Here is a 144,179-nt window from a genome sequence, read left to right on the forward strand (position 1 = left end):
TAGAGATTCCAATATTTATAAAATATATGTATAATTCACAAAATGTTCACACATTATTGTGCAACTGGAATACAAAATATAATTGCAAAGATTTGGCAGGATGAAAACATAAATTATACATTCCAATTAAATCTATTTGCTGCTCACAAGATCCAGAAATAATTATAGATGTGGAAGCTTGTGAGTCTGCATTGATTCGCACATTTTTGTAATGTTGAAGGAGGATCTTTAAATAGCCTTGCCTGCTGTTTGGTCTAACTCCACGCCTCGTTTTCCCCCAAAATCCTTCAAAATGGTCCTCAAGGACACATCCATTTGCCTTTTGGATGTTCATATAGTACAGGCGGCATGGTGGCGCAGCTGTAGAGTTGCTGCCATACAACGCCTGAGACCTGATTTTCATCCTGACTATTACTGCTGTCTGTACAAAGTTTGTACAATCCATGACGGATGGGCTTTCTCTGGGTGCTCCAGTTACCTCGCACACTCTAAAGTCCTAGGTTAATGTGCGTTGGCTACATTGTAAATTGTCTCCAGTGTAGAACAGTATTAATGTGCAGGGATCGCTGGTTGGCACGGACCCAATGGGGGCCGAAGGGCTTTTTTTACTCTGTATCAAAACTAAACCAGCATCTGCTTCAACTGCCCTGTTTACTGCTGTTTCCAATTGTCACCACTAAACTAATTTTCTAACCTGGGACCAGTTTGTAAGAGAGTTTAAAGTTTTCAATAAAATAATTATTTGAATGTGGAATACTTCATTGCAGGTCTTGAAAGACCAGCAACACTGAATTATTTAAGAGAAAGTCTGAATGTTGGCTAACAATGTGCTGATACTATGGAGCTATTAATACTGCGTGCGTCCTTAATTCTGAATGGACCACAGAAATTGACGGTTCCCTTCGGTGCTTGGCGAGCTTAGCTAAATTCATGCACAAATGTTATCCCAATGGCAAGTTTGTTCTGCTGATGTGTATATCTTTACATTTGTAAGAGTTTTAAGAAATAAGAAAATGTCATGTTTCCTTATTTCTGCAGTATTAATATGTTTTGGGTTTTTTTTTTGACAGGTTTTAAGTGATTGTGAATATCAAGGATCTTCAAGGTAATCAGCAGATTTGGCAGCTGGTGAGCCTGTCGGGGAGTGTGGGTGGGAGGAGGTGGCAGAATCTCAGTGCTGACTACACTGTTATTCTCACCGCAGCTGAACACTTGCATTGGGAGTCCCCGCAGTGCCTTGTGTTTCACTGATTACCAGAACAGTGCCTGGATCAGAGGGTATTAGCTGTATGGAGAAGTTGGAAACACTTGGAGTTTAGTTTACAGCATATAATCCTCCAACATTTTCGCTACCTCCTACGTGATCCCACTACTGGCCACATCTTCTCATCTCCGCCCTTTTATGCTTTCTGCAGAGACCGTTTCCCTCTGAAACTCCCTGGTCAACTCGTCCCTTCCCACCCAAACTACCCCCGTCCCAGGTACTTTCCCCTGCACAGGAGATGCAACAACTGTCCCTTTACCTCCCCCCTCGACTTCATCCAATGACCCAAATAGTCTTTCCAGGTGAGGCAGAGGTTCATTTGCACCTCTTCCAACCCCATCTACTGTATTTGTACTGTACTTGAGTCTGAAGAAGGGTTTCAGCCCGAAACATTGGCTATTTCCTTTGCTCCATAGATGCTGCTTCACCCGCTGAGTTTCTCCAGCACTTTTGTCTACCCTCATCTACTGTATCCGCTGTTCCAGGTGTCAACATCTCTACATCAGTGAGACGAAGCGCAGGCTCGGCGATCGTTTCGCTGAACACCTTCTCTCAGTCCGTCTTAACCTCCCGGTTGCTCAGCACTTCAACTGCTCCTCCCATTCCCAATCTGACCTTTCTGTCCTGGGCATTCTCCATTGTCAGAGTGAAGCTCAGCGCAAATTGGAAGAACAGCACCTCATATTTCGCTTGGGTAGTTTACACCCCAGCGGTACGAACATTGACTCCTCTAATTTCAAATGGCCCTTGTTTTCCCTCTCTATCCCCTCCCCCTTCCTAGTTCTCCCACCAGTCTTACTGTCTCTGACTACATTCCATCTCTGTCCCGCCCACTCCCCTCACATCAGTCTGAAGAAGGGTCTGGACCCGAAACATCACCCATTCCTTCTCTCCAGAGATGCTGCCTGTCCCGCTGAGTCACTCCAGCATTTTGTGTCTATCCTGGAGTTTAGTTTAGAGGTACAGTGCGGAAACAAGCCCTTCTCCTCACTGAGTCTGTGCCTGCCGACCATCGATCCCCGCACATTAGCACTATCCTACACACACAATGGACAATTTACACATGCACCAAGCCAATTAACCTACAAACCTGGACATCTTTGGAGTGTGGGAGGAAACCAAAGATCTTAAAGAAAATCCACGCGGTCACTGGGAGAATGTACAAACTCCCCACGGACAGCACCTGCAGTCGGGATCGAACCCAGGTTTTCGGCGTTGTAAGCACTGTAAGACAGTAACTCTACTGCTGTGCCACCATGGAGTGTGTCTTTACTTTACTTTGAAGATTCAGAGTGGAAGCTCGCCATTTGACCCACTGAGTCCGCGCCAATCAGCAATCACCCTGTACACTAGCACTATCCTGCACACTTTACAATTTACAGGAGCCAAATACAGGGACAATTTACAATTTACAATTAACCTACAAATCTGTACATCTTTGGAGTGTGGGAGTGAACCGGAGCACCTGGAAAAACCCCACATGGTCACAGGGTAAACATACAAACTCCATACAAACAACGCCCCTAGCCAGGATCAACCGAGGTCTCTGGACCTCGGATAAAGCAGCATCTCTACAGCTGCATCACTGTTCCGCCCTCTGGACCAAACACTTAGAAGTATATAAAATTATGAGAGGTGTAGATAGGGTAGTCAGAACATTATTCCCAGCATAGAAATGTCAAAGAATAAAGGCATAGCTTTAAGGTGAGAGGAACAAAGAGATATGCGGGGCAAGTTGTTTACAGAGAGTGGTGGGTGCCTGGAACACGCTGCCAGTGATGGAGGTGGAGGCAGATACGATGATGGCATTTAAGAGGCTTTTAGATAGGCACATGGATATGCACGGAATTTGGACCACGTGCAGGCAGAGAAGATTAGGTTCAGTTTGCATCATGTTCGGCATAGAGGTCGTGAGCTGAAGGGCACAAAATGCTGGACTATCTTAACAGGTCAGGCAGCATCTCTGGAGAATATGGCTAGGTTTCTCCCCAGCTCTTCCACTAAAAATTCTCCAACTAGCTTCACAGATTGCAGATGGGTATCACTTTTGGGCTCACATTTGTTCCCATCTTTAGTCTTTGTTCAACAATTTGCCTTACAGGGACCCCCCCCCCCACCATCTGTTACCAGCCTTGATTTACCCGCTCCCTTCTCCCTTCCACAGTTTAAAGAAGGATCCCAACCAGAAATATCACCTAGCCATATTCTCCAGAGATGCTGCCTGACCTGTTAAGATACTGGGAAAAAGATTCTGACTACCCTATCTACGCCTCTCACATATATTTAGGCCAATAAAAAGTTGCAGGCTGGTACACTTGTTATATTCAAAAGTTAAATGTTGATCTTTTGCTGAATACCATCTAATTTGTTACTGATTAATTTAATATTATTATGACATTTTGTTTCATTCAGGGTACCATAAGCCATGTGTTCAAGATCAGCTACACTCTATATAATTAAAAAATGAAGCTGTTGCCAAGATCTAATGACGTTTAGGATCTAACTTGAAAGTAAAATCCATTTATAGAATGAAATAAGTTCCTAGCAATAATGTTATCCACCTCGGGGTTTGTACTTTACTCGATATGCCACTGTAGTTATGAGCATCTGAGCCATTACTTGCCTCAGGCTTAATATTAGAGGGATGAGCAGAGAAAGTTTCCACAGGTTTGTTGTACAGTGTTAATCCCACATTTTCAAGTGATGTAAATGTTATTTCAAAGTGCATGATGGAGCGCCTTTGCTTCTTTACTGAGCAAGCTTCCGCGCTGACCAGCGATCACCCCACCTCATTAGCACTATCCTACACATTGGGGACAACTTACAATTTAAAGGTAATTAACCTACAAATCTTACTTTTTTGGAGTGTGGGAGCAAACCGGAGCATCCAGAGAAAACCCATGCCGTCACAGGGAGAAAGTACAAACTTCATAGAGACAGTGCCCATAGTCAGAATCGACCTGGGTCTCTGGCGCTGTAAAGCAGCAACTCTACTGCTGTGCCACTGTGCCGTCCCTTTACACCCATACACACTCACCCTTTATGAAAGCAATCATAAAATGCCTATGTTTGATTCTCATTCACAGTATCTCAAATTAAAATGTACAAAGGGAGCTGAGCATTTATTTTTATTCCTCAAAAACTACTTAGGAGCATATATTAAATACTGTGTAATAAATGTTGTTAATTAGTTTCAATTTTTAAAATGACATCAATTAAATAAATGCAATATAATAACCAATAATATTCCAACTTGCTTTATCTGTTCTTTTTAGAGACTTTCTCTGAAACTACCATTAGAATGAAATAATGTTAAAATGTTAAACAATTTCATTTTAGTATGAACCATCAACAATTCACCTTTAATTAAACATCATAAAGTCTGTTTTATTAACTTCCTATGGCCTGCAGAAAAGTACTCTTGCTGATCTGCCTTTTTTGCACAGATATGCAATTTTCAGTGGATTTCAAAAATAAATGTATTGAAGAGAGCAGGTAGCTCATAGAAACACTTATCAAGCAGACATCCTCCAGGCTACACCATGGATAATAACAAACAAAACTTAAACATTGAAGTCACATTAAAACTGACATAAAAACCTGAAGAGAATTGGCTTTCATTTGTACAAAATACCAGAAAAACAAGCCCTTTCAATACCTCCAAGCATCAAATTTTAGATTGTCTATACCAACGGTTCCCAACCTGGGGAAAATTAACTCCCAGGGGATAAATTTTGCCTACCAAGGGGGTAAATTTGTTGATTTGTACATTTTTTTTTTCAATTTTAATTCAAAAAATAAATCTGAAGTTGATAAGAAAATTTAAAGTAGGCCCATTTTGTGAAATTTTTTTTCTTGCTACCGCTTTGGACAACGATCTGTATTTTATACTCTTTAATTTCCGTGTTGCCAATGCAGTAGTCCAATTCAGAGGAGAATAACTCTAGGAAAAATGAAATATAGAACAAGTTATCTATATGCAAAAATTATATTAAATCTCTCATATATTTATTTAACTGATTAATATGTTCTACAATAGCCTACTACCCCAAGCCCTCTGTAATTTAGAGTATGTTGGTATATTTCCATATATTTTGATGTATTTCTGTGTTAAGAAATACAGATCAGCCATTTTCTCTATTCGGCTGCGGCAGGTGTGCGTGCTGTCTTGTGTCTTGATTAGAAATATTTATTTAGTTTAGCGATAGAAATGTTGTTTCCACATCGAGCTAACCTTCATTGTTACATTTCTCTGTGACAATGTATTTCACCTCCGTGCCCAGCGCCTAAGCTGTTACCATAGGCATTTTATGATTGCTTTCATAAAGGGTGAGTTTGCATGAGTGTAAAGGGACGGCACAGTGGCACAGCAGTAGAGCTAACCTTCATTGTTACATTTCTCTGTGACAATATATTTCACCTCCGTGCCCAGCGCCTAAACAGTTACCATAGTTCCTGTCTGACTCTCGAAAGTTGAATGTTGTCATTCTTGTGAAAAACTTTGTAACTCACATTCCACTTTTCCCTGCAGATCACCGTGCAATCCACATGAAGAGAATTTATCTCGAGTCATACGTGGACTTTGGTTTTGATTTCATCATTGCAGATGGTGTTCAGAAACCACAATGTATTTTTTGTTCCAAAGTGCTGGGTAATGGGTCTCTGAAGTCTTCTATTCTGAAAGCTCACTTTACTTCTAGTCATTCAACACACGCAGATGACAACCAGAAATCTTTGCTAGCAAAACGTGCTCGATTTCAGGCAGCTGGAACATTGCCCAGTCTCGGATTCGCGCCCGAAAACAAACCTGTTTTTGAAGCATCTTCTAAATGAATGAATGAATGAATACGTTTATTGGCCAAGTATGTACACATACAAGGAATTTGCCTTGGTGCTCCGCTCAAAAGTAACAACACGGCATACAGTAACAATTAAGAATGACACATAAAACATTAAACATTTATAATAAAACATTATAGTTTAAACGTGTCGCTTTGAAGATAGCAAAAGAAAAGAAACCTCATACAATTGGGGAAGAGCTTGTTAAACCGTGTGCCATGGATATGGTTGAACTCAGTTGTGAAAAAGAAGCGAGGATGCAAGTTCAGAAAAGTTCATGAGCGAACAATACGATACGCTCTCGTATTAGTAAGATGTCACAGGACATTCTAAGACAGATCGTGGACGAAATCTGGGGAAGTCCGGCAAGAATCAGTCTCCAGTTGGATGACTCGAATGTGCACAATTGCTGGTTTTTTGTCATTACGTGCATGCTGGTCAGTTGAAGGAAGAGTTCTTGATGTGTGAAAATTTGGAGGAGACAACAAATGCAGTGGACATTCTGGACAAAATGGATAACTTCCTTGAACGGAATAATCCTTCATGGAATGATGTGGGCTCACTATGTACAGATGGGGGCTCTTGTCATGATCGGTGCCAGGTCTGGGTTTACAACACTTATGAAAGAAAGAGCACCACACATTGTTTCTTCCCACTGTGTCCTTCATCGACATGCGCTGGAACCAAGACCCTTCCGGATTACTTGAAATTTGTTTCGAAGAATGTCACTGAATCTGTGAATTTTATCAGAGCACGAGCTCTCAATCATCACCTTTTTATAGTGTTCTGTGAGTAGATGGGATCAGAACACACCGTCCTCCTCTACCACACTGAGGTGCGATGGCTCTCAAGAGGCCTCGTTTTGTCTCAGGTTTTCGAATTGGGGACTGAAATGGAGATTTTTCTGTGAGATTGGAAATCTCAAACACTGCTCGACCCTCGACCACTGCTACACCACCATCAAGAATCCATTCCTTTTCCTCACTTCACTAAATCCGACCATACCACGGTGCTGCTTCTTCCTGCCTTTAGGCAGCATTGAAGAGCGCACCTCCAGAGGTGAGGACTGTACAGAGCTGGTTGGGGGGGGCAGAGGAACAACTCCAGGACTGTTTGGAGTCTGTAGACTGGGCAATGTTCAGGGACTCGGCAATGGACCTGAACGAATACGCCACAGTCGTTACAGAGTTAATAAGGAAATGTGTAGAGGACTGCATCCCGACAAAAACCTTCTGAATGTTTCCCAATCAGAAGCCTTGGATGAACTTTGAGATCCGCACTCTCCTGAAGACCAGAAACCGGGCATTCATGTCTGATGGTACAGTGGTCTACAAGAAGTTAAGATATGACCTTGGCCATTATAGTTTAAAATAAACATCCATCAAAAAGGCCAAAAGGGATTTCTGCACCAAACTGGAAGATGAGACAGATGTTCGGCAACTGTGGTGGGGCCTGAATGCAATCACCTCCTACAAGGCGAAGTCAGGAGGCAGCTCGAATGTTGGCATAGCATTATTCCCTGATGAGCTCAATGTGTTTTACGCACGCTTTGATAGGGAGAACACTGATGTGCCTTCTCGAGCCCCCATTCGCTGTGATGGTATTTCAGTCACAGTCACAGAGGCCTGCATCAGAAAATCCTTCAGAGAGGTGAACCCTCGAAAAGTGCTTGGACCTGATGGTATACCGGGTTGTGTTCTAAAAACCCGTGCGGACCAACTGGCTGGAGTTTTTACGGACATTTTCAACCTCTCACTTCTGAGGTCCCACCTGCTTTAAAAGGGCATCAATAATACCAGTGCCCAAGAAGAGCAAGGTGACGTGCCTCAACGACTATCGACCAGTGGCAATAACGTCTGTGGTGATGAAGTGCTTCGAGAGTTTGATCATGGACCCACTGCAATTTGCTTACCACCACAACAGATCAATGGTGGATGCGATCTCGCTGGCTCTCCTCTCTGCACTGGACCACTTGGACAACAAAAACTCATATGTCAGGCAGTTATTCATTGATTACAGCTCGGCATTTAATACAATCATCCCCTCCAAGCTGGTTACCAAACTCGCAGAACTGTGTCTCTGCGCATCCCTCTGCAATTGGATCCTCGACTTCCTCATTCACAGACCACAGACTGTTCGAATTGGTGGAAAAGTGTCAGCCTCGATAACAATCAGCACGGGAGCACCTCAAGGCTGCGTGCTCAGCCCCCTGCTGTACTCACTCTATACTCATGACTGCGTAGCAGGTCATTGTGTGAACTCCATCAGCAAGTTCGCTGATGACACCACTGTTGTGGGACGTATCACTGATGGGGACGAGTCAGAGTATAGAAGTGAGATCGACCGACTGACCAAATGATGCCAGCACAATAACCTGGCCCTGAACACCAGCAAAACCAAGGAACTGGTTGTGGACTTTGGAAGGGGTAGGATGGGGACCCACAGTCCCATTTATATCAACGGGTCGATGGTGGAAAGGGTCAAGAGCTTCAAATTCCTGGGCGTGCACATCTCTGAAGATCTCTCCTGGTCTGAGAACACTGATGCTATTATAAATAAAGCACATCAGCACCTTTACTTCCTGAGAAGATTACGGAGAGTTGGTATGTCAAGGAAGACTCTCTCTAACTTCTACAGGTGCACAGTGGAGAGCATGCTGACCGGTTGCATTGTGACTTGGTTCGGCAACTTGAGTGCCCAGGAGCGAAAAAGACTACAAAAAGTAGTAAACACTGCCCAGTCCATCATCGGCTCTGACCTCCCTACTATCGATAGGATCTATCGCAGTCGCTGCCTCAAAAAGGCTGGCAGCATCATCAAGGACCCACATCATCCTGGCCACACACTCATCTCCCTGCTACCTTCAGGTAGAAGGTACAGGAGTCTGAAGACTGCAACTTCCAGGTTCAGAAACAGCTACTTCCCCACAGCCATCAGGCTATTGAACTCAACTCAAACAAAACTCTGAACATTTACCTGTTTTATTTATTCATGTGTGTATATATTTATACAATGGCATATGGACACACACGGATATGTTCTATCTTCATGCCTTCTATATTCTGTTGTGCTGAAGCAAAGCAAGAATTTCATTGTCCTACCTGGGACACATGACAATAAACTCTCGTGAATCTTGAATCTTGAATCCCTTTGAGTGAACACTTTGCGATAAGAAATTTATTGGAGCATTAGCTTACTTGACATATTTTTTTCTCATTTAAATCAGCTCAATGCAAGGAAGGAGTGATACTGTTAGTAATCACAAGATAAACTGCGGGGCTTTCAGGCGAAATTGGATCTGTGGAGCCGGAGGGTTCAGAACGGCAAATTTTCCCAAATTTGATGATTGGAAGGTGAACAAAAGCGGTGACAATATCCCTGAATTGGACGTTGAAATTTGTCAGCACCTGGTTGCTTTAAAAATCAACTTTGATGATTATTTTGATGGTACGATGTTTGATAATGTGGATAACCCATCCGTTCGAGACCAAATTGAAAGACATTAATGATGATGACTCGTGTAAAGATGAATTGATTGATCTTCAATCTTCAACAACTCTTCATGACAAATTTAACTCTTGCAATGGAGACTTCTCGAAGTTTTGATGTGGATTGACTGAAGGATTTCCTTTGCTGACTAAACGAGCTTTTGAAATCATTGTACCATTTGCAAATACTGAGGCAGGGTTCTCGACATTGGTGGCCATCAAAACGAAGCACTGATCTCGATTAGTTCCTGAAGACGACATGAGACTTGCTCTTTCAACAACAAGAATCTCCAAAATCGTGGGTGAAAAGCAAGAACAAAATTCTCATTGATTGATGGGTTCTCATTGACTGACTGTGTTTGGTTCTGGTATACCGGTATCTGTTCATCACTAGTTGTTCATAAAAAAGTGAAATAACATTGTTGAAGTAGCATTGTAAACTCAAATTACTGAACAAAACAGGGTGGGGGTAAATTTACTTTCAAAATGTTGCCAGGGATAAACGGGATGAAAAAAGTTGGGAACCCCTGATCTACACAATGTAAGTGTATATTAATTCCTTCATTATAATGGTATCATTACAATTCCTGAGTGAGATACACAACTTTTTTCTTTCAATTCCCCACATGTTCATGTGACAGATTGTGTAGTAAATATAACGTCGAGGCCAGCAGAGCAATTGTTGTAAATATCTAAGTCAGAAATCATCTTCCACCATTTGCACAAACATAGTTCATTTTCTAGAATCTCTGTTAAGCCACAACCGTGATATTATAAGATGGTCAAGCCTCCAGGTAATAGTAAGAACACAGTGCCAGGAAGGGACCTTCAAAGAAAATTAAGGTCATAACTAAGTTGTTAGAACTTATATCCATGAAAGGTTCAACATAGATGATGGATAACCACTCTTTTCCACATGCTCAAATACATTTTCTGAATTGATCATAATAGTTGGTTGTAAGCATGCTTCAATGAAACACTTCATGCCACTTTATTAAATGTAACAGCACAGTTATGGTTTTGAAAAGCACTAGGCGTTCTCCAATATCACCAGGAGTACAATGGAAAGTAATTAGAGTAAATAATTGAGGTCAAATTTTCCATTTTCAAGAAAGGGCCATTGGAATTCAAGTGTTCTGCAGATACACGCAAGTGGAACACTGAAGCAAGTGACTGCCTCAGGAAAGGATATGAATGCTTTTTTTTTTCCTGCAGAGCAGCATCTAATATTCAACAGTAGTTGATAAGAGCTATGCAAGACGTTTCAGGTTTTGGAATACTTTCAGATACAAAGCCATTCCAGTAAATGCTCTCCAATTTTCTATTCTCCAAGTTGCCAGGAAGCAGTTGTGCATATCCACCGTCCCCCATTTTCTTGAATGAGCAGCCTTGCCTTGTTATTCAGGGATAAATGGGATGCCAATCACCCCTGACTTTAAGGCAATCAACCACACGTCAAAGCAATTAGTGATACTTGACACATATCATGCTTCAAAATTCCGAACATTTTCTTCATTACATATGTGATTTTTAAAAATGAATAAGAAGTCAGATTGCAAACAAAATATTCAAGTCAACATGGTTTATGAGTAGATACATTGGGAATAACGACTATATTAACATTCTATTATAAAACTGTTTAATTGGCTTCTTAGAACTAATTATCTGTTGAAAATGTTAAAAAAGAGCTTCCATAATTTCCCTTTGGCTGGAAAGCAGCTAAACAATTTAGATCTTTTAAATATATATATTGTCAATGGCAAGATAATGTGTTAATTAGGATGCTCAAAAATGTTTTAACAACTCATTAAAATGTCCACATGATATTATCTTCACAATCCTGTTACTGCTATCACCAGCAGTATCCAGTCGGAAATGAGAATGGAAAGGGGCTCACTTCCTGTCCATTAACACCTTTCTTATTTATCTGTATACATGGATATACCAACATCCCAGATGGTTCAACATATTGTTTACTGTCCCTGTGATCTAGAGGAGCTTATGTTTTCTGAATTAACTTAAAGAACTACATATCCCATGGGATTTGAATGAAGGTGATTAGTGGGGGAGGTTTATTCTCCCTTGTACCTAACAGCAGATCCATTGGGAAGAGCGATGTGTAAGTCTAATATGTACATGTTAAAAGAGGATAAATGCAAAATGAATTCTGAAGTTTATTTTTATTTCTATTAAATTAGTACTATCAATCATTGTGAACAATCCACTCAAACCAAATATAAATATCATTTTAGCCAACACCATTTGAGAAGATGATTTGGTCTGCATTACATTGTCATTGTGTGAGTTTCCACTGTGCGAATCGGCTTTCATTTTCTACTAGTCAGAACCTTTTTTTCCAGAGAGGAAATGTCAAAAACTGGAGGGCATAGCATTAATGTGAAAGAGGCAAAGTTTAAGGAGATATGTGGGGGAGGTTTGCTACACCAAGAAAAGTGGGTGCCTGAAACAAAATGGTGGTGGGCAACCATTTGCTGAACACCTCCGCACAATCCGTCTTTACCTACACAATCTGCCAGTTGTCAATCATTTTAATGCCCCTTCCCAATCCCATACTGACCTTCCTGTCCAGGGCCCCCTCCACTGTCAGAATGAGGCCACATGCAAATTGGAGGAACAACACCTCATATTTTAGCTTGGACAGCTTACAACCCAGGTTTCTCTAAGTTCAGGTAACCCTTGCATTCCCTCTCTCTCTATCCCTCTCCCACCCCAGTCCTCTTGCTCATTTCAATGGCGGTCATGGTGGCGCAGTGGTAGAGTTGCTGCCTTACAGCGAATGCAGCGCCGGAGACCCGGGTTCGATCTTGTCTACGGCTGCTGTCTGTACAGAGTTTGTAGCGTCTCCCCGTGAGCTGCGTGGGTTTTCTCTGTGTGTTCCGGTTTCCCCGCACACTCCAAAGACGTTTGGAGATTAATTAGCTTGGTAAATGTAACAATTGTCCCTAGTGTGTGTAGGATAGAGTTAATATGCGGGGATCGCTGGTCGGCGTGGAGCCGGTAGGCCGAACGGCCTGCTTCTGCACTGTATCTCTAAACTAAACTAAACATTTGCATCCCTTCATTATCACCTCGTCCCCAGCCAACAATAGACCATCTTTCCAGAGTCATCGATGCAACAGACAATAAACAATAGGTGCAGCTTTAGGCCATTTGGCCCTACGAGCCAGCACCACAGACCCTGCTTTGTTCTGTACCTTCTCATACCTCTAGTTTCCTCCTCCCTGACTCTCAGTCTGTTGAAGGGTCTTGACACAAAACATCACATATTCCTTTTCTCCAGAGATGCTGCCTGGACCCGCTGAGTTACTCTAGCATTTTGTGCCTATCTTAAGATCATCCCTTATCCATTCATCACAATCAAATACTTGTAGGAGTACTTGTAAGAGTACGAATACTTGTACTTAAAACAAATTTTTACTTAAAGTTTATTTAACCAAAGTTTGAGCCCTTCTATTACCTGGAATATCATTTTGTTACAGAGTACTTTACATTGTTGGAGTGCATTGTGTCTTCAGAGATTAAACAGACTAGCACCAGTATAGTTGATCAGATTCTGTATTCTGTGCAGAAGATGGTATGTTTTTCTGAGTGAGAAGACCATGTTAATCATGATGTTAACAAATTTATTTCAAGTTGTCAGGATAATACAATCACAGAGTATCACCAAATATCCTGTTAAACTCACGTGGCAGCATAACAAGTGTGAGACAAATTTGGCTGATACCATCACAAAACAATGTATTCACTTTTGAAAGTAAAATCTTAAACAAAAATCTCAAATGACCTAAGATGTTTGTATAAGAAGGAACTGCAGATGCTGGAAAATCGAAGGTAGACAAAAATGCTGGAGAAACTCAGCGGGTGAGGCAGCATCTATGGAGCGAAGGAAATAAGCAACGTTTTGGGCCGTATCTGCTGTTCTGCTGCAAGTAAGAATGTCATTGTTCCATTTTGAGACATATGAGAATAAAACACTCTTGAGAGTCTGAAGAAGGGTCTCGACCCGAAACGTCACCTATTCCTGCTTCCTCACCCACTGAGTTTCTCCAGCACTTTTGTCTACCTAAGATGTTTGTATGCTGAACAGGATTAATCTGACAGTAAACTCGTTTTAATAACACTGTACTTTGGTACACATGACAATAAACTAAACTGTAACTATTATCTTCAAAAAAGGCTGTGCAAATTAAGTTCACAGTAGTAGTCCATCAGTCTCTGAACAACACAATGATTTTTAGGGTGTTTTATTTACCCTAAGACTGATCAAAGAAATCTATAGGACTACATAGGAAAGTAGGCATAGTGCATATAGGCATATATAGACTCGAAATCTAGACCAAAAACATGATGGCCGACTAGGAAAAGGGGAGATGCAGCGAGAACTGGGTGTCATGGTACACCAGTCATTGATAGTAGGGCATGCAGGTGCAGCAGGCAGTGAAGAAAGCGAATGGTATGTTAGCTTTCAAAGCAAAAGGATTTGAGTATAGGAGCAGGGAGGTTCTACTGCAGTTGTACAGGGTCTTGGTGAGACCACACCTGGAGTATTGCGTACAGTTTTGGTCTCCAAATCTGAGGAAGGACATTATTGCCATAGAAGGAGTGCAGAGAAGGTTCACCAGACTGATTCCTGGGATGTCAGGACTGTCTTATGAAGAAAGACTGGATAGACTTGGTTTATACTCTCTAGAATTTAGGAGATTGAGAGGGGATCTTATAGAAACTTACAAAATTCTTAAGGGGTTGGACAGGCTAGATGCAGGAAGATTGCTCCCGATGTTGGGGAAGTCCAGGACAAGGGGTCACAGCTTAAGGATAAGGGGGAAAATCCTTTAAAACTGAGATGGGAAGAACTTTTTTCACACAGAGAGTGGTGAATCTCTGGAACTCTCTGCCGCAGAGGGTAGTCGAGGCCAGTTCATTGGCTATATTTAAGAGGGAGTTAGATGTGGCCCTTGTGGCTAAGGGGATCAGAGGGTATGGAGAGAAGGCAGGTACGGGATACTGAGTTGAATGATCAGCCATGATCATATTGAATGGCGGTGCAGGCTCGAAGGGCTGAATGGCCTACTCCTGCACCTAATTTCAATGTTTCTATGTTTCTATGATAGTGGATAAACAGTGAAAAAATATTGATGTTTTAGCTGCAGTCCTAATAGCACATGTTAGGAAATAGGAGACTTCTAGATTTCCTAGAATGATGCTCAGGCTCCCAGGGTTAAGTTAGAAGAAACTTAACAAGGAGTGTCACTTTCCCTGAAGGTGTAGGATTTTAGTGGTTTGATTAAAACTTTCAAGTTAATAAGGGAAATAATCGATAGAGAATTAGAAGTCTAAGACAAGGTGTCATGCTCCAAATTTCAGAGGATGATGTATTAGAAGTAACAATGAAATAACGGTGTCCAAATAATCATGGAAGTTTGGAACTCCGAGCCATAAACGACAAATAATTCCAGTCAATTATTTACACTAAATCTGGGATCAATGGGTTTTTTTCTCATCAAAAGATTTTGATGGGTATTAAAAAAATTGAGCAAATGAAGTCACAGCTATTCTCAGTTTAGGTTTCAAGGCCAAACAGCTTACTTTTGATTCTAATGTCTGAACAAATATGAATTTAAGGAACAAAAATGAATCTGGAAAAGTATGCCTGAGTATATCAGAATTCATTGAAGTCGGAACAGGAAGTCAGTAGTTACACAAGCTTTGCGTAAAAAAAGGAAGAAATTAGCAAATGTAAATGCCAGTCATTTACTACAGAGCTGGGGGAAATGAGAAAAGAAATGCCAGAGACATTTAAAAGATCTTGCATCTGGCATTATGGCAGAAGACAAAAACATTCTGTACTTAGTGGTAAATCCGGTAATTAATGAGAATGAATCCCTTGAAGAAATTGGAACTGGTAACAGAAAATAATGGTTTAATGAAACTATAAGACAAATTCTCTGAAGCTAATAGCTTGTATCTTTTGGATTTGAAAGAAGGGACAGAGACTTTCCAAAACAATGCTGTTCATAAACTGTAAAGTACTTATTTTATCCTAATATCATGAAAAGAGGAAGATTTAAAAAAAAGACTTGTAGGCAAATTAGCATAACAAGTTCACTAGTTATAGGAGTAGAATTTAGCCATGTGGCCCATCGAGTCTGCTTGCCTCCTAATCCCATTTTCCTGCCTTCTCCCCATAACCCTTGACATCCGTTCTAATCAAGAATTTGTCTATCTCTGCCATCAGTGGTGGAGATAACATTATTAGGATAACATGGCTGGAATCAATGGCAAAATCTCCCTTTATACACATGATCAATGTCCTGGTACGTGACATGTTCTTCCTGTAAAATGAAAAAATCACTTATTAATTCTGAGTTAATTATCACTCATGCTCAAATATTCTGTTTAATGCATTAACCGTTACCACCCCCAAAGCTTTGAACAATATCAACTACACCAATTGTAAAGAGTTATTCATGCAGGAGAACGTGTGATACTAATTTTCCAAACTGATCACAAAATTCTTGCTGTCAACCCCCATCATACTATGTTCAGATTTATTTTTGACAAGTCTGTTATTTCTTCAGGTTATAAACAGCAGGATTATCCTGGATGAATGAATGGGAAAGTTTTTTACACAAAGAGTGATGAATGCTGGGGGTGTCAATGGAAACTGATACTGGTTTTTAAGGGGCTTTTTACATAGGAACATAGATATGCATGGAAATGAAAAATGGGAGGTTATGGATCATATACAGACAGAGAAATTTAGTTCAACTTAGCATCGTATTTGGCATCAACTTTGTGGGCTGAAGGGCCTGTTCCTGTGTTTCCTCTTCTATCTTCTAAGGCCATGCTCTATGAACCTGTTGCATTTGGTCATTCACAAAGCAGTCAAAAGGGTGCAATGCAAGATGTCATTGCACAAATTGGAGCTCATGGCATTATATTGTCTTAGCTTAATGATCAGGTAAAGATTTGGTTGTATCATTTGAAGGCCGTTGCAGTGTAAGAGATCTAGGTGTAGTAATGTGACCAAAGGCACATATCCTTTACCCTGAGCCTGTTGTTGCCAGACCTAGAGGCTTCAGAATGAAAATAGTTGATTATGATAAATTATGCAAAAAAGCAAAGACTTGGATTAATATGGTGGCCTTTCATAACATTTTGACCCCTTAAATACCTGAGTGTGTAATAGCATGGAGATGCCAGTTCATTGGCCATGGAGGGAGTCTATGAGGCCCTTCTCTGCAGGGGGAGGAGAGAAGGCAGAGATGGGATACTGAGTTCCACCAGCCAGATCATATACTGGTGGTGTCGGCTAAGGGCCGAAGGAACTGCAGATTTTCTGGTTTCAATGGATAGGCAAAAAGCTGAAGTAACCATCAGCGGTGACAGGTTGCACGTTGCAGAGAAGGCAAGCTGAATGACACAAAATGGCGAGTCCCTGGGATCAGGCTTTGTGATAGGGCCATTTGTTAACTCTCCCTCTCATAAAAGCTTCTGTATCTAATTTTAAACTAATTCACCTGTTGGTGTGTGTGACAATAGTGGGCAGGAGAGACTTTACCTGCACTGTGTGACTGAATGAATCTATGATTGTCTGACATGTCCTTTTCCATTCACCTGCTTTTATGAGTTTCAGCAGTTAAGCCTGTCAGCCCTATCACACAGCAAGATCCCATTGACTTGCCATTTTGTGATCAGCTCGCATTTCCTGCAACGTGCAACCCTTCACACAGGAGGATGGGGAGAAATGGATTTTCCTATTCATAGAAACATAGAAATAGAAATTAGGTGCAGGAGTAGGCCATTCGGCCCTTCGAGCCTGCACCGCCATTCAATATGATTATGGCTGATCATCCACCTCAGTATCCCATACCTTCCTTCTCTCCATACCCTCTGATCCCCTTAGCCACAAGGGCCTCATCTAACTCCCTCTTAAATATAGCCAATGAACTGGCCTCAACTACCTCAACTTCAAAATTAAAGATTCTAAATCGACTCCATTCCTTCTCTCCAGAGATGTGGCCGGTCCCACTGAGTTACTCCAGCTTTTTGTGTCTATCCTCACTATAGTCATGGTTTAGAGAGGAGATGAGTGATCTTACCTTCAAGATATTTACCAATTAGTTTGCTTAAATCGAAAAATACTTTGGGACTTTCCAGAGTTTGTTGAGGTTATTTAAGTATGCAGAGACGTGCAGGAGATTCTGAAGTAGTTTATTATGACTTGATCATTCCAGCATGAATTTAAAAAGTTTTTACTTCTTACAGTATGGTAATAATGGCATGACTCTAAGGTGTTACAGATGTAAATTAGGAATCATATTCTATTTTTGGTGCTTACATAGGGTGATTTTTCACTGCCTTTTAATATTCAGCTTTCCCATTCTTTATTTTAATTTAATGGAAAATAGTTCTTCAGATATCTAAGAGAATTTTGATTTTTGAAACCAAAATGAAAGCTAATTGATTTCTCCAATCCAAACTACCACATATATTTTTGTTCAGAGTTTTTTTTTGGTTAAACTTTCCTTTAAAGAATGTTCAACGTGAAAGGATTTAAATACAAGGAAAGTCATAAAAGTAATATCATTGCTTCGTCCTTTGGTAGTTGCTTTATGATAAAGGAAAGACAACCATTTTCCAATAAGACACACGGTATATTTCAAGTTCAAAGATTATTTATATCATTGACGTGCAGGGAAAATCAGAACCTTTGAAGTAAAAAGTAAGACATTTGAGATATGCTCAAATTTGTTGAAATTAACAAATTTCTTTCATCTGAGTTAAGCATTATGCACAATATTTTATTTTCCTCATATTTTGCTTTAAAAAAATTAATTGAACTGTGACGTTGTAGCGGCGCCTACTGGCGAACGCAGGTATCAAACCCTGCATTTGGAAGTCGCTGTCACGTGACACGGGAGGACAGCATGTTTTCATGCGGTTTTGCTTTCGCGCGGCAGTTTAGCACTGATGTGGCCAGAAGTGTCGAAAGAACCTGTTTACTGAAAAGTGAATTTTCGAATAAAGATTTGTTTAGAAGTTCAGTTGTTGCTCATGAGACTGCCAAATTGATGACCCCCTATCGATCAAGGGCCTGCAGGAGTTTATCGGGATGGTAAATTTCTACCACCGATTCATCCCGTCAGCAGCCGCCATCATGCAGCCATTGTTCGAATGCCTGGCCGATAAGCCTAAGGGCCTGGTCTGGTCCAAGGAGGCGAATAAGGCATTTGAGGGGGCTAAGAATGCATTGGCCAATGCCATTATGCAAGAACACCCTAGAGCGTCAGCCCAAATGGCCCTCACCGTGGACGCTTCCGACGTTGCGGTAGGTGCCGTCCTCGAACAACGCGTAGGTAATCGCTGGGTGCCGCTGGCATTTTTCAGCAGGCAGCGGCGAGCCCCAAAGTTAAGTATAGCGCTTTCGACCAGGAACTCCTTGCGCTCTACCTAGCGATCCGCCATTTTCATTATTTCCTGGAGGGGCGCGCATTTACCGCATTCACAGACCACAAGCCACTCACGTTCGCGTTGACCAAGGTATCTGATCCCTGGTCTGCCAGACAGTAACGGCACCTCGGCTACATTTCCGAATTCACGTCCGATATTCGGCATGTGGCAGAGAAACTGAACGTTGTGGTTGACGCGTTGTCCCGTCCAGCGCAGCCCAAAGTTTCAGCATTAAGTCTAGGCATGGATTAAGCGGAGCTGGCCGCTGCCCAACAGGTAGATGCCGGTATGGAGGTTTACCGCAATGCTGAATCAGATCTCAAGCTGGTTAAGGTGCCTAGCGGCGCCACCGGAGTGCGAGTCCTTTGCGATATCTCCACGGGCAAAACACGTCCAATTGTTCCGGTTGCTTGGAGGAGTCGGATTTTCGACACTCCACAGCCAAGCGCAGCCGTCCATTCGCGCCACCTCTGCCTTGGTCGCTACCAAGTTCGTCTGGCACGGGTAAAGGAAGCAAGTCGCAGCATGGGCTAGCTCTTGCATCCCCTGCCAGACGTCCAAGGTGCAGAGACATGTGCACCCACTGGTCCAGTATTTCGCCGTCCCGGTCGGCAGGTCCCTGCACATCCATGTCGATCTGGTGGGTCCCTTGCCGTGTTCGCGCTGGGCGCGGTTTCGTTGAGCGTTTCCACAGGCTCCTCAAGTTGGTGTTGAAGGTTCGGCTCACCGGCCCAGATTGGTGCAACCAGTTGCCTTGGGTCCACCTAGGCATCAGAACCACGCCTAAGGAGAACCTCAACGCCTCCTCGGCCGAATTGGTTTACGATTCATTTTTGCGAGTTCCTGGGGATTTCCTGCCCATCCATCGGGATCAAGTAGTCCCGGCTTCGGCGTTGTTAGCTGACCTTCATGAGTGGGTGTGCGCTTTGGTCCCAGTTCCCACTTCCCGGCATGGTTCGTCAGCGGTGCATGTGCCTACTATGTTACGGGATTGTACTTATGTTTTTCTCTGTAGAGATGCTACCGCTCGCTGTTACAGTGGATGTACAAGGGTCCATACAGGGTGCTGAGTACCGGTGCCTCGACGTTTACGATGGACATGGATGGCAAGGAAGAGTTTATCTCCATGAGCCACCTTAAGTTTCAAACTCACAGTTCAGTAGACATTCAGTGTGTTCAGTTGATTCACAGCTCAGACAGAGTCATGACCTATCCCTCCCCCATCATGCAGAGACTGAGCCACACCCACACTTCTGGGCTTTATAACCCATCCCCCTCCCACCGGAAAAGGTGTGCCTTCATGGCGTGATTGACAAGAGAGAGATTCTCAACATATTTTAAACACTAATAACACTTTTATTTTTCATTGATGGGAAGAATCCTCTGCACCTGCTGAGAGGAGGGGGACTGAGTAAGCCGGCCAAAAATCACAGCCAAAAGTGGTAGCGTTTTATCTAAAATCAATATACAGTGCAAACAGGATTTACCCAAACCATCCAAACCATCATTTGCAGTAGTGCCTTTTAACATCCAACCAAAGCACCCAAACCACCATTTGCAGGAGTGCCTTTTAACTTCAAGCCAAAGCACCCAAACCACCATTTGCAGGAGTTCCTTTTAACTTCAAGCCAAAGCATCCAGACCACCATTTGCAGGAGTGCCTTTTTACTTCAACCCAAACCCCCCCAAACAACCATTTGCCGGCAGTACCTTTTTACTTCAAACCAACCATATATTCATTTTCAAACCAAAGATTTACAGTACAGTGACATGTGCTCAGTTATTCAGAGCTCAGAGAGACGTGACCCTCTGGCTTCCTCCATCTTGCAGAGACTGAGTGAGGCACACCACCTCCTGGTTTTATGGTCCCTTCCCCTCCCTCCAGCAGGGGCAGCAGAGAGAATGGTGAATTTTTTAAAAACATTAATATCTCTCTGATTTTTCAATGGGAAAAGTCCTCTGGTCCAGGGAGGCGGATGTGGGCTCTGAGCGAGGTGGCAGAAAATGACGGCTGTAGGTGGTGGCATTCTCTCGGAAATCGCACCACAGTGGGCCAAAAGCAGTCAAGCTCAGACTTTTAGTAATATAGATAGCAACTTTGGTATCAAATCTGGATTGCTCTGTGAATCCTAAGCACCTCAAGAGCTCATCGGGTGCACACTTCCACACTTGTGGCAACGTGAGGTCCAGATTCACCATGTGTACACACAAGTATCATGTGCAAGTTTGAAAGCAATTTGCTTCAGAAAATGCACGCTACTGTGTCAAACGTTGTTACCATAATGTTATATTTTAAAATGTTTTACAATTCATAAAGATCTTATTGTTCCATTCCTCGCTTATCAGTTGAGTAGCACTTGCACATAAAATTGTGCTGTTAAGATGACAACACCGTCAAATACATTTGTCTTCATAGATTAGAGCATGGTTGCTGACATTTATGAATTACCACAAAAATTGCTATATTACATGCAGCATGACCCTTTATGTTTGTGAACTCCTTTAGTGCAAGGTCAGTTGCAATTATAATTTTCAACCCGAGAGACCTTTATTCCAAACCTGTTCATCTCCAGCTGATTTGACAATTGTTACATCTCAAGTTACAAAAAAGATTGCATCAATAAACCTTTGACAGTGTAAATCAGTGTGTCAGCAGGACTGAAGCCAAAGTTGAGAAGCAGGTTTAATGCCAACACTTAGCGGAGCTGGTGTGGTACTTAGGCACAGGGAATAGTACGCATGCTCTACACATTTTTCTGGGGAAAAAGGCAAATGTAATAAATCCTTTTCTTAGTCTCCTGTTAAATTCACGACCTCTTTTTTTTGTTGTTAAACTTTGTTCCTTGGCAGAACCATATGTTCCAATTACTTTATGAGGGATGCAATGCACATCAGGAACAATATATTACAAAGCAAGAAAATTATGAAAATCTTTATTTAATCCACTAGTTTGATCTTTGCTGATTTACTGCATCCAGTTCTGGGCCCAACACATTAGGAACATTTTTAATATCTAATAATGGTGCAGGGTACATTTATTATAACAAAATTAGTGATGAAAACCTAATGCTTTGCTCAGCTTCAAAAAAACATGCAAGTATGGATTTAAACCCAAGAAAGCAGCTTTGTGTGTCACAATTCAGCATCTGGTGATATGTCTACTGCACAAGTAGATTTGATTTCATTCAGCAGCACAGTTCCATTGTGACCTTTTTTATGTTATGATATAAAATTTAAGAAGAAGATTTCAATCATCCACCACCATAAGTTTCGTAAGTTCATGTTATAGGAGCAGAATTAGACCATTCGGCTCATCAAGTCTACTCTGCCAATAAATCATGGGTGATCTATCTTTCGCTCTCAAACGCATGCTCCTGCCTTCTCTCCATAACCCCTGGCACCCGTACTAATCAAATTATTCATACTAATCAGTTTGATGTTAAATAAAGTGCAGCTCTTCACTCACAGCCTTATATTTTTATTTTGCTTATTCCAGAAATTAGTCCGGAATAATCAAAATAAAAAGATAAGGCTATGAGTGAAGAGTACAACAGTTCATAACTTTCTCAGCAGTGTTAAACCAATAATTGTTTTAGGCTTACTCATTTTATTATTATCAAATGTTATTGATTCTATTACTAGTATGTTCATTTTCATCCATTTCCAATTGAGCTATCTTTAGAACATAAATTTGTGATGTCCAAATTTTAACACTTTACACATGAGAAATAACTAAATTTTAGTTCGGAGTCACGTGAGTGACTACATGAAGAACCCTGCCAGGACGCATGCGTGCCATATCGCTACACGCATTGCAACGAGTCACAGCAGGGGGAACGACGTTCCCCTTAGCAGCAAAATTGAAAGTCGGGAACAGCAGGTAAGGAGACTCTTTGCGTTCCAGAATTGAAAGTCGGGAATAGCAGGTAAGGAGACTCTGCGTTCCTTCCACTTACCTTACAGGTGGAGACATGGACCAGATCCACGAAGGCTGCGGGAAAGCTGGCGGGGGAGAACCGCGGAGTTGCGGGCAGCCGGCAGCAGCAGCCAATGGCATGTCAATCTCCCGTAATGGGAACAGCTGTGCCCGACATCGCTCCCGCACCAGCCACGGCCGGGCAGTAGAGCGAAGATAAAGCCAACAGAGTCGTTGACTCCGATGAGTCCGACTCTGAATAGCCGCTAGCGGCCAGTGCCCGTGCGCATTGGAGCCGGTTGGAGCGGCTGGGAGCGGGGAACAAAGCAGCCGCGACGGCCAGTGCCCGTGAGCATTGGAGCCGGTTGGAGCGGCTGCTGGAGGATATATTCCAAAGTGGCAAGCTCCGGGAGATGGAGGCTAGCCACAGTGGGCAGTTAGTAAGCCCCACAGCAGTACCTCTTGTGGGGCTGCACAGTGTTTCTCCCTCATCAGAGGGGAGCATGGAGGGTCAATCCTGGGCTGAGTGCAGGAGCTGGAGCAGGAGCAGCTTCAGGAGCAACCGCGCCGGCCAGTGCTGTGAGCATTGGAGCCGGTTGGAGTGGCTGCAGGAACTGGAGCAGGAGCGGCTTCAGGAGTAGCGGCTTCAGGAGCAGCCACGACGGCCAGTGACCATGAGCATTGGAGCCGGTTGGAGCGGCTGCAGGAACTGAAGCAGCAACGAGTGGCCAGTGCCCGAGAGCATCGGAGCCAGCTGGAGCGGCTGTTGGAGCAGGTATGTGGCAGGCTCCGGGAGATGGAGACTAGTCACAGGGGGCAGCTAGTAAGTCCTACAGCAGTACCTCTTGTAGGGCTGCACAGTGTTTCTCCCTCATCAGAGGGGAGTACAGGGGGTCAATTCTGGGCTGAACCTGAAGAGGGGTGCAGAACATACCCCTAGTGCACATGGGGTGCAAGAAAACCTATTGGAAGACACTTACCATCAGGGAACTGCAAAACACTGAATGGTCCCAGTGTCAACCAGTGTATTTGAAAACATGGCAGAGCCAGGGACTTGAAACAACAGTATGTTCTGAAAGTGCTAAGAGCGGGAATTACGGGTTTCACCCGCACAATAAACAAAAAAGACATGACACAGGATCACCAGGATGCACTGGCTTTATTTTGCAACTACCAATATGAGTAAACAGCATTAGAAGAAGTGCCATCCAACCGGCTTTAGACCCTAATTTGCAGGCCTATGCAAACCTGGAACCTCCAAACCACCAATATTACTATTTGGAGGCAACTTATCAAAACAGGTAAAAGAACTTGACAAAGAGGGTAAAACCCTGGGGCTCATTAAAGCAACGTCTAAAAACTACTTCCTGGGGAATGCGCTAACCCTCAACACCGACCCAACTACAGATCCAGACACCGGCACCTCAACGTCCACGGAGGATGCCGAAAAAGTAACAAACCTACCAATAGTAACCATGGAGGTAGGTGGGTCTGGTTCCTTAGGAGGTTGGTGGGAGATTACAATTCTATCTGGATGCATGGAATAAATTAACTACCGACACTTATATTTTCAGAAGTATAGGGTTATACCATAGAATTTATACAAAACATAATCCTCCAGTTCAGCATGTACCGAACCGAATGTTCGTGCTTACAGGCAAAGAAAAAATCAAAAGCGCATGCTGAACTACAGTGGCCATATAAAAAAGGAGTAATGGAGGATATCCAACACGAATCACAGGAATTTGTGTCCAAAATCTTTATCATAAACTAGATGGTGGTTGCCACATCATCATAGATTTGACTAATTTGAATACTTTCGTACTATATATTCATTACTAGATGGGAACCTTTGTTACTGCTAAGCAATTGATTCCTAGGTTACTACATGGCAAGCATTGTATTAAAAGATGCTTACTATACAGTACCCATTAGAGGTGACCACAGATGTTATTTAACACAATGGATCATCTGGGGTTCACCCTTAACACAGTTCACATGTCAGTGACTTTGCCGAAAGAAAAGGTTACAGCCTTAATGGAGGCTTGCAGCAAAACAAAACCATCCATCAGACTGGTAGCAAGAATAATTGGCATTATAATGGCTGCGTTTCCAGCCACACAAATCCAGAACCTGGGGCAGTGGTACAGATGCATTTTCGCTGCATTGGGGGATTATTTATTTATGCATTCCCTCCTTCTGCCTCATCAGTCGGGTATTTAGGAATATACAGTAGACTCTGCGTCTGGTATTTTGATAGTACCCGATTGGCCAACTCAACCATGGGTCCCGGTGATACACGACATGGTTTTATAACCCTGCATCACCATCCATCATAGACCTAATTTACTGGTTCTTCCCGCAACAAGGGGTAGTTACCCATGTCATAATTATATAAACCTATTAATTTGTAGAGTTGAAAGCACCTCTACTACACCTGGGACTGATGGACCGAACAGTGGATATTATTTCAGCAGCCCACAGACAGTCCACCAAAAAACAGTACTTGGTGTCATCAAGAAATGGGAAGTACTGTCACAACAATAAACATCACCCACAGATCTATGAACATCCCGTCTGTTCTGCAATTCCTGGCAAGCCTCCATTACGATGAGAGGCTCAGTCATAGTGCCATCAACTGTGCCAGAAGTGCTCTGTCAACATACCTGTGGCAAGGAACAGAGCGGCATTCTGTTGGGACACACCCTGGTAACCAAACTCATGAGGGGCATTTCAATGTTAATCCCCCAAGAACCAGGTACTCCCAAATATGAGATGTGAGCATTGTACTGACCATGTTAAGAAACTGGTCTCCAGCTACAGCTCTGTCCCTACAGAAACTGACTATGAAAACACTCATGCTGATGACCTTGGTCATGGCACAAAGGGTCCAGTCACTACAGAAACTAAGGCTGGACAACATGATTATTTCACCTGGAAATTTAACTTTTCACATCAATGAAATAGTCAAACAGAACAGACAGGGGTCAGCAGGCCTAAAAACAGAATTCAGGGCCTACCGCACAGATGGCCATCTCTGTATTGTAACACACTTACTATTATATATGGAGTATACTAAGATCGTCAGAGGGAAAGAAATGTCACTTTAATCAGCTACAAACAGCCACTCAAAACAGTGACAGTCCAGACCATCTCTACATGGCTAAAAAAGGTCCTAATAAAGGCTGGAGTAGACACTGGCATTTTAAAATCTCACTCCACCAGGGCTGCAAGTACATCGGCAGCTATGAAGTTGGACGTTCCTATGGACCAAATCCTCAAGACAGCAGGATGGTCAACGGAGGAAACTTTCCAACGACTTTATAACAAACCAGTCATTGAACCTGGAACATTTGCACAAACAAATTTACGTTCTGTAATATAATTTACCCCATAAATAGGGGCAATAATTGGTGTTAATATATTTATCGTTGGGTTTCAATATCGTATTGATGTCTAATGATGTTAACTCTATTCTCCCCATAATCAAGGCAGATGTGATGCATGGACTCGTTTCCACGGCATGAAATCACAGAGCTTTAAAATCTTCATGTAGTCACTCACGTGACTCCGAAGTAAAATAGTAAGATTAAACGAGAATTTACCAGTTTGAAGTTTGATCATTATTTTATGAGGAGTAACATTGAGGGAATATGTGCCCTCCGCTCCCACCCTTGATCATATACTCAACTCTAATCTCTTCTCTAATCTTACTATGTTTAATCATTAGTTATCTGTGATTTCACACCGCTGCTTTGAAGAATGACACGCATGCGTCCTGGCAGGATTCTTCACGTAATCCCTCAACGTTATTCTTCATAAAATAACGATCAAACTTCAAACTGGTAAGTTCTCGTTTAATCTTATTATTATTCAGTGAACTGTTCTGATTGGTAATGCATGAATGTGAGAGTGGTGGTATAAGTTTCACCATATATATCCAAGGGAAAATTTAAGAAACCCTTGAAAAAACATATTTTGCAGTGGTCTGTGAAAGGAGCAAGTGGGTCTAATTGGATGGCTCTTTGAAGATGTTGCTAGGATAGAGATCCTGAGGGAAATCTGTGCTTCCTTCACATTCTAAGAGTAGAGCAATGTAGCCCTGGGGAGCCAGCTTGGAGAAGACCAACTCTTCCATCTTCCTCACAATTGGGCTAGGTTGTGGATAATTGTCTCCCATTGCCTCACAGGTCCCGGAAAAAACTCCAAAGGAATTTTCTTGGGATCGAAAAATGCTACTCAGTGGAATTCACTTCCATTGTTAATGGTTGAAGCAGAAACAGGGGCAACCTTAACTAAGCCCATCCAACAAGACGGAAAGTAGTGAAAGGTTAAGTGGCCCCAGTTTCAGAACTGTGGAGACTTGATGGTTTTCAATGCACTCAGCTGAGCAGGCAGCAAAGATGCCTGACTAGATCTGATTACTAGCAGCAGTATGGCCTGAGCAGCAATACACTGAGCTCCCTAACGGGTGAACAGGTTGGGAAAGAGGATCAAAAATCCTTTCTTAAAATAGATTTGTTTTCATTATGGGAACTTTAGCTTAATTTGCAGCCAACAAAAACAGCAATCAGCATTTATTGGGCTATTCTGATACTCATGGATTGTTATTCGGACTATCTTCTTCATCTATTAATATCTATATTACTAAAACTAAGATCTTGACCGCTTTTGAATTTCTGTTTCATGATTTCCGAGAGAACGCCGCCACCTATGGCTGTCATTTTTGGCCACCTCCCTCAGAATCGCCTTCCGCCAGATTGGACTGGAGGATTTTTTCCATCGATGAAAAATTAGAGAGTTAATAATGTTTTTTTAAAAAATCACCATTCTCTCTGCTGCCCCTGCTGGTGGCAGGGGGGAAGGACTATAAAACCCGGAAGTGTTGTGCCTCACTCAGTCTCTGTGAGACGGAGGAAGCAAGTGGGTCACGGCTCTCTCTGAGCTGCGAATAACACTGGTTTTCAGAAAATGTGTTTGTTGGATTGCAAAGTGTTTGCCCAATTGACTTGGCTTTTAAAGAGCTTTCAGAAAATGTGTTTTGTTGGCTTGCAAAGAGTAACAATAAACAGGTCCTTTTCACAATGGCAGGCAGTGACTAGTGGGGTACCGCAAGGCTCAGTGCTGGGACCCCAGCTATTTACAATATATATTAATGATTTGGACGAGGCAATTGAATGCAACATCTCCAAGTTTGCGGCTGACACAAAGCTGGGGGGCAGTGTTAGCTGTGAGGAGGATGCTAGGAGGCTGCAAGGTGACTTGGATAGGCTGGGTGAGTGGGCAAATGAATGGCCGATGCAGTATAATGTGGATAAATGTGAGGTTATCCACTTTGGTGGCAAAAAGAGGAAAGTAGACTATTATCTGAATGGTGGCCGACTAGGAAAAGGGGAGATGCAATGAGACCTGGGTGTCATGGTACACCAGTCATTAAAAGTAGACATGCAGGTGCAGCAGGCAGAGAAGAAAGCGAATGGCATGTTAGCATTCATAGCAAAAGGATTTGAGTATAAGAGCAGGGAGGTTCTACTGCAGTTGTACAGGGTCTTGGTGAGACCACACCTGGAGTATTGCGTACAGTTTTGGTCTCCTAATCTGAGCATAGACATTCTTGCCATAGAGAGAATACAGAGAAGGTTCACCAGACTGATTCCTGGGATGTCAGGACTTTCATATGAAGAAAGACTGGATTGACTTGGCTTGTACTCGCTAGAATTTAGAACATTGAGGGGGGATCTTATAGAAACTTACAAAATTCTAAGGGTTTGGACAGGCTAGATGCAAGGGAAAATTTAAGAAACCCTTGAAAAAACATATTTTGCAGTGGTCTGTGAAAGGAGCAAGTGGGTCTAATTGGATGGCTCTTTGAAGATGTTGCTAGATGCAGGAAGATTGTTCCCGATGTTGGGGAAGTCCAATACAAGGGGTCACAGTTTAAGGATAAGGGGGAAATCTTTTAGGACTGAGATGAGGAAAAAAATGTTCACACAGAGAGTGGTGAATCTGTGGAATTCTCTGCCACAGAAGGTAGTTCAGGCCAGTTCATTGGCTATGTTTAAGAGGGAGTTAGATGTGGCCCTTGTGGCTAAAGGGATCAGGGGGTATGGAAAGAAGGCAGGTACAGGATACTGAGTTGGATGATCAACCATGATCATATTGAATGGCGGTGCAGGCTCGAAGGGCCGAATGGCCTACTCCTGCACCCATTTTCTATGTTTCCATGTTTGCCCAATTGGCTTGGCTTTTAAAGGGCTTTCAGAAAATGTGTTCTGTTGGCTTGCAAAGTGTTTGCTCAATTGGCCTGGCTCTTAAAGGGCTTTCAGAAAATGTGTTTTGTTGGCTTGCAAAGTATTTGCGCAATTGTCGTGGCTTTTAAAGGGCTTTCAGAAAACGAGTTTCTCAGAAAATGTGTTTTGTCGGCTTGCAAAGTGTTTGCCCAATTGGCTTGGCTTTTAAAGGTCTTTCAACAGTTTTCGGATGGATAAAGCATGATTAAATATTTTATTAGATCAGGACTGTGTTTAATTGCAAAATTGGCACTAATTCCGTGACTTCCACTTAGTGGCAAGATGGCGCCGATGACGTAATTTCCGGTTAGCGGCAAGATGGCGCTGACTGCAGAAGGCACAGAGTGAAGAGACTGCTCTGTCTATGGTGAGTGTGTTTGTTGGATGTTATTTAAAGCACATTTTTGCTTCAGCAGCAGCCTCGACTGGAGGCTTTAAACGTTTCAATCATTCGGCTTACACACTGTATGTTTACCAGTTCTAAACTCACTTGGCATGTTAGTATTAGGTGTGTGTGTGTGTGTGTGTGTGTGTGTGTGTGTGTGTGTGTGTGTGTGTGTGTGTGTGTGTGTGTGTGTGTGTGTGTGTGTGTGTGTGTGTGTGTGTGTGTGTGTGTGTGTGTGTGTGTGTGTGTGTGTGTGAGCCTGTGTGTGTGTGAGTGTGTGTGCGTGTGTGTGAGTGTGTGTGTGTAGGGGAGTTGCACATAAGGTCTCCGGGTGAAAAGGCTTGACAAACGGAACCGCTCAATCCATCTGAAGGACAACGCAGCTTGCGGTATCTGTTGTTAATACACGAAACGCATACTTTCCTACCTGTTAAAAAACACCAAAATGGTGAATCTTTGTGCTGTAAATAATTGTGGAAGTCGGGGTAACCGTGAGAGACATCTATCATACTTCAGAATTAAAAAGTGAAGAGAAATGAAGGTATAGAGAAGCAAGAGCTGAAGGGACAACAACAGCTAAAGTGCTTGGCAAATATTGGCCGTGCAGATATCGAGATTGAAAATATTGGGAATTATCGTGTTTGCTCACTGCATTTCATCAACAGTAAGGCCTTATTTGTGTTTTTTCTTGATTCCTTTGGTGTCTAAAAAGTTTCAGAAGTGATAAACCTGGCTGTAAAATTTTAAATCGTCCATGGGTCTGAAGTGGGTTTTTACATGCAAAAATAAAACGCTTCTGAAGCTAAATTTATCATTAAAAAAAATCTCCAGACTTATGAGTGGTGTGTGGAAAAGGAAGTTTTCTATCATTATGCTATTGAGATGTATATTTTGGCAAATAATAAAATGTCCTGACAGCTTAAGCACCCACTCCCTTTCAATATGGATGGGAAGGGAATGGAGGGTTATGGTCTGAGCGCAGGTATATGGGACTAGGGGAGATTATGTGTTCGGCACGGACTAGAAGGGTCGAGATGGCCTGTTTCCGTGCTGTAATTGTTATATGGTTATATGGTTAATAGGATATTGTCAATTTGCTGCGGTTGATTATGTCCAATTAATTAGGGAAGTCCAGGACAAGGGGTCACAGCTTAAGGATAAGGGGGAACTTTTTTCACACAGAGAGTGGTTAATCTCTGGAACTCTCTGCCACAGAGGGTAGTTGAGGCCAGATCATTGGCTATATTTAAGAGGGAGTTAGATGTGGCCCTTGTGGCTAAGGGGATCAGGGGGTATGGAGATAAGGCAGGTACGGGATACTGAGTTGGATGAACAGCCATGATCATATTGAATGGCGGTGCAGGCTCGAAGGGCCGAATGGCCTACTCCTGCACCTAATTTCTATGTTTCTATGTTTCTATGTTTAACCGCTAACAATTATGCCATTCCTTGGCTTGCATCGGAGTAAAATGTAATTCAAAACCCACGTACGGTTTGTGATTTTTTTTAAGGTTACTGCAGCCCACCAGCTGTGAATGACTGAACTGCAAGCCCACCAGCCGTGAGAGACTGCACTGCCAGCCCAGCAGCCATGAGTGACCGTACTGCCAGCCCACCAGCCGTGAGTAAGTGAACTGCCAGCCCACCAGCTGTCAGTGACTTAACTGCCAGCTCACCAGCTGTTATTGACTGAACTGCCATCCCACCTGCCATGAGTGACTGCACTGCCAGCCCACCAGCCGTGAGTAAGTGAACTGCCAGCCCACCAGCTGTAAGTGACTGAACTGCCAGCCCACCAGCCATGAGAGACCGCACTGCCAGCCCACCAGCCGTGAGTAAGTGAACTGCCAGCCCACCAGCTGTAAATGACTGAACTGCCAGCCTAATAATGCATTCAGTCCATCCTCTCCCCTTCTCTCTCACAGAGTCTGTCACCTGTTTTGGGCAGAATTTCTGGCAGTTTCTCAGCTGCCAGCCTGCCAGGTAAGAGTGACTGTACTGCCAAGCCTCAGTGACTGAGCTGCCTGGCCTCTGTGACTGAGCTTCCAGCCCAAGAATCCATTCGGCCCACAATGTCCATACTATCCCTCTGGAAACCAGTCCCTTAGGCCCACAATACCCATACTAGCGCAACAGAAAGAGCCCCCCCACCGGCCAGCAATATTGAAATTGGTGGAAAGGTGGAATATTGCCTTGGGTGACCAGCCCTCCCATGTGATTGTGGGACCCAACGGGTCCCACTTAGTCTAGTTAAAACCAAAACCCTCATCGTGACCACTTCCGGTTTGCATTTTTTTTAATTTGCGCAAAAACGGTAACATATCTCTCTAGGACTTTTTCGTTACCTTACTCACCGTTCTCCTCTGCTCCAAGTGCACCAAGTTTTGTTCCGATCGGTGAAATATTAGAAATATTATGAAGGTTTAAAAATTGTGAGATCAGCAGATTGGTCACCATGAAGGTAACGCCCCTTCCAGCACCCATGGAGAATAAAAACCCCGGAGGCAGGGCTGAGTCCATGAGCAGCGTAGAGGCAGAGAGCCTGTAAGTGAAGTCGGACCGGGAGCTATGCGTGAGGCCGAAAGCTGAAGATGCAGGCTGAGCAGAGTGTGAGCTGCTTCTGCTGTGACCACCCCCTTCCCACATACCCCCCCCCTCCCCCCCCCCCCCCCCCCCCCACACTCCCACATCCCCCCTCCCCCCACACCCTCACACCCCCCTGTCCCCCACACCCCCCCCCCCACACCCGCCGTCCCCAGTCCCCCCCTCCCCCACACTCCTCCCCACACCCCCCCCCCCCCCCACCCCCCCCCCACCCCCCTCCCCCACACCCCCCTCCCCCACACACCCCCCCCCACACCCCTCTCCCAAATTTAAAACACAGTTTAAACCAGCATCTGCAGTTCCTTCCTAGACATTATGTTAGATCACTTTGTTAAATCGATCATCTATATCTTCCTCCCACCTTCCAATCCACATAAACTCAACTTCTTCCTGTGCAATTCCTAATAGAATTTTCACCAAATTCACTCACATTATGGCAGTCCCTGGGGGGTAGGCCACTCCTTGGATCATCCCCCTTGCCGATTGAGGGACAGGGGCATTGGTCTGCCACGGGGTCGTGCCAGATGATGCGGGAGGCTACCAGGGCCGTTTTCGCCTGGATGGAGTGATGCGCAAGCCCATGGAGCACCTCAAACACTCTGCGCCGCCAGACGACGGGGACGATGGGTCGCAGTACTTCAGTGGAGACATCGTACGGCAGTTTCGGGTCTGCAGTTGGAGGACGTTGTCTGTGGTCCTGGGGGCGCAACGCTGCTGTGCGATGTCTCCACTGGAGTACTGCGACCCATCGTCCCTATCGTACGGCCCTGCGAGGTGAGTTAAGCCTTTCCTTAGAGCTACAGCATCACAATTTACCCTTTGGGCATCCATCCATCATAAGATCTGTTTAGCTACCTTCTGGCAACCGCACTAAATTGTACACCTCTCATGGCGTAGTCCACAACAATAGCATATTGCTCTCACCTGGCCATTTCTGCCACCAACCCAAACCCTGTTCTGTTCTGTTCATATACCACAAATGTGAATGGACATACTGTATCAGGCAAATGGATTGGAATTTCATCAACAGATGTGACTAGATCATCGAGTCATACAGCACAAAAACAGGCCCTTCGGCCCAAGTTTCCCATGTGGACCAAGAAACCCCATCTACACTAGTTCCATTAATCATTCATCAGGCCACTCGCCTATCTGATCAATATCTTGCTGTAATTTTTGATAACCATATTCAACATCTATGACATCACCCAGTTTAGTGTCATCTGCAAACTTACTAATCACACCTTCTTCATTCTCACCCAAATCATTGATATAAACCACAAACAGCGATGGGCCCTGCACCAATCCCTGAGGCACAACGCTCGTCACAGGCCTCCATCCGAAAACAATCTTCCACCATCACCCTATGCCTCTTTCCATGAAGCCAATTCTCTATCCAGACAGCTAGGTCTCCCTGGATCCCATGTGATCTAACCTTCCAGAGCAGCCTACCATGCAGAGCCTTATCATATGCCTTGCTAAACTCCATACAGCCAACATTTACAACTTTGCCATCATCTACCCTTTTGGTTAACTCTTCAAAAAAATCAGGATCACAGAACACGATCTCCCATGCACAAAATCATGCTGACTATTCCTAATCTGCACCTGTCTATCCAATTGCATATGTCTTATCCCTCCGAATCCTCTCCATTAACTTTCCAACCACAGATGTTAAGTTCACGAGTCTATAGTTCCTGGGCATTTTCCCTGCTACTTTTCTTAAAAAGGGGAACAATATTTGCTGCCCTCCAGTATTCCGGCACCTCACCTATAATTAATGATGATTCATATATCTCAGTTAGCGCTCCTGCAATGTATTCCCTAGCTTCCCACAGTGTGCTTGAATATATCTGATCAGGCCCGTCAGATTTATCCACATACATATAAGGTCATAAGTGATAGGAGCAAATTAGGCCATTTGGCCCATCAAGTCTACTCCGCCATTCAATCATGGCTGATCTATCTCTCCCTCCTAACCCCATTCTCGTTGCTTCTTCCCATAACCCTGACACCTGTACTAATCAAGAATCTATCTATCTCTGCCATAAAAATATTCACTGACTTGGCCTCTGCAAAGAATTCCACAGATTCATCACCCTCTGACTAAAGAAATTTCACCTCATCTCCTTCTTAGAGGAACGTCCTATAATCCTGAGGCTATGACTGGTCCTAAACTCCCCCAATACTGGAAACATCCTCTCCACATCCACTCTATCCCAGCCTTTCAGTATTCAATAAATTTCAATGAGGTCTCCCCTCATCCTTCTAAACTCCAGGAAGTGTAGGCCCAGTGCCATCAAACGCTTATTATGCCTTAGGACATGCAACACCTCCTCGACCGTAATATGGACTGTCCTCAAGAAATAGTCTGACACAACCTTTTGAAATTTCACATAGCAATATATCAAGAGCTGCTTTTATCTGGCAAAGCATTATTATTTTTCAGGGAAAATCTTGGAATGCAAATACATCCTGGAAGACAATGAATACCTACCAGGTATAAATGGCTAGAGGCTGGTAAATGGGATTATTGGATTTGTGTATGGTGATTGGCATGGACATGTTGGGCCAAAGTGCCCATTTCTGTGTTGAATGACTCTATGACTATATCTTTCAGACTTACTTCTGAATTATCAACTGCCTTCACAAACCCTCTTCCTTTGTCTCCTACTCCCTTACTTTCAATTATGTAAAAGCAATTCACAGATTTACGTAATAAAAAGATTGAGACTATTCTCTCAATTATCTCTGAGAATTCCCTTTGTGTGTTTAGCTGGCCAAGCCAGGATTCTAAGACTCCATCTATCTCAAGCCCAGAATTTTACTGTCATTCATCTCCCTCTATTTACTTTCTGTTGTATAGACCAGTTCTACTTAACAAACATTTACTGTCCTCTCTTACAACAGAACTTAGAAACATAGAAACATAAACATAGAAAATAGGTGCCGGAGTAGGCCATTCGGCCCTTCGAGCCAGCAATGCCATTCAATATGATCATGGCTGCATTGAATGGTGGTGCTGCTTTATGACCCGTTCCTGCTTTCTCTCTATATCCCTTGATTCCATTAGCCTTCTTGTCGTAGCTTAAGTCAACCTTGGTCACCATCCTATCACAGACACTCTCCTTGTTCTCACTATCTCTTCCCCTCAAAGCAACTGTTTTCTCACTATTCCTGTTCTAATGAAAGCTTACTGACCTCAAATTACACAATTCCAATCTCCACAAATTCCTTCTGGCCTGCCAAATCTTTCAAGCATTTTCCTTGTTTATTGCAGACTTCCAGCATCTGCAAATTTGTTGCTTTTAATTTTCTTAGCATATATATTTGTTCTACAAATTATTCTTTGATCAACTTAACATGATGTGGTTGATTAACCCTGCGGAAAATGAAAGCATCACAATAAATAAGCACTCTTAATCAGAGGCTACACACTACCAATGTAATCCATTTAAAAGACAATTATCATTCAAATTTGTCGAAAAACAATCAATGCAAACAAAACCAAGATAGTTTCCTGAGGCATTTTAATTATCCTTTTTTTATGGAACATTAGATAAACTAAACTAAACTGAACTATTTTTTGCAAAGGATGAATAAGTGCTTAAAAGTGAACAACAATACTCTCCTTAGTTATTCACTGCATACAGATAGCCAGAAGCTCTGTTGAGTCCAATAAATTATGGTTTATCTTAGTAATGTCTCAGTACCCAAGGCATTGGTTTGTTCCAAAAATGAAAGAGTGGCCAATAAAAATCCCTTTGGGTACAATTCACAACACAAGGCTTTTAGCACAGATCCCTATAGTATGATAAAGACTAAATTAGCAATGGAATCCCAGTATTTACAATATCCTTTTTTATCAGGCTCCTGTAAAAAAGAGCCACTTATCGTGCCTTGAACTTTGGTCTTGTTGCATTCTCATGAGTGGCCACCTCCAACAATACACAAAGTGCTGTCAGTGTTAGAGATGAGAATTGTCATAGGGGAATCCTGCACCACACACCTTCCTCTACTCTCCCTGATGGTCACCCATTCTCTTCCTGACTGTGCAAACTTCACCTGCAGCCGGTTAAACGAGTTATCCATGTGCAGCTCAGATGATCCACAGAGAATCCATCCATAGCTCCAGCTCCATACAGTGGTTCACCAATGGCTGCAGTTACGATATGACATGATATGATAGAACTTTATTAATCCCAGCTGTAGCATCCTCCCCTCCTAGACCACACCCAATGAATCCAACTCCACCCCAGGATGGAGCCAGCCTTCTTGATGAGGTTGTTAATTCTGTTGGTGCTTATGCCTTCGCGCAGCTAACCCAGCATGTGACAGCAAAGAAGATGGCACTGGCCATCACCAATTGATAGAACCATTAGATTTATTAGCTACATGCATGGTCTCCACAGACCACAGCTGTGCTCCGAACTTCGTACATTGAACAGGGGGAGTACTTTCAGTCAGAAGAAGGGTCGTGACCCAAAACGTCGCACATTCTTTCTCTCCAGAGATGCTGCTTGTCCCGCTGAATTACTCCAGGTTTTTTGTGACTACCATTAAGTTACGTTCTGTAGTGCTGACCATCTAAACATTTCCAACTGCTTAATACCAACTGTGCTCTTCCTTGCTGCAGCCAGTTTCTTCACTTACTAAATTCCCTCATTCTGTTTGCATCTCAGCTCTTGGCTTTACACAGGTTTCTCACCTATAATTCCAATAAGTCTGACCTCCCAAAGTGCACCGCCTGCAAGCACTGTTTCATTTTGGTAGTGGTGGATCATGAGATCATCTTTGATAGGTGTTCCTGACAGTCAAATCTTCATGCTGGGTGTAAGAATTCATAAAATTACTGGACAGAGCGAAGCATATCCATCCATATGTAAAAAGGTCATAAAGATGTTACAATGAGCATTTGCACTGGACATGTGAAAGTTGATGAAACATGAGAAATTGAATGATTCCAACTATATATTCCTGTTCCATATGATCTGCAAATATGCTGACATGAATCAATTCTACCTCATAGTGCAATTCTACCTCATGGTGGGGTGGGAGATTGCAACCTTCACGTGGTCCATCCTGTTTCAACTAATGCAATCAACCTGACGTGCACAAACAAATACATCAAATAGAACAAGTTGTCTTACACCATACGCCAGAAGAAGACCTCATGGCGAAAACAAAATTAAATAATTATTTTTCAATACATTTTCTTGCTTTTCATTTGATCACATCGAGCTACGACAAAAAAAAACTATATAACCAAATGGTGAAATTCAGATTCTGACAAGAGAAAAAAAAAATCACTCTAGATTTCTGGCCTTTTTTCCTAACCCTGTTATATAATAATAGAGATACCGAATGAAATAATGACCTTCGCCAATGAGTCCATGCTGACCAACTATGACTCATTCTAGCTTCAATTAGTTCTAACTTATTACACTTTCTTATCTGATAAAGATGATCAGTTTGATCATCTGAAGATAGACACAAAATGCAGGATTAACTCAGCGGGATAGGCAGCATCTCTGGAGAGAAGGAATGGGTGATGTTTTGGGTCTCAAAAAAGCTGAGTTACTCCAGCTTTTTGTCTATCTTCGGTTAAAACCAGCATCTGCAGCTCCTTCTTACACATGACCATCGGAAGAAGAACTCTGCCCCAAAACGTCACCTATATCTATCCTCCAGAGATGTTGCATGACTCACTGACTTTGTGTATTTTATTTTAAGTTAGCATCTACAGTTCCTTTTGTCCATAAGATGATTAGTTTGTTGAAAGGCATTGAGGAGATCAAATTAAAGAAAATCATTTTATAAGCTTCAGTAATCTTATTCTAATTTATGATTTAGTTAGATGTAGAAACAAAGGAACTGTAGATGCTGGTTTACAAAAGAAGACACAAAGTACTGGAGTAGTTCAGCGGATCAGTCAGCATCTCGTGAGAACATGGCAAGATGATGTTTCATGTTGGGGCCCTTCTTCAGACTCCTTTTGCGTGAAGTGTTGGATTGAGTGTAAGTACGTGGAATCCTGGTTGGACCCGAACTGGGAAGCCTGGAAACAAAGCTAAAAGAATGGGAGTCTGATAAAGGGACCTGACATGAAACATCACCTATCCATGGTCTCCAGAGATGCTGCCTGACCCACTAAGTCAATCCAGCAATATGTGTATTTTTTTGTAAACAAGCATCTGCAGTTCCTTGTATCTATTTTAGGACGTTATTGATTTCATAAGATCATAAGCTCATAAGTGATATGAGTAGAATTAGACCCTTCAACCCATCAAGTCTACTCCGCCATTCAATTATGGCTGATCTATCTCTCCCTCCTAACCCCATTCTCCTGCATTCTCCCCATAACCCCTGACACCCATATTAATCAAGAATCTACCTATTTCTGCCTTAAAAATATCAATTGACGTGGCCTCCACAGCTTACTGTGGCAAAGATTCCACAGATTCACCACCCTCTGACTAAAGAAATTTCACCTCATCTCCTTCGTAAAAGAACGTCCTTTTAGTCTGAGGCTATGACCTCTAGTCCTAGACTCCTCCACTAGTGGAAACACCTTCTCCACACCCACTCTATCCAAACCTTTTACTATTCTGTACGTTTCATCGCTCCACTTTGTAATTTTCACCTCAGGTCAGAATAAAAACAACCAACCATACTTACAATCTGATAAAAATGAATGTATGCCACAGAAAAATAACTATTACAGAATGTTAGTCTGAAAATCTTTGCAAATCCACCTGTATCACTGGATCCCAAAACCAGAGATAGGAAGTGATTACTTAGCAATTCGTGCATTTATTTTTCATAGGTTTGAGTCCATCTCAGTCCGGTGGCAAAACTATTGTCTTTAGAAAAGCAAAAATGCTTCGGGGCTGATAGAATGCAATAGAACCATTGCCCAGAAATGTTGTATTTTGTTCTGCATGAATTGACAGTGACCTTGCCAGAAATGTCAGCATTTTCTGTTTGATTGGTGACTGAAGCAGAAAATACTAGAAATACTCAGCAGGTCAGACAGCAATTGTGGAGAGAGGAGCAAAGCTAATATTTCAGATTAATAACCTTTCAATAGAATTGTTCCGATTAAAGCTTTTGCTCTATAATGCTGTTTCTCTCCCCACAGATCAGAAATCCTTGGATTATCTATAATCGGACTTTACTGGACTTGGTTTAAACTAATGGGGGGGGGAGAGGGATTGGCAGGTTGGGAGTATAAAGATGGAGTTGAAGGGGAAGTGAGTACAGGCAAAATTACAAAAGATTCTCGAATTAATGGGAAGGAAAGTTCGAGAAGGGATAAAAGAGTAAGGTCAGGGCCAATTGCAAGCGGTGCGAGGGGGGACGTGAATACAAAGTGCTGTATATGAATGCGCGAAGTATAAGGAATAAAGTGGACGAGCTTGAGGCTCAGTTAGAAATTGGCAAGTATGATGTTGTGGGATTTACAGAGACATGGCTGCAAGAGGGCCAGGGCTGGGAACTGAATATTCAAGGGTATACCTCCTATCGAAAAGACAGACAGGTGGGCAGAGGGGGTGGGGTTGCCCTGGTGGTGAGTAATGAAATTCAGTCCCTTGCAAGGGGAGACATTGAAACAGGATATGTGGCGTCAGTATGGAGAGAACTAAGGAATTGTAAGGTGTAAAAAGACCCGGAAATCTACAGGCTCCCAAACAGTAGCCTGGACATAGGGTGCAAGTTGAATCAGGAGTTAAAATTGGCATGTAGCAAAGGTAATGCTGTGGTTGTTATGGGAGATTTCAACATGCAGGTAGACTGAGAAAATCAGGTTGGTACTGGACCCCAAGAACGGGACTTTGTAGAGTGCCTCCGTGATGGATTCTTAGACCAGCTTGTATTGGAGCCTACCATGGTGAAGGCAATTCTGGATTTAGTGTTATATAATGAACCAGATTTGATAAAGGAATGAGGTTAATGAGGAGGTAGTGGCCATATTATGGTCAGGTTTAATCAACAAATGGAGAGGAAGAAAGGTAGATCGGAGGTGTCAGTGTTGCAGTTGAATAAAAGGGACTATGGGGCCATGAGGGAGGAGCTGGCCAAAGTTGACTGGAAAGATGCCCAGGCAGGGATGACAGTGGAAAAACAATGGCAGGTATTTCTAGGAATAATAATAATACAGAAGGTGCAGGATCAGTTCATTCCTAGGAGGAAGAAAGATTCCAAGGGGAGAAAGGGACGACCATGGCTGACAAGGGACGTCAGGGAAAGCATAAAAATTAAAGAGAAGAAGTACAACGTAGCAAAGATGAGCGGGAAGCAAGAGGATTGGGTAATGTTAAAAGAGCAACAGAAGATAACTAAAAAGACAATATAGGGAGAAAGGATGAGGTATGAAGGTAAGCTAGCCAAGAATATAAAGGAGGATAGTAAAAGCTTCTTTAGGTATGTGAAGAGGAAAAAATTAGTTAAGACCAAAGTTCGACCCTTGAAAACTGAAAAAGGTGAATTTATTATGGGGAACAAGCAAATGGCAGATGAGTTGAACATGTACTTTGGATCCGTCTTCACTAAGGAGGACACAAATAATCTTCCTGATATAGTTGTGGCTGGGGTGACTGAAGGAAATCCACATTAGGCAGGAAATGGTGTCGGGTAGACAGATGGGACTGAAGGCTGATAAATCCCCAGGGCCTGATGGTCTGCATCCCAGGTTACGTAATGCCCCTGTCACACTTAGGAAACCTGAACGAAAACCTCTAGTGACCTTGCGCCCCACTCAAGGTTTCCATGAGTCGCCAGAAGTTTTGGTTACTTGCCTGGAAAGCCTCGACCGAAGCGTGAGCTGCATCCACTGACCAAAGATCCTGCAAGATCTTTGCTACCAAACGCGCACGCACACACACACACACACACACAAAAAAACGCGCACACAAACGCACGCACACACACACACACACACACACACACACACACACACACACACACACACACACACACACACACACACACACCGCGAAGGTGGGGGCCAGGGACAGCGTAGGAGCGCTGACTGCCCAATGAAGAGGAAGGTAAACGGCTGTCACAGAGCACGGTAAGTCCTTTAGAGAGCGCGGGGGAGGGAGAGAAGAGGAAAGAAGGGGAGAGAAGGACAGAGATGGGGAGAAGAGAGAAGGACAGAGAAGAGGAGAGAGAAGGGGGAGAGAAAGGGGGAAGAGAAGGGGGGAGAAGGGGGGAGAATGGAGAGAAGGGAGAAGGGAGAGAGAAGTGGGGGGAGAAGGGAAGAGAAAGGGGGAGAGGAGAGAGAAGGGGGTGGGGGGAAGGAGAGGAGACAGATTTAAGAAGTTTAATAAAGTTAGCGGGCATTTTACTTTCCGGCGGATCTTCTAGGTCCTGAAAAACAAAGATCCTGTAGGATCTTTGCTGAAAACTCCAATGAGCTAATCAAAATGTCCGGTCAGCGAAGGAGATTGCCTTCGACTGCCTGTAAGTAAATAGGGACCCCACTCCACTGGCTTCGACCAATTTTGATCGAGGCAACCTATTTTTAGTCCAGGCCGGTATCGATTTTGTTAAAATAATCGCAGGAACATAGAAGACGCCTCGACTATGCAAAACCACTTTTGACCATTAGGGAGCGTGACCAAAACCTCCAGGAACCTCCGGGAACCTCACGGAAACTTTGGGTGGGGCGCAAGGTCACCGGAGGTTGCCGTTCATGTTTCCTAAATTGGCTCTGGAAATTCTGGATGCATTGGTGATAAGTTTCCAATGTTCTATAGAGTCAGGATCAGTTTCTGTGGATTGGAAGGTAGCTAATGTTATCCCATTTTTTAAGAACGGCGGGAGAGAGAAAACAGGGAATTATAGACCAGTTAGCCTGACATCGGTGGTGGGGAAGATACTGGAGTCAATTATAAAAGATGAAATAGCAGCACATTTGGATAGCAGTAACCGGATTGGTCCGATTCAGCATGGAATTACGAAGGGGAAATCATGCTTGACTAATCTTCTGGAATTTTTTGAGGATGCAACTAGGATGGGGAGAGAGAAGGGGAGAGAGAAGGGGGGAGAAGAGGGGAGAATGGGAGAGAAGGGGAGAGAGAAGTGGGGGAGATGGACAAGGGATGGGCAAGGGAGAGTCAGTGGATGTAATGTACCTGGACTTTTATAAAGCATTTGATATGTTCCCACATAGGAGGGCAAAGTTAGGGCACATGGTATTAGGGGTTGAGTGCTGACATGGATAGAAAATTGGTTGGCAGACAGGAAACAAAGAGTAGTGATTAACGGGTCCCTTTCAGAATGGCAGGCAGTGACTACCAGGGTACCGCAAGGCTCGGTGCTGGGACCGCAGCTATTTACAATATATATCAATGATTTGGATGAAAGGATTCAAAGTAACATTAGCAAATTTGCAGATGACACAAAACTTGGTGGCAGTGTGAACTGTGAGGAGGATGCTATGAGAATACAGGGTGACTTGGATAGGTTGGGGGAATGGGCAGATGCATGGCAGATTAAGTTTAATGGGAATAAATGTGAGGTTATCCACTTTGGTATAAAAAAAGGAAGGCAGATTCTCATTTATTACTAACTAAATGGCATCAAGTTGGGAAAGGGGAACTACAATGGAATCTGGGGGGTCCTTGTTCATCAGTCTATGAAAGTAAGCATGCAAGTACAACTGGCTGAAAGCAAATGGCAAGATGGCCTTTATAACAAGAGGATTCGAGTATCGGAGCAAAGAGGTCCTTCTGCAGTTGTGCAGAACCCTAGTGAGACCACATCTGGAGTATTGTGTGCAGTTTTGGTCTCCTAATTTGAGTAAGGACATTCTTGCTATTGAGGGAGTGCAGCATAGGTTTAACAAGGTTAATTCCCGGGAATGCAGGACTGTCATATGCTGAGAGAATGGAGCGGCTGGGCTTGTACACTCTGGAGTTTAGAAGGATGAGAGGGAATCTTATTGAAACAAGGGTTAATTATTTTATTTCTCACATACACCTAGGTGTAGTGGAATGCTTCTTGCCAATGCAGCACATAAAGAAAGAATACAGACATAACAGTAATGAGATTTAAAGATAAAACACATCCCCCCACAATGGTTCCCACTATGAGGGAAGGCACAATGTCCAGTTCCCATCCCATGTCCACCCATTAGTCGGGCCTATTGAGGCCTCCGCAGTTGCCTTTATGGAGGCCCGATGTTCCAGGCCGTTCTCGCCGGGTGATGGTGATCTGGCATCGAGTGAATCTTCTCAGCGGCATGGTAACCCTGGAACGGCCACTTCCCTTATCAGAGACCGCGGTTTCCGAAGCCAACAAGGCCGTGCCGGATGGAGCTCCATCACTGGCGATCTCAGCGAGAGATCCCAGGCTCTCGATGTTTAAAGTCAGCACCGCCGCCAACGGCTGGCCGATCCACAGTCCCGCAGCACCGCGATGTTTCATCGGCGGTCTTCAGCTCACCGGAGCTCCTGCGCGGCGACCCGGGCAAGGCATCGCCCCCTCCGCAATAGCGCTCCAGCACTGTGCTGCCGCCGCCGAAGCCGAGGTTCTGGGCAGTCCCCTCAGGAAATGCCGCTCCAGACCCACTGGTAGGCGGCGACGACGGGTCGAAAGTGCAGCGCGGAGAAAAGCTGCCTCTCCGACCAGGTAGGAACACTGAAAAGTAGTTTCCCCTTTCCTCCCCCCCAACCCCCACATAAAAAAGACTAGAACTCCAAAAACAAAACACTAAACGCACTAAAAAAAGAGTGAAAAATGAACAGCTGCAATCTGGGCAGCCATACCACACAATGGCGCCCCCCCTAATCTGCCGAACATCTGTAACATATAAGATTGTTAAGGATTTGGACACGCTAGAGGCAGGAAACATGTTCCCGATAATGGGGGAGTCCAGAACCAGGGGCCACAGGTTACGAATAAGGGGTAAGCCATTTAGAACGCAGACGAGGAAACACTTTTTCTAAGAGAGTTGTGAGTGTGGAATTCTCTGCCTCAGAGGGCGGTGGAGGCAGAGAATTCTAGAGAGAGAGCTAGATAGGGCTCTTAATGATAGCGGAGTCAGGGGTTATGGGGAGAAAGCAGGAACGGGGATAATCAGCCATGATCACATTGAATGGTGGTGCTGGCTTGAAGGGCCGAATGGCCTATTCCTGCACCCATTGTATATTGTCTATTGTCTATTGACTTTAGATTGTACCAAACGTCATTCCCTTTATCCTGTACCAGTATACTGTGGAGAGTTTGATTGTTATAGGTTGTGGGCCGAGGAGCTTTTTCATTCAAGTTCGTGACCTAACTCACGGAACAACCTAAATTTTTAAACATATTGTGTAAAAATATTATATAAATCATACCTGAAACTCGTCAAGACCAAAACCTGCACATTTTGTTTAAATATGAGAAAAACGTCCAATTTTCCGATTAGTAATTGTCCAATCAATGCACGTTTGACATTGAGGTCGGAAGCAAATTAACCAACCCCATGCTTTGTTTTATGGTCACTAAGCAGCAAGGACCCTGGGATCATGGCTGCTTCCTAATTACATCAATAGCAATAGCAAGGTTTCCAAGGAATAAAGGTAATGGTCACCTTGTCAATAATTTTGTTTTTCTATTGATTTATCTTAAAAAAGTTATGATGTGAACTGTTAAATAAAAAATTTTAAATAACAAATGTAGAGCTAGGATGAGGATTAGGGTTAGGGTTAGGGTCAGGGTCAGGGTCATGGTCAGGGTCAAGGTCAGGGTCAGGGTCAGTCAGTCAGTGTCGGTCGGGCTTGTCAGTAGGCCGATGGATGCTGTGGAGGATCGATCGGGCTGTCGGGCCCTTGGTCCGCCGGTGGGTGGTGAGAGCAGTCGGCCAGGCCAGGCCTCTGGTGGGTCATGAGAGTGGCTGGGCCGCTGGTGGATGTGAGAGTGGTCGGTTCACCGGTGGGTGTTGCGAGGGGTCGGTCGGGCTGTTGGTAGGCCGGTGTTGCAGCGAGCGAGCGGGAGGACTGACGGAGCCAGTGTTATGCGGGTGCTGAAGGCGGCCCGGGTGACGTGGAGGGCAATGCTGCTCCACACCATCATCACCACGATGATCGAGAAGGACATGCTGGCCAAGGTAGACGCTCTGAGCGGCCACACATACGGATGCAGCTGCAATCTGGCCCATACAAAACCTGCAGCCGGTCCCAAAGCGGCTCCAGCTCGAGCCGTGGGCAGCTCTGGAAGGGGGGCGATTTAGGGTTAGGCATTTTCCTGTCAGTAGAAGATGCTTTAGCCTTCCCCCAGACCGGCACTGCCCCAGTCCCACTATGGCTGTGACCCCCACTCTGCACACTTACAGTCTGTGGGCTTCAGTAAACGGGGGAACCCACAGGAACTGCCCTCAACCATTAATTTGGCTAGCTCAGGAGCTGGACCTCTGCGGCAATCTCATTCAACAAACACACGCACAATTATATTCATTATATTATTTTTATATAATATAATTATACATAATTAAACATAATTATACATAATTATATATGATTACAGTCATATTCACGTCACATATATACATATATATATATGTGTATATAGTTTAAATTGCAACACTGAAATAGGCTCCCCATGGTGTAATATGGGCATTGAACACTAGATGGTGCTTACTTTTTCGATCTAATGTTCTAATTAGTTTAATTAATTAATGTGCAACTTTTGGCACTGACAAGTTATGACTTCCTTCTCAATTATATTTTATCTAAATCTGTGCAAAATTTCATGTAGTTCCGAGACATGGGTTCTAGACACATTTTTGATGCTCGGCCCACAGCCTATTATCATGTAGTCTTTCCACTGCCTCGATAGCACTCAATAAAAAGCTTTTCATTGTTCCTTGGTACACATATAAATACGCTCTTCTAAAACTTACCCCCCTGTCTCGTTCAGTCAAAAACCACTGAGTCAAGCACTGGAACAACTAATCTTTATTTTAGGATTGAACAGCAAATTCCCCTATATGATACCTAAACCACCACAGGTTCGATTCTTCTCTCTGCCTGGCCAAGCCCTTCAGCCTCGTGCAAGCAGAAACACTCCAAAAGGACACGCAGTCCCAAGCGCACTTCCAGAAGATCGACTTCGATCCAAGATGGAGCCACCTTTTATAGGTCCACGCACCTTGAGGGGACGAACTACATAGAAACAGAAACATAGCAAATAGGTGCAGGAGGAGGACATTCAGCCCTTCGAGCCTGCACCACCATTCAATATGATTATGGCTGATCATCCAACGCAGTATCCCATCCCTGCCTTCTCTCCATACCCCCTGATCCCTTTAGCCACAAGGGCCACATCTAACTCCCTCTTAAATATAGCCAATGAGCTGGCCTCAACTACATTCAGATAATAGTCTAATTTCCTATTTTTGCCACCAAAGTGGATAACCTCACATTTATCCACATTATACTGCATCTGCCATGCATTTGCCACTCACCCAACCTATCCAAGTCACCTTGCAGCCTCCTAGCATCCTACTCACAGCTAACACTGCCCCCCAGCTTTGTGTCATCCACAAACTTGGAGATGTTGCATTCAATTCCCTCGTCCAAATCATTAATATATATTGTAAAAAGCTGGGGTCCCAGCACTGAGCCTTGCGGTTCCCCACTAGTCACTGCCTGCCATTGTGAAAAGGACCCGTTTACTCCTACTCGTTGCTTCCTGTCTGCCAGCCAGTTCTCTATCCACATCAATACTGAGCCCCCAATACCGTGTGCTTTAAGTTTGTATACTAATCTCTTATGTGGGTCCTTGTCGAAAGCCTTCTGAAAGTCCAGATATAACACATCCACTGGTTCTCCCTTATCCACTCTACTAGTTACATCCTCGAAAAATTCTATAAGATTCGTCAGACATGATTTACCTTTCATAAATGTGCTGCTATCCCATCAGGGGTGGTCTTTTTACGATTCAATCATTCAAACAAACATACTAATTACATCAATACATTATTGACAGTTCCACAAACCAATTACAGAGCTTCTATACATTGTTTCCAAGAGAAGCTTCTGGAAGAAGGTAACATAACTTGAATAATGCAACATTTACCCTGGAACTCAAACAAAGCTGCCAGGGCTTAACACTTTGGCCAATCAACAAAACAGCAGGGTAACTGTCCAGCAAGATTATTTACAATATTTATAATGCTGTTGCAGTAATCCAATCAACCATGCATTTTACACTTCTTTGGAGATCCTCTGCAGAAATCTCATTCATTCTGTCCATTGAAGATATGCTCATACATTTCGTATCTGCAACATTGATCTGGGAGCTAGACTTACTGGCACCATTCAGCAGCTTGTCTTATATCTGCAGAAACACAGACTTGACCAAAATTGCAGAGCAATGCATAAATCCTTTACTAAATGTTGGTGCTATTCCTGCTCCGTTTTGGCCAGGATTTACACACGTGATAATAAACTAACTAAAGGGCCTGTCCGACTGACGTGTCCTTGGCACACAAATTACGCGACCTCGTGGTCGCGTTGAGCTGCGATGGTCCCGCGAAGGTCGGGCGCACAGCCGTCTGGAGTGCGTGACGTCATTTGAAGATGGACACAAAGCTGGAGTAACTCAGCGGGACTGGCAGCATCTCTGGAGAGAAGCAATGGGTGATGTTTCGTGTCGAGACTCTTCTTCAGTTTAAAAAGAAGGGTCTTGACCCGAAACGTCACCCATTGCTTCTCTCCAGAGATGCTGCCGGTCCCCCTGAGTTACTCCTCCATTTTGTGTCTATCTTCAATTTTCTTGGCCCCGCTCTGGGAATAGGAGTGGGGGCGGATCCGAACCGCAACGGCCGTGAGCCCCAGGCCGAGTTCGGCGATCGTTTGCCTGCTTCTGCTGCTGTTGAAGGCACTGCGTCACGCCAGGGTCTTGGACCTGTCCCACTTTTGCTGTCAGTTCCATGACAGGCCGTTGGCGCACGAAGATTTTGTTCACTACAAAAATTTTGGAGCCCGGGCGATGTCGTGCACAACTACATACCCCTCCGGGCTTCTAAGTGGGACCGGCCCCGCGCGGCCATACGATGCCTGAGTGCCTCAACATGACCACTAGGTCGCGTAATTTGCGTGCCAAGGACAAGTAAGTGGGACAGGCCCTTAACTAACAAAATTACATTGACCACCTAAGTATTTCCAAATTGTTCTGTTTTTATTTCCAATCTGCTGTAGTCAGGGATTTGGTCTGAAAATGCCTGATCAATGCAGATGTGTGGAACTTTCTTATTGAACGGCAAGCTGCCGCACTGGCAACAGCTCTCTCTATGAAAAGCAAAAGTAGGAATGACAAAGATAAGATTGATCAAACCTGTGCTTCAACCGAGACTGAATGTAACATAATCTGTCAAAAACCAGAGAGATAGTGAAGTTAGAGAGATAGAAAAGTATTCTACAAAACTACTCCACCATTCAATCATGGCTGATCTATCTCTCCCGCCCAACCCCATTCTTCTGCCTTCTTCCCATAACCCCTGACACCTGTACTAATCAAGAATCTATCTATCTCTGCTTTAAAAATATTAATTGACGGCCTCCACAGCCTTCTGTGGCAGATGGTCTTGGTAGGAACATCATCTTTTGAAATTTTTCCTCATGAAGTTGATAATAATCGTGTAATATTCATTCATTCAGGTCTGTTTTGAATCCCAAATAAATCTGAAATAAAACAGAAAATCTTTTAAAAACTAGTGCTGAATTTTGTGTGCTGAGCTCATGGCCACAAAAAGTATAACAAACAGAAATTAATGAAAGAGAAGAGGCAGCCACTGGTCAATCACACCAAGCTGAGTGGATGGAGTTAATATACAAATCAAACATTACTTCATTTTATGGCTCAATATGCCTACAGCTGTTCCTATATTCCTATTGAAAGAGGACTGTGGAGTTAATTGTGTCATGCATTGACTAGTAGGTAGAGGATGATAAGATATGACAATGTCAGGGACGCATTGTATATGACTGGTCATTGTGTGAATCGGGATGAATACATTTTCATTCAGGAGAGCCAACACTAGCTTTAGCTCTGAGCAGTAATTCTACATTATGCATGCTCTATGTTTCATTGAAGATAAATGAATTCTATGGAAATGTGCAGTATTTTTGCAGTATTTTAGTTGTAAGCCCCTGTCCCACTTGCCCCTGTCCCACTTAGGAAACATGAATGGAAACCTCCTGGTGACCTTGCACCCCACCCAAGGTTTCCATGAGTCGCCAGAGGTTTTGGTCACTTGCCTGGAAAGCCTTGACCGAAGCGTGAGCTGCATCTACTGACCAAAGATCCTACAGGATCTTTGCTACCGACTGCACACACACACACGCACACACGCGCGCACACACACACACACACACACACACACACACACACACACACACACACACACACACACACACACACACACACACACACACACAAACACACACACACATATCGCGAAGGTGGGGGACAGGGACAGCGGAGGAGCGCTGTCTACGCGATGAAGAGGAAGGTAAACGGCTGCCACAAAGCACTGTAAGTCCTTTAGAGATGGAGGGAGAGAGAGAAGGGGAAAGAAGGGGAGAGAAGGACAGAGAAGGGGAGAGTGAATGGGAGAGAAGGGGAGAGAAGGGGAGAGAAGGCTGGAGAAGAGGAGAGAAGGGGAGAGAAGGGGAGAGAAGGGGGAAGAAGCAGTAGAGACGGGTTTTAGGAAGTTTAATAAAGTTAGCGGGCATTTTACCTTCCGGCGGATCTTCTAGGTCCTGAAAACCAAAGATCCCGTAGGATCTTTGCTGAAAACTCTTATGAGCAAATAAAAATGTCCGGTCAGCGAAGGAGATGGCCTTCGACTGCCTGTAAGTAAATAGCAACCCCACTCCACTGGCTTCGACCAAACGGCAACCTATTTTTAGTCAAAGCCGGTTTTGGTTTTTTGGAAATAATCGCAGGAGCATAGAAGAAGCCTCGACCACGCGGAAAGCACTTTCGACCATTAGGGAGAGTGACCAAAACCTCCGGGAACCTCACGGAAACCTCACGGAAACCTTGGGTGGGGCGCAAGGTCACCAGAGGTTTCCGTTCAGGTTTCCTACATGGGACAGGGGCTTTAAGCTACATATATTAGCACAACCATTTGATATCTTCTTTTTCAAGCAGCTTTGTTACAGCCTTGACCATAATCACTTTGCCTAAAACTGAATGGGTAATTGCTGCAGTTAAATTCTCTCTGTCATTGTGGGAATGCTTTTCTATATTGTTGTTCTAGTGCCAGTTAGAAGCCTAATGGGCCTGTCCCACTTACACAAATTTCTGGGTGACTACAGACGACTGCCGCAAAATTTTCAACATGTTGAAACTTTTTCTGCGACAGTGGCACCAATTTTTGCTGTTGTGGGTTGTTGTAGGTGCTGTCGTAGGTTGGCGCCAGGTGTACTCCATTAAAACTAGTCCCTGGCAGTCGCCTAAAGAGTCGCCTAAGTGGGACAGGCCCATTAGCCATCTGCTACCGCATTATATTAATTTTCACCCGACTGCAAGCTTCGAGGCCAGACGCAGTATAGTAGTAAACTTTGTTAAAATCATTTCTATTAAAGAAATAACGCTGACAGCTTTCGACATGATGCAGACAAATGTATTATACTGTCCTTGTCCCTGTTTTAAAGAAGAATGCCCAGTTTCAAAACACCAATGAAACATATATTTTATTAGCAGCTAATAAAATGCACTAAAAATTTGCAGCAAGTACAATGGAACAATTCCATTTATATCACTAAGGTAAAATAAAATTCTGTCTTACATCTCACAACATTTGTTGAATTATTTTGGATAAAGGCTGAAGTTAATGTGAGTTTATTTTACATTTTCAGTTTTTTATATAGGCCAGTTTTAACTAGCACATTATAGCACAGGGTACAATAGTAATTTGGAAATAAAAAGGCATCTCAAGGGTCATCAGGTAGATACAAATGCTAGAGAAACTCAGCAGGTGAGGCAGCATCCATGGAGTGAAGGAATAGGTGACGTTTCGGGTCAAAACCCTTCTTCAAACTCTCAAGGGTTGTCAAGAGTATTTTATTCTCACATGTCTCGAAATAGAACAATGCCATTCTTACTTGCAGCAGAACAGCAGATAAGGCAGCACAGTGGTGTAATAGTAGAGCTGCTGCCTTACAGCACCAGAGACCCGAGTTCAATCCTGACTACAGGTGCTGTCTCTATGGAGTTTGTACATTCTCCTTGTGAGCGTATGAGTTTTCTCCGGATGCTCCGATATCCCCCCACACTCCAAAGATGTACAGGTTATGTAGATTAATTGGCTTTGGTAAAAATTATAAATTAGCCCCAGTGTGTAAGATAGTGTTAGTGTACTGGGTGATCACTGGTCTGTTTCCGTGGCGTATCTCTAAAGTCTAACGTAAAGATATGTTAACATAGCACTCTGTAAAACTCATAATAAATAAGGAAAAAAAATAGTATATATAAAAAATCAAAGAGACAAATATATGGACAATAATTGTCCAAAGGTCAGAAATAATATCCCCAAGTCCATATAGTTTGGAGCCCATTTGGAGGCTCTATGTTTAATACCTAAATGGTTGTAGGGAAGAAGCTGAATGCTACAGTTTTCAGGCTCCTATACCTTCTTCCCAATGGCAGGAACGAAATGACAATGTGAAAAAAGTACAAGATGGCACCTTACTGTGGCAATATTGCAAGCAGCATCTTAAGTAGTACATTATCTTTAAAACTAGAAGATTTAAAGGTACATCTAGAAATGTATTCCCAGGTGTACATTGCATCAAACAGATAATATATTCAGTTGATTAGAAAGCAATAATATATTCAGTTCATTAGTGTTTAAGAAGGAACTGCAGATGCAGTTCAGTTCAGCTTTGTTTATTGTCATGTTTATTGTCACCAAGGTACAGTGAAAAGCTTTTGTTAAAGCTATTCAAATTCAAATTACTTTTTCTTTTTTTTTATCTGTTAGGTAACAGCGTAAAAATAGTAGGAAAATACAACAGCTCAAGAACACTAGAAACTAGGAGCAGGAGTGGGCCATCTGTTTGCTCAAGCCTGCCCCACAATTCAATTTAATCAAGGCTGATCGGCCCCAGGGCTCAGTGTTCTTATATGGCAGTTCCCCATAACACCCAGTTCTCCATTAATATCAAACTCCTCTTTAAATTCCTCCAGTGACCTCCATCCAGTGATCAGGTAGGCGGCGCGACTCGTCAGCAGCGGCCTCTGCAGCCCGTCTGCGTTTTTATTATTTTTTGTCTATGTTTCTATGTAGTTTTTGTTATTTTTTGTTGGGGTGTGTGTGTGGGGGGGGGGGGGGGGGGGGTGGGAGGGAGGGGGGTAACTTTTAAATCTCTCCCTGCACGGGAGACCCAACCTTTTCTTTGTCGGGTCTCCATTGTCGTTGGGGCTGCAACGAGGAGCTGCCTCCAACAGGAGAAGACCGGGGACTCTGGTGCCGACGACTCACCTCACCGTTGCGGAGCTGGCCGAGTCCAGAGCAGGTGGAGCGGTGGTGGGGCGCTGCTGCTGCTGCGGCCCGACCTCCAGAGATTCGGAGGCTGCAACTGCGGGTCTGGCGGACGGCGGGCACCGGGAGCCCGCGGGTCCCTGGAAGGAGACCGCTTTTCAGGGCTCTCGTGACGGCGGGGTCGAAGAGCTCCTGGAGTGGGGCCTGACATCACCGCCCCGCGCGGCTTGGAATGGCCGCGGGACTCTGCGAGCGCACGCCGGGGGCTCCAACATCAAGACCCGGTGTGCGGCCTTGCACCACCCGGCGTGGCTTTAATGGCCGCGAGACAATCGCCATCTCCAGCCGGGGGCTTTGACTTTGACTCTGACATGCGGGGGGGGGGGGTGCGGAGCGCAGTGCAGTGGAGAGATAAGATTTTTTGGCCTTCCTTCACAGCGATGTGATGGATGTTTATGTAAATTATGTTGTGTCTTGGGTCTATTTGTTTGTAATGTATGGCTGCAGAAACGGCATTTCGTTTGGACCTCAAGGGGTCCAAATGACAACTAAATTGAATCTTGAATCTTGAATCCTGAATCACTACAATCATCCAGGGTAGAGAAGTTGTGAAGGAAACAAAATAAATTTCAAGAGTTTCAAATTCCAAGGCTTAAATATCACCAACAATTTATCCTTGACCAACAACATTGGACCTCTGGCCAAGAAAGCACACCATTGCCTCTACTTCCTCAGAAGACTAATAGCCTTGTCTCACGGTGCGAGTCCACCCACGAGTGATCCCGAGGGAATGAAAAAATCAAACTCGTGGTTGTCTACGAGATCCCAAGTTTATGTTCACAAGTTTCAATTCCACCTTTACCATGACAACACTAAAAATAAGCTGTAAAATTGTGTTAATAATCCGTAACGTACAAAAGCTGGCAAGGTATGTTTTTTTTTAATTATGGTCCATTGGTTTCTACCTTTCGTTTTAATAACAGACTCGGCGATACATTAATTATTGTAAGAAGGAATGTTGGTTCATTTGAAGGAAAAACAGTACGTAAATAAATCTTTAGAAATATGTTCTATTTTTAAAGTCTTATTTTTATCCTTCATTTTCCGGCTTTTATTATAAACCTACGAAGGTTCAAAATACCTATATCTCTAAGTTGCTTAGAAAAAAAAGGATCAGTAGCTAGCTCATTATGTAAATCCCAATGTGCACTGACAGACAGAATTGATGTGTGCCATTTGAAATAATATAATTCATGTCAAATCATATACCAATGTGGGCAGCCTTTAAAATATAAAAGTTTTCTTCAGTGACATCCTTTATAAATATGCCACACATATAACATCAATTTAATTTTTGTGATGCAACTAATGAAATCATGTTACTCGGGGTTTCAGCCTGAACAGAGGTTGCCTGAGGTTTTAATGATGCAGAAAATAATGTGAGCCGCTGCTCTGAATAAGGTAATAAAGCAACTAATCCTTATACCTTGCTCTGCTTCTTATCCCAAACAACTGCTGGAGGTCACCAGTAAATGTTAGACCTTCAATTTTCTGAATAACAGGACATAATGTAGATGCAAATTTCTTCCCAATGTCTTTTAAATTGGTAACAATAATGATTTGTTTGTTTCAAGTCACAGGAGAACTATCAGACAAAATATTAAAAAATATTGATCCAGCAAGACTGAGCATGCATTTAAAATCTAAAAATAAATCCAAAATTACACCAGAAGATGTCACGAAACTGAATTAAAAATACATTTCCTGAGCATGCCTCATAAAGTATGCAGGAAAAACTAATCTGTGTATATATTATAAACTGAAGAGTTTAGATTTAGATTGGTTAAATAACATCAACACGGAATATCACAAATGAAACCAGGTTAGCCCTAGGCCTCCAATTTATCAGTCTAATGTTTGGCTGAATAAACCCAGAGGATGATGGTACATTGTTTACCTGGGACAGGCCTAGTAGATTTAAAATTGGCTGATCGATAGTATTGTTGTGAGCTGGAGTTACATATAGAGAAACAAGGAACTGCAGATGCTGGTTTACGAAAAAATGATACAATGTGCTCAAGTAACTCAGCGGGCCAGGGAGCATCAGTGGAGAACATGGATAGGTGACGTTTTGGATAGGGACCCTTCTTCAGAGTAATTGTGCGGGGATGTGGGGGAAGAAAGCTGGAAGAGAGGAGGGGCAGAACAAAGCCTGACACGGGTGGATACAGGTGAGGGAGGGTTTATATAGACAGATGGTTGGACAAAGCCCAGAGATGAAAGAATAGAAGATGTGAGGCAAAATGATTGAAGAGTTAGGAATTGTGAGCTAGAGAAAGGGATGTAGGTGGAAGGAGATGGGGAGGGAATAAATAGGTGGGGCACAGGGGAGAGAGGGTTGGAAAAGAGAGGGGGGCGAGGGAAGAAGAGGGAAGGAGGTTGCAGTTAACTCTATTTGTAGTTAATAGAGGAAAATTCAATGTTCATACTGTTGATACTGTAAGATCTCCAAGTGGAATTTGAGATGTTGTTCCCCAAGTTTGCCTGTAGTCTCATTCTGGTAAAGGAGGAGGCCAGGACCGAAACAAATAACTGTCAGTGAAGAAAAAATATATATTCCGGCCATTGCCCAATCATAATTTGTGCTCACTGGTATTTAAGAAAGTCTTTCATTCCATGAGCATTTTAAATTATTCTCTGTACCTGTCTGTGACACATTTCACTGAAATACAAGTAAAGTGTACATTATTGCATAATGAATAACCTCCAAGTCAAAGCAACGTGCTGCTGCAGCTTCTGTATACTTGGGTAGGGTTCAACACTCGTGGTGTATTTGCTTGAAAGTAAATGCTAGCCCATGAAATAAAAATTAGAATATTGTAATTATGCTCCTAGAGCTAACCCCCCTTAGTCTAGTTCAGTGAAACACTGAGTTAAGCACTGGACCACTAAACTTTATTTTTTGAACGAACAACAAACCCCTATATGATATCTAAACCACCACGGGTTCGATCCTTGTCTCTGCCTGGCAAAGCCCTTCAGCCTCGTGCAAGTCTCAAGTGCCCCTCCAGAAGATCGACAACGATCCTAGTGGGGACTACCTTTTATAGGTTAACAAATCCTGAGTGGCCGAACTACATACCGGTGGCGCCCCTTACAAGCCAATCACACAAATCAATTACATTATAATATTATTGACAGTTCCCCAACCCAATTACAAAGAATCCCAATACAATGTTTCTACAGAAGCTTCTGGAAGGAAGTCAACTCACTGAATAATGCAACATTTTCCCTGGCAGTACAAACAATCCAGCCAGGGCTTCACACTTCAGCCAATCATCAAACAGCAGTATAACCATCCTGCAACAATATTAACAGTATTTACAATCCCTTTGCAGCAATCCAATCAAGACAATGCACCTACAACACCTTAAAGTTTCTCTGCATAATCCTCATACATTTTATCAATTGGGAGGACATCTGGACCTCACCTTATCTGATGTATTGATCTGGGACCTAGACCTCATGGCACCAGCTTGCAGCTTGTGGCTTCTTATTGCGGGGGTGATGCGCCGTCGTGTATGGCCGCTCCTCCTGCAGTCCGTCCTTTCTCCCTTTTTTATTTTTATTTTTAGTCCTTAGTTGGAAGTCTTCTTTTATGTGGTGGGTGGGGGGGGGGGGAAGGAAAAAGATGTGATTTTAAATCCCAGTCCTACCTGGTCGGAGAAGCGGTTTTCTTCCAAACCGCTTCTTCGTCCTCTCTGTGCGGCCTACCGTCGAGCTGGAGCAGCGCTGGAGCGGCGTTTCCTGCCGGGACTGCGGGGCTTCGCCGGCGGTACAGATGCTGGGACAAAAACCAAGAATGAGATCGGGCGATGCCTTACCGGGTCGCCTTCGGGTAAGCTCCGGAGCACTGGGAACATCGCTGTGCTGCGGCTGCAGAGCGTCCAGCCGCGGGCAGGCGGCACTGGATTTCAACACCGCGGGGGGTCTGATGGTGTTTCTACAAATCCGAGTTCGCCAGTGTCAGCGGTCCGGCCAGCGCGGCCTGAGAACTTTGGACACTGCAGTCTTCAGGGAGGAAGCGGCCGCTTCAGTCCAGGCCGCTGAAAAATCGTTCACCCGACGGCGATGATCCGGCTTCGCGGCAGAGGGCCTGAGAACATCGAGTTGGCTGAGGAGGCCACATATAGACCCCGACCTCGGGTGGACTATGAGGGGGAGAACTGGATAATTTTAGTGCCTTCCCTCACAGAGAATTCTGCTGTGGGGGGACGTTTCTTGTTGATTTCTATAGTGTACTGTTCTGTGTCTTTTTTCTCTTTTTTGTTTTTATGGATTTATTGACATTTGATCTGTTCAATTAATTTAATCAATCTCTGTAAAGCACTTTGGTTCAAATACTGGTTTTGTTGAAAAGTGCTATATAAATAAAGATTATTATTATTATTATTATTATTACAGAAAAAGGCTAACAGGCCTTGTAGATGCATACATCAATTACTTTATTTTCGCTCTGTTTTAGCCAGGATTTACATTCCCCCTTTTATCATATGATAATCTATCATAAATGATAATCAAACTACAATAGTGACTGTTTCATTAACAAAAAGATGCTGATGTATTTTCCCAGAATCTCATCAAGCTTCCCGAGTTTTCGTGGGTGTAGCTTCATGATTTCCGTCTGATGAGTCTTCACCTCCCGAGTTTTCATGGGCCAAATCCCCTTCATCCATATTGGTAATACATCTGTGCTTGATCCATAGTAGAGTATGAAGTTTCTAAAAGAACCTGAAATAAAGTAAGTTAGCAGACCATACTTCCACTGATATTCCCACAGTGGTGGAGATGTCCCCACGGATTCTTCCCTTCTACTTTTAACAGAAGGCCTCTCTCGGTATACTACTCCTACTATACAATATAATTCTTCCAACACTGGGATCAAAACTAGAATGTGATCGGTCATCTCTGCAGTCACACGATGAAAGTTGATAATTTCCATTGTACTTTTGATTATGGTAGTCACAAGGGTTTCTCATAAGAATTTCAGCTGGGTTCAGTCTGGATTTCCCTACAGGCATGATTTTCATTTGAAATAGCTATGGGGATTAATTTAATCCAGCCAAATTCAGTTTCCACCTTTAATTTAGTTAATTTTGTTTTCCGGGTCTGATCGGATCTTTCTACAAATCCAGCAGCTTGTGGTCGATATTCACAATACAATTACTGCTGGATTCCCAGCTGTTCGCATAATTTCCATAAATTTGTTCTAATATGATGTAGATCATTATTTAAACTAAATCGAATAGGGATGCCAAATCCTAGGGACAATTTTCTTCAACTCCTTGATAATAGTAGTCGCTTTATTATCAAGGGTTAGACAAGTTTTGATCCACTGGCTGAATGCATCAACTCTGAAACCAAGTACTCACTACTCTGGTACCTCCTCTGATTTGATGTATTTTTCTTCGCATAGTATACTGAACTTGATATTTCTTCGCATGGTATATTGAACAGACTCGCAGCCAATAGGGGTTATTTATCATCATTAGTTTTCTCCTGCTACTGAGTAACATTCTGGATGGTTAGCATTGAACTCTCTGAGGGGAACGTTATTTAAACTTTTAGTCTACCTCATCATTTATACCAACATCTTGCGTTCTCATGGCATTTCTTTCACTATCAAATCAACACCGCAATTCCTGCTATTTGCTAGGGTCTGTCCTTTCCTTGATGATCACTAAACATTCCCGTCCCATTTCCGACTGTTTTCCTAGGGGTGAGACAAGAAAAGATACCAAGTCAATAATCAAATTTTCAACTACTTCTAAAACAGATCCCATTCTATTTTGATAAGCCTTCATTAAATGCCAGATTTTAAAATCATTCCAATAACACTACCATGGACATGAATCATGTCTTAAGATTTAAGGGATCAAATTTATAATTGGTGATAAATTATTATACATGGTAGTTAGAATTTAGGTGCAAAGTGGGTGTCCCCGAACCACAGAGTAATGTCCATTCCCATGTTTCTGTATTTAATTTGAGATCACCCATCCAGACAAAGTAGTATAGTACAATGGTCTCTTTAAGTTGGAGCTTGCCTCAATGATCTTTAGAGGCTTCTTGTACTTTTTTAGTCCCAGAGACTTAGTTCATCGTTTTCACTGGTATGAAATGTTGGGTTCGTAAGTTTCCTAAATTCTGATGTTTGCAGGGTTTGGCACTAGTGTATGTGTGGAGCAGCTCTACCACCGAGTCAATTGTTGATTAGTATATTGGTTTTCTTCTTCTTCTTCTTCCTCTTGATGTTGGATTTGCAAGACTAGGAATACCACTGTGAGTAGCAACCTTTATTCTATTCTGGCAGTTCCCAAATCGTTAATGTTGTTGGTGGCCTATGATGTTCTTGGACATTGGAGGGACAGTGGGACACTTCTCTGGGGAGCTACTTGGATGGAATTGATGGTTACACATTCTACCTGAGCTGTGTCTCCTGCCTGTTATTGAGGGTTCACATGCTTGTATACCTCACTCCCCAGATGATGACATAGGCAGGCAACACTGTCCTAAAGGCCTAATAAAACTCAACACAGCTTGATTAAATATGTTTGACATTTGTATGGGTCTGCCATAATGATTGCTCCTTTTCATTATTACTCCTACATCTTCTGCACTTGCCTTTTGCTCTTCATAATATTTCCTCCATCATCCTATTAATTCCTTTGCTACCTCACTATTACAATATTACCAAATAATGTGTTCTATATACTGGGAGAAGGGATGTGGGGGTGGGTTGTGAGGGGGGGGGGGGGGAAACATGTGTGTGGGGCGGTGTGGTGTGGTGTTGTGTGGGGGGGGGATTGTGGGGGGGGGGGGGGGGGGGGGGGGTTTGTCTTGTGAGAGGTTGTGGGGGGAGGAGGGTGTGTGGGAGAGGGTGTGTGTAGGCAGGGAGGGGTTGTGGGAGGGAAGGGTGTGTGGGGAGGGAGGGGTTATGGGAGAGAGAGGGAGAATGTGTGGGCAGAGCAGTTGTTGGGCGAGAGGGGTGTGTGGGATGGGGGTATGTGTGGGTGGCGGGGGTTGTGGGGGAGAGAGGGGTGTGGGGGGGCAAACCAGGGTTGTGGGTGGGGTGTGTGTGGGTAGGGGGTCCAAAGCAGTGGGGGGAGTAGGTGTGGGGAGGAGGAGTGTGGGGGGAGGGGGGTGGTGAGGGGCGGGGTGTGTGTGGGGGCAGGGGGGTGAGAGCTCGGAGTAGGTGTGGGGAAAAGGAGTGTGGGGGAGGGACTCCTGTGTGGGCGGTGGAACCGCTACAATGGGGGGGGCAGGGGGGAGAGAGCTCCAGAAAAGAACGGGGGAAAAGCCAGGGGAAAAGTGCGGTTATCATTGCGATGGGGGGGTCAGGAACCAGGCGAGGGGGACCAAAGTGCCAAGGGTTGGCATCGCGATGGGGACTCACAGCGGGCGTTCGTCACATTTCTCCGCCGGGATCAGAATCTGTGCTTTCCGTTTTGTGACATCGGCGCCATCTCCAACTCCGCGTCCGTTAATGAGGAGTGGATTTGCAAATGTGAAAATAAAATCGCTAGCGAAATGGTAAAAATCTCGTCGTTTTTCCGTCTGCTTTTCGCAGAGTAACGAATCAAAGGCAAAATCACACACACACACACAGAGACAGAGAGACAGAGAGACAGAGAGACAGAGAGAGAGAGAGAGAGAGAGAGAGAGAGAGAGAGAGAGAGAGAGAGAGAGAGAGAGAGAGAGAGAGAGAGAGAGAGAGAGAGAGAGAGACAGAGGGAGAGACAGGGAGAGAGAGAGAGAGAGAGAGAGAGCACCAAAGTATATAAATAGATAGATAAATGATAGGAGTAGAATTAGACCATTCGGCTCATCAAGTCTACTCTGCCATTCAATCATGGCTGATCTATTTCTCCTTCCTAACACCATTCTCCTGCCTCTCTGACAAATGCTCATCAAAGGTTAACCTACTCATTCCTGGGATGTTAGACTAAGGCAAATGATAATGGTTTGCATGTACTTTATGGGCCAAAGAGTCTATTTCCATGTGTTAAGATTCTATGACTCTATAAAATAGAATCCAAGGTTGTGAGGAAAAGCTCTAATATAATTTGGACTAAGTAGTAAATAAATTGAACTTTAGACATCGTTTAAATTTAGAGATCCTACAGATGGGTGTACGATGGAGGCCAAGCCAATTAATATTTTTAAGGCAGAGATCGATGGATTCCGGATTAGTATGGGTATCAGGGATTATGGAACGATGGCAGGAGAATGGGGTTGAGAGGGAAAAATAGATCCACCATGATTGTATGGTAGAGCAGACCTGATGGACCGAATGACCTAATTCTGCTCCAATCACTTTTGAAATTTCATTGAGAATTGGCAACATCTTGCTTTCTGGCTCTGTTGGCATGATAAATGGATGCCTGTAATCAATGAATATAGTCAAAGATACAGAATCTTGAGCAGTTTATTGTCCTATATCAGAGGAGGGATGTGCTGGCATTGGAAATGGTCCAGAGAAGGTTTACGAGAATGATCCCGGGTATGATTGGGTTTACGCATGATGAGCGTTTGATAGCACTGGGCCTGTATTCGCTGGAGTTTAGATGGATGAGGGAGGACCTCATTGAAATTTACCGAATAGTGAATGGCCTGGATAGAGTGGATGTGGAGAGTATGTTTCCAATAGTGGGAGAGTCTAGGACCAGAGGGCACAGCCTCAGAATAAAAGGATGTACCTTTAGAAATGAGATGAGGAGGAATTCCTTTCATCAGAGGATGGTGAATCTGTGGAATTCATTGCCACAGATGGCTGTAGAAGCCAAGTCATTTGGGTATTTTTGAAGTGGAGGTTAACATATTCTTGATTAGTGAAGGTATCAACGTATACGAGGAGAAAGCAGGAGAATGGGATTGAGAGGGAAAGATAGATCAGTCGTGATTGAGTAGACCTGATGGGCTGAATGGCCAAATACTGCTCCCATGACTTATTAACTTATGAACAGTCATTTGGTAAAGTTATATTGACGTAGAAAAGAGAAAAACATTCTGGTAATCTAATCTGTTTATAGTGTATCCAAACATGTTTTGGTGCATTTCTGAGATGTTTCTGATGTTACATTGTTAACCACCCTTACAATACTGGCACATTACTGATTTATTTCATTCATGAAAAAAATAATAATCCATGCCCTCAGCAAAAGGGATATAATTGTCATATGGTGATAGTGCTTGTAATGCGCCTCTGTTGTTGTATCAAACTACATTTCCAAATTTCCAGCTATATTTAATTTGATATTATTTAAAGCCTGACCTTGCTCAAATCCATGTTTGTTGGGCATGGATTCCTAAACGAAATTCATAATCAGTGTCACTTTGTAAAAAAGATTAATAGTTTCATAACATTTACTCCAAACCAGAATGCAATATCTGATAAACTTATTTTACAGCTTTATGAATTGAAGCTTCAATTAAGCAAATTATTCACTACAGGCACTGGGCCTGTACTCGCTGGAGTTTAGAAGAATGAGGGGGGACCTCATTGAAACATAACAAATAGTGAAAAGCCTCTGAATTAAAGGACTTCCTTTAGGAAGGAGATGAGGAGGAATTTATTTTGTCAGAGGGTGGTGAATCTGTGGAATACGTTACATAGAAGTTTGATCTTTATTATCGTTATAGGACAAGACAATGGATTTTTTAAGGCAGAGATAGATAGATTATTGATTAGTATGGGTGTCTATGGAGAGAAGTCAGTAGAATGGGGTCATGAGAGAGTGATAGATCAGCCATGATTGAATGCTGGAGTAGACTAGATGAGCCAAATGGCCTAATTCTGCTCCTATCACTTGTGACCTTAAGATCATATGCACTGCATATAAACCAGATCAACGGAACAGACATCTAAATTGCTGCAACTTCACAGATACATTAAATGCCATACTAAATAAATAGAACAGAGAACAATACTGCATAGGAACAGGTCCTTTGGCACATGGTCTATGCTGAACATCATGCCTAGTTAAACTAATCTCCTCTGCCTGCACATGATCAATATCCCTCCATTCCCTACATATCCAGATGCCTATATAAAAGGGATTACATAGACGGTTGCAAGGGAAAGTGCTCGTGGAAGGGGTGGTTCAGGTGGGAAGGGGGGGTCCCACTTAATCTAGTGTGTATATAAATTGCTTTAGAATTTTCTTTAATCCAACTTTAATCCAATTTATATTGGCCCCTTATAATTCCCTACTTGCTTTATATTCCTGAAAGGCCCTGGTTGTTTTTATTTTCCAAAATCTTACATCTGCTTCTCTTTTTGACCAAGGTCATCATCCAGGGTCCCTTTACCTTGCTCACATTACCCCTCTGCCTTATTGGAACATGCTGTTTGTGAATTCTCATCAGATGGTCCTTAAATGATGCCCACAAGTCTGACAAATACTTATCCTACAATAGCTGCTCCCAATTTATTCTCCCTCACTCCAAACTAAAAAAAGTTGTAACCTGCTTTACCTCAATTTAGTATCTTCAAGACACCTCATCTACTGTATTCTGCACTGTCTAAGCCTTTTGCACTAAGAAAGTCCCAGTCATCATTAGGGAAGTTTAAGTCATGCACTACGGAACCCTGCTGCGTTTACATCTTTCCATAATCTGTGCACGTAACAGTTGAAGATGAATATAACAGTGTAACGTTAAATTTGATCAAATTCATCTCAAATAATTATTTATTTGTTCCATCTTATGGAAATAAATAATAGTAAGATTAAACGAGAACTTACCAGTTTGAAGTTTGATCTTTATTTTATGAGGAGTGACGATGAGGGATTACGTGAAGCACGTGCGTCAATCTTCGGTGTGAAATCACAGATAATAATAATGACTGAAGTATGATAGGAAGATGAAAGGAGACTAGAACTACCAGATGATCTTAATGAGGGCTGGGAGCGGAGGACATGTAATCCCTCATCATAATTCCTCATAAAATAAAGATCAAACTTCAAACTGGTAAGTTCTCGTTTAATCTTACTATTTTACTTCGGAGTCACATGAGTGACTACGTGAAGATTTCAAAGCTCTGTGATTTCAATCCGTGAGAAAACAAGTCTACACAACCACAACTGCCTCATTGACAAATGATGGAAAACATTCATAATGCATACAGTCATGACATAGATTTAAACATGCTGATGCTGTTAAATAAGCAATAACAATAGTCACATCTCTCATCCGGATGGAACCTACAACAGAACATAAAATAAATTGAGAATACCTCTGGTCTGGCAACGGGTTATTATAACATGTTTGAAATATTGTTCGTTTGACCACACTACAAATTAGGATGTGGTCCAGCGGAACATAATTAACCCTTGCTGCTGCTGTTATAGCAGCCCTGGTGGAGGGAGATCCAGATCAGTATCTACTCCTGCATACCTCAACTCCGTTTTAACACCTGACAAGATCTGAGCAGATAGGTTCTTATAACGTCTTTTGTAACTAACAATCATAGTTAGCTCAGAGTCTCAAAGGCTCTTGGTGACCTTGACGTATTGTTGTATATGTGTGTCTCCACATAACGAGAAATCCCTGGGTATGTCTTGAAATCCCTGGGTATGTCTTGAGCTATTTTGTGACCCGACACCCCTACTGCTCTGCTTAAATTAATTATAGCATAAAATACTATGCATATATTTGAAGATGTAATCATCCTCACCTGTCACAATAATGTAGCGAGTGACCTGTTGCGTTAGCCAGCGCCAGGAGGATAACTGCCTAAGGAGGTCCAATCAAAGCTAAGAATGTAGCTGGAACCCCCTAGTTAAAATAGTGTTACACAATGTCAATCTCCCATACTGCATTATACTTGTCCTGGGAAACCTGTGCAACAGATATCCTTTACTAACTTGATATCCGAGGTGATCCCAACAACTTAGACATTAGCTGCAGTAAGTCTGATGGAAAGCCCCTTGGCACATTTAATGGTCCTATAATTCAATATTGTCAAAGACCATTTAAATGAACTGCAATAACTTAGAATCTGTACCATTTTAAATATAACATGAGCATTAAACAAACGCTTCCCATCTCCTGAAGCAGCAAAGTACCGCTTTTTGGTACCGTTCCAGCACTGTGAATACATACAAAAATAGCATGAGAAACTCAAGCCGTAAGCAGCCTATTGAAAATCGGTAGAACATATATTGATTTTACCATGCAACGGCTGATCTCTCAAGCCGCAGGCTGGACCAGCAAGTTACGTTTAAATAACCATATAATGTTGAATTATTATTATTCCTGACGAATGGGGAATCAAACTGCATAGGCCAATTCCACAGCTGGAACCTAAAGCGACTCTTGATGACTCTATTTCAAGACCCAACTCATAAAATAAATTGGAGGAAGACCATTCCTCATGCTTGTAGCGAGAATGTATCTTTCGCCACTGTTATGCCACACAATTTGCAACCTTTAAATTAGCATGAAAACAACATATCGATATTCGGAGTTGCATTGAATCAGAATTTCATAAATACTGCGTGGTCCAACACCCATTCTGTGTTGTCATTGATCTGTACTTAATGATACTCCAGTGGCAAATGAGATTATGTACCTTTAACAGGATCTTTCCCTGATTGCACCCTCATGTTTATCATATGCCACATCTTAGTGTATCAACATGAAGTTGAGCATGCACCTATGCATATTCACTCAATCACTCTTTAACCCATAAATGCACTTAGGGTCTATAGACAGTTGATACCAATGAGTTAATAACTCATGCAAATCTCCTGCACCTCCAACTAGAGATGACATTTGCATGGTCTCACCTTAAGCCATAGCATCTTTTTTGCAATATAATGACATATTTATTGATCAACTACTTGAGCAATGCTGAATACTGTTTGTCCATCATAGTGGCTTTATTAGGTTCAGATGGTAATAGCAAGTTGTATTATCAATGACCTTCATGACCCTTATTAAGCATGATATCAGTTCTCAATCTTGCACAGATGCATCACATCTATTACATTGCCAATTAGTCTAATGAATAGAAACTGCTTTATAACCACAAGGCTGTTCCAGGTTTCTATTGATTCCAATCTGTTGCCCAGGGCGGAGTCACAGGCCAACTATCCATTTGATAAAAACCTAATTTACTGGATAGGAGAGAATACTTTCTCAAGTAGCTTGAGACTGAGTGGATTTTAGCCAAATACAGCGTCAAAATATAATCCAGACAATACATCACAAGTGTTTTTGAACTCAGTCCTTTGAATGATTTATTGTTATCATACTGTTAAATTGCCTCATCATAGCAATGCCTTCAAGTATCTCTGATGATCATTGTACATGGAAAAACCCTATGAAATCAGTTTGATCACCCTTCTTTCATAATGAACAGGCCACACCTGACATCATTTCATGTCTGCCCTGAACGGCAACTCTGACCCGGTTCCGATAATTCTCACATGTCCCAAGACAACTCTTGCCATAATTTTGACCTTGCCTTGAAAAACAATTCCCCATACCTCCGAGAAGGCAACCTGGCTAAAATACTGGACTGGCTCAACACTCTTCTGGCCAAATTCCAACCTTCTTGGAATACTAGTATTGTCCAGTTTACTTGGTTAAAATGCCTCTGAGTAGATGACAATGTCTCAATCATTTGTGTATTGCACAACCAATTGTAAATCTTACCAACTTGTTTGTGGTCACTTAGTTGTAGAGTAACTCTGGTCAGCTTTAATGCTGCTACCAGCTTCAGTGAACCGCTTCCTGCCAATGAAGCCATGGGGTGTGTTTTCCCCTAAACTGTGAAACCTTACTCGTCGTCATTGGCCTAATTGGTCCAACAGTTTATGCTTCATCCTTCAGGTTTTGCCTGTGGAATATGTCTTACCTGAATAGAATATTCGGCGGGAGGCTCTAACTCCCCTGATAGCGGTGTTCACTGCATTGTGTTGTTGCTGCCAGAAATCATACCTCTGACATGTGCCCTTCATCCCTTGAGGTATGCTCCACACTATACCCGCAGCCTCGGCATCAGATTACACTGACCCATCATGTTCTCCTCTTCCATAAGGGAGACATTAAGCAGCCCTACTACAAGGCACTGCTGGCATGGCCTCTCCAACAGGCCCACCCATCAGGGTCAGAAAATGCCCCGGTAAGCTCACCTCCTCCACGAGGGAGACATCATTGCAGCCCTTCTACAGGTGCTGCTGCCATACATTTAAGCAGCCCTATACAAGGTGCTGCTGACACGGTCTAGAGCAATAGGCCGGCACTGCCATAGATTCGGATCCCCATTATGCAGCCCTGTTACAGGGCGCTGCTGGCAAGGGCTCTCCAATCTGCCCAACACTGCCATATCTCCTGATGTTAGGATGTATCTATCTTGAGCCTCCTCTCAATAAGGCTCCATCCTGGCCAACTTCCACATTATTTATTTTTTACCGGACGGGAACCTTCCCGGCACCAGGACTGACCACTTGGGTCGATTTACCCCATATCTTGGGGACCTCTGTGGTCTGGGCACCGCATAGCTGGTAGATTTCCCCTTCCCCGGGAATCCCAGCACCCTTATATATTGCCGGAGGGAAACCCCTACTGGCCCCAGGGCTGACCATTCCGGTCCGTTTAACCCCTTACCTGGGGACCCCTGCGGTCTGCAAGCTGCATAATTACTGGATTCCCCTACCCGGGAACCCCAGCCTCTATATGTATATCGGGGAAAAACCCCCTCACGACTCCCGGTCTCCTGGAGGTCCCCTCCACAGGAACCCCAACATAAATATTTATCTTGGAGGGAAAACCCCTCCAGACTCCCGGTCTACTGGAGGTCCCCTCCACGGGAACCCCAGCATAAATATTCATATCAGAGGGAAATGCCCTCTCGCACCCGGCCTACTGGAGGTCTCCTCCTTGGGAACCCCAGCATCTCTGTGCCTATCGGAGGGAACCCCTCCCGGCACCCAGAGCGCCTGGAAGCCACTGACCCCCGTCAGCAACGACTTCCGCGACACCTGATATTCTCCAGCTACCCGCTCTTGGGTCTTTTTTTTTTGTATGTATGACTGCAGAAACAACATTTCACTTGAGCCTCTATGAGGTTCAAGTGACAAATAAATTGTATTGTATTGTATTTGAAATGTTTTATACTTAATGCCCTGACTGATGAGGGCAAACATGCAGTATAATTTTATAACCACACTATCCACTTATGTGCCCATTTTCAGGGAGATACGACTTGCACCTCAATATCTCTCCATGTATCAATGCTCCTCAGGATCCTGCCATTTACTCTTAACTTTCCTCTTGTATTTGACCTCCCAAACTATAACCTTATGCATGTTCAGTTTAAACTCCATCTGCCATTTCTTCATCCATATCTGTAGCTTATCCATATCCCTACTGTCTCTTTTGATAACCTTTTTTTACTATCCACAACATTTACGAAATGTTGTATCTTCTGCAAACTATTTCATCCAGATCACTTATATCCGTACAGTATATCATACCAAAGAGTTCTGTTATAAATAAGGAAAAGCTTCCTTGTCCAACTTTTCCTTGTTTTCATTAACACTTTTCTAACTTTTCAAAGGATTTGTATTGCTCTGATAATCCTCCTTTTTTAAAAATATAATTATAACAATTTTGCTTTGGTTTTGACATATCATGCACATCTCTTTTAATATTCTGTTTTGTATGGCTCCTAGTTTTTCTTTTTACATATGTTGTTGTTCCTTTGAGCCGCTCTTAGTTGCTAATGTCTGTTCTAGTTATAGCTGTTTTTGAACATTTTCTGTTAGCTTTATATTCTCCCTTTTGTGCCTTTTGGGGGGAAATAAACCGGCTCTATTTTATGTCTTAGCAGCTACCCTGTCATAAGCTTCAATTTGATTTAGTGCTTACAATTCATTCAATTTGTTCAAGTTTGTTCAACTTGCATTAGGGATTTTTATTTTGACAAACATATACTATTCTGTTCTCCTTTCATGATTTATACATAATTTATAATATTTCCCCTTTGATTTAAACAATTTATATCTTTAATTTTTTTTTAAATCTGCAGTAGCCTAACCATATTTCCTGAAAATTCAACCAGTCCACAGCCAGAGGCAATAAATAATGCCGATCTGGGCAATGGCAGATAATTCCACAGATTCACAACTGGGTGAAAAAGTTTTTCGTCATCTCAGTCCTAAATGGCCTACCCCTTATTCTTAAACTGTGAAACGTGGTTCTGGACTCCCACAACATCGGGAACATTTTTCCTGCATCTACTGTAGCCTGTCCAATCCTCTAAGAAGGTTATGTTTCAACAAGATATCCTCTCATCCTTCTAAACTCCATCCTAAACTCCAAGCCCAGACGATCCATTATTTTATCATATGTCAGTCTGTGCATTTCTTATTTATTCCTCATGTGATTTTATACAAGATCACTCCTCTTCCTGTGCTCCAAGGAATAGTCCTAGCTTGCTGAACCTCTCCCTAAGGCTCAGGACCACAAATCCTGGCAGTCCCAATCCTTGTATATGGATTGTATATGAACCCTTGTATAAAGTATATGGGATTGAGGAGGGCACCAGTAAATATGAAATTAGGGGAGGGCACCAGTAAATGGGGAATTAGGGGAGGGCACCAGTAAATATGAAATTAGGGGAGGGCACCAGTAAATGGGGAATTAGGGGAGGGCACCAGTAAATGGGGAATTAGGGGAGGGCACCAGTAAATGGGGAATTTTTTGAATTTATTTTATTAAAAGCAATTGTACAAGAATAAAGCAATCGACATGACAGTTATATAATTTTCATATAGGTTCATTTTTAACGTGTGGGAACTGTTGTCTTTTTCCAGAATTTTTATTTTTTTAATTTTTATTTTTAATTTTTATTTTTATTGGAAGCAATTGTACAAGAATATAACATTCGGCATGTAAAATTATACAATTATTGTACAGCTTCAATTTTAACCTTTTAATCTGAAAATGAGAGAAAAGAAGAGAGAAAGAACAAGGGGGAAAAAGTGAGAAGTGAAAAGATAAGAACCATAGACTACCAAAGTAGTGTAGCCAAAAAGTGAATAAAGATAAGAAAGAGAAATAAAAAGGAAAAATAAAAAAGTGGAGATATACCTGCCCCTCGTCCCCCCCTTTTTCCAGAATTGAAGTATGTTTTTTTGCAGTTATTAGGCCGTAGTCAAGGAAACATCTTTGAAATATTGTTTCCTTAGAACAGGCCTGTCATACCTAATGTTATCAGTTTTGTGTCTGATTCCAGTTTAATTTTAAGTATTATAGAGAAGATATCGAATATTCCCCTCAAGAAGTTTTGTATCTTTATACAGGAAGAAAAATAATGGGTTAAAGTCGCTTCTTGGAGGTGGCATTTATCATAAATAGGGGAGACGGTTGGGAAGATCTTATTCAATTTAATCTTTGAGTAGTAAAGCCTATGCAGTATTTTTAATTGTATCAGGGAGTGCCTGACATTGAGAGCAGTAATGTACGTATAGTACCTCGCATTATTGTAGTATGTAGGAAGGAATCACATCTCCTTTACTACATCCATCCACATGGGTGGCACAGTGGCGCAGCGTATTGTTGCTGCCTTACAGCGCCAGAGATGCAGCTTCGATCCTGACTACGGGTGCTGTCTGTATGGAGTTTGTACTTTCTCCCCGTGATCTGTGTGGGTTTTTTCCGGGATCTCCGGTTTTGTCCCACACCCCAAAGATCTACAGGTTTGTAGGCTAATTGGCTTGGTATAATTGTAAATTGTCCCTTGTGTGTGCAGGATTCAGTTTAGTTTATTGTCACATGTACCGAGGTACAGTGAAAAGCTTTTTGTTGCGTGCTAACCAGTCAGCAGATGGTGTTAGTATGCGAGGATCGCGGGTCAGCGTGGACTCGCATGGCCTGTTCCTGCGCTGTATCTCTATCTTCCCACTCTGAACAAGTCTGAACAAGATATCTATTTATCCTTCAGCCTCTTCCACCAGAACCACTTTCACCACTGGAGGGACCCAGGAAGTTAAGCCGCTCCTCGCTTACTCTTTACCTATAATCCATCCAAGGAGACAATTCACATTCCATCCTTTCCACCACTCTCTTGATCTACCTGATTTTTTTCTACTGATGACCTCAGGGATACCTGGCTTCTATAGGACACCGTATTTCCTCTCAACATTCAGTTTTAGGTATATTGCTGCCAATCAATTAATAAAACATGACCATTTTAATTTAGCTCCCTTGTGTGCAATCATGCATCCCACCAGCGTTCTGTCGATTGCCACCCATGAAAACGTCAGGTTCGAAAGCATTCCCTATTACTTTGAGTGAACACTGGAATTAAATATTTATTGCCATAAAATGAGATTATGGATGACTGCTATGGAGCAAATCAGTTAATTTTTATGAAGGGGAAAACTGAACGGGCAAGTAACAAGCCACCAAGAATAAACAGACCCAATGAATACATGGGAATAATTTTTGGAGCATTATCTTCTGGAGCATAAGGGATCCTGTCTAATACTATACAAATCTACCCACCAGGCAATAGACTTTTGACATCAGAAACTCTAATTTCCTGCATGATTGAACAGATCCTCCCTGCCAGCCAATGTCCAGTGGAGTGTGCAACCAAACTACCCGCTCCATGGGCAGACCAACAAATTATGCTCATTTGACATTTAATCTAAGGGTTAGCCGAACAGAAGTAACTGCCTACATTTTTACTCTGAGCCCCTTGTAGAAATGTTTCACTGACTGAAATCACAGTATGGATAAATACTGTGCAAATTCCTGCTTACTTGCACTTCCACAATTAACGACGCACAGAAAGAAAAAAACCCAATGTGCATAACTTGCTATTGGCAGCCTGCTTATGATTCTCTTTGCCAGCACTCGCTCTCTATTTCATTTTGAACTTTGCTGAGAATTATCATTAACACTTCAAAAACTGTATTAAAAAGTGTGTTACCCAACACTCATAGTTCACTGCACAGTTTTAAACATCTTACTGTTGAAAGTATGAAGGTCTGGTTTGAATGATGGATCTCTAATGACAGTGTTTATGAGCAATAGGTACTAAGGCTTTAATATTTAACAAACTTGTAATTATAATGTTTATGAAATAATTACTCACATTGTATTTTATTTTTCCCATATGATATTACAATTCAAGGGAGGATGTTCTGCAATTAAGTGATTAAGGGTCGTGATAACTCACTATTATGATGAATAACTTCTTGAGTTGCCTTTGTAGTTTGGGATTTGACTTTTCTCCTACATTTTGTCATTTATCTTACTATAGAAATCTGTGAAGAAAATAATTCAAAATAAAATTCAAGTCTTATGAGAACTCAATGTTAGTCTGCAGAAAGATAAAATGATGTAGATGAATTAACCATACCACAATGGTACCATAGATAATACTAGTGACCTGTCAAGTCAAGTCAAGTCACATTTATTTATATAGCACATTTAAAAAACAACTCTTGTTGGCCAAAGTGCTTTACATTTGTTATAGGAATAGCACAACAAAACAAACTACATACATATATACATGTAGCCCTCACTCAGAGGACGTCAGGAAAGGCTTGGGAGTATAGATAAGTCTTTAGTCTTGACTTAAAAGAGTCGATGGAGGGGGAAGTTCTGATGGGAAAGGGGATGCTGTTCCACAGTCTAGGGGCTGCAACCGCAAAGGCGCAGTCTCCCCTGAGCTTATGCCTAGACCGTGGGATATTCAACAACCCCATGTCAGCCGATCTAAGGGGCCTGGAGGTGGAGTGGTGGGTGAGAAGACTTTTTACCCCATTGAGGGCTTTGTAGACATGGAGGAGGATCTTGAAGTTTGTACGGAACCACACAGGGAGCCAATGGAGAGAGGCCAGGATCGGGGTGATGTGGTCCCTTTTTCGGGTGCCCGTCAGGAGTCTCGCTGCGGCGTTTTGGACTAGTTGCAGGTGGGACAGGGAAGATTGGCTGATGCCAGTGTAAAGGGAGTTGCAGTAATCTAGGTGGGAGGAGATGAATGTGTGGATGATCTTTTCCAGGTCATCAAACTGGAGGAATTGTTTTATTTTAGCTATCGTCCGAAGCTGAAAGAAGCTAGCTTTTACCACGGCATTGACTTGTTTGTCAAATTTCAGTGCTCAAGTCAAATATCACGCCAAGGTTTTTGACGTGAGGTTTGAGTAGTGAGGTAAGGCTTTCAAGGCTGCCTGCTATCATTTTGATTGAGTCCGAGGGGCCGAGAAGGGTGACCTCAGACTTACTCTTTGAGAATAAGGAAGATTCAAAAAAGTGGATAAGTCTCCAGGTCCTGACAGGATATTCCCTAGGACATTGAGGGAAGTTAGTGTAGAAATAGCCAGGGCTATGACAGAAATATTTCAAATGTCATTAGAAACGGGAATAGTCCCTGAGGATTGGCGTACTGCGCATGTTGTTCCATTGTTTAAAAAGGGTTCTAAGAGTAAACCTAGCAATTATAGACCTGTTAGTTTGACTTCAGTGGTGGGCAAATTATGGGAAAGATACTTAGATATAATATATATAAGCATCTGGATAAACAGGGTCTGATTAGGAACAGTCAACGTGGATTTGTGCCTGGAAGGTCATGTTTGACTAATCATCTTGAATTTTTTGAAGAGGTTACTAGGGAAATTGACGAGGGTAAAGCAGTGGATGTTGTCTATGTGGACTTTAGTAAGGCCTTTGACAAGGTTCCTCATGGAAGGTTGGTTAAGAAGGTTCAACTGTTGGGTATAAATGCAGGAGTAGCAAGATGGATTCAACAGTGGCTGAATGGGAGACGCCAGAGGGTAATGGTGGATGGCTGTTTGTCGGGTTGGAGGCAGGTGACTAGTGGGGTGCCTCAGGGATCTGTGTTGGGTCTTTGGTTGTTTGTCATGTACATCAATGATCTGGATGAAGGTGTGGTAAATTGGATTAGTAAGTATACAGATGATACCAAGATAGGGGGTGTTGTGGATAATGAAGAGGATTTCCAAAGTCTACAGAGTGATTTAGGCCATTTGGAAGAATGAGCTGAAAGATGGCAGATGGAGTTTAATGCTGATAAATGTGAGGTGCTACGCCTTGGCAGGACAAATCAAAATAGGACGCACATGGTAAATGGTAGGGAATTGAAGAATGCAGTTGAACAGAGGGATCTGGGAATAACTGTGCATAGTTCCTTGAAGGTGGAATCTCATATAGACAGGGTTTAGGGGTAACATGAGGGGAACTTCTTTACTCAGAGACTGGTAGCGGTGTGGAATGAGCTTCCAGTGAAAGTGGTGGAGGCAGGTTTGTTGGTATCATTTAAAAATAAATTGGATAGGCATATGGATGAGAAGGGAATGGAGGGTTATGGTATGAGTGCAGGCAGGTGGGACTAAGGGAAAATAATTGTTCGGCATGGACTTGTAGGGCCGAGATGGCCTGTTTCCGTGCTGTAATTGTTATATGCTTATATGGTTACTCTCATTTAGTTGGAGGAAGTTCTGGGCCATCCAACACTTTATATCCTCGAGGCAGTGGATAAGGTTAAACAGATTTGATTGGTTTTTGGGCTTCAGGGGGAGATAGAGTTGGGTATCGTCTGTGTAGCAATGCAAGGAAATGCCGTGCCTTTCAATGACTTGGCCTAAGGGGAGCATATACAGGGAGAAGAGAATGGGGCCAAGGATGGAACCTTGTGGAACCCCCCAGGAGAAATTAGCTGGGGAGGAGAATTAGTTGCCTATGTTAGTCGAGAAACTCCTACCTTTGAGGTAGGAGATGAAGCAGTTCAGGGCAGTGCCATCAATACCAACCCCGTACCGGAGACGGTCAATTAGGATGGTGTGGTCGACAGTATCAAATGCTGCACTGAGGTCAAGAAGGAGCAGAATTGCACAGTCGCCGGTAAAGCTGATGAAAGTGAAATACTGTAGCTGTACGTTATGCACCTCAGCCTATTTTCCAAAGTTTAAAGTCAATTCAGTAAAAACTAAAGTGGGTCCACAAAATGCAGCTTATGCTGGAATCTGGAGCAGAAAACAAACTGCAGGAGGAACTCAATGGATCAGGCAGCATCTGTGTAGGGAAATGGACAGATGGCATTTTGGGGTGAGACCCTTCCTCTGGACAAAGGAAGGGTTTTGACTCAAAATGTCGACTGTCCATTTATCTTTGCAAATACTGGGTAGTTCAAGACCAAAAATAACTCCCAATGAAGCTCTGATAGGTCTCACATTTAATTTTGCCAAAATATCAGACATTGCTTAGATTCAGATTCAGATTTAGTTAAGCTTGTAGTCATATACATCAAGGTACAATGCCATTCCTTGTTCACATGAGAAGCCAACAAAGTAAAAGGTAATGATAAATAAAACAATTAACACAATGGCAAGTGCAAAACAGCAGAATGGTGAAAGATTGTAGTAAATTCTGAAGTAGTATATTAAAAAAATAAAAGTACAAAAACTGAATTATTGAATAAGGTTGCGCTAAGAGTAAGAATGCATGGATGGGGGCATGTGGGATGGGGGCATGAAAGAAGTGATTAGTTTCGTAGGGAAGTAGTTCTTCCTCAGTCTGGACATCCGGGCTTCAAGCTCCAGTAATTTCTCCCTGAAGTAGAAGAGAGAAAAGGGAATGGCCAGGATGGCAGGCATCCTTGGCGATATTTTCAGCCATCCTGATGCAATGCACTGTAAATTTGGACTGGATAGAGTCACAGAGTCATAGAGTGATACAGCGTGGAAACAGGCCCTTCGGCCCAAGTTTCCAACATGTCCCAGCTACATTAGGTCTATTGTGTCAACAACATATCCCAGCTATATTAGTCCCACCTGCCCACATTTGGTCCATATCCCTTCAAACCTGTCCTGTCCTTGTACTTGCCTAGCTGTTTCTGAAACGTTGGGATAGTCAACTGCCTCCTCTGACAGCTTCCATATACCCACTATCCTTTGGGTGAAAAAGTTACCCCTCAGATTCCTAATAAATGTTTTCCCCTTCACCTTAAACCTATGTCCTCTGGTCCTCGATTCACCTACTCTGGGCAAGAGACTCTGTGCATCTACTTGATCTATTCCTCTCGTGATTCTTTTCACCTCTATAAGATCACCCCTCATCCTCCTGTGCTCCAAGGAATATTCCCAGCCTATTCAACCTTTCCCTATAGTTCAGACACTCTATCCTGGCAACATCCTCGTAGATCTTCTCTGTGCACTTTTCAGCTTGACATAGTTTATATCCTTGATGGAAGGGAGTATTGAGCCTGTGATGGACTGGGCTATTAATAATAATAATAATAATAATAATAATAATAATAATAATAATAATAATAATAATAATAATAATAATAATAATAATAATAATAATAATAATCATCTTTACTTCGGACTCAAGGTCCAGACACGGGACAACATTACATAAAAATACATTGCATATTAAAAACATCATAAAATACATATAAAATCTTAGTATATCACATAAAAGCATCATAAATTATATATATTTAAAAACACAATACATTAATTAAAATCCGGAATTAAAAAGAATGATCAATGTCCAACCATGAGACAGCAATACCAGTGTCTCACCGCTCTCTGTAGGTTCAGGAGATCAAAAGCAGGACAGTGGTCATTCAAGGCATAGAGGGAGTGCAGAGACGGTTCACCAGACTGATTCCTGGGATGTCAGGACTGTTCATGATGAATAGAGACTGGATAGACTTGGTTTGTACTCTCTAGAATTTAGGAGATTGAGGGGGGATCTTATAGAAACTTACAAAATTCTTAAGGGGTTGGACAGGCTAGATGCAGGAAGATTGTTCCCGATGTTAGGGAAGTCCAGGACAAGGGGTCACAGCTTAAGGATAAGGGGGAAATCCTTTAAAACCGAGATGAGAAGAACTTTTTTCACACAGAGAGTGGTGAATCTCTGGAACTCTCTGCCACAGAGGGTAGTTGAGGCCAGTTCATTGGCTATATTTAAGAGGGAGTTAGATGTGGCCCTTGTGGCTAAGGGGATCAGGGGGTATGGAGAGAAGGCAGGTTCGGGATACTGAGTTGGATGATCAGCCGTGATCATATTGAATGGCGGTGCAGGCTCGAAGGGCCGAATGGCCTACTCCTGCACTTAATTTCTATGTTTCTAAGGCTGAGATGCATCCCATCATGATGCTTTCTGCAGTGCATTGGTAGATATTTGAGAAAATTCTTGTGCACATGCCAAATCTTCTCAGATCCTGAATAATATAAATACTCTCATGCAATTTCTTGATCACCACATCAGTCTCACATCAGTGGGCTAGCGCTACAATAAATCATTTAGTTGATGGCTGGCAGTTATTTCCCTAATGTATCAACTGAATTAAATGCAATAGGAGATCCAACTTGGATGAATAAAATGAGATGTATTCAGTCTCTATAGCCTCCTGGTTTCTCTGCAGCTGTAACACTATATTCTGTTCTCTGTTTCTTTTTATATTTTGCACTACCTTTAATTTAGAGGTACAGCGTGGAAACAGGCCCACAAAGTATGCGCCGACCAATGATCATCCACAATTTAGGGACAATCTATAGAAGCCGATTAACCTACAAACTAAATGTCTTTGAGATGTGCGAGGAACCCTGGAGAAAACCCACACAATCACAGGGAGAACGTACAACTCCATACAGACAGCACCCATTGTCAGGATTAAATTTGGGTTGCTAGCTGTTGCAGAAAAATCGTTCCAACTTCCATTCACGATTTTTTTTAAATTGCGAGACAATTTAATGATTATTTTATAAATAAAATGCGACTTCTAATGCCGTCAACACCTACAACGTGACGGATCTCACGTACGGGACAAAACAAAATGTAAGTCGTCTATTTTACATATAAACTTGCTTCTTGGGATGACTTTAACCAATCCTCTACAGGTGAAAATATTATTAGGGCCCCATACGAACTGGCAGTGTTTTTCCTGCCGATATGTGGTTCAAATTCACTGCAAATGCAACGTTCCAATCGATCTCGTTCCAGAAGCAAGATTATTAAAATGCCCTTTTTTTTGGAGATAAGACGTTTAAATTGTCTATATATTGTGTTTTTCTCTCTCTCCATGATCATTATTTTTAAACTAAATATTCACAACAGTTTTTGAGTCACATGTATTGTGCAAAAAACAATAATTTGATTATATTTTGGGTGGATGTTTCTAGATTAATTTATGGGAATTAAACATTCCTTCCATCTGGGATATAAATTCATGACAGTGAGATTTAAAAATCATGTTATATTGTGAATTCTTTTGTGAATGGGATTAGTTTGTTATTTGGATACTTAGGCTATTAAAAAAAATTATCCTTTTCTTAAAAAATTGAATCTACAGGACATTGTTAATGGGAAAGTAGTGGGCAGAAAGGCATGTCATGCGTGGTTTGAAGAGCAAAAACTTGTAGTTTACAATGCCAACATTGAAAAGTTGAGGAAAAACAAGGTTTACAGAGTTGCTTATTGGTTACAATCTGAGAAGTATGATGATGCTACTGATTATGATATGCCAATATACCAGCTAGCAACTGATCTTCTCCATAAAGACTTGGTCCATTGGTAGAAATTGTAATTTATTTACCTATCTGTTATGGATTTACAGCATATAATACAATAATATTATTAAAGTTCTGATCTTGAGAATATCACATTTTTTTAATTTTCAAGGCCGTTTGGGTGTTTATTACTATTTCCGTCACAATGGTCAATTTTGTAATTAACTACAATTAGGTAATTAACTAATTATGTGCTTTAATTTCAGGTCATCCAAGTAAGATGTTTTATATTTGTTTCAGAATGCTTCAATCTATAATAACTGAACATTTCATTCAGTTTTCTTGATTTTTAAGAACGTTATGGGCTTTTGACTATCCTCGATCACAGCTTTTGTGTTAAGTCAATGGAAAAGCAATAGGGAACAAGATGCTAATTTCCGAGTATAAAAATGGCCTTAACTTTTTTAATACTGAAGATATGAAAGTGAATTAGGTGTCAAATTAAACTTATTTGTATGCTTTATCTGATGGGATAAATTGCAGACTTGATGAATGCTGTGGTGGATGTTTGTGTTAAATTTTTATTGTGTGTTGTGTGTTTTTTTTAATTGTACCGCTGCTGGCTCTGAATTTCCCTGAGAAAGGGATTAATAAAGTATCTATCTATCTATCTATCTATCTATCTATCTATCTATCTATCTATCTATCTATCTATCTATCTATCTATCTATCTATCTATCTATCTATCTATCTATCTATCTATCGTTAGTGACTGCATCAATATTTGTTGTCGACACCATGTAGAAAGAGTCCCAATGATCTTTGAAACTCAGTATAGTATACATGCACCAGCATGCTTGCGATTTTGGTTGGTTGTTTGACAAATTAATGCCCAAACTCAAATTATATGTAAGCCTTCAATTGCCTGAAATTTGAATTAAAAAGCAGGTATTGCAACATCTCCATCCGACTCTCCAGTGACACAGAAATATGAAGATCTTGAATGTAGACTATTCATCAGACTATAAAACTATTACACAGTGGGTGAACCTACACCTGCGGAGATTATATATTACATTAAATATTTGGTGCACTACTTTATTATCTGTCAGCCAAGGGGATAAACGACAGATAATAAATAACAGTAAAAGAATAAGCAATGCTGGTTGTGTAAAATATGATAACTGGAACAATTAAGTCTATAATGATAAACACTCTGTATTGGTCCTGTTCTTAAACATTATGAATCCTATTCTACTCGCAGAATACATAATTACATTCTAATTTCTCTACTTTTATTAGATGCATTCTAATAAATAACTGTTATTTAAGAGATTAAGAGATGAATGTTTTATGCCTCTAAAAAAGTACTCAGACAATTTTGTAAAACACCTTGGCTCACGGATAACCATTCAGCCAGTCATAAAGGGCCTGTCCCACTGTACGAGGTAATTCCCGAGTTCAAAAAAAAAATCAAACTTGTGGTAAGCACTTAGAATGCACGTCGGGGCTCGGGTCGTCTCTTAGCAACTCATAACGCTAACGGCAGGTACTCAGGAAACGCGGTAAGCTCGTGAAGACTCGTGAAGATTTTTCAACATGTTGAAAAATGTCAACGAGAGCCCCGAGTACCTACGAGCGGTTATCATCATAATACTCGGGAGAACTCTTGAATTACCTCGTACAGTGGGACAGGCCCTTAAGGGAATGAAAATTCCATTACTTACGTTAACAATTCACTAAAAGCTAAAAGCTTATAAATATGGCAGTCATCACAACCAAACTAGAGTGGTTTCCATTACATCCTGTTAGATCCTTTGTGCATTGTGCCTTAGTGCATTCTGCTGCATTGAATGATATTCCATTGCAATTTATCTGTGCATCATTCCACAATGAGCATCCAAATACGATTATTTTTCTACATTATTATCACCTGAATAATTGAGGCAGCAAGATTTGAAGGTTTTGCAGATTTCCTAAAGTAGATTGTGACCTGCTGTGAACACGATATGGGTGGGAGGTGGGATTTGGGTAGAGGAGCTCAACAAGATTCGATATTTATTGAAAAACCTGAAATGCAGAGGTATGTTTAGTTTAGTTTAGAGATACAGCATTGAAACAGACCCCTCTGCCCACCAAGACCGCAGCAACCAATGATCACCCGTAGACTAATTCTATCCTACACACTAGGGACAATTCACAGAAGCTAATTAACCTAAAAATCTGTATGTCTTTGGAATGTGTTAGGAAACCGGAGCACTTTGGTTTCTAACACTGTTAAACTCCCTCCACTGCTTCGCCACTGTGCCGCCCAATGTTAGTAGCCTTTCGCAGACAAAGTAATATACACTGGAAAATGGGGGCATGAATTGGCCCTTTGAGTCTCCTCCACTTTTCAGTATGGCTGATCTGATCTCAGCCTCAACTCCTAATATGTCCACCTAACCCCCAAATTCACTGATCTTTCAGAAATTTCTCAATGACATTTTAAAATACCAGCAATGATTTCATTGCCACAAGAATTACATAGATTTATCACATTCAGTGAGAAGAAATCCCTATGCTCCCCCTTTTCATCGTATGCTCGCATATCTTTGAATATGTCACAGTGGTTGAGACTCTCCCACTAATGGAAACAGCTCCATGTCTATCCTGTCATGTTCCTTTAAAATGGAGGGTCATCAGGCTAGGGCTGGACCAGTTTTGGTGCGATAACTGTGTTACAGAGTCATGGAGATGTACAGTAAAGATGTGTGCTGTAGAGAGGATACTTACAGCACCAGAGACCTGGGTTTGATCATGACTACCGGTGCTGTCTGTATGGAGTTTGTATGTTCTTCCTGTGACCATGTGGGTTTTCTCCGGGTGCTCCAGTTTCCCTCCACATCCCATAAACTTACAGGTTTGTAGGTTAATTGGCTGGTAAAATAGAAAGATTAAACGAGAACTTACTGTTTGAAGTTTGATCTTTATTTTATGAGAAGTTGAAGTGAGGGACTACGTGAGGAGCCTGCCAGCCCGCATGCGCATCAATCTTTAGAGCAACTGTATGAAATCACAGACCACTTGCACGAACTTAAACTATAAAAAGATTAATAACCCTTGACTTACGAATTATCTTTATGAGAATCAGGGTTAGGAGTGGAAGGCACATAGTCTCTCACTTCAACTTCTCATAATATAAAGATCAAACTTCAAACGGTAAGTTCTCGTTTAATCTTTCTATTTTATATCAAAGGCACGTGAGTGACTACGTTAAGCCTTCAAAGCTCTGTGGTTTCATGCAGTAAACAAATCTGTGTGTGAACCACTTAAACAGATAAACCATAAATGGTAGAAAATACATGGGTTATTAACAACATGATGCTAACTTGCATACATGGCCATTGCCCTTAATTGGACCACAGTCTCAATTGCCTTTGAGTTAGACAATAACTCATGCAACAGTCCAGAATTCTATCAGTAATCATCCAGGCATATTCAACCAAATGTTATAACTTCTGAAAGTGCACTATGTAAGCCTCCTGCTGTTGCAAGAAGATGATCAAATGGGAATATCCATTCTATTAGCTGCTTATGAGCCAGCCCCCTTGGAAGAGCGAGACATGAAATTATTTGAATTCACACCCACTATTAACTGCTTACACTCTATTCATGTTGAGATAGTCTGCACCAGCAATCTCTTGAGAAAACTATTAAATAACAATGAAGAAGCTATCCTTCATCTCATAGGTACTAGCAGGCTCAGTACCTGTATACATAATAACACTCCCAATCTCTGATCTGGTGGGTATGCTGCCTACTCCAAATTGTACGCAACCATGCCCGTTATGCTTAATGAGATCATTCCCATAACAAGCTACCCTCATGTCAGTTATGACATATCAAAGACATATCAAAGACACCTTGCATAACGTTAGTCAACAGTGGGTGAATAACCAATCATTTATTGTCCAACATGATACTAGAGAGAATGACAAAGCAGCACAAGCAGTGTCAATTGTGCTATAACATAATCGCTTCTCTAAGCCCAAACTGAAAGAAACACAAACCTCTGCTACTTTTGTTTAAAAGTAGCTCACGTGTCTTCTTCACAACCTTCCCATACAACTGTACAGAGCTAGCTGCACGAGAAATAGGCTGAACTAGACATCACTTGTGACTTCGATAAAATAGGAGCTTCTTTCAACCGCCTTTTACCATGGACACCTTGAATGAGTAGGCTAAATTGGCACTATTAAAATTCATGTCGCCTCATCCTTAATATCATAAGAGGCATCTACTGATAAAACCCTTGAGTCTTATCAGCTACGAAAGCATGTCGTCTATAAACTCCATGACACAATGCCCTTTTGATCTGAGTAGGGCAGAATTAGCTTTAGGATCTTTGTAAATAGCGTAGGCCTGAAGATAACCCCTAGGTAGAGCCTCAAATTTCCACCACTGGCTTTATCAAACACCAGATATATCTGTGCCTCTCGTGTATAGATATGGAAAAGTATGCATGTTCAAGATCGATTGAGGCCTTAAATCCTCTGAATCAGCTAAATTACTGAAAGGCAATTATCCATCTTAAACTGGTTAACCAAACATCTGATCAGACTAGCCAAATCCAAACCTGATTTGGCATGCTGCACTTTTCTGCAACCTTCAGAAAATATTAGAAATATACCCCTCTTGTTCTTGGCCAGACTACTCATCCTTTGTGAGATGTTTTTGTTTCCACTTGGATAACCATCGTATCCTCTATTGACCATACCGGCAGAAATTTGGGCTTCTCTACTGCGGAAGATGCATGTATTTATTTATTTATTTTTCGCTCATAACATATAATCAGATCCTTATGACTAGAGCTGAAGCACAACATCCGCTTGTTGTTGGAATACGAGTTCCCTGTCAACTCTTCACCGTCAGAGTAACCACGATTCCCCAGACTACTTCCTCAGAGTGGAAATAGCATAATGCAACCCTGAAGCAGGAATTGCTCCGCAATCCTCTGACTGAAACCACCTGTCTCAGTCGCCAGTGTGTGCAACACACTCTCTTCGACCAGCCACTCAGGAATACTGGTATTGAAAGCCTACAGATTATTATATATACATTTTCTATTCACAACATGAACCTGCAGGTCAGATAAAAAAATGCTACATGCCAGACTGGCTTTCTGCTGGCAGCTACTTATCCCAGAGAAGATGGCAATGATGTTGCCAACGAACTGGCAACTCAACTCGCTGAGCTGAAAGAATTAAGCATGTGTTGAGGGAAACCTCAAACTACCTCACTCTACTGAGCAGCCTGATAACCTCAGTCACAGATGTTGAGGCAGTACTTCCCTGGTCAATATGTTCCATATGGCCAACCAGTTCCCTGAACCAGGGTAGCCAAGCTGTTCCTACTTGGAATTTACAGAGGTTGCTATGCAAGGCACCCTGCCAATGTCTCTGCATCAACCTGCTCTTCTCCAGAGACAGTGAAAGGTATTAGGCAGCCCATGCTGCCAATAAATCCAAACACGGCCGACAGACTGCTCTATTTCGTAGTTTTACGGAGGTTAATAAAGAGACCTTACCTGCCAGCGTCTCTGAGCCCAGCTTGTTGGAGCTTCAGCGAAGTTCCATTGCAGACCATGTCTGACCACATCTTCAGCCCCACGCTTGCCAAACAACTCTTTTCCGGAGCTCAAAAGCGATATTGCTGTGTAAGGCACGCCTGCCAGCATTTCTGAGCCCAATGGGACAGACTACTTCTTTGGCCTACAGCCTCTTTAGAGCCTTGCTGGAGCTTTACTGTGCAGGTCACATCACCAGTTATTCCCAGTCTGGTTTGACAGGCCACTCCTTCGGCCCCTTCTGCTCCTTCAGAGCCTTAGCAGAGCTCACTGAACAGGCCGCGCCTGCCATTACTCCGAGCTTGCCTCGACAGGCTGTTCCTGCGGCCTTCTGCCTTTTTTGAAGCCTTTGCTGGAGCTGACTGTGCAGCTCGCGCTGCCAATTTCTCCCAGCCTGGATCGACAGGCTGCTCCTTTGGCCAGCTGCTACTTCGGAGCCTCAGCAGGGCTTACTGGACAGGTCACGCCTGCCATTACTGCAAGCCTGGTTCAACAAGCTGTTCTTGCGGTCCAGCTAGTGACTCCCGACTGCTCCTTTCCGGAGGTTCAACGGCGCTTCCTGTCCCTTGAATACAGGGTGAAAACCCACCGGAATACTGGAGGTTTAACCACATAGGATGGTACTCCACCCCTGCATCCCCTATGCAAGCTGCACATTACTGGCCCTGTAAAAATGAGCCATTTTGGGAATTATCGAATGCCTTATAGCATTTTTACAAAGGCAAAAGCCCCAACTGTGTATTCATCTACTGACTTGCAAAAGGCTGTAATGACTCCAGTTTTTGGACTCGCTGACATCATTCTTTGCCTACATATCATCACTGGGATATCTTAGCTGATGAAATTGACGTATGGAACATCCAAATGTCTGGCAGGTATCTGGACTGGCATATTTCCCTGATACTCTTAACCAGATCTTACTCTAGTGAATCTCCTATTCCCAAAGGGATGGCAAATATGTGGCATGAGCCGGTAGCTCCTTCATATGATTAAAATGAAGCATATCCCCCATTAGTTCAAGTGATTTGATTTCCTTATCGATATCCACATAGTTGGTCAACTATGTAATAATCTCCAACACTCCCCTCTTCTGAGCGGGAAAAGTTATAATGCAACCCTGCGCCAGATGTTGCTTCCCTTCTTCTGAGCGGGAGATATTATAATGCAACCCTGAACCAGGTGTTGCTTCCACGGGCATCTGACTGGCACAGCCTGTGTCTCCTGAGCCAGGAGCGCATTTCCTTTTTTCATTTTATTTACTTATTCATCCATTTATTTTTTATTTTTTTATTTGTTTGTTTATTTGTTTATTTATATATTTATCTTTTACTCACTGGACAGGTTGCACCTGCTAATGACCTCCTACGAATATGTTAAAGACTTCCCTCGACTATGAAGAAACCTCCTTCGACCTCCTTTGACTATGTTGAAGACTGGCTTCGATCATGTATGTTTTACTCGAGGACAGTCTCTGGCAAATTGGTCCATGAATGAGCACGACCCTCTTCCACCTCAGAGGACCACACCGAAAACCAACAACGACCAGTGACGAGTGTCTACAGTTCAAATGATCACCTGATAAAATGATGTCATGTCTGCACTAAAAAATGCCTCCCAGGTTTTTTTTTAATCATTCTGAACCATGCAGACAGGGAAGGAACTAGTTTGGAGGATGTTAGTAAAAATACAACTACTGCTGTTTGCAGTAGTCCTTTTGCTTTAGCAGCCTTTTAAGAAAGGCAGAAGGGGAAGAGGGAGCACAAGAAGAGGTCTCAATGGGTGAATGGAGATGATGTGATGGACTGTCCCAGTAGACCAGATGACTGGAAGAGAGTGGCGCTGGGCTTTGACAAAAGATGGAACTTTAAGCACACTTGTGGGGCAGAGGGTGGCAAGCATGCCATTTATGTCCCTGTCTCTGTACCCCTCATTTTCCTTATCGTACAGCATTCTGCTGGAACCATTTCTCAAGGCCCCCCTCCTGCTGCCTAGTGAAGGTGTAGGGCATAACCTTCCTCCAGCCCTCCCTCAGCACCAATGAGGCATTTGCCTCTGATGCTGTGTCAGACACAGGAGAAAGGGCTGCTTTGCTGCCTTCAAATGAGGCAGTGAAGGATGGGGTGGTGGTGGGGACATATACTGTCACTCTGGTCTCCTCCTCCAGGGGTCTCTCATGCAGGGCTACCTCCTCCTGCACTATCACCTCCTGTGGCATCATCTCCTGCCACTCCTCCTCCTGGGTGGGTAACACCTACATGGCAGGTGTTTTGAGCGTTGTGCCCTCCCCCTGCGCTGCTGCCTTTTTGGTGCCATCTCTAAAACACAAGTCTCCAGCTATGTCTTGGAGTGAAAGAGTCGACTTTCTGCTGTTTAAATTACCTTACCTTTTTTTCACCCCGGAGCTATTACCTTCGATTAACTTTGACCACCTTCTAGTACCTACAACTAGCATCATGACCTACTACGACCGGCTTCGACTAGACCTACGACTAAAAAAATATTGATTTTTCCCACGGCGTCCTATTTTTAGTTGCGGTCAATTTTTAACATATTGAAAAATATGCAGCTAAAACCTTGAATACGCGGCGACCACTCTTGACATTGAAGGAGAGTGACGAAGACCTCCTACGACCTCGTGGTGACCTTGCCACCACTATGGTTCACGGGCAAACTCACCAGACGTCACGGTGGAGGTCACCCAAGTGGGACAGGGGCTTAATTCTTAAACTGTGGCCCATGGTTCTGGAATCCCCCAACATCGGGAACATGTTTCCTGCCTCTAGCTTGTGCAATCCCTTTAAAATCTTATATGTTTAAAAAAAATCCCTCTCATCCTTCTAAATTCCAGTGAATACAGTGAACATACATTGCACTCCCTCAATAGCAAGAATGTCCTTCCTCAAATTTGGAGATCAAAACTGCACACAGTACTCCAGGTATGGTCTCACCAGGGCCTTGTACAACTACAGAAGGACCTCTTTGCTCCTCTACTCAACTCCTCTTATTATGAAGACCAACATGCCATTAACTTTCTTCACTGCCTGCTGTATCTGCATGCTTAAGAGCCTATCCCACTTACGTGTCCTTGGCACGCAAATTACATGACCTCGTGGTCCCATTGAGGCGCACGGGCATCGTATGGCCACGTGGGACCGGTCCCACTTAGAAGGGGGAGGGGTATGTAGTTGTGCACAACATCGCGCAGGGCTCCGAAATTTTTGTCGTGAACAAAATCTTTGCGCGCCAACGGCATGTCGCGGAACTGATGGCCAAAGTAGAACAGGCGCAAGACCCTGGCGCAACGCAGCATCTCGCCTTCAACAGCAGCAGAAGCAGGCAAGCGATCGCCAAGCTCGGCCCGGGGCTCACGGCCGTTGCGGTCCGGATCCGCCCCCACTTCTACTCCCAGAGCGTGGCCAAGAAAATTGAAGATGGACACAAAATGCTGGAATAACTCAGCGGGACCGGTAGCATCTCTGGAGAGAAACAATGGGTGTTGTTTCGGGTCAAGACCCTTCTTTTCAGACTGAATCAAAATCTCGACACGAAACATCACCCATTGCGCCTCTCCAGAGATGCTGCTGGTACCGTTGAGTTACTCTAGCTTTGTATCCATCTTTACATGACATCACGCGCTCCAGATGGCTCTGTGTACGCGTAAAATCGCGCCCGACCTTCGCTGGACCATCGCTCCTCAACGCGACCATAAGGTCGCGTAATATGCATGCCAAGGACACGTAAGTGGGACAGACCCTTTACTTTCAGTGACTGATGTGCAAGGAGACCAAATCTTGTTGTACTTCTCCTTTTTCTAACATGACACCATTCAGATAATAATTTGCCTTCATGTTCTTGCCACCAAAGTGGATAACCTCACATTTATCCACATTAAACTGCATCTGCCATGCATCTCCCCACTCACCCAACCTGTCCAAGTCAGCCTGCATCCTCATAGCATCCTCCTCACAGTTCACACTGCCACCCAGCTTTGTGTCATCTGCAAATTTGCTATTGTAACTTTAAATCCCTTCATCTAAATCATTAATGTATATTGTAAATATCTGCGGCCCCAGCACCGAGCCTTGCAATACCCCACCCGTCACTGCCTGCCATTCTGAAAAGGACCCGTTAATCCCTACTCTTTCCTGTCTACTAACCAATTTTCTATCCATGTCAGTACCCTACCCCCAATACCATGTGTCCTAATTTTGCCCACTGGTCTCCTATGTGGGATCTTATCAAAGGCTTTCTGAACGTCCAGGTACACTACATCTACTGTCTCAAATGTGTGTCTCGCTATATTGCAGGTATTTGTTTATTCCCTCAAACGTCAAAACTTTGTGTTGGTTGATATCTTTATAAAATGGGTTGCGATATGAATAGAAAGCAGTTAACTCATTTATCAATGAACATATTAGTATGCTAGACAATTAGATTCAAATACCATGCTCCTGCACCAAATGAAGAGATGAATTTGAAACTATCAGAAATGCAGTCTGACACCATGTCCATTGAGGCTTTTCATCGTCATTACTTCTGTTTAGTCGCTAAACATTTTGGTTATTATGCATACAATATCAGCTAACATGACAATTTAAAATAGAGAGCAATTTAGTTGAAATTAAGTGAATGTCATTGAAATACCTGGGGTATAGCGAAGAATATCAATCAGCCATAAAGATGTTGAAGAGAAACATATACATAAAACACCCAGAAATGGTCTGTAATTACAATGTTTGCATCCAAATCCTCCATCATGATGTACCTTCAAATCGAATGCAAAACTCTCACAAAAATAATCTTGAATAAAGTTGTTTTATGGATTGCAATGTTATTCAGGCCATTAATCAAGAAATTCTACAAGGTGGCAACACTTGTAACGTGCTGATTTAGTAATGAAAAAGAAATTAAGCTGTCTAGAATGGTCCCTAGCATTGGAAAAGACTTCCAATTGTAAGGAAATGCACATGGCACAAAATACATCAGCAGGATTAATAGAGTACAAATAATCCATCACAGCAATGAGCAAAGTAATCTGGCAATTTGCCAATATGCCACTTTACAGGAAATGTATGCTTACATCTTAATTGATATTATCTGTTGAAACAGTGTTACGTCGCAGCACCATGGTGTTTAATAGTTGGCTGATGAGTTACAAATAGGCGTAATGTCATTACTGATTCCTTTATCTGATCCATGTGATAGAATAATCCATTGTTTCATGATTTTAAATGAATGCTCACCAACTTGAAATGTTTACTCTCTCTGCTGCAGATGATGTAATGATAAGAAATAACTTAGCAGAGAAAAAGTTGAAGATAAACTGGAGAACGAAGATAAACGCTCCCATCCCATTAGGCAAAAGTTACAGAAGTGTGAAAACACACACCTTCAGATTCAGAGACAGAGGGTCTCGATCTTAAATGTCACCTATTCCTTTTCTCCAGAGATGCTGCCTGACCCACTGATTTACTCCAGCTATTCCTATACAACTTCTTCCCTGCTGCAAACAGGCAGCTGAATCATCCTACCACAACCAGAAAGCGGTCCTGAACCTCATTGGTGTTGTGAATTTGTGGAATTCTCTGCCACAGAAGGTAGTGGAGGCCAATTTGCTGGATGTTTTCCATAGGAAGTTAGATTTAGCTCAAAGGAATCAAGGTATATGAGGAAAAAGCAGGAACGACGTACTGATTTTAGATGGTCAGCCATTATCATATTGAATGGCGGTGCTGGCTCAAAGGGACAAATGGCCTCCTCCTGCACCTATTTTTCTATGTTTCTATGGTGGCCCTCGGACTATATTTGATTGGACTTTACTGGCTTTACCTTGCACTAAACATTATTCCATTATCATGTATTTATACACTGTAAATGGCTTGATTGTAATCATGTATTGTCTTTCTACTGACTGGTTAGCACGCAACAAATGCTTTTCACTGTACCTCGGTACACGTGACAGTAAACTAAACCGAACTGAACTGGTGGTAAATTGGTGGAACTTGAGCCAAAAATCAAAGATCCCTTTCACTTTCTCCTCATCACCACTTCCTGGATTTTATATTGGAAATTACTATGCATATAATATCTCTTCCATATGTGGTCGTGACTATTATAATGATAGGAATATGACACAACAAGTATGCACTATCATTTTTGCCTGAATAATACTTGCCATTTGAATACTTGAGAGTTTCTGATATCTGTTAGCAACTCTGCGGAGGAAACACTAGGTGCTTTCGTCTCCATGCATTCAGCTAGTCTAACGAGAGAGGGGAGGGAGAGAGAGAGAGAGAGAGAGAGAGAGAGAGAGAGAGAGAGAGAGAGAGAGAGAGAGAGAGAGAGAGAGAGAGAGAGAGAGAGAGAGAGAGAGAGGAGAGAGAGAGAGAGGGGAGAGAGAGGAGGGGGGAGGGGGGGAGAGAGGGGGGAGAGAGGGGGGGAGAGAGATTGGACTGGTGCTAGTCAGTGCAGACAGGAGGCTCAGATACACAGAGGGGCGTGAGCGGTTATTTTGTGTTGTTACTGTATTGAGTTTTTCTGTATTTTTTCTAGTATTTTGCTTTCATAAATAGTTATTTGTGCTCTTAAAAAAAAAAGAGAGAGAGAGAGCTCACTATCAAGCCTGTGGGTATATATATAGTACTAACACACTCCCTTTTAAAGGATTAAATGCAAATGTAAAACTATTGATTTTACTTCGGAGTCACGTGAGTGACTACGTGAAGACCCCGTCCAGCACGCATGCGCGACATATAGCGTCTCAAGCAGTGGAACAGCGATGAACGGGAGTACAGGCGCCCCCGCTACGTTTAAAAACGGGACCTCCAGGTAAGTAACTTACTCTGAGGTAGTGTTTTTTCGAAACCCTTGTTCTGGTTTGTTCACCCACAGGATCATGAACAAGGGAAAACAAGCAAGAAAGGTCATACCCCGTTCGACTCCGACGGAACAGGAGGGTTCCATCAGTGGGAGGCGACCGGCGGCACCTGGACCGCACACGTTGCAGTCCACAGTCACCGACAGCAATTCTGAGCCGATCCCAGCACCGCTAGCACAGCCTGAACAACAGCAGCGGGCTGGAGGTAAGGCAAAACGGAAGTCGGACCGGCCGGTATACTCAAACGAGTCCGGTACGGAAGACTCCCCGCCCGAGAGCGGCAAAGGTGACCGTTTGAGCCGAATGGAAAGGCTCATGAGCAAATGCTCCAGCGAGACTTACTTCGGGAGATGGGGCAAGCTCGCCAAGGAAGCACAGGCACTCCCGCTCCAGTGCACTACCACGCACTGGCAATCGCATCTCCCTCAGCTGAGGGGAGCATTGGCGACCAGGACTGGGCTGCTCAAGAACAGGCGTCCCTGGCTGAAAGTACCGGGAGTATGCTTGGGGTACAGGAAGAGCTGCTGGGAGTGGTGAACAGCTACGCGGCAACACCGCGAGCGGGACGGCCATTACAGCCTAAACTGGCGGCCAGCATTGACTACCTGTCCTTTAAACCACTGCAAGAACAGTAGTCAATGAGGCGTTGGACCTCTACACACCTGCTGAAAACTGCATTTCGCTCATGTACCTGCCGTCAATAGTCAAATCTGGGGGTCCATTTGGCAGGGTATCAGAACCCAAGAATTAAAACTGCAGAAAATATTGAAGCTCTTGACGTCGGGTATCACCTCCTATGCTCGTTCCGTGGACGGGGTAGACATGACAACTAACCAGCAAGATACCCTGGCTCTACTGTGCAACATACAGTACGAGATTAACAATCTCCGTAAGGAAGCAATAAAACCCGCTCTCAATCCTAAATTTGCAGGACTGTGTAGAACACCGGCCTCAGAACCACAGATCCTGCTATTTGGCAAGGACTTGCCCAAGCAAGTCAAAGACCTGGATGAGGAATCCAAAGCATTTGGCCTCATGAGGGCAGGACCCGGAACGAGCAGAACCACGCAACCTAGACGGCAGTACCCCATCGCATCCACCAGTCGGCGTCAACTTCATGGAACTGGTGAAAGCTCGGGGCCCACTTACCATCCCTGGAAGTCTTTTTTTAGGACAGGGCCCAGAGCGGGCCCCACGGAAAATGCGCCACCCCCAACACCACCATCCCGACAGACAAGGAACCTGAAACAGAAGAAATGAATACACCACCAATAACAATGGAGGTAGGTGGGTCTGGTTCATACCAGTACATAAAAGGTGGGGGAATTGTGCTAACAGGGGGGAGACTACACCTGTTTATGGAAGCATGGATAACTATCACACCTGATAGTTATATACTTAACAGTATTCGAGGATATAAAATTGAATTCATTCAAGAAAACATGTCACCAGTTCAGCATGCACCCCAAAGGGGTTTTACACTCTCACTAAAAGAAAAACTGGAGGGACAAGCAGAACTGGTGAGGTTACTTACAAAGGGTATCATAGAGAAACCTGAACATGAACCTTTGGAATTTGTTTCAAATATATTTACCAAAACCACAAAAGATGGTGGATGTCGCATCATCATTGACTTAACTACATTGAATACTTTTGTTAAGTATATACACTTTAAAATGGAAACATTTGTGACTGCCAAACAACTGATTTCCAAAGGATACTTTATGGCAAGCATCGATTTAAAAGATTCATACTATTAAGTACCTATTCATAAGGATCATCATAGATACCGAAAATTTACCTGGATGGGGCAACTATGGCAGTCAAATCGTTGCCTAATGGCGTAACATCAGCCCCAAGACTATTTACCAAGATATTAAAACCAGCCTTGGCAATATTAATAAAACAAAAACATATTGTCATGGATTATCTTGATGATATTTTGATAATAGGCAAAACCATAGAATTAGATAATTCAGCAGTATTAGCTACGACATTTATTTGAAACCTTGGGTTTTGTCATACATCCAGATAAATCTAAGTTGAACCATCCACAACTATGGACTACCTGGGATTCACAATTAACTCAGTCCACATGTCTGTAACATTGCCAAAAGAGAAATCAGCAGAATTGGCACAAACGTGTAACAAATTAATGGTTAACAATCGCCCAACCATCCGACAAGTGGCAAGAGTAATTGGGAAAATGGTAGCAGCATTTCCAGCTACCCAGTATGGATCTTTGCATTATCAAAACTTACAAAGACCGAACCATGAAATTGGCCCATTGAAGCAATATCAGTTACAATGGTGGATAGAGAACATTTGGCATAGTTCCAGTCTCATCATTATCAATTACCCAACGTTAACTATACAAACATATGCCAGTGCTCAAGGCTGGGGAGCAACTAATACCATATCCAGCACAGATGGTAGATGGACTAATCTAGAATCATCACTATTACAGACATTGGGCATAAACTATTTGAAAATGTTGGGTGCGTTCTATGGTTTAAAAACATATTGTACTAATATGCACCATTTGCATGTTCGTTTGCAGATTGATAATACCACAGTGGTGGCCTATATTAACCATATGGGCGGGATAAAATTGATATCATGTGACAATTAGGTCAACACAATCTGGCAATGGTGTGTCGACAAACATATTTGGCTATCGGCAACTTACCTACCAGGTAAGCTAAATACAGTGGCAGACACCAGGTCACGCAGTTTAATGATAACACTGAATGGATGTTAAACCCCAAAGTATTTGCTGAAATTACAAAGCAATATGGCACACCAGATATCGATCTCTTTGCATCCTGACTGAATCACTAGGTACCGATGTATGTCGCTTGGGAACCAAACCCTGAGGCAGCGGCGATGGATGTATTCGCGCTGGACTGGGGCACCTATTTTTTCTATGCCTTTCCCCCCTTCTGCCTCATCAGTCAGGTACTACACAAAATACAGATGGACTCTGCTTCAGGCATTTTGGTAGTACCCGACTGGCCTACACAGCTATGGTTACCACTGGTCCTTGACAGGGTCATTGAAACACCTATGACCATTCCCTGCGGACCAGATCTACTGATTCACCCTGTGTCAGGCGAAAGTCACCCATGCCATGACAGAATTAACCTACTAGGTTGCAGATTCTAAAAAGACCTTTGCTGGACCTGGGATTGTCAAACAGGACCATGGACACGATGACAGCATCCCACCGTATGTCCACCAGGAAACAATACCTATTGAGCATAAGAAAATGGGAAACATACTGCTCGAGAACAGGGACAACCTACTCATCAACCACCATAACAAATGTACTGGAGTTCCTGGCCAGCCTTCACCATGATGAAGGTCTGAGCTATAGCGCTATCAATTGTGCTAGAAGTGCTCTGTCAGCTACCTAAGACAGGCACCAGGACAACAGGCCATAGGGTCTCATCCGCTGGTGACCAAATTAATGAGAGGGATCTTCAAATCTAATCCCCCTAGACCTAGGTATACCAAGATCTGGGATGTCAGTGTTGTCCTGACATACCTAAGGGGATGGTCACGAGCCAGATCCCTCAATCTGGAACAGCTAACCCTGAAAACGGTCATGCTAATGGCGTTAGTCACAGCACAAAGGGTTCAGTCCCATCACTTACTCAGACTGGACAATATGGTCGTAACACCAGACCAAATAACATTCACCATTCAGGAGCTGGTAAAACAGAGCAGACCAGGAACTTCAGGTCTTATTATGGAATTCTGGGCGTACCCACCTGACTCCCGTTTATGTGTCATGACCCACCTGCTGCTATACATCAACACAACTAAATATTCCGGAGGGAGAGGAAAAAGATCTATGGGTCAGCCACAAAAAACCACATGGTCAGGTGTCGAGCCAAACCATCTCTAGATGGCTCAAACAGGTACTGGGAGCTGCTCGAGTGGATACTGATATTTGCACATCTCACTCCACCAGGGCAGCATCCACTTCGGCGGCTAAAAGAATTGACGTGCCATTAGACCACATCCTGGCAACAGCGAAATAACTTTTCAAACATTTTACGACAAGCCGTTAGCAGAACCTGTTTTATTTGCAGAAAGAATTTTAGGCTCTGCAAACATATAATTTAAGCCCGGGGGAGCATTATTTTTCTTTGTTATTGTTTTCAAATAAATATCATTATTGTTTTATAAACAGATTCATGTTTGATTACGATAACATCCTTCCTCCCTTGGATGACTTCGGCAGCGAGTGAAGTATGGACTGTTACACAGTTTGAAATCACAGAGCTTTAAAATCTTCACATAGTGACTCACGTGACTCCGAAGTAAAATAGTAAGATTAAACGAGAACTTACCAGTTTGAAGTTTGATCTGTATTTTATGAGGAGTTACGATGAGGGATTACGTGCCCTCCGCTCCCATCCTCAATTATAGAGATCAGTTAGAGAACTTAGTTCTCCTTATCTTTACTATGTTTATTTCAATTATTGTGTTGTTTCTGTGATTCCACACTGCTGCTTTGAAGTATGTCGCGCATGCATGCTGGATGGGGTCTTCACGTAATCCCTCATCGTAACTCCTCATAAAATACAGATCAAACTTCAAACTGGTAAGTTCTTGTTTAATCTTACTATTATGCAGAGCACATATAGTATGTGTCAATAAACTGGAGGAAGTTCAATCATAGCCCGGGTACTTTACGGTGGGCTTACAAACACGGTACAGTCCTGCATCTCCTCCCGTCACTGGGGACTTGATCGGTGGTGAAGTAGCTGTTGGAGATTGAAACGGCATTTCCGGTGATGAAACAGGAGACTTTGGCACAGGTGGAGGCGGCGTGGCCATAGGCGAAGTAACCGGATCAGAAACTGGTTGTCGTGCTGCTGCATTCGGGCCAATGCCGCTGGATGTGGATGGAAGTGTACTTGTGCAGTCAGGATAGTATGGAGGTGGTGCTGGCTCATTCAGAGGCAGGATATGTTGCCTATTATGTCTGTAGGTGCTGCCATCGGCATTGACCAAGCATGAATATGGCTCGGAGGCAGTTCCAGAAATTACACCGAGGCAGTTGGGACCTTTGTCAGTTTGCAGATGCACCACCTGCCCCCCGGCTAGCAGTGGAAGTGGTCTGCTCGTCTTATCATACCACCCATTCTGATCGTCGCGCTTTTGTTGTAGTCTGGACTGGACTTCCGATGGTGTGAACACATGCGGTACCAATGCCTGTTTCGCCACAAGCAATGTGGCTCGGGACAGCCTTGACCAGACACTGAGTGGGCGAACCCAATATCGGGTTGTGGGAGATGTTGTGCAAATTAAGCAGGTCCAGGGACACATCTGATTTTGCTCTAAGAGGCCGTTCCATTAATTGTTTGGCACTCCTGATGGCATGTTCAGCTTGTCCATTCAACTGAGGGTACTCAGGGCTGCTGGTGATGTGACGAAAACCCCAGCGTGTAGCAAAGTCTTTGAAGTACTGGCTGGTAAATTGACTTCCATTATCAGACAGTAGTTGACATGGAGCTCCGTGGTCAGAGAAATGGCATGCCAGCTTCTGAACTACCCCATGAGAAGTGGAGCTACTAAGAAGATCAATGTCAAACCAACCAGAATACGAATCGACAAGAACCAGGTAATGTTTGCCACGTCACTCAAATATGTCAGTTGCCACTGTGGACCACAGGAGGGCAGGAACCGGGTGTGAGAGAAATGGTTGGTTTTGTGATGTGGATGCGTGATGTGGCATCCTGTGCACACTGCACAGGATGCCACACTCTCGTGAGTATAATCGGCCATGCCAGGCCAGAAAAACATGTTTTTTGATTGCAGGACAGTTGCTTCAGCGCCTGGGTGTCTCCCATGGACAGTATCAAAATACTAGCTGTGTAGAGAGGCAGGAACTACAGTTTTGCGGCCCTTTATGATAATGCCATCTTGTAGTACTAGTTCATCACGTACGGCAAAGAAGCTCTGACCTGGAGGTGGTAGATTGTATTGCTTGTCAGGCCAAACGCGCTTAATCATAGTGGAGAGTGATCGTAGGGTAGCGTCAGCAGCAGTGTGGGCTACCAGGTCCTCCAAGCAGGATGAGGGAATAACAGAAACAGTCATTGCCACAAAACCGTCATCTGGTGTTGCTGAACCCTCGCAAGTCATTCGAGGAGTACGCAAGAGGGTGTCAGCCAAGTGCATGCACTTGCCACGATTGTAGGTTGAAACAATGTCATAATTCTGATGCTGTAGGAACATCCGTTGAAGGCATCCTGGAGAGGCATGGATTGGGTTGTGCAAAATGCTGATTAGGGGTTGATGGTCAGTTTCGATCGTGACCGTTTGTCCGAAGATAAAGTCATTAAACTTCTTGCGTGCTAAAACGACCGCTAGTAGCTCCTTTTCAATCTGTGCGTAGCGTTGTTCCATGTCATGGTGCGCGAAGCATACCATGCTGTCACCATCATCTTGTAAGCAAGTTGCTCCTAAACCGTACTGCGAGGCATCACAAGTCAGTGTGACCGGTAATTTAGCATTAAAGTAGGTGAGAGTGGGGACACAGACATCTGTTGTTTGAGAGTGTCAAACGCCCTCTGCTGTTACTCATGCCAGGCCCAAATAGTGTCTTTGTGGGTTAGCTGGTGCAGTGGGTCCGATAGTTCACTCATGTTTGGAATGAATTTCCCCAAGTAATTTACCATGCCAATGAATCACTGAGCACCTCTGTGGGTTCTGGTAACTGGATGATAGCAATGGTTTTTGATGGATCGGGTTTGAGGCCATCATTAGTGAACACATTGCCTACCTAGTTTGCGTCAGTTACTTTGAATTTGCACTTTAGAGGATTTAACATGAGGTTGATTTCTTTAGGAACCTTCTTTAAATTTGCGTTGTGTTCTTGAATAGTTTGTCCAGCAACAAGGATATCATCAACTACAGTGGAGCATGGGTATCTTGCAAACAATTGTTCCATAGTATGTTGAAATACTTCACTGGCAGAGCTTATGCCAAATGGCATACGAAGAAATTTGTGACGTTCAAAGTGTGTGCTGAAGGCTTGCATAATCTGTGTGGTAATATATACATATATATATTGTGGCGGCACCTGGTAACAACCCAAGGGCACAATGAACCATCAGCTCTAGAGGGTGGCGTCTTGGTGTGGGAGGTGCTAGTCACGGGGTTGGTAGCCGAGTTGGTATTTAAGGCCAGGCAACGCCCGTGACCTGGAGAGAGTTGGGAGTTGTATTGGAGAGAGTAAACGCGTCTAATGCACACAACTCATGTCCGACTAGTTTTTGGCTGGAATCCTGCGAGTCCCCGCTAACATACTAATCTACAGGATGGGTCATTCAAATTACTCCACCCTCAACAATCTTATTTGGTGTTTGAGAGAGGAATTAGAATTTTACGTAACAATGCCCAGCAAGATGGCAAAAAGGAAAATGTGGACCTGTCTTCCTTCCACCACCAATTTGCATTGTGGTGTTATGAGTTAATATATGAAAATTAGGGTATAGCACTATTTCCGGTGCTAAACTGCAGCTGGAATATAAGCTTGCAGGGCTCTGAAATGTTACAGCTGCAAAGTTGCATGAGAGTGTAATTTACAGTAGGTAGCAATAAACGGATTACGGGTCTACAGGAAATGACATGTGACATTCTTATTTCTGTAGTACAGATTTGTTTGGGGGAATGTACCTGGCAAATGGCGCTGTTGGAAACATCTGACAGATTGACAAACTGCCCTGAACAAAATAAGACAGAAGCTAGTTGAGCAGAGGAAAAATATAGTTAAAATTTCAGATTGATTATCCCTGTTTTTCTCTCCAGTAATGCATTGCAAACGTTGATAAATCCCAGCACTTTTATTTTTGCAAATCTGGGCATCATACACAGGCAGCTATCATAAGATCCATCTGACAAGAGCCCAGCATCCCCCTCAATATTCAACCCTTCCAGGAATTTGGTATGAAGGTCACACAATGATTACTAAGTAAACCACAGGGCTAACCGATGAAGTTCTGAAGTTACATAAGAAAATGTTTTTAATTGTTTTTAAAATACTTAAGATGCTTCATAAGACTTTTGTCCAATTCTACAGATTATATTCTATCAAAATGATTAACATTTGGGTAGAGTTGCTGCCTTACAGTGCCAGAGACCCGGGTTTGATCTTGACTACAGGCTCTGTCTGTCCGCGATCTTCAGTTTCCTCCCACACTTCAAAGACATACAGGTTTGTAGGTTAATTGGCTTGGTATAAATGTAAACTGTCCCTAGTGTGGGTAGGATAGTGTTAATGTGCGGGGATCACTGATGCAATCATGTTCACAAGCTTGTCATTGATTTGATTCAATATTCTCTGTGCTTTTAACAAACCTGCCAATACTTGAAAAATATTGAATAAGATTTATGAACCGCAAGAGTGGTAAAATCAGCAAAGCTATTTAAATCAATTTATTTATTTTATTTTATTTTTATATTCCATTTTAAAGTATACTAGACCAAGTGCAGACCCGTTGGGTCTGTTTCCCCAATGGCGTTTGCGGAGGGTGGGGGCTGCGGCATCACACTCACATTTACCACACCCCAAACACACAGGTGGGGGGATGGGGGGGTGAGAAGAGGGGAGGGCGGGATGAGGAGGAGGAGGAAACGGGACAGATTTGGGAGGGAAAGGAGAGCGGGGTAGGGGGTGAGAGAGGGGGATGGGGAGAGAGATGTGGGGGAGGGGGGAGGGGAGGGAGGAGGGAGGGAGGGGAGAGGGAGGGTGGGGGGGGGGAGAGGTGGAAGAGTGGGGGGGAGGGGGGAGGAGAGGGGTAGGGGGAGTGATGGAAGAGGGACAGAGGGGTAGGAGGAAGGGGGCGGGTGGAGAGAGGGAAGGGGTTGGGGTAGAGAGGGAAGGGGGGTGTGGGTGAGAGGGATGGGTGGGAGAGGGAGAGGGGTGAGGAGAGGGAAACATAGAAACATAGAAATTAAGTGCAGGAGTAGGCCATTCGGCCCTTCGAGCCTGCACCACCATTCAATATGATCATGGCTGATCATCCAACTCAGTATCCTGTACCTGCCTTCTCTCCATATCCCCTGATCCCTTTAGCCACAATGGCCACATCTAACTTCCTCTTAAATATAGCCAATGAACTGGCCTCAACTACCTTTTGTGCCAGTGAATTCCAGAGATTCACCACCCTCTGTGTGAAATTTTTTTTTCTCATCTGGGCTCTAAAAGATTTACCCCTTATCCTTAAACGGTGACCCCTTGTTCTGGACTTCCCCAACACCTGGAACAATCTTCCTGCATCTAGCCTGTCCAACCCCTTAAGAATTTTGTAAGTTTCTGTAAGATACCCCCTCAATCTTCTAAAATCTAGAGAGTACAAGCCGAGTCTATCCAGTCTCTATTCATATGAAAGTACTGACATCCCAGGAATCAGTCTGGTGAACCTTCTCTGTACTCCCTCTATGGCAAGAATGTCTTTGAGCATTGGGCATTGTGACATCACACGATGGAACGTTCACCATGGACTGGGGCTCCTGCAAAGGCATATGTAAATGAATCCATTCCGATTGGACATCTGTGAGCATCAGGCATTGTGACATCACACGATGGAACGTTCATCAGGGGCTGGGGCTGGTGCTGCTTCTATGGGTGAGAAGCCAGTTTATTTTTGAAATATTGGGGCGGGGGGTGGCGGGAGAAGGATTTGATTAAAAATGTGTACATAAACACGACGAAATGTAATGACGAGTGGATACTTAGAAAAAAAAGTGAAATCTCTACCGAAATGGAAAAGATGTCGGCGATTCTGCGTCTGTTTTCGGCGTAGCAAGGAATCAAAGGAAGAAAGGCAGCCGACAGCCGGACGGACACCGGAAGCCGGCAGGCACACAGTTTTATATATTAACTAGACCAAGTGCAGACCCAATTTGCCTATGCCAATCAACATGCTACATCTACACTAGTCCCACCTGCCTGCATTTGGTCCATATCCTTCTAAACATGTTGCATCCATGAAACTTGTCCAAATGGCTTACAAACATTGTGATAATAACTGCCTTTGTTTATTTTCATGGTAGGTTATGATAATACCTGCCTCAGCTACCACCTCCGGCAGCTTGTTCCCTATACTTACCACCCATTGTATATAAAAGTTGGGGCCTCGGGTTCCAATTAAATCTTTCCTCCCTCACCCTAAATCTATGTCCTCTAATTCTCTCTTCCCCAACTCTAGGTAAGACACTGTTCATTTACCCTATGTATTCCCCTCAAAATCTTATACACCTCTGTAAAATCAATCCTCATCCTCTTAAACCAGCTAATTAAACCAGGTATAGAACACTATGTAACCAGATATGGAACATTATGTAACAGAATTTCTAGGTCTGGAAGTAAATTTAAGTCATATAGACCCATTCAGTTTATTTCTCATACGCTATCAATATATGGGGGCAATTCCATTATCAGGCAAATCCCTGGAGGCAGCATTATTCATATTAGGACATCACTAACACAAAATCAACATATCATTGGCAGTATTCAATCACATCCAGTATTGAATAAAGTGCCACTTAAAGGAACATCCCATCTGCTTGGTGGTGAACAGTGAATGTGATGAGCCACGAGACCTGTCAGTTTATGATAATTGAATTTGCTGATGCATTATTATTCCTTGTCATTAAAAATTCTTAATAATCACAAATCCTGTCAACATCTTGCAAATTGCCGCACTGAAAAATAGCTGGGAGTCTAGACTAGATGAATTGAATCAGCTGGATATGAAACAAAATGTCACAGTAAGAAATGGAAAATGCTCCAGTTTAGGTTAATATGTATGAGTGCCCAGCATCGACTATAATAGTGATGAAAGCATTTATATTTCAGGTGTCAGAACTGTGCATCTTGTAGAGCTGCTGCGTCATAGTCCCAAGGTTCAATCTGGACTACCGTTGTTATCTGGATGGAGCATGTTCTCCCTCCCTGTGACTGCACAGGTTTCTTCCGGGTTCTCCGGCTTCCTCCCATATCCCAAAGTCATGCAGGATACTACGCTAATTGGCCACTGTGAAATGTTTAGCTGAGTGGTAGAATCTGAGGGAAGTCAAAGGTGATTGGGGAGAATAAAATAACACCACTGTGCATTTAGTATTGATGGATGCATGATGATTGGCACAGACATAGTGGGCCAAGGGATCTCTTTCAATGCTGTCTTATTCTATGACCCTATGCTGGTCTTATATAGCTAAATATTTGCAATACCAACTTACAGAACAATAATGCTAAGAACAACATTATTTTATTCAAAGAATGAAATTGCTGGACAAATTCAGCTAGTCAGGGTGTATCTGGAAAGTGAAATCTTCTTAGGTCATTCCTTGCTATTAAGGATGACTTGCTTATCCTCCTGTTCTTTGGATCCTGACGTAATTGTTGACACTAATATTGGTTCTTGTGACTTGGTCACTATCAGACTCTGATACCGGTGGTACATGACCACCTCTACTTCCTTAGCAGATTGAGGAAATTTGGCATCTCCAATAACCCTTACCAATTTACACAATAGAAAGTTTCCTATCTGCCCATGATTGCAAGAAATTGCAGATAATTGTGGATGCAGCCAAGTCCATCACACAAACCAGCCTCCCCCATCAACTGCAACTGTTCTTTACTCTGCCTCGTGAAAGTAGCCAACATAATCAAGTACAGCTTACAATGTGGCCATTCTATTTTGCTCCCTCTTCCATGGGACAGAAGATGCAGAGGCTTAGTTCAGTTTAGTTTATTGTCACGTGTACCGAGGTACAGTGAAAAACTAGTGAATGCAGTGAAAATCAGTGAAAAGCTTGCAAGCACATACCACCAGTTCCAAGACCAGCTTCTTGATGTTCCAAACTACCTCAATGGTCTCCCAGCAATTATTGCACTCTGTTTATTCTCGTTTGTACTACTAGTTGCAAGCATGTATGGTTTGATCTGCCTGGATAGTTTTCACTGTATCTCTGTACAGGTGACAACAATAAACCAAAATAAATATAATTGCAGGAGATGCTTGACTAGGCAGGCGGGTGAGTTGTTTGGGTAAAGGTGAATTGGACAATATCCTAGCGCATGGAAGGACAGTTCAGAAGCCTGATAACTGAAGGAAGGGAAGAAGATGTTCCTGAGTGGTGGTGCATGATGTCAAGCATCCATATTTGTCTGCCTGACAGGAGTGGGGAGAAGAAAAAAGGACTAGGTTAAGACAAGTCAAGAAATGACCAGCAATATTTATCCAAGCATGAAATCTGGAAAATAAGGCAGAGGCCAAAAATCTGAAATAAAAACAGACAATGTTGAAAAAACTCAGCAGGTCGGCAGCATTTCTATAAAGAAAAATAATTAACATTTCAGGTCAGAGAAGAGATAAACAAGTTAGTCTAGGCAGCAGAGGAGATGGCGGAAGTCAATGAGTAGAACACAATTAATTTCTTTGATAGGGTGAAATAATTAGTCTGCTAAGAAACAGTTAACTTGATTGATTCTAAAGAAGGGTTCAAACCTGAAACATCACCTATCCATTTCCCCCATAGATGCTGCCTGACCCATTGAGTTACTCCAGCTCTTTGTGATTTGCTCAAGATTCCAGCATCAGCAGTTCCTTGTGTCTTCAGTTAAAGCTCCTTTATCTGTGTAACCTATCTCTAATGTTGTAACAGATTTTGTTTATGTCAATGGAAAAGTCTTTCTTGTAGATCTTAGAGCGGAGGTAAAAGCAGGATGTGGGGAACAATGGAGGGTATAGACCCAGCTTCTCCAGTTGAAATGTGAATGCCTGAAAATTAATTGTGTTGTGCTCTGTGTTAAGGTCATGGGTCAGAGGGGCGTGTGTGGGAAGTAAGATCATATTACCATAAGACATAGGAGCGGAATTAACCCATTAAGTCTACTCTGCCTCTCGATCATGGCTGATTTATTTTTCCTTCTGTATCCCAGGAGTCCTCTCCCTGTCACCTGTGACATCCTTAAGGGCCTGTCCCACTTTCATAACCTAATTCACGACCTCTGCCGAGTTTGCCCTTAACTCATACTCACAGCATGGTTGTCACGAGGTTGTTGGAGGTTGTAGGAGGTCGTAGGTAGGTCATAGATAGGTCGTGATGCTAGTCGTAGGTACTCAGGGCATCAGTAGGTCGGGGCGTTTTTCTAGCCTGATGAAAAATGTCCACGAGTAAAAAAGATTGTGAATTGGGTCGTGAAAGTGGGTCAGGCCCTTTGCTAATCAAGAAACACCATTATTAATCAAGTAAACATTATAGAAGCTATTTAGTACATGTCAAAGGTTCCCAACCTGAAAAGTTAATTTAGTTTCTCTCATAAAATGACCGACCTGCTGGGTATGTCGAACATTTTCCCTTTTTATTTCAGATTTCCAACATTTGCAGTATTTTTTTAATCCTGGACAAAATTGATTTACAAAATTAAGCTACATCATCAGGTCAGATAGCATACATCACACATAGATTGATCACCACCTTATTACATTTAAAACCTACAGTTCTTCCATTCACTTCTTTGACAGGAATTATTTGTGTTCAGAGAATTTGCTATAGATTTAGAGATAAAAGAAACTAGCTGAATGCACTTTAATTTATCTGTCATCACAAGCAATGGGTTGTGGTAATAAATGTTTATAGCATCAAATAAGGTCCCATCAGATAAATGATAGCAACATTATTTTCTTTCCCCTTGCTGAACATGGGAAATCATTTGATTAGGCTTGTAAGAGAAAAAACCCAATTGAAAAGTGATGGGCAAACTACGAACTGGAGCCCAGACTTTCAGAGATGTGCCGCCATTAACTCCTTCAGGTTATACACATTATTGGGACATATTCAGCAGATAAAATTACATTTAGGTTTAGGGTTAGGTTTATTATAGTCATGTTTGTTCAGGTATACTGAAAAGCGTGGTTGTCCATGTTATCCAATCAGATAATACTATTCGCCAATACAATCCTCAACCTTGAGGACAATATGTAGAGCAAAGGGGAAGATACAGAGTGCAGAATATAGATGTTAACATTTTCATGCACTAGGTACATAGACAATGTCCACAATGGGTTAGAGGTGAATCAGTGGAAGAGATGTCATGTCCACAATGGTGCTCAGGGTGATAGTGGAGGACAGGTGCGGGCCCAGTCTCACTGCCTGCGGTCGCTCCGTCAGAAAGTTCAGGATCCAATCGCATATCGGCGAGTTGAGGCCTAGCTGGTGGAGTTTGGTGGTGAGCTTGGTGGGGATGACCGTATTGAATGCAGAGCTATAGTCAATGAAGAGCATCCTCACGTACGTGCCCTGTCTATCCAAGTGAGTCAGGACAGTGTGAAGAGCCAAAGAGATGGCATCCTCGGTTGATCTATTTACCCTGTATGCAAATTGATGAGAGTCCAGTGAGGCAGGCATGCTGGATATGATGTGGGAGAGGACCAGCCTTTCGAAGCACTTCATTGGTATTGGAGTTAGGGCAACCGGGCGGTAGTCATTCAGGTTGGTGACTTTAGACTTTTTCGGCACCGGCACTATGGTAGCTGTTTTCAGGCACTTGGGGACCGTTGCCAGAGATAGAGACAGATTAAAGATTCTCGTGAATACCTCCGCCAGCTGTACAGCACATTCAGCCCTTCGAGATTCAGAGACAGTTTCTTCCCAGCTGTCATCTGAACCGTCCTCTCATTAGCTAGACTGTACCTCTCATCTTCCTAATTTGAAACTGTTGAACTATCTTTAATCGTACTTTATCTTGCACTAAATGTTGTATCCTTTATCTGTGCACTGTGGATGGCTTGATTGTAATATGTATAGTCTCTTTGACTGGATAGCATGCAAACAAATGCTTCTCTAGCACCTTGGTACACGTGACAATAATAAACTAACATAAACTAAAACTGCTGTTTTCAGATCTGCTGTGTGCACAATTCATAATTAGACCCAGAGACTAGCTTCATCCTGGCTAGAAAAAGGATCCTGGTCAAAGGGAGGTAATACCTTTGTTACATAATTCCTCCCACTTGGTTATTTCTGGGTTTCAGTGGCTTGGTGGTGGACAAAACACTGCTTCACAATGAGGGGTGGCAGGGCATTGATGACAACCAAACAGCGGGTTGTACTCAGTCATCAACGGCTTTGCCCTCATCAACCTTTTTAGTTACTTCCTCAATACAAATAGGCCCATCAAGTCTACTCTGTCAATCAATCATGGCTGATCTATCTCTCTCTCTCCTAACCCCATTCTCCTGCCTTCTCCCCATAACCTCAGATACCTGTATGAATCAAAAATCTATCTATCTCTGCCTTAAATATATCCAATGACTTTGCCTCCACAGGCTTCTGTGGCAAAGAATTCCACAGATTCACCAGCCTAATCTCTTTCCTAAAATAACATCCTTTAATTCTGAGGCTAAGACCTCCAGTCGTAGACTCTCCCACGTGGAAACATCCTCTCCACATCCACTCTATTCAAGTTTTAACTGTTTCTAAAATTCGGATGACCAGACACATATAAAGTCGGCCATTTGTGGGCCATAGTTGTCAAAGTCCATCAGGGCTCGGCATAGTGCACCTGGATGTCACTTGTGTCTCACTTCCACCTCGTGGGATGACTGCTGAACCAAGGCCTTGAGTTTGTTGAGCTCTGAGTTTGAGTTTGGGGTGGCAGAATGGCACAGAGTTGGTGCCTCACAGCGCCAGAGACCTGGGTTCGATCCTGACTACGAGTGCTGTCTGCACAGAGTTTGTACGTTTCCCCCACGTTTTCTCCGGGTGCTACGGTTTCCTCCCACACTCCAAAGGCAGACAGGTTTCTAGGTGAATTGGCTTCGGTCAAAATTCTAAATTGTCCCTCGTGTGTAGGATAGTGCTAGTGTACGGGGATTGCTGATGAAGGGCTTGTTTCCACTCTGTGTCTCTAAATTAAACTAAACTAAACTAAGCTTGGTATGGCCCTGAAAGGATAATGATGGAACCAAACGCAAGCACTGATAGCAGGTCAGAGTGAGCACATCACAGACATCATGAGATATCAAGCCCTTCATCTCAGCAACCTGGTCATTTCCTGGGGCTTCCATTGCTTTGCGAATCATTGGGGATTCGGTGGAAGCCTGGGAGAAACTTTCACCAGTCTGTAGGATGAATCTATCTATCTATCTATCTATCTATCTATCTATCTATCTATCTATCTATCTATCTATCTATCTATCTATCTATCTATCTATCTATCTATCTATCTATCTATCTATCTATCTATCTATCTATCTATCTATCTATCTATCTATCTATCTATCTATCTATCTATTCTATCTATTTTCTATTTATCCATCTATCCATCTATCCATCTATCCATCTATCCATCTATCCATCTATCTATCTATCCTTAACCAAAACTCTCATTTTGTCCTCTTCCGGTTTGTGTTGTTTTTACATTTGCACATAAATGATACTCAATAGCACAATGATTTTTCGTCAACTTACTCACCTTTCTCCTGTGCTGAAAGTGCACCGAATTTTATTCTGATCAGTGAAATATTACAAACGTTATGCTGGTTTAAAGTTTGTAAGATCAGCAGATTGGTCTTGTCTCCTGTCGACGTCAGGACGGCAACGACCCTTCTGGCTCCTGCTGTCAATCACCAGGAGAATAAAGCCCCAGAGGCCAGGCTGAATCCGTGAGCTCCAAAGCTGTCCTGAAGCCACCCCAAAGCCACCCCGAAGCTGCCTCTAAGCCGTCCCGAAGGCGCCCCGAGTCCTTGAGCCCCAAAACCGCCCTGTGTCTGTGAGCCCTGAAGCCGCCCCGAGTCCATGATCAATCCCTCCCCCCCTAGAGGCCCCGTCAGAAGCCGTCCAACCCACCCCGGTTACAAGACGCTCCCGCCGTTTCCCACCTGAACCCTTCCCCAGCTGCAGGACGCTACCCCCATCGGCCCACACCTGAAGCCGTCCCCGTCCCCAGCTGCAGGATGTTCCCGACCGGTCCCTGCGTGAAGCCGGTGGAGAGCGGCAGTGGTAGCCCCTGTCTGAAGCCGTCCCCCTCCGCTGGCTGCAGGATGTCCATCCCACCCCCACTGGCCCCCGACAGCCCTGCCTGGAGCCATCCTCCTCCCCCCAGCTGTAGGACACTCTCCCTCCCCACCGGCTCCCGACTGCCCCATCTGAAGCCATCCTCCTCCCCCAGCTGTAGGACACTCCCCCCAGCCCCCAACAGCCCCTTCCTCAACTGTCCCAACTGTCCCCTTCCCCCGCTGCAGGACGCTCTCCGCTCATCGGCCCCCGCCTGAAGCCGTCCCGTCCCCAGCTGCAGGATGCTCCCCCCATCCCACCAGCCCCCACCTGAAGCTGTCCCCGTCCCCAGCTGCAGGATGCTCCCCAACGGTCACCGCTTGAAGCTGGTGGTGAGAGGCAGCGGTAGGCCACGACAACAGTAGGCTACAGCAGCGGCAGTGGTAGGCGATAACAGCGATAGGCTGCAGCAGCGGCAGGGCACGGTAGTGGCAGTGGCAGCAGCAGGTGCAGGCAGCAGCAGGGGTAGGCAGCAGCAGGTGCAGGCAGCAGCAGGGGTAGGCAGCAGCAGGGGTAGGCAGCAGCAGGGGTAGGCAGCGGTAGTGCCAGTGGCAGTGGCAGTGGCAGTGGCAGCGGTAGGTGGCAGTGGCAGCAGCAGGGGTCCAGGCAGCAGTAGGTCATGGCAGTGGTAGGCCATGGCAGCGCTACTCCTACTGGCCACCTACATGCCCTGCCTGAAACTGTCCCCCTCCCCCAGCTGCAGGACGATCCCTCCTCCCCCACCGGCCCCCGACAGCCCACACCTGAACCCATGACCCTCTACCGGCTGCAGAACGCTCTCCCCACCGGACATCGACAGTCCCCGCCTGAAGCTATCCCCCTCCCCAGCTGCGGAACACAACAAGAGATGCAACAATCAAGAATGGACTGAATAAACTTAATCTTTAACTTTTTAAGAGTTATTCACATTTTAAGCTTTAATAAACCCTTTCCACTTGCCATGCCCGTCAACTGCGCCTGCGCAGTGATCCCTGCGTGTTCTACGTCACAATGGGAACCCAATGAGAGGGAATGGCTGCGCCACCGGAGAGCTGCTAAGAGTGGATGGGAGGGTTGAGGGGGAATGGAGTGAGTGCTTGGGGGGGGGAAGGGAAAGGGGCGTAGTGTGGGGTTGAGGGGTGGAGGGGGGATCAGGGGCGTCACAACGGAAACCCATCAGCCGCGCCTGCACAGTTGGGGGCTAGGCGTGAGTGGTGGAATATTGTGTTGGGGGACCAGGCCTCTCAAGAGACAATGGGACCCAATGGGTTCCCAATTAGTGTAGTTACAGATTAAAGATAAAATTCAACTGGCAGCCTGCACAAACCTTGCTATGAAACTTTCTACTCTACCCTAACTTTATTTCCCACAAACTAATGTTGAGAAACTGTCATCTGGGGATAATATTTCAGAAGAACTTTGACAGCTGGTTGCTTGGGTTTTCTTCACTGAAAGCAATACAATGGAAAGATTGGCAAGGTCCCAGTGACAAGCAAAAAGGAAAAGTTCCACACTGCCAGCACGGAGACAGAAATGATTAAATGATTCAATTTAATTGTCATTGTCAGTGTACAGTACAGAGACAACGAAATGCATTTTTAGCATCTCCCTTGAAAGGGAGACACAGGGCGTCGCGGTGTGCCCGCGCCTGCCGCCGTAATTACCGATCATGATGTTTTCAAAATGCATTATATACTGTAGCTCTGTTAATGTCAGTTGATTGTCATGGTTGCAACTGTTGTAACAAGGTTCATTGTTGACATTCAGGTTGCTCAGAGGAAAGAGAATGCCAGTTGCCTTGTGTTAAAGAATGCTCAAAAGTAAGAATACCCTTAGCTAGGCTGACCCTGCAATACTTCCAGGACAACAGGCCTTCCTGGTTAGATTAATAACCCTGACCTTACTGGGACTTGAAAATGGCGCCATACTCTGAATACCGTCTCAGTGCACTATTGCAAAACATTTAAGATACTCACAAAACGCTGGATTGATTCAGCAAGACAGGCAGCATCTCTGGAGAGAAGGAATGGGTGGCATTTCGGGTTGAGATCCTTCTTCAGACAAGGGTTCCGACCCGAAATGTCACCCATTCCTTCACTCCACACATGCTGTCTGTCCTGCTGAGTTAAGGGCCTGTCCCACCAGCATGCGATTGCATGCGTCTAGCGTGACCAAACGTAGTGGCTTGAGGCGTACGGCCTCGCGGGTCCGGTCCCACTGAGGCGTCTGGAGTTATGCGGGGCTGATCCCGACACCATACTCACCAATCAGCTGGACAGGAGGCAGGCCGACTGAATTTGGACGTTGCATGGTCATCAATCAACGCACGCCGGGTGGTGTCGTCATCGCGCAACGCCATGCGCTAAACATACGCCGTGAAGACACTGCGTACGGTGGCAAGACACTGCATACGGCGTCAAGACACTGCATATGATGTCGAGACGCTGCGTACGCCCATCGAGGCACAGCGTATGGCCTCAATGCGGCTGCGGGCCGACAGGCCATTGTCGCGTGGGATTTTCGGGCAGTGCAAGATTTTTGGAGCACCTCGCAATGTCGGGACCAGCCCTGCACAACTCCATACGCCTCCGGCGATCAAAGTGGAACCAGCTCCGCGAGGCCGTACGCTTCAAGTGACCACGTTTGGTCGCGCTAGACGCATGCTATCGCATGCTGCTGGGACAGGCCCTATACTCCAACTATTTTTGACTATCTTTGGTTTAAACCGGCATCTTACAACAAGTTCCACCAGGGGCGCTGCATTGAAGGCGCCTCTGCCTACAGCCTGTCTGTTTTTTCCCTTATTTTTTTTAATTTTTAGTTTGGCTTCACTGTTTGTTTTGGGGTTACTTTAGCTTTTCTATGTGGGGGAAGCGGGTAGGGTAAGGGGGAAACCGTTTCCCAGTCGCTTCCTGGCGAGGATGCGACTATTTCTCTGAGTCGCGTCGCGTTCTCGTCCCCCTTTCTCGCGGCCTACCACTGGATTGGACTGGCCTTTCCTACCTGAGACCGGGGACCGGACCAGAGCTACAACAGCGGCGGCACGGCGCTAGATTCACCGGGGATCGGGCGAGACCAACTTGGATCGCTGTTTGAAGCCCCAGAGCATTGGGCCTGCAGCATCGACATCATGGAGCTGTGGTTCGTGGAGCTCCCAGCGCGGGCGGCGCTGACCGACATCGCGGAATCCTGGGGCCCCTTGCCGAGGGCCGCCAGTGTTGAATCTCCGCCCGGTGCGGCCTGAAGACGTCGGGAACTGCGGACTTTGGTAGGAATAGGCCGTTTTGGAGCCACTGAGGTTGGCCTCCAGTCCCAACGTCGGAGAGCCAACACCCCGGTGAGCGGGCCTTAGCACCGGGCTGCCCATAGCGGCGACTGTGGAGGGCTCCGGAGGCCCCGACCACAGGTGAAAGACAGACGAGCGGGTGCCGTGTCGCGGCAGAGTGTGCGGGTGAACATCGAGGAAGAGACTGATTTTGGTGCACCCTTCACAGTGGGAAACTTTTGATTCTGCTGTGTGGGGATATTTTATGTTGAACTCTATCATGTGGTGTGTTCTTTATTGTATTGTATGGTCATCACATTTCACTGTGTCATCTGGCACCTGTAACAAATAAATATATCTTGTGTCTTGTTCCTTCTTACACATTTTGACTGCTGTACACTTGTACTGTATGTGAGATGCATATTTAAGATGTATCTAAGTGCTTATGCATTGTGATACTTGTACTGAACCGAATAAATATGATTTAGGGTGGGCTGAAGTGGCAGGCTCCAGGCTTGGTGATTAGTCCACTTGATTTACAGTGTTCCCAATTTTCCAGCGATCCACAATAATGACAAACAAATTAAGGACATTGGGTTTGGTGAACTCCGTTCCAGACTTTCTGATTCGAATTCTGAGAGTAAGATTATACACAGGAGAATCAGTAACCCAGAATTTTCCAGTTACTCCATCAGTTCTGTTCAAATGTGGAATAAATGAGTTGTGTGTGAATTTTTTAATGAATGTAATCATTCAAAGAAATATCCAAACTTAAAGTGTAATTATTTAGATTAAACTGCCCTCATTCTTATTTGTCCATTTTTTTTCATGGAAATTGAACACATGGGTACTTTTCATACTAAAATTGCAGCAGTGATAATTTCCAGCTGAAATCTTGACTATCAAAATGTATGCCTGCGTATTTCCATCTGCGATTCACTCCACTGTATCTGATATTGTGCACAAATGATTTTGCAGTTATGTTCTGCACGTAGCCAACAATATTTAAGGCTATTGGGTGTCAGCATCGTGGAACAGTCTAAATAAATCTTGAAGTATATCGCACAAAGATTACAAGACATGATTAAAGAGTACCTTAGTTCGGTCTTATACTCAGTATCTAGCAACCTTGAGATTCAGGGGCTTTAGTCTTATGATTGGACGTTTCATCACTGATTGAAAGCATTTTATACTTATAACTGATACCCTCTAATCAAGGCAATGATCTGGTGAACCTCGGCACCATCTCCATCTCCATTTGCATTTCTCCACCCACTTCTGAAGCTATATCCAGCTGTATATTTTGAAGACCTTCCTCGCTGTACGCAACTCAAACAGTGTTCGTATTGATTGCAAACTTACTAACCAACGCATCTACATTTACACAATATTTTCTATGGTGGTGGTGGTAAAGGAGAATCATGTTAAGAATAAAGGCAAGGTTCTGGAGTTATTGGCAGTAATGCTTCCAGCAATTGACAGCTGTCTCTCTGTCCTTAATAAGATCACTTCCATTCTTGACTCCCAATGAGGTGCAACCATGGTAGCTCGGGCCATAGATGGAAACAGGCCCTTCGGCCCACTGAATCCATGCTCACCATCGATTACCCATCCATATCAATTCAACGTTGTCCCTCTTTTGCATTCACTCCCTACATGCCATGGCAATTTACAGAGGTCAATTAGCTTATAAACCCACACTTCTTTGGGATGTGGGAGGAAACTGGAGCACCCAGAGGAAAGCCACACAGTCACAGGAGAACGTGCAAACTCCACACAGGCAGCACCCGAGGCCAGGATCGAACTCCACGCAGGTAGCACCCGAGATCCAGGTCCTTGGTGCTATGAGGCATCAGTTCTATCAGCTGTGCCACTGTGACATCTCGGTCTTGGCAGCACTAAAGTATCGGTGCATGACACGGTTCTTAGTGAGCTGCTGGATCTCATTGTCTGTTCTTTAGATTTCATGTTTTCTGTTGGACCTCAGCCTGAAGCGCTGGTCCTGTACCCTAAGGTGTAATGGAGTTGCCAATCCAAAAATACCTTGTGTTTGCAATTGCTTACGTCCATGATGTCTTGGTGATTCTCATCAAACTATTTCCTGAACTTCAACTCGCCAGCAGCCCAGTCCAGCCCAACTATCTTGAACACTGATTTATTGCAGATTTTTATACTCAACAAAATGGTAATTTATTTCAGTGTTAATAAATACATGATAGATTCTGCCAGCATTGACCATTTGGGCCTTGTATTGCATCTCATCATAACTTGGCCATGTCAGTGTGATTGATGAAAATATTGAGATAAAAAGACAGTCACTGATATCTTCACCTTTACGAGTTCTGCAAGAAATCGACATGCATTTAAATGAACTGTACAAAATGATCGATCAATTCTTTTTAGCTGAAACAACCAGAGTATCATTTCAATCAATTTAAATATTGGATATGAATAAAAAAGCCAATGAAGAATTATTTCTTAAAATACCAGATCATTTATATTTGTACAATGGTGAAATTCGTAGAGTTAGTCACGGTATCAGGGTTCAATCCCGACCTCAGGGGCTGTCTGTGTGGAGTCTCCTTATGATTGTATGAACTTCCTCTGTGTGCTCCGGTTTCCTCCAACATCCCAAAGACATGTGGGTTGATATGTTAACTGGTCTCTGTAATTGTCTACAGTATGTAGGTGAGTGGGAGAATCTGACGAACGTGCATGAGAATGTGGGAAAAATACAACATATAGGCTCTGGGCCTGTACTCGCTGGAGTTTAGGAGGATGAGGGGAGATCTCATTGAACTTACAAAATAATGAAAGGCCTGGAGAGAGTGGATATGGAAAGGGTGTGTCCCCTTGTGGAAGAGTCTAGGACCAGAGGGCGATGCCTCTGAATAAAAGGACATGCCTTTAGAAAAGAGATGAAGGGGAATTTCTTTGATCAGAGGGTGGTGAAACTGTGGAATTCATTGGGAGAAGGCATGAGAATGAGGTTGAGAGGGAAAGATAGATTAGCCATGATCGAATGGAGGAGTAGACTTATTGAGTTGAATGGTTTAATTCTGCTCCTATGACTTATGAAAAATGGATTACTGTGATATCATCGGGTAGCACCGCGAGCGGCAGCCTCGCCAGCAGCCCAATTTCGACTCAAATGGTTTTGTTATTTTTTAATGCGTCTAAATGTATGTTTTAATGTTTCTTGGTGTGCCTTATGTGGGGGGTGATGGGGGGAATAGGTGGAAACCGTTTTCAGTCACTTACCTCGACGGAGATGCAAATCTTCTCCTTGTCATATCTTCTTCCCCCTCGCGGCCTAACAACTGGTTTGGTGTGGCCTTACCAGACCGGAGACCGGCCCAGAGCTTCAGCGGCAAGCGAGGCGCGGATTTACCATCGTGGAGCCTGGGACCCTTGGCTGAGGGTCACCAGTGTTGGAGCTCCGACCGCAGGGGCCTGCTGATTGCAGCGGTCTTCGGAGCTTCTAGCCGCGGGCACGGATTTACAATGGCAGAGCCTGGGATCCCGTGCTGGGGATCGCCAGAAGAAGTGCTCCAACCATTGGCCCGTTGTCTTTAACATCGTAAAGTCGTAGTCACCGGTATGAAGCGGTCGATTCGGGAACTCCAAGCCACAGTGTGTGTTCTGATCCATCCCGATATCGGCGTTTTGATCATCCCGATGAGAGGGCTTGTACATCGGGCCGCCCGTAGTGCAGACTGCGGAGGGTTCAAGGCCCTGACCACGGGTGAACAAAAGGAGGAAGATTGACTGGACTTTATTGCCTTCAATCTCAGTGAGGAATGCTGATTCCACTGTGGTGGATGTTTATGTTAAACTATCTCGTATAGTGCTCTTTTTACTTGTATGGCTGTAGGGTAACTCAAATATCACTGTACCTTAATTGGTGCATGTGACAATAAATGTGAACTTGAACTTGAACTATGTAAGTTGGAGTTTTGTGATCAGTAAAGACTAGATGGGCTTATGGGCCTGTTCCTTGTTATTCCCTCCATGAGCCCGGGACATTCCTTTATATCTATTCTCTCCTGAAGTGTTTCAAAACTGGTGAAAAAGCTATTGAATTTGCTTGTTCGTATTCCATAGGCAATTCTGACTCCCAATTTCTGCACGGCACGGTTCCAGTAACATCAGTGAAATCAATTTGCTTTGAAAACTAGAACACAGTTCAGTGTGGCACAGGAGCAGGCCCCTCGATCCACAATATCAGTGTCAAATATGATGCCAAGAAAAACTAATCTCATCTGCCTTCCATATCCCTGCATATCCATGTGTCTATCTAAAAGCAACTTAAACACCACAGGATATCTGCCTCCACCATCACTACTGGCAGTGCGTTCCAGGCACCCACCACCCTCTCTGTAAAATAATTGCCCTGCATATCCATTTTAAACTTTGCCCCTCTCACCTTAAAACTATGCCCTCTATTCTTTGACATTTCCATCCTGGGAAAAAAAGATTTAGATTTTAGAGATTAAGCACGACAACAGGCCCTTGAGACCCACTGAGTCCACGCAGACCAGCGATCACCCCGTACACTAACACTATCCTACACAAGTGGTACAATTTACATTTTTTTCTGAAGCCAATGAATATACAAACTTGTATGTCTTTGTAGTGTAGGAGGAAACAAAAGCACCAGGAGAAAACACACGCGGTCACAGGGAGAACATACAAGCTCCGTACAGACAGCACCAATAGTCATGTGACCGAACACAAGCCTTTGACTGTAAGGCAGCAACTCTACCACTCACCACTGTGCCGCCCTCGTGTCTATCTGACTATCTAACCTGTCTATTACTCTCGTAATTTTATATACTTCCACCAGTTCTCCTCTCAACCTCTGGTAGGTACATTAGTACAGGTGTCAGAGGTTATGGGGAGAAGGCAGGAGAATAGGTTTAGGAGGGAGAGATAGATCAACCATGATTGAATGGCAGAGTAGACTTGATGGGCCCAATTGACTAATTCTACTCCTATCACTTATGACCTTATGATTCCAGAGAAAACAATCTTAAAACCTTGTCTTAACACTACTGGCCCCAAATCCAGACAGCATTCTGGTAAAGCTCTTACGTATGCTCTCCAAACCCACATCCTTCATGTAATGGGGCAACTAGAACTGTACGCATACTCCAAATGCAGCATAACCAAGGTCTTATAGAATTGCATCATGACTTCCTGACTTTTATACTCAATGTCCCGACCAATGAAAGCGAGCATACCATACACCATCTTTACCTCTCTATCAGCTTGTGTTTACTGCTTTTGATATTATTTGGTGACAGGAGTACTCTTCATCTTTGTTGACTAATCCACCAGATCTTTAATGCTTGCTAAAATTCTAGATGTTATGTTTGTTCGATATTTTGCCTTTACATTAATGTACAAAGTTAATTTGGTGCTTTTTTAAAAAACAATTTTTGCCGTTTTTGTAGAGGAAGCAGGAATCTATTTATTTACAGTTGGTTTAAATCTTTGCAAAGATAGCACTGAGAGGATTGTCATAGCAATATGTATATTAATGTCTTAAGCAAAATATCTTGCATTTAACATCATTAATCATGCTGTTAACTGCAGCAATTAATCGAACAGATGTACATAAGAGGGTAGGAGCTCCACAGGGTGGTTTCCAATTTTCTGCAATAGATTCAGTTAAAGATTGTTGAAAGTGCACAAGAATTGATGCAATGTTTTGTGCTAAGTTTACAGTAAAACTAAATTTATGACATAAATTGAGAGAATAGCCAGAAAAAATATACTCCAAGATATTCTCGCTAAAGCAGCTAAAAACATGACTAAATGTGGAAAATTATATCATATCTTCAAAGGTTCGAGGGTTCAAAGGTCTTTTATGGTCACGTACCAATTAAGATACAGCGATATTCGATTTACCATGCTGCAACGTTTGTTGTTATATTTCAAGCAACAAGATTTGACTGAAGATGTTGCTAGTTCTGCCGCATTTGACAATCTTGATGTAAATTGTTCAAAACTGGTGCCAGATTCTCCAATCAAACTTTTGCTCACACTCATTTATCTACCACTAAATGTCAAATCTTCCCAAACACGGTCCAATTTCTAAATAGAGATACAGGTAACTGTGGATGTTGGTTTACAAAAAAAGAAATCAAGTGCTGGAGTGACTCGGTAGGTCAGGCATCATCTCTGGAGAATATGGATCAGGACCTTTGGGTCAAGACCTTCTTCAGTCGGATTATGAACCACAGAAATATTGAACCATTCTTCAGAAAGTCAAAATGTATTTGCCTATCATTGCACATATTGCACTCAATACTCCCAAAGAAAATCTAATCTCAGTATGAAAAGGTGGGTTCCCAGTAGTAGACTCCTACAAGTAGATATTTGCTCAGGCTCTCCTTGAAGTAACATTTACAGGAGTTATTAAGATCATCTTCTTCATGAATGTGTTACACACTGAATAGGCTTCTATTGCATGCACAAAAACCCTAAAATGGCATGCATTGCTGCTGCAGAATGCTTCTGTGCATATCCCACTGCAAATTTAGTTTAGTTTAGTTTAGTTTAGAGACACAGCTTGGAAACAGGCCCTTCGGCCCATCGAGTCCGTGCTGACCAACGATCCCCATACATTAACACTATCCTACACACACTAGGGACAATTTATAATTTTACCAAGCCAATTAACCTGTACATCTTTGGAATGTGGGAGGAAACTAGAGATCCCAGAGAAAATCCATGCAGGACACAGGGAGAACGTGCAAACACCATACAGAGAGCACTGTAGTTAGGATCAAACCCAGGTCTCTGGCGCTGTAGGGCAGCAACGGTGTCGTCCATCTGCCCAGTTTTCATAGTCAGCAATTATTATTTCAGTCTGTAGGTTCACTTGGCACAGTTCAGCAACTTGGTGGACCCACAATTTAAATCTAGGGAAAATGAATGTGGAGTGGCAGTCTTGAGGAAACGATGAGGAAACACTTTTTATCACAGAGAGTGGTGAGTTTGTGGAATTCTCTGCGTCAGCGGGCGATGGAGGCAGGTTCTCTGGATGCTTTCAAGAGAGAGCTAGATAGGGCTCTTAAAAATAGAGGAGTCAGGAGATATGTGGAGAAGGCAGGAACGGGGTACTGATTGGGGATGATCAGCCATGATCACATTGAATGGCAGTGCTGGTTCTAAGGGCCAAATGGCCTACTCCTGCACCTATTGTCTATTGTCTATTGTCTATTGACAGATGTTTAGAGGTTAGCAGTACAATGTTTGATATTTGCAGTTTTACAATGGTCTATCCTGAGAAAAAACATTGTAAGCATTCACTTTATCTTTTCCCCTCATGGATCTTGTTCATTTCAATAAGGCCATCCATCAGCCACCCCAATTCAAGAATTCTCTTGAACTGATTGACTTGCTTGGCCATTTCAGATGGCATTCAAGTGTGAACCACATAGGTGGGTCTGAAGCACATTTAGGCCACACTAACTAAGGATGGCATGTTTTCTTTCCTAAATGATATCAATGAATCAGATGGGTTTTCACAACAGACTTATAATCATCATTATGAATGATCGGTTTTGTTTTAAATTCCAGATCATTGATCTGAATTTAAGGTCCATAGCTGTTATGACAGAGTTTAAACTCAGGTCTCTGGATTGTTAGTCACAGAGTCATACAGCATTTGATCTGCATCCCTCTAAACATGTCTAATGTCATGTTACCACTGCACCACCACATTACCCCAATTTGCCAACATGTGTGTACGTGCATACACACACACACACAAACACAAACGCCTGCATACACATATGCGCACAATCTCACACACATAAACACATGCATACACGCACAAACGCACATAAACACATGCGCGCACGGACATGTGCACACACAATCATGTGCATGCACACACACGCACGAACATGCGCACACACAATCACACGCATGCACACACATGAACGGACATGCCCGTGCACCCACACACACTCACCACGCACACACACAACCAACACACACACACCCAACCACACACACACACACACACACACACACACACACACACACACACACACACACACACACACACACACACACACACACACACACACACACACACACACACACACACACACACACACGATTTAGCAGTTTTGATTTTGCTTACAAATTTTCTATGGCATTTTGCTTTTCCCTTCATCTTCCTGAAAAAATAAAGAGTGGAATTTCAGACATGAGCCATTCGCTAATATCCCACAGTGCAAGGATACAAATGATTATCGACACCAAAGCATATTCTCTGAAAGCAAATGATTGCTATGCAGCTCTATTTAGATAAATTAGTGCAGTACTCTGGTTTTATTTTTCTCTAACCACACAGAAAATACACAGGTAATACTTATGGGTATATGGGACAAATGTCTCATGCTGTCACACTGCACGCTGCATAGGGTGTAATCATTTATATAAAGGCATAAATTCCGAGTCTGCACAGTATGTAGTGGTGGTTACAATCTCTCCGTCTAAACATAACAAAAGGAATAATACGCCAACTACAATTATTTTCTCAGCAGGAGATTCTTATGCACTATATTCATGTCAGTGTGCAACAGAAATGATTTGTTGTGTTGGTAAAGAATATCACCTTATACATACCACCATGCCCTAAGCAGCTGACTTTGGCAGCTGACCTGTTCTGAACTGTATATGTTTTCTTGGGTCAAAACCCACTAGGTGCATCTCCACAAAAAACGTGTTAGACCTGGAATTTCAAACACCCCAATTCATGAAGGTTCTTGGTTCTTCTTGGTTTCTTGGTCCTCCAAAATATTCCAAATGGAATTTAAACTGGAGGTGGGCTAGTTTAGCAAAGCACATACACCAAATGTCCAAACCTGTGGTTCCTCTCGTACTGAGCAGGATTACTATTGCAACAACACATCATCAGTAGGGTAAAACTAACCTGTCTCACGACAGTCTAAGTCAGAAGGTTCAGGAAAGCACCAGGGCCGTGGGTGGCCTGAAATTGGGAAATTCGATATTCGTACCATTCGGTTGTAAGCTACCCAAGAGGTACATGAAATGCTGTTCTTCCTGTTTCTGCTTGGGGTCTCTGTAACATTGGAAAAGGCCGACAACAGACAGGTTGGCATGGGAGTGGAAAGGAGCGTTAAAAATACATGTACAGTTAAAAGTACATGTAACTGGAAACTTGTTTGCAAAATGGTCGAATGATAACAAACAATTGCTTCTTCCATGGTATCAGGGTCTCGATCTGAAATGTCACCTATTCCTTTTCTCCAGAGATGCTGTCTGATCCGATGAGTTACTCCAGCTCTTTGGGTTTATCTTTAGTATCAGTTGAGGTGATGGACTCTGTAGACAAACGATGGTGAGAGCATACATTGGCTGGCTTACAGAAATGTAGCATGTCCAAGAATATAGGATCTAGGTAGTTCCCCATGTCCACATCAACCATCAAGCACCCATTCACATTGATCTTATACAAATACCATTTTATTCTCCCCAGATTCTCATCAACTTCCTCCAGATTCTACCACAAACCTACACACTACGGGTGATTTGCAGTGCCCAATTAACTTGCCAGCCATTCATCTTTAGGGATCGAGAGGAAACGACGATGCCGCTGTTGCCTGCTGAAATCTTGGGGAATCCCACATGGAGAATATGCCAGTTCCATACAGACTTTGCAGAATCAGGATTGATCCGAGACACAAGGCATTGAAAATGAGGACTTTTCCTGATGGCCACATGTAACATGTACATCAGGATGTTCATAGAACACTCCAGGTTCACATGTGGGTCCGTGAGTGGTGCACAAGAACAGTCTATCATTTCCTGAAGGCCTGGAAAATCTGGAATTCAGGAAAATCCAAATGCCCCATATGTTCAACATGGACTCGGAAGGCCTGTTCCTATGCTGTGTCCTAGGCCAGGCGTGTGTAAGTTGGTTGTATCAGTATTATCAAAATGTTCCCTACAATTTGCTTTTATCTTACCCCTTTCATGACTCTATTAGCAAGGTTTCTATTATTTTGTTACATCAACAGTTAAACCATGTACATGGATAGGAGAGGTTTAGAGGGATATGGGCGAAACACGGCCAGGTGAGTCTAATGTAAATTGGGCACCTTGGTTGCCATGGGCAATTTGTACCGAAGGGCCTGTTTCCGTGCTGTGGGACTATGACTATTTCCAAAGAAGGAGAAAGGAATCAGAATTATAATTTTATTTTTTTATAAGCTGATATTTTCATAACACAATATTTTTTTTTTTGGTGAAATGAAAGAAGTAGAGGTTTTGGTTTTATTATAGCATTCCAAATGTTTCTCATTACTATAACTGTTATTCCACTAAGTTAAACTCCTAATTTTACTTCGGAGTCACGTGAGTGATTCCGTGAAGAACCCGCTCAGCACGCATGCACGGCATTACGTTTCAGCAGGCAACAGCGGCAGGCGGGAGTCAGGCGCTCCCGCTACAAGCCTGAAAGAAAGGAAATTTAGGTAAGTAGTTACCTTCTGTTTAAAGTCGGTCTTTGCGTTTGTTTTTGCTCCAGGGGGAGCAAAGCAGCAGAGGAAAGCGGCCCCGTTCGACTCCAGGGAAGGAGCCGACAGTGGGGGGGGGGGGGGGGGGGGGGGGGGGGGGGCAACGATGCGGTTCCCCAAGATCGTCGTCGTTTCCTCCGCTCGATCCCTAAACAGCATGAATGGCTGGCAAGTTAAAAACTGGGCACTGCAAATCACCCGTAGTGTGTAGGTTTGTGGTAGAATCTGGAGGAAGTTGATGAGAATCTGGGGAGAATAAAATGGTATTTGTATAAGATCAAGTGTCTGTTTCTCCAAGCCAGAGGAAGGTCATGGAGCTAAAAACTCCAGCGAGACTGCCTCAGGAGCAGGAGCAAGTCCGCCAAGGGAGCTAACACTCCCACTCCAGTGCCTAACAACACTGGCCATCTCCCTTGTCGAGGGATTGATGGGAACCAGAGCTGGGCTGGTCAAGAAGAGGGGTCACTGGCTGAACAACATCGAGAGTATGCTTGAGGTACAGGATCAGGAAGAGCTGCTGGGTGTGGCCGCTATGTGGCTCCACCATTAGCGAGATGGCTTTTCAGTCGGCCAGCTTACTACCTTTTCTTTTCAAAAAACCTCTCCAAGACAGGTAGTCATGAGGTGTTGGATTTCATCACGCCTCCCCTAAATTGCATTTACTCAAAGTGCCCACCGTTATTGGGGGGTACATTGAGCATCGCTTTTAAAAACCCAAATATCTTAAAATGAATTTGATATCCCTGTCGTCGGTTATCATTTTCGCATGCTCTTTCCAGAGGGTCAGGGTAGTATGGCAAAACACCTGACCCTACTGTTTGCAGTGCTCCGCAACTTCTCAGGAAGTTATAAAACCTGCCCTCAACTCAAAAAAATTTACAGGACTGTGAGAACGCCGACCTCACAACCACAGATCCTGCTGTTTGGCTAAGTTACCAAACCAAGCCTAAAAAACTGGACAAAGTGTCCAAAATATTCGGCGCAGGAGGGCAGGGTCTGGAATGAGCACCACATGTAAACCAGTCAGCAGTACCTCTAACGCGTCCACCAGGAGGGTCTACCTCATGGTACAAGTGAAAGCTCGGGGCCTGCATGCCAATCCCGTAAGCCTTTCAGACCAGGGTCCAGAGCAGCCCCATTGAAAATGCGTCACCCCCCAACATCACTGCCACGCCAGACAATGTGCAAGACTCGTTGGACCGGCAGGAGACAGAAGAATACCCATAACCATGGAGGTAGGTGGGTCTGGTTCTTACCAACGTATAGAAAATAGGGGGGAGGTTACACCTGTTTTAAGAAGCACGGGAGTCTATCACGAGTGATCAGAATATACTCAATGCCTTTAGTGGATACAAAATATAATCCATACTAGAAAAATTGCCACCAGTTCAACATTTACCCCAGAGGGTATTTTCCCTCTCCGTTAAAGAAAGGTGAGGGACAAGCTGAACTGCTGAGACTAATTACAAGGCTATCATGGGAAACATGAACCCTTGGATTTCGTATCAACTATTCGTCACTAAACCCAAAAAGATGGTGGATGTCGCATCATCATTGACTTAACTTCACTAAATATGTTTGTTAAGTATATACATTTCAAAATGGAAACGGTTGTTACTTTCAAACAACTAATTTCCAAAGGTACACAAAAATGCTGGAGAAACTCAGCGGGTGCAGCAGCATCTATGGAGCGTAGGAAATAGATTCCCTATTTCCTTCGCTCCATAGATGCTCCTGCACCCGCTGAGTTTCTCCAGCATTTTTGTGTACCTTCGATTTTCCAGCATCTGCAGTTACTTCTTGAACAACTAATTTCCAAAGGATACTTCATGGCAAGCATTGATCTTAAAGATGTTTACTATTTAGTACCATTCACAAGGATCATCGCAGAGACCTGAAATTTACATGGATGGGGCAGCTATGGCAATTTAAAGTGTTACCCAATGGATCATATCAGCCCAAGATTATTCACCAAGATACCAAAACCAGCTCTGGCAATATTCACAAGACAAAAACATATTGTCATGGCATATCTTGGTGATATCTTAAAAAAATAAGCAAGACCATGAAATTGACTATGTTAGCTGTATCAGCTACCAAAAGGTTATTCGAAACCCTGGGATTGTCTTACATCCAGATGAATCTAAGTTGAAGCCATCCACAATCATGGACTACTTGGGTTCACAATTAATTCAGTCTACGTGACTGTAACATTGCCAAGAGACAAAACAGTTGAATTGGCACAATCATGCAACAATTAATGGTCCACATACTCCCAACTATTCGACAAGTAACAGAGTAATTGGGAAAATGGTAGCAGCATTTCCGGCTACACAATTCGGACCTTTACACTGTCAAAACTTACAAAGAGCAAAGGTACAGGCACCAAAGTGACATACAGGTCATTATGATTGTGTAATATCATAACTACAGTGGTGGGCAAAAACGTTTGGCATAATTTCAACCTACTATCATCACTAACAAGTAGTAGATGGACTAACTCAGAGTCATCGTTACCACTTACACTGGGCATTAATTATCTACAGATTTTGGGTGACCTTTATGGTTTAAAAGCATATGCACAAATATGCATCACTTGCATATACGGTTACAAATCGATAATACTACGGTGGTGGCCTACATTAACCATATAGGCGGCATAAAATCGGTATCATGCGACAAGTTGGTCAACACAATTTGGCAATGGTGTGTCGAAAGACATATTTGGCTATCAGTAACTTACCTGCCAGGTAAGCTAAATACAGTGGCAGACACCAGGTCACGTAAATTTAATGACAACATCGAATGGATGTTAAACCCCCAAAAATTTGCAAAAGTTATCAAGCAATATGGCACGCCAGATATCGAATTATTTGCATCAAGGCTAAATCACCAGGTACCTATGTATGTCGCTTGGGAACCAGATCCTGAGGCAGCAGCGGTAGATGCGTTCGCGCTGGATTGGGGAAATTCTTCTTCTATGCATTTCCTCCCTTCTGCCTCATCAATTGGGGACTACGCACAATACAAATGGACTCTGCTTCAGGTATTTTGATAGTACCCGACTGGCCTACGCAGCCATGGTTCCCAAAACTCCATGACATGGTTGCTGAAACTCTGATGGTATTCCCCAGTGACCCAGAGTTATTAACACCCAGTGTCGAGCACAAGCCACCCGTGCCATGAAAAAAAAATCAAACTCCTGGGTTGCAGATTCTGCACAAACCACTTCTGAGACTGGGTTGTCAGAACAAACCATCGACACCATGTCAGCATCCCTCCGAACATCCACTAAAAAACAGCACTTGTCCAGCATCAAGAAATGGGAGAAGTACTGCTTGAATAAAGGGACCAGCTACTCAAACGCTACAGTTACCAACGTACTGGAATTCCTGGCGAACCTTCACCACGATGAAGGACTCAGCTACAGAGCCATCAACACAGCTAGAAGTGCCCTGCCTGTCTATTTAAAACCAGCTCCAGGACAACAGGCCATGGGGTCCCACCCACTGGTGGTCAAACTAATGATGGGTATTTACAACTCTAACCCCCTAGACCAAGATACACTCATTCATGGGATGTCAGTGGTCCTGACATACCTCAGGGGATGGCCACCAGCCAGATCCCTCAACCTGGAACAATCTATGCTCAAAACACTCATGTTGATGGCACTTGTATCTGCACAAAGGGTCCAGTCACTACACCTATTGCGACTGGACAGTATGCTCACAGCTCCAGACCAGATCTCTGTCGTTATCCAGGGACTGATCAAACAGAGAAGACCAGGAACACCTAATCCAGTCGTGGAATTCCTGGCTTACCCGCCAGAACCACGGTTATGTGCCATGACCCACCTACTATCGTACATAGACACAACCAAACCATTGTGAGATGGCTCAAGCAGGTGCTAAAAGCTGCTGGGATAAACAATAACATGTACAAATTTTATTCCACCAGGGCAGCATCCACGTCGACGGCTAAAAGAATGGACGTGCCTATAGACCACATCCTGGCTACAGCAGGATGGTTGGGGGAAAGACCGTTCAGAAATTTTATAATAAGCCGTTGGCAAAACCTGTTTTATTTGCAGGAAAGATTTTACAGACTGCAAATATTTAATTTAAGCCCAGGGGAGCAATTTAATTTCTTTGTTGTTATTGTTAAAAAATACCATTGTGTTTTTCTACAAACAGATTCATTGGTTGATTACGATAACACACTTCCACCCTCAAAGACTTCGGCAGTGCGTGAAGTAATAACTGTTACACGGTTTGAAATCACAGAGCTTTGAAATCTTCATGGAATCACTCACGTGACTCCGAAGTAAAATAGTAAGATTAAACGAGAACTTACCAGTTTGAAGTTTGATCTGTATTTTATGAGGAGTTACGATGAGGGATTACGTGCCCTCTGCTCCCACCCTCAATAATATGGGTCAAACTGATAAACTGATGTCTCCTTGTCTTTACTATGTTTACTTCAATAACTGTGTCTATCTGTGATTCCACACCGCTGCTTTGAAGTATGCCACACATGCGTGCTGAGCGGGTTCTTCACGTAATCCCTCATCGTAACCCCTCATAAAATACAGATCAAACTTCAAACTGGTAAGTTCTCGTTTAATCTTACTATTATAAGACTGCCTGTGATGAAGTGTCATTCAGCATTGGTTTGCTTTTGCACAAATGTCTTCCTTTCCTTGCAGAAAGTTACAAATTAATATGTAATGGTATAAATCCAATTATTTTTGCTCTTTAAGAATGTGATTACTTCATATTAAAATCTGCTGGCACAGTAAAGTTTGGTCTCAGCTGAAAAGTTTTGCGGTTACTTTCTTAGTTAACATTCTGATAAAATAACATCAAAATACTTTTGAACTTAATTTAGCATTTGAAAGCTAATGTACATTGGGAAAATCTCTTCCATCTCTGCCATAGATCTATTATTCAAATGAAATGAAAATCAGCACATCGTAGTTGTTTTGATATCATTCATTTTATACTGTTACCCAAGATCAAAATTATTCTTCCAACTGATATGTTTAAATCAATTTGTAAAAGTCTGCAACCTGTCTGACTAAAAAATATATAAATGCATAAGGCATCTGCGAGATTGGGTGGATTCTTCAATGATCTTCATCTGTCTATGTTTTCTGCCATTGACATTGAAATTAAGCCATCATCTACTGTAACATTAGCTGTGACTGTTAAGACCATTATACTAGCTTGAGATGAGAGAGCATTTGAAGTGAAATCTTTGCATTCATGAGCATTGAATGTAGCAGTAAAAACTGTGGTGAGTTGTAAGTAAAGGGCCACTGAAGGTTCAGCATTTAAGAAAAATACTCAAATATATGAGCAAACAAGCTAGAAAGAGGAATAGGCTGTGGTTCTTCAATAATTCCATTCAATAAGGCCATACCTTACAGTATTGTTTTGTCAGCTCCACATTTCTGCTTAGTCGTAGGAAGCTTTTATTCACACACACAGTGAGGCCCACACAAATTAAAGAGAGCGCACCTCATATTTTGCTTGGGCAGTTTACAACCCAGCAGTATGAACATGAATCTATCTTCAAATAACCGGCATTACTTTATTTATTTTCCCGCCCCCTCTCTCCTTCCTTCTCCCCCCCCCCCCCCCTCCACCCCACCCCCCCCCCCCCCCCCCCCCCCCCTCCCCCCCCCCCCCCCCCCCCCCCCCCCTCCCCCCCCCCCCTCCCCCCCCCCCCCCCCCCCCCCCCCCATATTTGTCCTACTTGTTCAACTGTTCGCATCCTGCCGTTTGCACATCTTCCCCAGCCAAAAATGTGGACTCCATCTTTCATGAGGTAATCTATTACCAGCCCCGTTTTGTTCTGGCCTTCTCTATCTTTCAGTCTGAAGAAGTGTTCCGACCCAAAATGGTACCTATTCCTCTGCTCCAGATGCTGCTTGACCTGCTGAGTAACACCAGCATTTTGTGCCTATTTTTGGTATAAACCAGCATCTGCAGTTCCTTCCTATACAGCTTGTATCGGCTTGTTTATTAAGAATTAATCTACCTTAGCCTTAAAATGATTCAAATCCTTATCTTCCACCATTCTTTGAGGAAAAGAGCTCCATAGATTTGCAACATGTTGAGAGTAAAAAAAACTCACCTTACTCTGTCAAAATGGGAAACTATTATTATTAGACCTATTATTATTAGACTGTGACCACTGGTTCTAGATTCTTCCACCAAAGAAAACATCTCCACCATGTACAGCCAGTCAGGTCCACTCAGATTGAATACTTCAATCGGCCTCTCTCTGAAATAATTTACAGCTTATTCAAGGCCACGTCAAGTAAACTTTTTCTGGATTGCTTCCAGTGCACTAAACACTGTCCTAAAATGAGAAAACCACTACTGTACTTAAATGCCTTCTGGAAACCCACCAGTTCCCTTTTATTCACAGCATGTCACTTCTTCAAAGAAGTCCAACTAATTGGGGATACACAAAAATGCTGGAGAAACTCAGCGGGTGCCGCAGCATCTATGGAGCGAAGGAAATAGGTAATGTTTCAGGCCGAAACCCTTCTTCAGACTGATAGGGGGGGCGGGGAGAAGGAAGGAAAAAGGAGGAGGAGGAGCTGGGGGATGGTAGGAGATAGCCCAGGGGCTGAGGAAGGGGAGGAGACAGCAAGGGCTAACAAAATTGGGAGAATTCGATGTTCATGCCCGCAGGATGCAGAATCCCCAAGCGAAATATGAGGTGCTGTTCCTCCAATTTCCGGTGTTGCTCACTCTGGCCATGGAGGAGACCCAGGACAGAGAGGTCGGATTGGGAATGGGAGGGGGAGTTGAAGTGCTGAGCCACCGGGAGGTCAGGTAGGTTCTTGCGGACTGAGCGGACGTGTTCGGCGAAACGATCGCCCAACCTCCGCTTAGTCTCACCGATGTAGATCAGCTGACATCTGGAGTAGCGGATGCAGTAGATCAGGTTGGAGGAGATACAGGTGAACCTCTGTTGCACCTGGAACGACTGCTGGGGTCCTTGAATGGAGTCGAGGGGGGAGATGAAGGGACAGGTGTTGCATTTCTTGCGGTTGCAATGGAAAGTGCCCGGGGAGGGAAGGGAAGAATTGTCAAGGGAGTTGCGGAGGGAGCGGTCTTTGCGGAAGGCAGACATGGTGGGAGATGGGAGGATGTGGCAAGTGGTGGGGTCACTTACCAAGAGTTCGCTTCTTCCATACATTTTCTAATTTACAACTAGTTCCACAACATTTCTTTCATCCTCTGTGCTGAAGCTTGATGCAAAGTATCATGCAAAGATGCAAAGTATTTACATCATCTGCCATCTTCTATTTTACATTTTAATTCTCCAATCTCACTTTCTGAAGGACCAACATTCATTTTAATTATTTAATGGTACTTTGTTGCCACATGTACAGTGAGACAGTGAAATTCTTTCTTTTGCATGGATTTTCAGTAAAACCATATCATACATACGCACAATATACATGCGTACAAGAGTGTAATGATTGTAGTACAAGAATAAAGAAAAAATCATTGAGGCAGTACACACCAGTCGCGATGTTTCCACTGGTATCTTGTACCCTTCCAGTTCCCAGTTTTTAAAATTATAAAGATTTATCTTGGTCCCATTTTCCTGGCAGCAGCATTGCATCAATGTTGCAAGGGTCGGCCTGGCCTGGTGATGCTGCCAATGTCCTCCTCGGTAGCTCTGTCACTCCGTGCCCACTGCAGGCCGTGTCTGATCCATATGTTTGCCCAATCTCTGTGGGCCCTCCAGCTGCACCCAATCTACGCGATTCCGGGCATTTTTGTGTACCTTCGATTTTGGGAGGATGTGGCGAGTGGTGGGGTCACGTTGGAGGTGGCGAAAATGACGGAGGATTATTTGTTGTATGTGACGGTTGGTGGGGTGAAAGGTGAGGACTAGGGGAACTCTGCCCTTGTTGCGAGTGCGGGGATGGGGAGAGAGAGCTGTGTTATGGGGTATGGAAGAGACCCTGGTGAGAACCTCATCTATGGTGGAGGAGGGGAATCCCCGTTCCCTGAAGAATGAGGACATTTCAGATGTCCTGGTGTGGAACGCCTAATCCTAGGAGCAGATGCGGCGTAGACGGAGGAATTGGGAGTAGGGGATGGAGTCCTTACAGGAAGCAGGGTGGGAAGAAGTGTAGTCCAGATAGCCATGGGAGTCAGTAGGTTTATAGTGGATGTCGGTCAGAAGTCTATCACCCTCGATAGTGAGGTCAAGGAATGGTAGGGAAGTGTTGGAAATAGTCCAGGTGTATTTGAGTACCGGATGGAAGTTGGTGGTGAAGTAGATGAATCAGTCAATTGTGTGTGGGTGCAGGAGGTGGCCCCAAAGCAGTCGTTGATGTAATGGAGGTAGAGGTCGGGGATGGGGCCCTGGTACGTATTGAACAAGGATTGTTCGACGTACCCGACAAAGAGGCAGGCGTAGATTGTACTCCGGTGTTGGGAGAATCCTCTCGGCGGCATGGGAATCATGGAATGGCCGCTTCCCTCACCGGAGAACGCGGCTTCCGAAGCCAACAAGGCCGCGCCGGCTGGAGCTCCACCACTAGCGATCTCATCGAGAGATCCCAGGCTCCCGATGTTAAGTTCAGCGCCGCCGCCCGCAGCTGGCCGCTTCAAAGACCCGCAGCTCGGCGATGCTTATCTCGGCGGTTCTAGCGCGGCGACCCAGGCAAGGCATCGCCCGCTCCGCAATAGTGCTCCAGCGCTGTGCCGCCGCCGAGGTACTGGGCAGTCCCCTCACGAAACGCCGCTCCAGGCCCGCTGGTAGGCCGCGAGGACGGGTCGAAAATGTAGCCCGGAAAAAAAAAAAGCTACCTCTCCGACCAGGTAGGAACCCTGAAAAGTAGTTTCCCCCTCCCCCCCCCCCCCCACCCCCCCCCCCCCCCCCCCCCCCCCCACAAAAAGTCTAGAACTCCATAAACAAAACACTAAAACTCACTAAAAATAAAAAATAAAAAGAGTGAAAAAACGAACAGCTGCAGTCAGCCATACCACAGGACAGCGCCCCCTCAAAAAAACCACACCAGGGCATCTGAAATGTCCTCATTCTACAGGGAACGGGGGTTCCCCACCTCCACCATAGATGAGGCTCGCACCAGGGTCTCTTCCACACCCCGCAACACTTCTCTCTCTCCCCATCCCCGCACTCGCAACAAGGGTAGTGTCCCCCTAGTCCACACCTTTCACCCCACCAGCCGTCACATACAACAAATAATCCTCTGTCATTTTCGCCACCTCCAACGTGACCCCACCACTCGCCACATCTTCCCATCTCCCCCCATGCCTGCCTTCCACAAAGACCGCTCCCTCCGCAACTCCCTTGTCAATTCTTCCCTTCCCTCCCCGGGCACCTATTTCCTTCACTCCATAGATGCTGCTGCGCCCGCTGAGTTTCTCCAGCATTTTTGTGTACCTTCGATTTTCCAGCATCTGCAGTTCCTTCTTGAACAACTAATTGGGGAAGCATCCTCTATGCTGACTTAATTGGGGAAATATACATAGATAGATACATAGACAACAGGTGCAGGAGGAGGCCATTCGGCCCTTCGAGCCAGCACCACCATTCATTGTGATCATGGCTGATCATCCACAATCAGTACCCCGTTCCTGCCTTCTCCCCATATCCCTTGATTCCGTGAGCCCTAAGAGCTCAATCCAAATCTCTTTTCAATGCATCCAGAGAATCGGCCTCCGGTGAATATTGAAAATGAAAAATAAATGCACTAATTCACAATACTTCTTTTAAGATCTTCGGATCAAATTCATTAAGATGCATGAACCCATTAGCCCACGCTCAGTACCACTTCTTTGGTGATTGGAAATAATTACCAAGAGTTCGCTTCTTCCTTACATTTTCTAATTTACAACTAGTTCCACAACATTTCTTTCATCCTCTGTGCTGAAGCTTGATGCAAAGTATCATGCAAAGATGCAAAGTATTTACATCATCTGCCATCTTCTATTTTACATTTTAATTCCCCAATCTCACTTTCTGAAGGACCAACATTCATTTTAATTATTCAATGGTACTTTGTTGCCACATGTACATCGAGACACAGTGAAATTCTTTCTTTTGCATGGATTTTCAGTAAAACCATATCATACATACGCACAATATACATGCGTACAAGAGTGTAATGATTGTAGTACAAGAATAGTTATAAAAAATAATTGAGGCAATACACAACAGTCGCGACGTTTCCACTGGCATCTTGTACCCTTCCAGTTCCCAGTTTTTAAAAATAAAAAGATTTATCTTGGTCCCATTTTCCTGGCAGCAGCATTGCATCAATGTTGCAAGGGTCGGCCTGGCCGGGTGATGATGCCAATGTCCTCCTCGGTTGCTCCGTCACTCCGTGCCCACTGCAGGCCGTGTCTGATCCATATGTTTGCGCAATCTCTGTGGGCCCTCCAGCTGCACCCAATCCACGTGATTCCGGGCTGCTACAATGTCTCCAGCAGCCCATTCTACCAACACCTTAACTCACGAGCACACCATCATTTTGCCTGCCTCCCACAGCCGCCATTCCCTTTCCACAGGCAGAAATCGGCAGAAATTTTCAATTGCTTTTTAAATTTCTAACTAACTTCATCTTGAATCAATTTTTTCCTTTCTCTTGGATCTTTGACAGATAGAGACTACTCAGCTTTGAGGAATTACTAGGTTCTGGCAAATTTGAACCAGACACAAACACGCAGCATTATTGAAGTATGCGAATCATGGAAATTACACACAAATTGTGCCCAGTCTAAATTGTGTTCATCCCTTCTCACCAATTAACCCATAGCCCTACAGATAAATCCATACTTACTGCATGTTTGAAAGTTTGGCCAACCTCCAGAAAAATGAAAATCTCCTATTATTTAAGCTAATTCTACATGTATAACTATGTATTCTAGTTCTCCCAGCTGTCCCAAATAATTCATTAACATGAATCACATTGATTTAAAGATCTCAGTCAAACTGCCTTGATGTATTTTATGTGGAATAACATTCAGACGGTTTGCTCCATAGATTAGATCATTTATTTTATTGTGCCTGAAAGTCATGGGAGTGACACTCAGATTGCAAGGAGTTACAGATTTGAGATCATTCTTACTTTGGCATCATCTGAAAATACAATGATAATATTCACTAGTACACATTGAGTTCCATCCCGCCAACAATTCTCTTAACTTATCCACTCTCTCTGCATTCTCACACAGTATTTCGAATGTCAAGATCTGGAAACGCAGAAATGTTCTCCAATTATTTATCAGCAGGGTGCTTAATGCAGTCCAGCGCCAATGAAGAGTAAACACGAGTTCTCTGCAACACAGTTGGCACATAGTCCTGGTTTGCAATGTGCTTTGTTCATCAAATTCCATGTTTTCAAAGTGTTCAAAGCCTATGATAACGAGCAATTAAAAAAGCAGAAATGCAAGCAAAAGTTAGCAGAAAGTTCCTATGTCCATATTCATAGGTTCTAGGAGCAGCATTAGGCCATTTGGCCCTTCAAGTCTACTCTGCCATTCAATCATGGCTGTACTATACTATTCCCTCTCAACTTCATTCTCCTGCCTTCTCTCCATAATCCCTGACACCCTTACTGATCAAAAATCTGTCAGAGATCAAGAATCTCTGCAGATTTGATAAATAAGAAAGAAAACTCAAGGCAGCATTTTATCTGCAGCAATCGGTAGTAAGGAAGGCAAATGCAATGCTAGCATTTATATCAAAAACAGATATAATTCTGTATAGTGCTGATCTGGCTGCATGTTAAAGGGGGATGGGGTTGTCAACCTTGTCAAAGACTGCAGAGTGGTCAAAATGAATAAGGAGCAATATTCATCACGGTCATTATCAGAGGTTTATTTGCAGCTTTGACTGGGTCCATTTCGATCTAACGGGGATGGAATCGTGAAAGGAAAGATTCAAAGCAGACAGTGAGGAAAATGTGTTCATGGATTTGAAAGATGACATACAATCAAACATTCTGGAGAATACTGGAAATGAGATGTACTAACAAGGAACTGCAGATGTTGCCTTACACCAAAAATAGACACAAAATGCTGAGGTATCTCAGCAGGACAGTATGAAAGAGATATATTAGATTGATTTCCTGAATAAGGTATTTTAGTTATTGAGGAAAGATTGGAGAAACTAGAGCATTTCCTTGAAAAGAGATGGCTGAGAGCAAGGTAATTAAAATCATGAAATGCGTTGGTAGAGTAGATACACAAAAACAGTTACCATTGTGGAAGTATTGAGAACCTGAGTACATAGAAGGTAGATGACGAGCAAAACAACCAAAAGTGACATGTGATAAGCATTGTATGACAGCTACTATTAGCATTCAGCAATTCACTGCCAGGATATTAATGGAGGCAGATGAATCTTCAAAAGGAAGCTGAATAGCGACCTGAAGGATAGAACTTGTAGGGTTACGTGGAAAAGGCAGTGAGTAACAATGGCTGGGTCTCTCTTGCCACTTTGGACTTGAATGGCCAAAGCTCCTCTTTCTCTACTGTTCTCGTTCTGTGATGGTGTTTCTGTAATCGAATTGGATCTGGGTTGACGAGGAATCTGATGATTACGGATTTTAGACAAAAAGAGCAAGAGTACTAGCTGAGAAATCTCAGGGAGGACATGAAGAGGGGAAAATGTAATGTGTGACATGCAGAAGGTCCCACTAGATAGTTCTATCATATGTTAACTGTGGATAGATTATTTTATGCTCCAGAAAGATTACCTCACAGATGTGGAATTTTCCATTTTAAATTATTTCCCCAGCTCAATGAAATTGAGTTTAAACTTTAGCCTTATTTAATTTAAGAATTTTGATTTAATTGTAATTATTTTTGATACTAACCTAATAGAATGCAATGGGGAAGATATGAGATATTTCACTCGAGGTGGATCAGCCCACTCATTGGTTACAAATTGTTTTATATAGCTTTTCATCACGTTTCATGTAAATGTTATCATTAATAATAATTACCTTTAAATTAATTTTCATCCACTTGCTGGATTTGCTTTAACAGTTCAAGACCAGAACTATTTCTCATATTCCTTTGAACGGTTCTTTCGCAAGCAACTGTTGATGAAATCGAAACAGAAAAATGCTGCAAACATTCAGCTGGTCAGATAGCATCTGTGAAAAGAGAATTAGAGAATTAGAACAAGGACGACTTCTCAGAACAGCTGCATGGCCATCCGAAGGGGGGATGCGATGGGTGTGGTCGCACTCCCCTTTTTTTCCAAATTTTAAAAAAAAATCTAGAGAAAAAGAAGAAGAAAAATGGAGCGCAATCAGTGTTTCCACTTTGAAGAAAATTGCCTGAAATTCGGGACATTCTTGTTCTGGCCGGCAGGATAATTTGGGGGGAAAAATATATTTGTGATGATCCATGCCTGGGCAGTTGAGGGAGGCCAGTGACGCAGTAGCGACGCACGATAACTCTGTCTCTCCGCTCGTGTGCAGTGGTCCTGGGCGGGATCAGGTCACCACCATTTTCAACATCTTTGATTTTCACTGCACACGATCAGACATCGCCTCGACGCACTGGGCCTAGTTTGGGTGAGTGGGGCCGTGGAATATTGCATTGCGGGAGGGAGTGTCTGTTTGTTTTTTATCGGGGGGTGTCAACCTACCTGCGAAGGGTCAAATCCGGCCCGCAGGATGATTTGGAAAATAGGAGTACCCACTTCTCCGGGCCAAGGGCTGCGGTGTCTGCCCGCCCACCTGGTCCATCGGAGCCTTGCCGCCAATCAGCCTTGCATCCAGGGGGCGGGTCCGCTGCCGGTGGTCTGGGGAGACCGTTCTCCCATCGCCGGGCGGGAGAGGGAACCACTAAATATGAACCCAGACCTAGCAGCAGCCGTGACCACGACACCAGGTGCCGCTCCGGCCAGGCTATCGCCTCCCCCCCACCCCCCCCAAACCTGCCATGGGCCCTCGCCTCCCTGCACCGCGGGCTCACGGATGTCATCATAGATCTGTCCACAGTAATGCAGCAGTCCATTGATGATGTTGCTGCTGAGGAAGCTAGACAGAAGATGGAATTACACAGGGGTGGAATGCCGCATTAAGTTAGCTGTAATTTAATGAAGCCGCATCCAAAAAACATCAATTAGATATACTTCAAAATGTACATTATTTTGTAAAAATCTAACTACTATGTACTAACTTCAAGAAAATGAAAAAAAAAATGTTAATTCTAAAGTTTACTAACTTTTTAATGACTTTGGCGTGAGTGCTTTTTGTGGGAAAGAATTTGAATATTTGGTTGCAACATGGAGGTACGCAGTTTCAGCTGATCTTCTATATGGGTATCCGTCATTTGTGACGTTAAAGTCGTCTTGATTTGGGTTAGGTAGGAGAATGTACAGGGCTTAATATTAACGGTTGCCCAGTTGCCAATGGCCAACTAGAGTCTCGCCGGGCAACCTAAAAACCGTGTCATGTTGCCCGGCTTGGCAAGCAAAAAAAAAGGGTGTCGTACCCTCCTTTAAATAAAAATACAGAGTAAAAAAATAATATATATATTTCTTTCCACACCAGGACAGAGGGAGCCTTCCCTTTGGGCTCCATGGCCTTCTTGCAGCCATATAGCCACTGGATGACCCTGGCATTGCTCTCGATGACCGAGAGGCCAGAGGGAGGAGAGGAGGGGGGAAGAGGAGGGAGAGAGAGGAGCAGTGGGGAGCAGTCATCAACCAAAGGAGGAGGGAGGAGTGGGGGGGTAACGACACTCGCAGCTCGAGCAAGACTGCGCAGATTTCAAAGTTTTTCAGATTTTTGAAAATTTTCATTAATAACTTGAGATATAAAGCATGACATTTTCAGATAAAACGATTTTGGACTCCAGGGGTAAAATCTCTATGTAAAAATGTTATCGTTAGCACATTGTTTTTTCGAGAAGATGTGATTATATACAAACAAACACACTCACACAAACAAACACACAAACGAGCAAACACACACGCATCCAAGATCAGCCTTTTAATAGTTACTAGACAAAGTGGGACCCATAGGGACAGGTCCCCGCAACGCATGGTTGTGGGTGGGGGGGCGGTTGGGGGGTGGGCAGCCAGCGGTGTCACACACACACTAAAGGAGAGGGAGGGGGGGGGGGGGGGGGGGGGGGGTGGGGGGGGGGGAGGGGGGGGGGGGGAGGGGGGGGGAGGGGGGGAGAGAGAGAGAGGGGGAGAGAGAGAGAGAGAGGGAGAGAGGGGGAGAGAGAGCAATGGGACAATGGCTCGACTATAGGTGAACCGGGGTTTGGGATTAGACTTTGTGCCTTCCCTCATGGTGGGAGCCATTGTGGGGGGATGGTTTTTGTGTTTAAGACTCTTATTGGTGTTATGTCTGTATTCTTTTTTTTTTGTGTGCTGCAAAATGGCAAGAAGCATTTCACTTCACTACACCTGGGTGTATGTGAATGTGACTAATAAAATACCTTTGCTACCTTTGAGAGAGAGCGAGGGGGGAGCAAGAGAGAGGGGGAGAGCGAGAGGGGGAGAGAGAGGGGGAGAGAGAGAGAGGGGGGGAGAGTGAGGGGGAACAGATGAAACCCAAGACGAGGCGCGAGCAGGAGGAGAGACGAAAGCCGAGGCGCGAGCGTGCGTCAACCTCAGCTCTCAAACGTTCTCGGGAAACCCGAACGGAAGCCCGAGCGTGCGTCGACCCAAGCTCTCGGGTACTGGGCCCGAGCCGAGGCGAGGCGTGAGCGGGTGATCGTCTTCAGTCACCAGGGCGAGTTTTGAACAATGGGGGGAGGAGGGAGGGCTGGGAGATGACATCAGTCGCAGTGCGAGCAGACAGCAGGCAGATCCATTGTCACGTCATCTGCGGAAAAAACAGGCATTTTGAATTCAAAGTTGGATCGGTTTTCTGAACATTTTTATTAATAACTCAAGAAAAAAAACACACAATTTTCAGGTTAGCCATTGTTTTACTCCAGGGGGTAAATCTCTACTGGAATATGTAAAACTGTTCCCGTTAGTGTGCGTCGTTTCTTCGAGTAGATGTGAACACACACACCCACGCGCACACACACACACACACCCACACCCTCCCACGCACACACACACACGCGCGCACACACACTCACACACACACACACACACACACACACACACATACCCACACACACACACACACCCACACACACACACACACACACACACACTCACAAAATCAGAGTTTAATAGTTATGATATGATTGAATCAAAATCAAGAATTATAAATTCACATTTCATAAATGTTTTCACAATTCAATAGTACTGATCTTCAGTATTCCATACAGATATTTGAGAATACATGAGGTCCTCAGCTGCCCAGGAGTGGTTGGAGCGGCTGGTGCAGCGTCCGGGCGGTAGGTTTAAAAACCGAGCGCGGGGCTTTGTTCCACAGGAGCGGTTGGAGCGCCACTCAGCAACGTTCCATCACACTTCAAAAGAAGTGGTTTGGAGGAAGCCGCTGATTGGTGAAAGCGGACTAGAGGAAGCAGCTGATTGGGAGTAACCCCAGGTTTGTATTTCTGCTTTCTGTTTGTACTTTTTAATTTAAGGGTTCAGTGAGTTAAGGCTACAGTGCTTTTTAGTAAAGGTACAGTTTAAAGGATTAAGATTTTTATAGTGGGAGTGAGTTGATTTAATTTGGGGGTAAGCCATGTCATTTGAGTTCGGCCCCGTGCATTGCTCATCTTGCAACATGTGGGAGATGAGGGATATTGTTGGTGCCACTCGTGTGCTGGAAGTGTGTACAGCTGCAGCTCCTGCATACTGCATTGAACGGGTGGAGCTGCAGTTGGATTCATACTGGAGCATCCACGATGCTGAGACAGTCGTGAATAGCACATACAGTGAGTTGGCCACACCACAGGTAACAGTTAAGCGGACAGAAAGGGAATGTGTGGCCACTAGCCAGCGTAGCAGTAAGCAGGTAGTGCAGGAGTCCCCTGTGGTCATCTCCCTCCAAAACAGATATACCATTTTTGATACTGTTGGGGGAGATGGCTCAACGGGGAAGGCAGCTGCAAACAAGTTCATGGCACTGTGGGTGGCTCTGCAGCACAGGAGGGGTGGAAGAATAGTGGAAGGGCTATAAATATTCAATTGTAAGGGGAATAGATAGGCGTTTCTGCGGCCGCAAACGAGACTCCAGGATGGTATGTTCTTCAGAGGCCCAGGATGTCGTCATGGATCATACTCCAGAATTGGTCTCACCAATGCCTCATACAATTTTACCATTACATCCCAACTTCTTTACTCAATGCTCTGATTTATAAAGGCCAGCACACCAAAAGCTTTCTTTACCACCCTATCTACATGAGATTCCACCTTCAGGGAACTATGCACAGTTATTCCTCGATCCCTCTGTTCAACTACATTCCTCAATTCACTACAATTTACCATGTACGTTGATTTGATTTGTCCTGCCAAGATGCAGCACCTCACATTTATCAGCATTAAACTCCAACTGCCATCTTTCAGTCAACTCTTCCAAATGGCCTAAATCTCTCTGTAGGCTTTGAAAATCTACTTCATTATCCACAACACCACCTATCTTAGTATCATCTGCATACTTACTAGTCCAATTTACCACACCATCATCCAGATCATTGAAAAGCTGTATATGACAAACAACAGTGGACCCAACACAGATCCCTGTGGCACCCCACTAGTCACCGGCCTCCAACCTGACAAACCGTTATCCACCATTACTCTCTGTTAGTCTCCCATTGTAGCCAAACTTGAATCCATTAGATCTAAACTTCCATCCATTAATACCCAACATTAACATTTTTTTTTTAGCCTTTTTAAGTTTATTTTATTAGAAGTACGGTAAATTACAATCCTGCATAACACATATAACTTAATACATTTTTTGTACCGCTTCATTTTTTCGAGCTTTAAGAAAAAGGTAGAAGTAAGAAAAGTAAAGAAAGTGCAAGAGAGTCGTGAAGTGCAAGAGTGTTGGGAAAAGAAAGCCCCTTAGGAAAGAAGTTAGAGAAGGAAGTAAAGTGAGACAATAGACCCTAGAAAAGAAAGAAAGAGAAAATAGAAACACTCGCTCTATTATAACATTAAACTCCGCAGAAAGGGGACTACCAACCAAGTCTGTTTTTGTTGATTTACCTCCCGTTACCAGGTCCTGACTATTGCACCTCATACTTGTAATAGGTCCAGAAACATAGACCACGTCTTTTGGAATTGGTCTGCTTTACCGGCTAGGAGGAATCTCATCTCTTCCAGATGTAATGTTTCAAACATATTTGATATCCACATTTTTATTGTTGGTGTCGGCGCATTTACAATTGAACATTCTTAACCAACCTTCCATGTGGAACCTTGTCAAAGGCCTTGCTGAAGTCCATATAGACAACATTCACCGCTTTACCCTCATCAATTTCCCTAGTAACCTCTTCAAACAATTCAAGAAGATTAGTCAAACATGACCTTCCAGGCACAAATCCATGTTGACTGTTCCTAACCAGACCCTGTTTATCCAGATGCTTATATATATTATCTCTAAGGATCCTTTCCAGGGACTTTGAGCTTTGTGTTTGTGATGTGCGCTGCACGCACTTATTTCACATAATTTTTTTTGAAATCCTGTCATGCCACCCGCCTTTTTGAAAAGCTTTGTACGGGCCTGAGCTGAGCTATTTTCTGAGGTCCAATTTAGCCTTTTGATATCTTCAGATCTTGGCTATTTTATCCTTATTTTATAGTTTAGTTTAGTTCATTGCCACGTGAACTAAGGTACAATAAAAAGTATATGTTGCATGCTAACCACTCAATCGAAAGACTATACGTAATTACAAATGAGCCGTTCACAATGTACATGATAAAGGGAATAACATTTAGTGCAAGATAAAGTGCAGTAAAGTCTTATTAAAGATAGCCTGAGGGTAGATAATAGCTCCAACGAGGTAGATAGTAACTCAGCACCATTCTCTAGTTGTTGATAGGATGGTTCAGTTGCCTGATAACAGCTGGGAAGAAACTGTCCCTGAATCTGGATGTGTGCGTTTTCACGTTTCTGTACCTCTTACCTGATAGGAAAAGAGAGAAGAGGGAATGACAGGGAGGAGACTGGTCTTTGATTATGCTGGCGGTCTTGCCGAAGCAGCGTGGTACAAATAGAGTCAATGGAAAGGAGGCTTAAGTGGTGGTCGCTGGTGAAATGGTCTGAATTAATTGGTATTTGAGGAAGGGAAGTGGGTTGGTATTTAGAATGCAAACCTTTTTCCACAAGTGTGGTTGGATTCTTTTTTCTCGCCTGAAGTACTTTTCTGAGAAGACATACCTGTAACTTCATGTCAGCTACCAGCTGCTAGCTATTTCTTCAGCACTTATTTTCATCTCTCTCTCATTTGCCCCTTGTAACATTTTCACTTTTCCTTACATTAACCTTACATTTCTTTCCACATAAAGTACTTTCATCAACATTTCCATTTTATTGCTCTCCATTACCTTCACTAAAGATTTATAATTTAGCCAACAAGTTTAAAAATCATTCAAGACTTGCATTTTCACTGAAATTGTGTTGTCTTTAATTAGTTCCAGTCTCTTTTCTCTCATTGTTTTAACATTATTTTGTTCTTGGTTGAGAATGTACAAGGCATGGCTCATAAATTTACAAATGAAACGGAATAGGTAATCTCATACATAGTGAAGACGATTATCGGGAATTATAGCAGGATCTTAGTCAGCTGGGCAAGTGGGCCGAAGAGTGGCAAAATTCAGATATCTTATATGTTTTGGAAAGTCAAACCAAGGAAGGACAGTGCATAGTGGGGCACTGGGGTGTGTTGTGGAACAGAGGGACCTAGGAGCACACCCTTGGGATAAAAAAAGTTACCCCTCATGTTCCTATTAAATCTTTCCCTCCTCACCTTAAAGCTACAGTATGCCCTCTGGTTTTCGATTCCCCTACTCTGGGCAAGGTCTCCCCTTATCCTCCTGCGTTCCAATGAATAGAGTCCTACCCTGCTCAAAATCTCCCTATTGCTTAGGCCCTTCTCCTTGAATATTTTAAAGGCAGCATTGAATAGATTCATGGTAAAGATGAGGGAGTGATTTGCATAGGTAGTTGGGAATGCCGAGTTGAGTTGACAAACAAATCAGACATTATCTTATTAAATGATTATTTGCTGGATGGGCTTAGTCCTGCTTCTAATTTACTTGTTCAAATGAATGTATATATTTAACTTTTAGGAAGTTCGGACTTTGGTTAGACCACATTTGGAATATCGTGTGCAGTCCCGGTCACTTCATTGTGGGAAGGATGTGGAGACTTTGGAGAGGGTGGAGAGGATGTGTACCAGAATGATGACTGTATGAGAGGGTATTAGGTATGAGAGATTGGACAAACGTGGATCATTTTCTCTAGAACGTCAGAGGTTGAGGCGTGACCTGATAGAATTATATAAAATTACAAGAGGCATATATACAGTAGACAGCTTTTTTGAGAGAGGCATAGTTTAATAAAAACCTGGGATTGGGTTCAATTATTTTAGAGTGGTGGGTACCTGCAACATACTGCCAGGTGGACTGATGGAGGCAAATTGATGGTGGCATTTAAGAGGCTTTTAGATAGGCACATGGATATACAGCGAATAGAGGGATAAAGATCAAGTGCAGGCAGAGAAGATCAGTTTAACTTGGCATTGTGTTCAGCATGGATATTGTGGGCTGAAGGGCCTGTCCCTGTGCTGTACTGTTCTCTGTTCTATGTTTGAAAAAATAAACAGAAGGAGCTTTTGTGCTTCTGCTCCTTGGAATCACTTCCCTCTGCAAAGCGACTCCGGACTGTCAAAGCTGCCACAGCCAGACATAAAAACAACTTTCTTCCTCGAGCAGTAGCTCTGCTCAACAACCAAAAGCCTGTAACCTCCTTTTGCTCTGGTATTTTATTTCATTTTTCACATGTTTAAATAATTATGTTTTATTCTAAATTGTTTACAGTATATCGTGTTGGTACTTGCGACCAAAGCACCAAGGCAAATTCCTTGTATGTATACATACTTGGCTAATAAAAATGTATTCAATTGATGCAGTTCCGTATTCAATCAAGTGACTATTTCTAAACGCCGTGTAGGATTCAGTTTTTTTTCATGTGTACGTTGCTCAATGGAGATTGAAAACAATTCTCCCCAATTTCTCATTGTAAATGTGTTCCACTTCCCAGAGAAATGAAACACTATCACTTCCCATCTGGCCTCACCATCTGCCACTTCACAATGGGGGAGAAACACATTGCCCACGCAGCCCCACTATTTCCCATACTGGCCCATTCGCTTCCTGTAAAAATCATTTTCCAGGGTAATCCATGCCATTTCACCTGCTTTATGCCAACACAAAACATATGCACAATCACAGTTTTCTCTACCTTCCACAAAGAAATGTTCAATCCCCATCACATTTTAAAATGCTACCTATATCTTGACGAATGTTAATTAGTTTAGTTGCAGTGTGGAAACAGACCCTTCTGCTCACCGGGTCCACACCGACTAGCGATCCCGGCATTCTAACACGATCCACCACACACTAGGGGCAATTTTTACATTCATACCAAGCCAAATAACTTAAAAACATGTACGCCTTCGGAGTAAGGGAAGAAACCAAACATCTCGGCGAAAACCCATGCAGGCCACGGGGAGAATGTACAAACTCCATACAGACAGCATCTGTATTAAGGATCGAACCTGGATCTCTGGCACTGTAAGACAGCAACTCTACTGCTGCACCTCCGTGCCGCATTTATTGATCCAATAAATCATGGTAATCATGGTAAAATTACAATATAATTTTACGGCAAAGATAGAAGTTATTTTAATGGATATACAGACACAAGACACTGCAGATAACAATACAATACAATATTTATTACATGTCATTTGAACCTCAGTGAGGCTCAAACGAAATTCTGTTTCCACAGCCATACAAACAAAGACAATTTCCTACAGACATACACACAATTCAATTTACAGAAACATCTATCACAGTGAACCCACTGTGATGGAAGGCAAAGTCTTTTCTCTCCCCTGTTCTCCATTTCTCTCCCGATGTTGAAGCCCCAGCTGGGCGATGATAAGTCCCACGGCCATTTTAGGCTGTGCGGGGCGATGTACGGCCCCACTCCCGGTCTAAACGTCATGAAGTTGGAGCCCCCGGTGGGCGCTGGACTGTCCCACGGCCATTAAGCCGCGCTGGGCGATGTACGGCCCCGCTCCGGGTCGTTCCAACCCCGCGACACGGGCTGGAGAAGTTGCGTTGCGGGAGCTCCGGAAAGCGGTCTCTCCACCCGGACCCGCGAGCTCCCGATGTCCCAGTCCACCGGACCTACTGCTGCAGCTGGAGCCTCCGAGCTACGTGGTCGAGCAAGTAGCAGCGAGTCACCATCGCTCCCCAAATGCTGGCCAGCCCCACGATGGTGAGTCCGCAGCTCTGCAGGCTCCGTGACTGGAGCC

This window comes from Leucoraja erinacea, chromosome 1 (assembly GCF_028641065.1).
Source record: "Leucoraja erinacea ecotype New England chromosome 1, Leri_hhj_1, whole genome shotgun sequence".
In the NCBI taxonomy this organism is placed as follows: domain Eukaryota; kingdom Metazoa; phylum Chordata; class Chondrichthyes; order Rajiformes; family Rajidae; genus Leucoraja; species Leucoraja erinaceus.